The sequence below is a fragment of the Pseudorasbora parva genome, chromosome 4 (genome assembly GCF_024679245.1).
Source record: "Pseudorasbora parva isolate DD20220531a chromosome 4, ASM2467924v1, whole genome shotgun sequence".
NCBI classification, from domain to species: Eukaryota; Metazoa; Chordata; class Actinopteri; order Cypriniformes; family Gobionidae; genus Pseudorasbora; species Pseudorasbora parva.
The window spans coordinates 7,030,257-7,174,435 of record NC_090175.1 but is presented as its reverse complement, the minus strand read 5'-3'; the positions used below and the strand labels follow the sequence as shown (position 1 = coordinate 7,174,435).

At 39.4% G+C, this 144,179-nt stretch overlaps 7 protein-coding genes and 1 long non-coding RNA gene across 9 annotated transcripts; 3 read left to right on the top strand and 5 right to left on the bottom strand.

Annotated features, from left to right (window-relative positions):
* The first annotated feature begins 22,658 nt into the window (after window positions 1-22,658).
* LOC137073747 (adhesion G protein-coupled receptor E1-like) lies at window positions 22,659-27,305 on the top strand. The gene is made up of 7 exons (XM_067442455.1): window positions 22,659-22,805; window positions 23,546-23,752; window positions 23,830-24,062; window positions 24,325-24,391; window positions 24,474-24,565; window positions 24,733-24,895; window positions 27,068-27,305. Exons 1-7 carry the CDS (start codon window positions 22,659-22,661, stop codon window positions 27,152-27,154), a joined length of 996 nt encoding a protein of 331 aa, XP_067298556.1. The 3' UTR covers window positions 27,155-27,305.
* Window positions 27,306-42,308: 15,003 nt separating this feature from the next.
* On the top strand, window positions 42,309-48,240 carry LOC137073746 (adhesion G protein-coupled receptor E3-like). Its single transcript, XM_067442454.1, has 9 exons — window positions 42,309-42,411; window positions 42,544-42,725; window positions 42,835-42,996; window positions 45,248-45,454; window positions 45,532-45,764; window positions 45,853-45,919; window positions 45,998-46,089; window positions 47,696-47,858; window positions 48,024-48,240. Exons 1-9 carry the CDS (start codon window positions 42,309-42,311, stop codon window positions 48,108-48,110), a joined length of 1,296 nt encoding a protein of 431 aa, XP_067298555.1. The 3' UTR covers window positions 48,111-48,240.
* A 166-nt stretch (window positions 48,241-48,406) lies between these two features.
* On the bottom strand, window positions 48,407-52,527 carry dnajb1b (DnaJ heat shock protein family (Hsp40) member B1b). Its single transcript, XM_067440706.1, has 3 exons — window positions 51,995-52,527; window positions 49,441-50,012; window positions 48,407-49,350 (listed from the first exon to the last, which is right to left on the bottom strand). The coding sequence occupies exons 1-3, from the start codon at window positions 52,212-52,214 to the stop codon at window positions 49,123-49,125; spliced, it is 1,020 nt and encodes a 339-aa protein (XP_067296807.1). The 5' UTR covers window positions 52,215-52,527; the 3' UTR covers window positions 48,407-49,122.
* Window positions 52,528-54,164: 1,637 nt separating this feature from the next.
* tecrb (trans-2,3-enoyl-CoA reductase b) lies at window positions 54,165-71,608 on the top strand. 2 transcript variants are annotated; one of them, XM_067440705.1, is made up of 12 exons: window positions 54,165-54,266; window positions 57,244-57,294; window positions 60,053-60,104; window positions 60,567-60,611; window positions 62,369-62,472; window positions 64,359-64,474; window positions 64,586-64,691; window positions 65,455-65,527; window positions 66,084-66,127; window positions 66,209-66,266; window positions 66,432-66,520; window positions 70,517-71,608. In XM_067440705.1, exons 1-12 carry the CDS (start codon window positions 54,252-54,254, stop codon window positions 70,688-70,690), a joined length of 927 nt encoding a protein of 308 aa, XP_067296806.1. In that variant the 5' UTR covers window positions 54,165-54,251; the 3' UTR covers window positions 70,691-71,608. The 2 variants fall into 2 exon arrangements, with proteins under 2 accessions (XP_067296806.1, XP_067296805.1); XM_067440704.1 differs by lacking the exon at window positions 54,165-54,266 and having other exon boundaries at window positions 56,975-57,294.
* Window positions 71,609-71,719: 111 nt separating this feature from the next.
* ndufb7 (NADH:ubiquinone oxidoreductase subunit B7) lies at window positions 71,720-81,438 on the bottom strand. The gene is made up of 3 exons (XM_067440707.1): window positions 81,162-81,438; window positions 78,289-78,457; window positions 71,720-71,880 (listed from the first exon to the last, which is right to left on the bottom strand). Exons 1-3 carry the CDS (start codon window positions 81,271-81,273, stop codon window positions 71,799-71,801), a joined length of 363 nt encoding a protein of 120 aa, XP_067296808.1. The 5' UTR covers window positions 81,274-81,438; the 3' UTR covers window positions 71,720-71,798.
* A 1,260-nt stretch (window positions 81,439-82,698) lies between these two features.
* On the bottom strand, window positions 82,699-85,208 carry LOC137073859 (uncharacterized). Its single transcript, XR_010904807.1, has 3 exons — window positions 85,077-85,208; window positions 84,145-84,196; window positions 82,699-83,690 (listed from the first exon to the last, which is right to left on the bottom strand). It is a non-coding gene; the product is annotated as an uncharacterized lncRNA (long non-coding RNA).
* A 1,609-nt stretch (window positions 85,209-86,817) lies between these two features.
* zgc:136908 (Transitional endoplasmic reticulum ATPase) lies at window positions 86,818-121,361 on the bottom strand. Its single transcript, XM_067440701.1, has 19 exons — window positions 121,142-121,361; window positions 119,939-120,050; window positions 118,343-118,515; window positions 118,014-118,156; window positions 117,637-117,767; window positions 100,754-100,885; window positions 100,546-100,648; window positions 99,219-99,352; window positions 98,996-99,131; window positions 98,760-98,872; window positions 95,164-95,328; window positions 92,655-92,777; window positions 91,926-92,073; window positions 91,765-91,829; window positions 91,264-91,442; window positions 90,310-90,439; window positions 90,058-90,216; window positions 88,157-88,308; window positions 86,818-88,077 (listed from the first exon to the last, which is right to left on the bottom strand). Exons 1-19 carry the CDS (start codon window positions 121,159-121,161, stop codon window positions 87,981-87,983), a joined length of 2,415 nt encoding a protein of 804 aa, XP_067296802.1. The 5' UTR covers window positions 121,162-121,361; the 3' UTR covers window positions 86,818-87,980.
* Window positions 121,362-124,519: 3,158 nt separating this feature from the next.
* samd1b (sterile alpha motif domain containing 1b) lies at window positions 124,520-138,610 on the bottom strand. Its single transcript, XM_067440703.1, has 7 exons — window positions 137,538-138,610; window positions 131,604-132,111; window positions 130,122-130,204; window positions 128,850-128,910; window positions 128,432-128,522; window positions 128,001-128,121; window positions 124,520-125,849 (listed from the first exon to the last, which is right to left on the bottom strand). Exons 1-7 carry the CDS (start codon window positions 138,525-138,527, stop codon window positions 125,700-125,702), a joined length of 2,004 nt encoding a protein of 667 aa, XP_067296804.1. The 5' UTR covers window positions 138,528-138,610; the 3' UTR covers window positions 124,520-125,699.
* Between the last annotated feature and the right edge of the window lie 5,569 nt (window positions 138,611-144,179).

The following is a 144,179-nucleotide window of genomic DNA, read 5'->3' as shown; positions in this document are numbered from 1 at the left end:
TTGCGGCCCTAGGAGTTACTGTGTAATGCTGCGTTTAAGCCGAACTAGCGGCTCTCCTGTGTGTGTGTGTGTGTGTGTGTGTGTGTGTGTGTGTGTGTGGTTGGGGTTGTCAGTAGTGTTACACAGCCGGCGCCCTGCTGATTATCATGTCAGTGTTAACGTCACAGGCTATGTTACTGTTAGCCACTGTTGTGATGTACTCGACAGACACCTAACGTTAATTATTTTTTGCCAAACCGGACTTTTAGCCTTATTCTGTGCATATGGTGACCGGTGTTTATATTTGACCCTGCATTAACCACAGTTAAGTTAGCCAACACGGCGTTAGTAATTTACATGTTTCAGTTGACGTCGGGGGGAAAAAAAACAGCATAACGGCCGTTAAAAGTTAAGCAAACCGGCCAGGTTGCACGTGAATAAACATGTAAATGGCAGATAGAAAAAAACAGACTTGCGGCTTGGAAGTTCCCGGTAAACTGGACATCTGTCATGCGGCTTCAGAGCTGGTGACGGCTTCAGTATACCTATATGCAATGATATGCAAACTACGCTCTACTTACCCCTCCCCTCAGACCCCGCCCCTCTCCACGCCAAAACCGTGACAGAAAGTTGAAACTGAAAATCAGTGACATTGAAAAAAAACTGACATTGTAAAAAAAAACTGTCACTGAAAAAGAGTGACATGAAGAAAAAATCTGAAGATTGTCATTGAAAAATACAAATAAATCCCAATTCAATAAAAGAATACGATTGTAATATTTTAATAATTTTATTTTTTCAGTGCCAATACTTGTTTCAATGCCAATACAACTGTTTTCAATGCAAATGTTTTAATGCCAATGTTTCCTTTTTCAGTTCTGCTTTTGTTTTCAATGACAATTTTAATTTGTGATGCCAAATTTTAAAGTCACCATTCTGGCTCCATAGCATTCCTCCTATGATGCAAATATCGTCAATTTGCATCATAGGAGGAATTTTTCCAGAAATAAAATGCATAAATCTCTGGTCCATGGGGGATATGAGGGAGGAAAGCACAATTATTTGAATATACTTCAGGGTTTCTACTTGTAACTCCCTCTCCAGTCAACAGATACGGACACAAGGCGTTCTTCTCTACGGGCATTTATTAGTCAAATTATGTCATCCTCGATGCCATCAAACATGCCGTGAGAACTAAATGAAACATAAAGTCACATAAGTTACAGAAATAATAATATTCTCACAGAGAATAGCACATTATTAAACAAACAATACAACGCCAGATAGACTGTTAATAAACTGTCACACAGTTATACCTTACATTGATAATTACACATCAAATAACTATGCATACCTCGTTGGCCGCGTTAACTCCAGGGAGTGAAAAACAGGTAATAAAGGCACTTCTCTTCCGTGTGTCTCTTGGTGAACTTACAAATGTAATAATGACATTACCAAAGCTTTGCGAGCCGCCGTTAGCTCCGTATGCGCTAGCTGGTGCAACATCAATAATCGTCTGAACCAAAACACAGAAAAATAGTTCCGCTATACAAGCCTACAAAACAAGTCAGCTTGAACACATAATTTAAAGTAAAATAAATACAGATAAATATAAATATATTATGATATATTTAAATGTGGTAATTTATTAAATTAAACCTTTTCTTTTATGGAACTTAAATTAGGCAACTGTTTCTGCTGGCAGCTACACTACTGATTCAAAGCCATATGCTAATCGCTGAAGTAATCATTTAAGCTTGAACAGTTAAGCATGAATAAATGATCTTAAACATTATTTAACTTTATATACAGCTTAATGATATTATGTATTTTTAAAATATGCTTTTAGTGCATTGTTAACAATGAAAATTTTGAGCATAAGTTTAAAATAAGTGATGTTCAAATAAGTACACTTTACAGAAGTACACTGAACTTTCATTTAAAGTATATTTTTCTGAAAGATATATTTAGAAAATATACTAAAATAAAATTATTTTAATGTTGAAAGTTGTATTGTGAAAATATGATGCTAATATATTTTTTATATATTTAGAAATGGTACAATTTTTGTAAGTATATTTCTAATATACTATCGGAAAAGAGAATATATTTGAAATAAAGTATACTTTTTTTTCAAATATATAAAGTATACTTACAATAAAGTATACTTTTTTCACCAGGGAATGCTCTCTATGGCAGTCATGTGTGTGTGTGTGTGTGTGTGTGTGTGTGTGTGTGTGTGTGTGTGTGTGTGTGTGTGTGTGTGTGTGTGTGTGTGTGTGTGTGTGTGTGTGTGTGTGTGTGTGTGTGTGTGTGTGTGTGTGTGTGAGTGAGAGAGAGAGAGAGCGAGCATGTGTTTTCTACTTTGCATTTGTGCTCAAGTACCAGCGCTTCATTCCTGTGTGAGAATTTTCAGATTTATGCTGGATTTGACCCCAACCAATTTTGTTTGGGGTCAAATGGATTTTATTATTTTTTGTTTTAAATTGCATTTCCCATTAATTTTCAATTGGGGTCATATTGACCCCAAAGACAACATTAAGTGATTTTTTTTATGTACCTTCAGAACAACCGAATCAAGCCAAGTGTTTTTGTGCATGTATACCCTAGTGAAAAAAAGTATACTAAGTATACTTGCGGCCAGACTCATTTTCAGTAAACTTGAAGTGTGTTAATGACTAGTTAACTTAAAGTGTGCTATTTTGACACAACTAATTTTGTACTAAATATATTTAAGTTGTAATTAAATTGTGTTAAAGCACAACTTTAAGTATATTTAGTATACTTTTGTGTGCTAAATTGGAACAACTTTAAGTATACTTAGTACACTTTAAGTATAGTGACTAATTACATGCTTTAGTGATATTAAATGTGCTTTATTTGTATTATAAGTATATTTTATTTGTGTTAAGTATATTTTATTTGTATTATAAGTATACTTTATTCGTGTTATAGTACACTTGATTTGTATTATAAGTACACTTTGTTATAGCATACTTTATTTGTGTTTTAATAAATTACAAATTAATTACCAGTATATTCAGAACACACAAGCAATATACTATGAATCTAATATATATTTTATTTACCTTGACTCATTGAAATGGCTAAAAATATACACTTTGTAGTCAATAACAATACATTGTGTTATTACTTAGCTATACATTGTACAATATACTTTGAATTACATAATGTCACACAATACAGTATTTTAAATGTGCTACATTACATTTTAATGAATTACTTACTGACTTACTTTCCCAATGTTGAATGCATTTGTTTTCAAGGACATTACAATAAATTAGTCAAATCAAAGACACATAACTAATGAAGAGACATTTCATTAAACAAGCCCAACGATTTTTATAAATGGTTTCAGCAAAGCTAAACAAAATTAACTTACTATGTTTTTCATTAAATTAAATGTTGGAAAACATATAATTGAACTAATTCCACTGACCATCTCTATACATATAAATTACACATTATATTCCTTTTTCTGGTGAGCTGCTCATTACACTTGCGTCTGATGGCCGCTTACACATCACCAGGGACAGTTGACAGCAAACACTCGTGAAGAACGCAATCTGTTAACAGAACATACGAGATAAGGTCAGGTGCATGTTCATTCAACTTTTTATTCACGTTTTGTGACATTACATATTAACTTACTTACCTCCAAACAGAAGGACTTTTTCCGGTTCTTCTCGAGATCACGTAACGTTTGGCCATTTTATTCCAAAACAGTTTATCGTCACCATCAAGGTCAGGCAGCGATGTGACGTAATTGAACTGGTCCGAAGAATGAGCAATGTGCTTTCCGCTCTCAGTGTTTTATTACATAAATAATGTAACGCAACATTGTACACAGTAAAATCCCCAGTGTTAAATCAACACTGCTCAGAGTGTATTTGGTCCCACTCCACAGAGAGTTAAAATAACACTGAAGCGTGTTAAAGTTAATGAGATAATTAAGAGATTAAGAGTTTCATTAAGTGATGATTGACCATTAGTGATGAACACCTGATGATAATGAGCAGAATCACTGAAGAAAAGAGAAACACAAGAATTACTAAAACTGACTTCAGCCGCAGCCTTAGATGAAATCAACTGAAGATAAAAGAAGACATTAAATCTCTGAAGATGTCAGCAGAGTAGGATTAAACTACTTCACAATTACTTTTGTCATACTGTACTTCTACATACGTTTTTATTGAGAATGAACAGATGTTTAGATACTGATGTTTTATGGAAATCCTTTGGTCACCATTATGGTGATTAGTGTTTCATCTAGTTGGGCAGTTTGACTTTAAACTAACATTTCAATCTTTGTAACAGTGTTTGCCAAAACACTTTTTTTTTTGCATAGAAGTGTGATCTGTTTTATGCATCATACCGTTTGTTGTCAAGAAAAGTTTTAAAGGTCAAGATCACCAATCTTATACTGAACAAAAGCAGTTATTTGATTTTAAGTAAATCATTCGACAACATGAAATTCTTGCCACAAATTAAACCAAATTTAGATTTCTTAATTATAGGGGAAAAAATTATTTGGATACAGACATCAAGAATCAGCATATGAATCTCAACAATGGTGACATGTTTTATGTTACAATGCATTCTGGGAGCCACCCAATTATAAAACGCCTGGCTCCCAGCATGCATTGCAGCATGAACCATGTCACCATTGTTGAGAATCATATGCTGATTCTTGATGTCTGGCTAAAATCTTTGGCTCTGTAATTTTGAAAAAAAAAAATCTAAATTCAAAATTTGATCTGTGGCAAAACCAATCTACTAAATAGCACATTTGGTCAGTGATGAGATTAGTAAATCATTCTATTTCATCAAGAAAACTATATTAACTGATATGCTTCTGGCTTCCATTGTAACTAAGTAAGTGTTTTAGAAAACACTTTTAACAACACCACTTTTCAAAAAGCCAAGTCAAACTGCCCAACTAAGGGAAACACTGATCAGCATAATGGTGACCAAACATTTTCCAAAAAACATCAACATCTAAATCTGTTAATTCTCAATAAGAGCGTATGTAGATGAACAGTATGACAGGAATAACTCTGGAGTTGTTTAATCCTCTGCTGAGATCTTCAGAGATTTAATGTCTTCTTTTATCTTCAGTTGATTTCATCTAAGGCTGCGGCTGAAGTCAGTTGTAGTTCTTGTGTTTCTCTGTCCTCCAGTGATTCTGCTCATTATCATCAGGTGTTCATCACTAATGGTTCAATCACCCCTTAATTAATCTCGTAATTATCTCATTAACTTTAACACCGCTTCAGTGTTATTTTAACTCTCTGTAGAAAGGGACGAAATACACTCTGAGCAGTGTTGATTTAACACTGGGGATTTTGCTGTGTAGGCTACTTCACCTGCAAGGCTGCAAACCTCCCGCGCCGCGAGTGAGCGTCATACAGACGAGGACCGTCAGCAGCTCTGCCTCTAATTGGCTGCAGGCATTGAGCAACACAATCTGATTGGTCACAGATCAATGAAGAGACATTTGAATTCCGATAAGAAACTATTTAACTCATATTTTCCTGCGTTGTATTTTAAGTGTGCTGTTGGATTCTTCTTTGCCAGTGTAAACTTATTAAACATTTTTACACTTAAATCACAACTAAAGTAGGGCTTATAGCATACACTGCATATATTTAAAAATGGGCTTTTAGTCCATATAATAATTTATTTATATAATACTAATTTATTATCACTTATTTATTCATGCTTAAGCTTGAACAGTTAAGCATGAATAAATAACCTTAAACAGTATTTATAACTTTTTTATACAGCTTAATGATATTAATTATGTATTTTTAAAATATGCTTTTAGTGCATTAACAATGACAATTTTGAGCATAAGTTTAAAATATATAAAAAATATATTTTAAAGTAATGTTCAAATAAGTACACTTTACAAAAGTACACTGAACTTTCATTTAAAGTATATATTTTTTAAATATATTTTTAGAAAATATACTAAAATACAATTATCTTAAAGTGTGTTAAAAGTTGTATTGTGAAATATGATGCTAATATATTTTTTATATATTTAGAAATGGTACATTTTTTGTAAGTATATTTCTAATATACTATCGGAAAAGAGAATATATTTGAAATACAATAAAGTATACTTTTTTTCACTAGGGTAGATAGATAATTTAGCAAAAGTCACCAAATTCCTCTGAGATGAAGGGAACTCTTTTTTGAAATGTAGAATTGAGGGTTAAAATCATTTTAAACTGTTTAAAAAAGTTTAAACTGACAAGTTGTGCATATAATACATTTCAGTAACGATGACGACTGCCGATTGGCAAAGTGACAATTCTGTTCTGAAACGCGAGCGAAAGACTTGTATCGCACACTCTCAGAAAAAAAAGGGACAGTGGAGGTACAATTTTGTTCCTTGGAGAACAAAATGTATAACTGTACCTTTAAAGGTACACAATTGGTCTTTAGGGTACAAATATACCATTTTTTCCTCTATTTAGTGAAGGGGTAGGCAAGTAAAGTCTTAGTGAGTCGCTGTCCTGCAGAGTTTGGCTGCAAAGTTTGACCCTGAAAGACGTCTACAGGAGCTCTTATTGAGGATTAACAGGTTTAGATGTTGACATCTTATTGAAAATGGATATCAGTCTTTCCTTTAGTTGGGCAGTTTGACTCTTGGCTTTTTATGAGAGTTTGTGGCTTTTGTTACAGTGTTAATAAAACGCATATTCTGTTCAAATCAAAAGAAGCCATAAACCATAAAGAAAAAATTTGGACTCATCCCTGACTAAAGATATTTATTAAATAATATTCACCAACAATACTTTCTTGTCACAGATCAGACATTCTAAATTTTGATTTTTAAAAACATTATAAGGGGGATCAAAGTTTAGACGCATATGAATCTCAACAATGGTGACATAATGCTGCAATGCATTCTGGGAGCCTTTTTACTGTGGTGGTTTAGTAGGGTTGGAGCTAAACTCTGGAGGACATCAGCTCTCTAGGACTGAACTTGCCTAGCCCTGACTAACGCTACGTTCACACCAAACGTGAATTGAGCGTCAAAATCGTGTCTACCGCGTCTAGTTTGACGCGTGTACATTTTCACCATGGAGATCCACTTTTGCGACACGACTGAGGCGCGATGTTGTGACGCTTCCCCTCATTTGTGCGTTGATGGGCTTCCTCAAGTTTACTGCTATGGGGTTTCTCAACACGTGGCAGCAGCAAGCAGGCTCCTCATTGGTTAACGCGGCGCGATTTGACACCAAGGTTCAAATTTTTCAACTCGAGCGTAGATGCGAATTCGCTTCAAACGCGTGAATGCACAAAAAGCACCACTCGTGCAAGACGCTCAATTCGCTTCAAATTCGCGTTATTCGCACGAATGTGGCGGAATCGCGTCCATCGCGCTGCACAAAACGCGTCTATCGCGCGTCAACGCGCCTTTCCATTGACTTAACATGGAAATCATTTGCTCCAGATGCTCTATTCGCGTTTGGTGTGAACGTACCTTTAGAGGTACAAAAATGTACCCTTAAGGGTGGCAACTTGTACCTTAATAGGTAAAATGTGGTACTCTTATTTTATTTTTTTATAGTACAGCTTAGGCTTGCTTTCGGAGACGATGTGGTGAATCACTCTCACTGTTTGTGAAACTATATCTCACAGATTTACTGATTTAGCCTGATAGTCTTCTGTGGATTAATTTGCTCATTCAACCAACAAGCTAACTGAATAAAAGTTAGCGGGTATTTCCTGCCTTATTATCGCAAAACTTGCAGGTATTAGTAAAATGATGTGCAATGCAGCAATCCTGCGCCAAATTCAAGCCCTACAATACTATTGTGATATAACTATCACAAAACATTTTAGTCCAGAGAGCCTGCAGTCTTGCTAACTGTTGAAAGAAAAGGAGATTTCTCAGTATTGTTAAACCGTGTAAAAATAAATGTGTTAAACATGCTAAAGATACATTCAACTGGTTTGCAATTTGTGTATTCTGACTTTGACCACATCTTTCTCATCCTTAGGTTTAATATCCACCGCTGCCGCTGGATCAGTTATTCCAATGTTGGGCTGTGAGCTTGATAACAATACTTACATCTGCACCGGTGCTCAATACCGCATGTACTGCAACACAACAATGAATCGTTTCTACTACCAGAGAAACCAAGACCAAGACCAATACCAGTGCTTGAGTAATGACTGTATCTGTGTTGGTAATAATGACACCTGTACATGCTACTATAACACTTCATCCTGCTTCTGTGAGACGTATGGCAATAACTTCCCTATCCCTACAGCAGTTACTCCAGTTTTGGACTGTGAGCTGTATAATGACATGTACATCTGCACCGGTGCTCAGTACCGCATGTCCTGCAACACATCAGTGCATTATTTTAGCTATTCAAAATATCAGAACCAAAACCAAAACCAGTACGATTGTTGGACTAATAACTGTTACTGCCACTTTAATAGGGACAGCTGTACATGCTACAGTAGTGTTTTATCCTCCTGCTTCTGTACAAATTATGGCTATAGCATCACTCCATATTCAGAGAGTCGTCCAGTCACATACCCTGGCTGTTTGATTTATAATGACACGTACATCTGCACCGGTGCTCAGTACCGCATGTTCTGCAACACGAGAATGCATGATTTCACCTACCGTAGAAATCAAAACAGAAACGAATATATCTGTTCGAATGCCTGTGACTGTTTTGGTAATAAGGACACCTGTACATGCTCAACTAGCACTTTATCCTCCTGCTTCTGTGAGACTTTTAGCAATAAGATCATTATCCCTACAGCAGTAAGTCAAGTCACAGACCCTGACTGTGTGCTATATAACGACACATTCATCTGCACCGGTGCTCAGTACCGCATGTTCTGCAACACAAGAACACAGTATTTCTCCTACCAGAGATATCAGAACCAAGAGCAATACCAGTGTGTGAACAATAACTGTAACTGCCGTGGTAATAATGACACCTGTACATGCTATAGTAGCACCTATTCCTCCTGCTTCTGTGAGCCGTATGGCAATAGCATCGCTCTCACTACAGCAGTTAGTCCAGTCACATATCCTGACTGTGTGCTTTTTAACGACACATTCATCTGCACCGGTGCTCAGTACCGCATGTTCTGCAACACAAGAATGCACTATTTTTACATTTGGAGATATCAGAACCAAAACCAAGACCAATACCAGTGTGCGAATAATAACTGTGACTGCCGTATTAATAAGGACACCTGTACATGCTACTATAGCGCTTTGTCCTCCTGCTTCTGTGAGAATTACAACAATAACATCCCTAACCCTACAGCAGTTAGTCCATTGAGACCATCTCAATGTGTGCTGTATAACAACACTTATATCTGCACCGGTGCTCAATACCGCATGTACTGCAACACAAGAATGCACAATTTCTACTATTGGAGATATCAGAACCAAGACCAATACCAGTGTGTGAATAACTACTGTAACTGCATTGGTAATAATGACACCTGTACATGCTATAGTAGCACTATGTCCTCCTGCTTCTGTGAGCCGTATGGCAATAGCATCGCTCTCATTGCAGCAGTTACTTCAGCTTATGGCTGTGTGCTTTCCAACGGCACGTACATCTGCACCGGTGCTCAGTACCGCATGTTCTGCAACACAAGTGTACATGATTTCTACTTTCAGAGATATCAGAACCAAAACCAAGACCAATACCAATGCTGGAATAATATCTGTAACTGTGTTGGTAATAAGGACACGTGTACATGCTACAGAAGCACTTATTCCTCCTGCTTCTGTGAATATTACATCTCCACCCCTACGACACTCAGTCCAGCTACTACTATAGGTGAGCATGTTTCTGGACTGAAATGCAGTGTTTGGTGTTACTATTTCCATGATGTAATAATGAATTATCATATTTCAGGTGTGAATTTAACACATCTGGATGAATGCATGGTAAGCTGAATATTTGAATTTACACATTGTATTGAATTTCTGGAGTATTTCAGTTTTATTTATGAAGATCAATTGTGATTTCAGAGTCAGGCCTATGGAGAGTGTTTAGAAAATCTTCTTGACAACATAGAGAACATTACAGCTCATGAGCTTCCTTTGGATGTAAGTCTTCAAGAGAAAAGTAATAAAGCTGCAAGGCTGTTAACCGGGGCAAAGAAATGGCCATTTCACCCCAATTTTAGCATCGCTCCATTGGCTCCCAGTCCATTTTAGGATCCAAATAAAAAAATAATAATTTTAAAGCTCTGAATGATCAAACTCCTTATTTCAAATATATTCTTATTCCATATTAATTTAATATAATCTTTAAAATCTTATGCTCTATCTTTTGTATGCCCCTCGATCTTGTTAAAAAAACTAGTCTGATAGAGCTTTTTCAGTCTCTGCCCCTCGTTTTTGGAATCAGTTTCCACTGGATGTCTGCCTAGCAACTTCTATTATCATTTAGAGGCTGAAAATGTATCTCTTCTCCCTGACGTTTTAATCAAATTTTAGTATTATTTTATTGTCTTCCATTTTGTTTTATTCTGTTTTTCTATATGAACTTTTCCTTATTTGTTCAGCACTTTGGTCAGCTTTATTGTTTTTAAATGTGCTAAACTTTACTTAAAGGTGCCCTAGAATGATCTGAAACAATATGTTAAATTGTTCTCTGATGTCTAAATAGAGGGTATGTGGCTTATTTAAGGTCAAAATTTGTCCAAATACAGTTACAGGTCCATTTACAACCCTATAAATTGTCCCTAGGATGTAATGCTCTGTTTTTGCCTTATTTGGAAGGGTCGTGAATATTAATGCAGAGTTCTGCTCTGATTGGCTCTTTCACTGCACTGCTGCGCAATGACAGCTAACACATCTATACCGTCCGTCATAGCAATGATTTTATAATGATAGCTTCTCAACTTTATATAAACAAACTGGGTAGCGTGTAAACATGTTGTTTAGAGTAATGTTACAGTTTGACATTAGAGTACTGATTTAAAAGTTGAGTTATTTAGCCAAACAAAGTAATGTAGAATCCACTCAAAATAATCAGTCATGTTTACTATCCGCTACAAAATAATCATAGTTCAGTTCTCAAAAATGTATATTCATGTAACAAATTGACTAGAAGCCTTGTCAATTAATTACTTTTACTCTTTTCTAGAGCAGCTTTATTCAAATCTGAGTCATTTCTTAGTCACTTTTACACAAACGATAATAGATTATTGACATTGCAATTTTGTTTTATTGGCTCTCTTGACATTATTTACAGTAACTGTATTTATCTGATCAATAAATTAGACTGTGACCAATATTTTGACGGTGGCCTTCAACGCTTCAGAGAAGATTTTTGAGTCAGCATCATCATCATCATCAGTCAGCCCAGCTGAACTCGCCTCTTATGGAAGCCGTGTGTTGAAAACCAGTGAGAAACTCATTTCTACATTGGTGAAGCCGACAGACACGAGTGCCAATGTCAGTTTTGATCTTGCTGCTGTTGGTGAGTGGAGAAAAGTTGCTGATGGTGAAACTTATGACTTTTTCATAGTCTAGATAAGGAGTGCCCAATCATGTTTCTCTTCCTCCCACATATCAGAATTTTTGATCATAAATATTTAACCCAATAAGCAAAGTTATGTCAAAAAGACGTCTTTTCAAAGTCTTGAAAGATGAAACATATTTTGGACATGATCTGCACGTCTGATATAGACACTCGTGGACCTCAAGGTTAAACACTAGTTCAAATCTGCTCATTGTGGACATATGTTCTATTTGTAATTCCAAAGCAACTCACAGACAATGAGAGTTTATCCAAAAATCATGAAAATAAAATGAACAGATATTTAGATGTTGATGATTTATGGTTCATTTGAAGTCACCATTGTGGAGGGAAGCGTTTGCTTTAGTTGGGCTCTTGGTCCCTGTGTGTGTGTTAGTGTTTCTTAGGCTGCTGTAACTGTGTGTGTGTGAAACACAGCCAGTTGTGGCTGAGAAAGCAAAGCTAATGTGACATCAGGTGTTGTCAGCTCCTTGTTGATGATAAGTAAATCATCAGAAAGTGAGCATCTGATGTTGATTTTTGAGTTCTTGTTTCAGTGGACTGAGTTCTCAGTGGACGTCTTTTCAACGTCAGCCTCTAATGGCAAAGATGTTAAAAAGACGTCTTTTGGACATAACTTTGCTTAGTGGGAGTAATTATATAATGATGTATCTTTTGTTGTTGAAAGTCAGTTCAGCATGTTGGTGCTGTCAAATGCACCTGTCATTGGGTAAAAAAAAAAAAGTAAAAACATTGAAAAAAGAAAATGCAACATTAAACAGGGTTCACTTCCAAGGAACGCGTACAACGAAGGAGAAATGAGGAACAGACTTTAATAATAAATCCAGAAACACATAGCTTTAACATATACATAAACTAGATCAGACAAGAAACTGAACAAAACGGGGAGTATGTATACACAGGTGGAAATTGAACAGGAACAGCTGAACAGAATGATTAACTAATGAGTTACCAAGGAAACAAACTGCAAACTCAGGCAGGCTTAACAGGAACTAAACAGAACCCACCTTACAACTTAAATGTGTTTTGGGGATTGTTGATTTGATTTGGGGGTACTCTGATTTGGGGGTACTCTGGGTTCGGGCGAAATTCCGAAGTAAGTGTGAACTAGTGAATAGTAAATAGTCATTTACTTGTTTGTCTTTTGAGCAAAAATGCATTATTTAATACAAAATCTCCTGATAGCTAGCTGCATTGACCCTGCCCTTGATAAAACCCAGTGGACCAACACCAGCAGCTGACATGGCACCCCAGACCATCACTGACTGTGGGTACTTGACACTGGACTTCAGGCATTTTGGCATTTCCTTCTCCCCAGTCTTCCTCCAGACTCTGGCACCTTGATTTCCGAATGACATGTAAAATTTGCTTTCATCCAAAAAAAGTGCTTTGGACCACTGAGCAACAGTCCAGTGCTGCTTCTCTGTAGCCCAAAAGTGGCTTGACCTGGGGAATGCGGCACCTGTAGCCCATTTCCTGCACACGCCTGTGCACGGTGACTCTGGATGTTTCTACTCCAGACTCAGTCCACGGCTTCCGCAGGTCCCCCAAGGTCTGGAATCGGTCCTTCTCCACAATCTTCCTCAGGGTCCGGTCACCTCTTCTCGTTGTGCAGCGTTTTTTGCCACACTTTTTCCTTCCCACAGACGTCCCACTGAGGTGCCTTGATACAGCACTCTGGGAACAGCCTATTCGTTCAGAAATTTCTTTCTGTGTCTTACCCTCTCACTTGAGGGTGTCAATGATGGCCTTCTGGACAGCAGTCAGGTCGGCAGTCTTACCCATGATTGCGGTTTTGAGTAATGAACCAGGCTGGGAGTTTTTAAAAGCCTCAGGAATCTTTTGCAGGTGTTTAGAGTTAATTAGTTGATTCAGATGATTAGGTTAATAGCTCGTTTAGAGAACCTTTTCATGATATGCTAATTTTTTGAGATAGGAATTTTGGGTTTTCATGAGCTGTAAGCCAAAATCATCAGTATTAATACAATAAAAGACCTGAAATATTTCAGTTGGAGTGCAATCAATCTAAAATATATAAACGTTTAATTTGTATCATTACATTATGGAAAATAATAAACTTTTATCACAATATGCTAATTTTTTAGGACCTGTATATATAGCACATAACTGCCTTTTTGTTTTTAATCAGAGGTTGAAGTCTTCATGGTTGGACCACAGGTCACCTTAGATAAAATCCCTCGACTTGAAACGACAAATTCTTTTGTGGACATTGATCTCATCGGGATCGCCAAGAACAACAGTGGAGGTGTGTGATATATATATATATATATTTTTTTTTTTTTACTTTTTGTTATTACAGATGGGCAATGTAGTGGTAAACACGATTAACCAGTAGAAATTTCAGTCAGATTTTTTTTTTTGCAATGTTTTTTGTACCGTGTACTCATGAAAGCTTATAGTTTTTATGCATTTTTAAGCATTGCAGTTTAAAACAAGTGATTTTAAACTGTCGAAGCATAATTAGCAGCGAAACACAACTCATTTCAGTATGTACACGCTCTCAGAGAGACTTTCTCAGCACTGTCTGAGAGATGCACAACTTGAACCCATTGCTCACAATGATGATAATGAACAGAATTACTAAAGGACAGAGAAACACAAGAACTACAACTGACTTCAGACAAAGCTTTAAATGAAATCAACTGAAGAGACATTAAATCTCTCTTATTACACTAATATGCAGTTCTTTTTGAGAATTAACAGGTTTAAATGTTGACATTTTATTGAAAATGTTTGGTCACCATTATGGTGATAAGTGTTTCCTTTAGTTGGGCAGTTTGACTTGGCATTTTATGTCACTTTCTGGTCTTTGTAACAGTTTTTACTGAAACGCATCATTTGTTGCAAAATAAGTCATAAACAAATATGGTCAGGTAATATAGCTTTCTATTATTATATATTGTTAATCCTAATATAACAACAATAAAAAAGAGTGATAAATAAATAAAAAACAATAAAAAATCTCAAACTGCTGTTGACTGAATTACCTTTAGTAACTTACATTTATATTTAATTTAAACAGTAAATACTCTGCATTGTTTTTGTTTTTTTTATTCATTTGATAACTTTATGCATTTTATGTAATATATCTACAAGTATGTATCTTTCTTTTGTGTCTTTATTCTATTGAAGTTTGTTTTCTTTGCTCTCATATTGTATAATTGTGATTATATCACCCACCCCAAGCTGTTATTGTTTTAACATTGTATTGCATGCACACTTCTGTTTTTGTCACACAGGATCAGCTGCTGTGGCTTTCATGAGTTATAACACAATGGAGAATCTACTGAAGCCTGACTTCTTCAACACATCAAATGACACGATTAAAACCATGATGTCCACTGTGATCTCAGCTACTCTTCCCAAAACCACCAACACTAAACTCACCAAACCAGTCAACTTCACCCTCAAACACATCAGAGTGAGAGACGGAAATGAGTTTTTGTCCAGTCTGAGAACTGATGAAAATCTGAAAACATCTAATATTCAGTGTTGTAATATTTTCTGCATGTTCTTTCTTCTTTTTGCAGGAGTTCGACCCCAGCGGTTCTCTGTCCTGTGTGTACTGGAATATCAGCGAGTGGATTGTAGATGGTTGTTCTGTTTTAGAGACCAACAGCAGCTTCACTGTGTGTTCCTGTGTTCATCTGTCGACATTCGCTCTCATCATGCAAACCAGCCGCCCACCAGATGTGAATGAACATGTCATACAGGTAAGAATTATGATGATGTATAAGTTTGGTGGACTAGCTGACTAGTTGATGGTTGTATATATATATATATATATATATATATATATATATATATATATATATATATATATATATATATATATTACGTCCCAGATGTAAAAAACAACAACGAAACAAAACAAAAAAAAAGTCTAGGGCAAGGGAGTAACAGAGAAAAGTTTAAATATGATTGGTTGTGGTGAGTGTGTACCACTCCCCTGCCCCGCATGACAGACACCTAATTTTCCAAATTAAGAAGTGTTTCATTAACAAATTTAATTTAATTTAATTGAAAAAAAAGTAAAAATAGGAAGCAAAAATAGACTTCAGGAGGGGGAGAGGCCAAAACCAATAGAAAAAATAAGCAAAACCAGGAAAAAATTATATACAGAAACAAAATGGCACCTCCCTACAGCTTCCAATTCACAAGGATATAGCGCAACAACAGCACTGTTAAAAAATGCTGTAAAAAAACGGTCACATTTTGACAGTAAAATACTGTTTTCCATTAAAACAGTAATATACTGTAGAAAACAATGCATTCTGGGTAATATTTGTCATTTTCGAGAAAATAGCCAACAGTAATATACTGTGAATTAACACGCTTAAAGTCGACACTCAGAGGCTGTGTTCAAAATCACTCCCTATCCCCTTATTCACTATTCCCTACACTAGATCACTGATATAGACCACTCGACAGAGAGAGAGGAAAGAAGAGAGTGAATTCAGACACTGATGAACACCTGCTGTTATCACTGAAGGAAAGAGAAACATGATTTCATCAACTGAAGATAAAGAGAAGACATTAAATCTCTGAAGATCTCATCAGAGGATTAAACAACTCCACAAACAGCATTACCAGCTTCACACATTACTAACCAGACTGACTTTATTTCTGTCAGACGACTACAGAAGCTCTTATTGAGAATTATCAGATGATGTTTGATTGATTCTTCTGACGTTACCATCATGGTGATCAGTGTTTGCTTTAGTTGGGCTCTTGAACATTGACACAATAACCTTAGTTTTTCTCTCGCTGCTGTAATGGTGTGTTTTCAATACATGTGTTATAGCAAGCAAAGCTGAAAAAAAACCATGAGATGGTTATGTTGACTATTTAATAATAGTTTAATTCACTAATAATTTACTAGTCTTATCTATAATCATGTAGGTGATGCTTAATTTTTTGTAAAACTTGAACCCTACAATTTTATAACATCGTTGCAACAACCAGATAATTTGAAGAGCATGGGAACAGCTCATGGTCAAAACATCTGAATCAATCTGACTCACACAGACATCAAGAATCGGCGTATGAATCTCAGCCGTGGTGACACTCAAAACTCCCAGCATGCATTGCGGCACGAATAAATTATGCTGCTGAATAGCCTGGTTATTTTCTTTAATTCTTATTATTTGCCTTTATTTTTGCTGCTGTTGTTGTGTTGACTTTAAGTAGTGTTTTGTGATGTTCAGAGTTGATCTGTTCGTTTTTTTTATTGATTGTCACCATTGTTGAGATTCATACGCTGATTCTTCATCTCTATGTGAGTCTAAATGACAGCAGAGAGCAAACTAATTTTTGAACTCATGACTTTAAATTATAACTAATTGCTAATCAGTGGTTGATAATTTCAGAAGGGTCCCAGTTTAATAATATAAAATAAGAGTAAATGTATGTGTTTTTAAAAGAATGGGTTTGTTTGGGGAAGAAACACTGGACAAGACTAACAAGCTAAACATCCTATTACAATTATAGCAAAGCATAGTCAATAACTTCTGACCATATTTTTTTTCTTGGCTTTTTTGCTACAATAAATGTGTTTAAGAAACACACAGTTATAGCAGACAAAGAAAGACTATCATTACAAAGTCAAGGGCCAAGAGCCCAACTGAAGCAAACACTGATCACGATAATGGTGACCAAATATTTTCTATTAAACATCAACACCTAAAGATCTGATAATTCTCAATAAGAGCTTCTGTAGTCGTCTGACAGAAATAAAGTCAGTCTGGTTAGTAATGTGTGAAGCTGGTAATGCTGTTTGTGGAGTTGTTTAATCCTCTGATGAGATCTTCAGAGATTTAATGTCTTCTTTTATCTTCTGTTGATTTCATCTAAAGCTGTGGCTGAAGTCAGTTGTAGTTCTTGTGTTTCTCTGTCCTTCAGTGATTCTTGTTAACAGGTGTTCTCAGTTATCACTTAATTCATCTCTTAATTATCTCATGAACTTCAACAATGCTTCAATTACTCTAACACTCTGTAGTGTGTACACTTTTCAGTGTTCATTTAAAACTGAAGATTTTGCTGTGGGGTTAAAAGGGTTAAAGGGGTTAGATGAAAAAACCCACAGAGGGAACCGTAAATTAACAGTAAGAAACTGTAAATTAATTTACGGAAAAGTTCTGTAAAAAAAACGGCACTTTACTGGAACCAGAGCTGCCAGTAGATTACCGTTAAATCAAGGAAAAACAGTAATATACTGTAAAACGTAAGAGCCAGATTTACCAGATTAATCAAGATATTTGCACTGAAATATTAGTGAAAGTTATTAGAAAAAAGTTGTGCAAAGTCAGTAACTGATAAGGAGAGTAAATATTAAAATGACCTGTGTTTATGTGTTGTTGCACAAGATGATATAGAAGAGATGTTTTAGTTGAATTCATTAGTTTTGTGGGTTACCGTTGTGCTGAAGAGTAGAGCCTGTGCTTCAGTCCAGGATGAGCAGAGAAACATTGATGATATGCTGCCTGATGCTTTATTTAACGGCAGTGACTGTGTTTGCTGATGCAGTTATGAGCCGTTTGTTGAGTAATTTATCACATGCGTGTGTGCTATTGCTCACAATGAACCGCAAAAAGTGAAGTTAAAGTCATGTTTCTAAATTATTTCACTACTACACCTTACACATGTGAAAGGACTCAAATGAAGTTTTACGATACAAACACCTATAAATACTAGTTTTAAAATGAGAACTGTTTGAAGCAATCAGTTTTCCAAATGAAAAGTTACCTTTCATGGTATTATTACGGTAAAATACTGTAAAAAATGAGAGCTGTATATAAACAGTAGAGGGCTGTAAAATAACAGTACATTGCTGGAACCACAGCTGCCAGTAGATTACCGTTATTTTACGACACAATTTTTTACAGTGAGTGCTACACTCTTCATTAACCAGCTTGGCTACAATAAGCCATATCTGGTAAGTTTCACAACAGTGCAAACTTCTGTGATACAATAATCACAGCAACAAGGGCCAGGAGAGAGGGACAGCACTCTGGAAGGTGAGCTTCACTGTAGCAGGCATGTTGAGCTCTTTTGAGTTTGCTGCCCCGGCACAGTAATGAGCAGCAGGTACACATGCAGTTTGAACGGGAGAGTGAAAGAATGAGCAGAGAGTACAGGAGCACTACTTAAGAGATCCTTGGCGACATTATAGGCAGAGTCACACTCAGAGGACCATACAAAGTTCCGGGCAATACTGAGCAAGTCAGTCAAAGGGGTGACAACTGTAGAAACATTTCTACAGAGGCTCCTATAATACCCCACCATTCCAAGGTAACGTCTCAGCTCTCATTTATTACGGGGTATAGGAAACTCCAAGATAGCTTCTAGCTTTGCCTTCACAGGCTTTACTTGACCCTGACCTACCTTTTTACCTAAATAGGTAACCACTGCTTTGGCAAACTCACATTTTTTAGGTTAAGAATCAGTGAAGCATTAGGTAACCGCTTAAAAACTTGATCAAGGCTGCTTACATGCTTATCCCAAGTGTGGGAGTAAACTACTACATCATCAGAGTAGGCTTCACAGTTAGGGACTTCTGAGAGCACTCGTTGCATCAACCTTTGGAACGTTGCAGGGGCATTGCACATCCCGAAGGCCTTACCCGGATACTGCAGCAGATTATCAGGGGTAACAAAAGCAGATATTTCAGATGTATGGGCCGTAAATGGCACTTGCCAATACCCTTTTAAAAGGTCAAGTTTTGTGATAAAATGGGCACAACCAATTTAGTCCACACAGTCCTCCATTCTGGGCAGAGTAAAGGAGCCTGGCTTTGTCACACTATTTACCTTGTGATAGTCTGTACAAAAACGGAATGTCAAGTCTTGTTTGGGCACCAATAAGCAAGGGGTTCTCCAAGGGCTAAAGCTAAAGAGCCTACTCATTAGCTCTCTTTTTTGAAGATTAACTCAATATGGGTGTTGCTTTATGTTGCTATACATAATATAAAAATTTGGTTTTCAATTCACAATATGAACAGCTGTCTACCTTGACTTTACCCTATAAGCTTAGGTTTAGAACATATCTGTTCTGACATACAGTGTTTAAGCATTTGTAAATTTGGCAGTAAAAATACACTGTTTTGGTCTTGGTTGAGGTTGTGTGTAAAAGAGGTTCAAGCATTTTAAATTTCTGTTAACTATATGTGTTTTGTGTCAAAGCAACAATAAATGTGTTAACTGTATAGCCTACACGTACATATGTTGTGCTAACTGGGTTAAGAGTTTAGGAAATTTGTTTAATGTATTGACAAATTTGTCAGAGCAATTGTGAAAAACTGTAATTAAATATAATGTATAAGTGTGTGTCTGACTGGTCCAGACGCTACAGTGTGTAATTGATACTTTTCATTATTTGGTATATTTGCTGCAGCTGTAATCGTGAACACAAATTTAAGGATGTGTGGTGGAATTTCATTTGGCCTACTTATACAGGGATGTGATATAAAGTTTTGGTTGCACTGAAATTAAGATGCTAGTTTTCTCTTGGATATTTGGGAGTTCAGAATTTTCCTGTCCCTAATAATATTTGCATAGGCCACAAACTAGTGATCAACCAATATATCAGTTTCCTGATATTTTTCCTAATATTTAAGCATTTTCCCATAATCCGGTATTGGTTTTGTAATATCGGATTCACTGATAAATGGTCCCATCTTGTATATGTGGAAGAGGCTCTGAAGCAGGTTTACATCCTTTCCTCCACTTCTTCTGCTGCTTCCAGTTTTTTTTATTTCTGGCCAAGAACAGGGCCGTACCCAGGATTTTCTAAATACCGAGGTCCAAATATGAATTTTGGAGGGTTTAAAAAAAACCATTTCCCTCCTTTACATATGCATATTTACATATGCTCCTATGCATTTTAAGACATAAGAAAATCAAAGAATCAGCTAACTGTAGCTTTAAAACCACGTCAGTGTGCAGTATAAATTATTTTAAGAAGACAACAGATTGTTATAAATGAGAATCTGGTTAAATGTTGCAAAAAAATTAGACTCCAAATTAGAAAATCAGAAAATCAGAAAATCTGTTTTGTTGTTAAATTGATGAACATCAACATATGTGTGACATATGTGTGACTCCGTCTTTGAAAACCTAGCTAAAGTTAATTTTTGTGATTTACATTATGTAAAGAACATTATTTGAACATATAACCTTGATATATTTAATGTTGAATGAGTAAGATCATGTCAAAGATAGAAATCAATGTGAAAATATAACCAATGAGTGAAATCAAAATATGATGCTCCTAATCTCAATATTAGATTATGAGACTTTAGCCTGGATTTCACAGACAAGAATCACATTATGTGTAGCAATTAGGAATATATTGTAGGCTAATGCTTTTTCTATTCTGAGCACAGTGCTCATCGGCTACCTGCTCTTTCTGTCTCATCGCCATCATCTTCTCTTTCTTTTTTCCCCAGTCTCCTTCTCTTGCCCTGAATCTTTTCTCTTTTCAAAGCTGAGCTTTGTTTGAAGCAGTCTTTTCATTTTCGACGGTATCGGTAAAAACAAAGTTGTAAATGTACATTTACTGAAGGCTTCCAAGAAAACCAGGTAAAGAAAACGTTATTAGTTTGCATCCCTGATTATTAAGCGCTCTCGCGGTGTTGTGATGTCAAACATCAGTCGTTGTTCGAAGCAGCGGTTGGTGATTGTGGCATTTGTCCCGCCTCTCCTCCACTGTGATTGGACATTGATGTTCACCCAAAGTAGAACTGTGGATGCTCAACGCGTAAAAATGGACAAAACCTGCCAGCTGTTGGCGCTATTGAAAAGTGCGGCGCATCCATTGGAAACAATTGAAAACATACGCCGGGCGAGCCGAGAACACCTATTTGTACACACCACCTTAATAAGCTATTATTTTGCAACTTCTATAATGTACACCTCGGAGAATTACCGAGGTCCGGACCTCGGGGACCTCAATGGTGGGTACGGCCCTGGCCAAGAAGGATGGAGGCTTGCAGCCTTGCACTGATTGCATTGAAGTCTCTGTCTCTGTCCTGGAACCCGAAGCCGACCCCGCCATGCAAATGCTCAAAACTGCTTTAACCACCGCACCACTCCTTGCCCATCTAGACCCATGGTAGAGGTCAACGTTTTCACCTCAAGAGTTGGCACGGTCTTGTTGCAGCAGCAAACTTCATCCATACTTCTTCATATGCTTTCTTCTCCAGGAAACTATACCTGGTAGAGTAGGATTACAGCATCAGAAACCAGGAGTTACTGGCCATAAAGCTCATCCTGGAGAAGTGTAGGCACTGTTAGAGGGAGCCATTCATTGTCCTCACAGACCAAAAAAACTTGCAATACCTACAAGCCAAACAACTAAACCAAGGCAAGCCAAATGGCCCTATTCTTCAGTCATTTCCAATTCAGTATCTCCTATAAACCAACATAAAAAATAAAAAAAACACCAGAGCCAGTGCAGTGCAGTCATCACACTTCCGGAATCCGTGTGCTTTCGATGGATATAATTGCATTCTGTGATAGTCAATCAATTTTCAAAAGCCTGCAAGTGTCTCATTAAATGGACTACTAACTTCCATGGAGACCACAGAAGTGATGTTTAACCAAGTTTTTTTTGTAATTTTGTTATTCCTGAAGATATTGTTTCTGACCAAGGACCACGGTTTATCTCAAGTGTGGAAACCCTTCTTCTCCCTCCTAGGTGTTACCATAAGCCTCATGTCTGGATAACATCCACAGTCTAACGGGAAGATGGAGAGGAAGGTTCAGGAGGTCAGTCGTTTCCCGAGGACCTTCTGCCAGAGCCACCAGAACTCCTGGAACAAGTTCCTCACCTTGGCCAAATATGCCCCAAATGCCCTCCTTCCAACAACCAACAAGAAGTCTTATCCCATTTCAGTACATACTCAATTTTCAACCTCCGTTACTCCCCTGGTCAGGTGAACCTTCTGACGTCCCATTCATCAACCTCTGATTCCGGCAGAATGGGAGGGTGTGGGACAAATCATACCATCTTAACATCAATATCAATATCAACATCTTAAGCTGGCATTGTGCAGACATAAGACACTTATAAACCAGGACAACTAAAATGGCTGTCAACATGGGACATCCCTCCACAGAGCCTGGTCCTAGTGACGACCTCCTCTTACCACTGATCCTTGACGAGGAACCCATCTATGTAGTAAAGGAGATCTTGGACTCTTGGGAGGGTTACATCTCTGAGGAGAGGCCCTGGGTACCTTGCAATCACATCCTTGATTCTGCTTTCCTAAGTGAATTCCACCAACAGAATCCTCATTGTCCTGCACCTTAGAGTCATTGTCAGCCACCGGTGGACTGGATCCCCTTCACTGGAGTATAAACTACGCACACCTGTCACCAATCACTCTTCTCATCAGCACCACATAAAATCACCCCTTACAAAACAAAAATATATTGCAGTATATTGGTAATATATATTTTCCTTCCATATGGGACACACCTCAGTTCACTTGATGTCTGGCCTTGTACTAGGAACGACTCTCTTTGATCTCTCAAAGATTTCAGTTCTGCAACATGATTGATATCCTTGTGTTTTCTCCTCGTGTTTCCCCGTGTTTCTCTTGCGGATTATTACCTGTGATACTTACCTGCTCCAGCGCCACTTTATCGAGATGGGTGCCCATCAGCAAGCACCATTATTTGCAATAAGTAAAAAGGCCCTTCTTGCATCCAAAACAGAGCATTTGCATATAAGTGTGAATCAGGGACTGGTGGGACAATTGAATGGATTAGAAAAGATTTAAACCAATTCTTACAATCCAAATTAAATTCAAATTTCTACAATTCCATTTGGCGGGCACCATTTGCACATTCTGATTGGCATTGTTACATGTGCCTTTTTTATTCCAACTATGCTACTAATGGGACTATTTTGGACAGTTGGAAATGTGACTTAAATTGTCTTACACATTCTTTTTTTTTATGTTTTCTCAGAGCGACTCACTGATGTACCTGTTGAATTTGGTGTGTGTGATCGTGGGGCTGGTGTTCTTCAGTTTGGCCCTGTTGACCTTTGCCCTTTGTCAGTGGAGTCCTGGAGTGAATAATGTGGCTCGAATCAACCTCTGTGTGAGTCTGCTGTTGGCTCACCTTCTGTTCCTGCTCACACAACAGTTCCTGAGCCTCATACGCCGTCAGCAGGTGAGAATGATGAAGGAGCCCTACAGCTCAGCACAGCCTCACTGAGAATCATCTTAACCGTCTCTCATGCTCTCCAGGTGTTGTGTGCCGTGATATCAGGTGTGCTGCACTTCCTCTTTCTCTCCGGCTTTGTGTGGATGTTCATTGAAGCTGTGCTGCTCTATATATGTGTGAAGAACCTATCACACATCAGCTCCAAAAAGACGGAGGTGCTTAGCAGTGGATTCCTGTGTGTGATTGGATATACGCTTCCTCTGGTTGTGGTGAGCGTATCTGTCGGGCTGGTTCCTGAGGGATACGGCAGCGAAGAGTAGGTTTTTTTTTTTTTTTTTTTTTTGCTGATTGGATTAGATGACATAAAGATTTTTGTTTATGACCGAAAGCTCACAGGTCTTTTAGAAGAATGCTGATAATTGTATTAATTTGGTATCAAAATCACCCAGAAGATTAAAAAGCTTGTGCCATTTTTTACAGTTTTTTATTTTTTATTTCAACATTCTGCACCTGAAATAGTTTTTTGGACTGATTAATTGAGTTGGAAATGTTCTTATATTGTGTTTTCCTCTAAACAGCTGCTGGATTAAACAGGATAAAGGTTTCAACTGGAGTTTTTCGGGTCCTGTTTGTGTCATACTAGCAGTAAGTTGTAGTTACAGACATTTTTCACATGAACTGTAGAAGCCAAGAAAATGAATGTGATCATATCTTATTTTTTCTGTAGTTAAACACGATTCTCTTCATCAACATCAGCATCAATCTGTATTCTGCTCTCACGAAACTAAACACTGAAGTTTCACGGATGAAACAAACCAAGTAATATGCATTGTTTGTTGCTCTACCACTATAGTATAGAACAAAATATAGACCATAAATACATATATTCTCTCTCTCTCTCTCTCTCTCTCTCTCTCTCTCTCTCTCTCTCTCTCTCTCTCTCTCTCTCTCTCTCTCTCGTGCTCTCTCTCTATCTATCTATCTAGGATTATGACATTTAAAACACTGGCTCAGTTTGTGGTTCTTGGTTGCTCCTGGATTCTGGGTTTCTTCAGTAATGACAGTCAGATTCTGGAGATCCTCTTCCTGATCTTGAACTCCCAGCAGGGAACCTTCATCTTCCTGATCTATTGTGTCCTCAATGATGAGGTCAGACATCACTCAATTTACCACCATATTCTATTCAAAACTGAATATGAAAGAATATTGCAGTTGTTTTCTTGCAGGTCCTGTTCTTATTTTATCAACCTGTGTCTTATAGAAATATAAGAACGTTTTTTAAAAGTTTAAAAGTTTTTTAAGTTTCTTCTTAAGCTAACATAAGGGTTTAAAATCCTTTTTTGCGCTCAGTAATTAGGTCACCCATTTTATGATCCCGCTCCATAGAAAAAAATGTCTTTCCAAAGACCAGTGCAGTCAACATTAATGCATGCAGTTTTTTTTTTCTATTTTTTTCAGTTTAACACATTAACAATATTTAATGCGATTAAAGCAGCATCCATTTTTTTCTTTCATCCTTTGGCTTTGATGCTTTGGTGAATGATCACACAAATTATTCATGCAAATGCTTTTAAACCATCCAAGCATGACAAGTAAAAAAGTATGTATTGTCTGAGAATGACCTGTCCAGTCGCTCTCCGGCAGAGTTTGGCTCCAACCCTGAAAGACGTCTATAGAAGCTCTTATTGAGAAATGTTTGGTCACCATTATGGAGATCAGTGTTTCCTTTAGTTGGGTGGTTTGACTCTTGGCTTTTTATGTGAGTTTGTGTTACAGTGTTAACAAAACATACAAACTGTTCAAACCAAAAGAAGCCATTAGTTAAAACAAATATAAATAAATGTTTGTCTAAACTCTTTACTGACTAAAAATATCAATAACTATTATTCACCAACAATACTTTCTTGCCACAGATCAGATGTTCAGAGTTCTGATTATTAAACACATTATGGGGGGAAGTTCACACACACACATAGATATCAAGAATCAACAGATGAATCTCAATAATAGTGACGTACTTACTGCTGCGAAGCATGCTGGGAGCCATGAGTTTTAACCTAGACAGGGCTCCGTTTCCAGATAACGATGGATCTTTGCACTTAAGAACGTTTTCTATGAGTGATATTACGAATGCTCTTGTTTTCTTTCACGTGTGTTTCACAAACACGCACTTAACATGATCGCATGCAGCTGTTCTTTAAGTGCTACTTAAGAGTCACTGTCTGTTTGTCAAGTACCGAAATGTCACCTTATAGAATGGCTCGCAGTTGCAGCACATGCTTATATTTTAAAATGTTTATCCTAAGTATCATTTGCTACGAGGTCAAAAATAAGCACAGACTAGGTGGAGACAAAAAAAAAATTCAAAAAGAGGGGGAGCTAAACATTTTTTTTAGCAGGTTTGATTGCAGTCATACCAATAAACAAAAACAAGAAATCTGTGAGGATATTGCTAGGGCAGGACTTTGCAAGAGTTCCACAGAGGTCAACAAATAATAAAACAGGTGCATTGTGGGCCCAGTGACTCCCCCTTCTTACACTGGAAGAATAAAAGGCACTGTCAATACTTGGCCTCAGATGGGATTTGTGGTGGTATTGACATCCATGGAGGAGTAGAGCCTGAACCTTAACCAGGTCCATCATGCTCAAAGGAGCAATCGGGTCCACTTCCTATTGGCAGACACCTACCATCTCCCAGTCCTCTCAACAGCCTAACCATGCCTCCATCTTAAATTGTCAGACCACAACACCTCAGCGCTTTGAGAATGTCTGTTGTGGTAGTTAGTACTGGTGCAGCTGGAGAAGGAGAAACTAGATGTCCCAAAGGACACGAGAAAATGTCTTAAAGATGCCAATAAGACGGACATCAACTTTGAAGGCCATGCTGTCTTTACAAGGGAGGAGACTGGCACGGGAGGAGATGAGATTTGCAAGGTCCTCCATTTTGGTGGCAGTTATCTTGCCAGATGATTCAGTTAATATTGTTTAATGTTGGTAAATCATGACAACTATTATATATTTTAATAATTTATTGTGCAACATGAAATATTATTTTCCATTACGTAGTTAGGACCTTATCCCATTGTGCAATGTATTTAGCAAATCCTAGGAAACAAACAACAAACTCGAATACATTTAGATTCAGTGGTTGGATGTCCTTGTGTTTGGGACAGTTGATGTCATCAGTTGACAGCACTACTATTTGTTTTTTTGTCTCTTAAAACACCTTTTATTGCCTGTTTATTATAAAGAAATCCCATTGTGGTTCATGAGTTTGAGAGGTTAAATTGACTCGTCTCCTCTCGTCTCATTCTTGTCCAGGTCAGACAGCAGTACAGGAAGTGCTTCAGACGTCTTTGCTGTGGACTCAAACCCAACAACATCAAAAGTGTCCAGAAAAAATGCTGAAGACCTTGCATTCTATTAACACTATTCTCAGCGTGTGCCTGTAGCAATTAGCCTAATGTTATATAGGTCTAATTTTATAGCTGATATTAATTTTGATGTAAATCTTTTAACTTTCTTTACAAGTTTTTTGGTGGAGGGTTTGTTGCCTCATTCTTTTAGACCCATGTGTGATTTATTTTACTTAAGACCCCTTAAGTAATTTGATTTTCCTTTAAGAAATGTAAGAATATTTACTGTGACGAAGACAGTAAATAATTGTAATTTCTTGCTGATTGATATTAATCAGTAAATAATGTACTTATGTTTCATTTTAATCTTTTTCAGCATTATTGAGAGCATCTATAAGAATTACACTTTTACAACAGTTTTTTTGTCTCCAAAATATACATTTCAGAAGACACAAATGTTTCACATATATATATATATATATAATTTTCATAACATCATGAAACATAAAAAAATAAAAATAAAAAAATAACACAAAAAAGTGTATACATGTCAAATTAAAGAAGTGGGGTTTAATTTTTTTGTAAATGTCCTTTTTTTAGTTATTTTTGCTTTGTGGTTTGAGAGTCCTTGTAAAGTTTCAAAATAAATCTTCATTTCAGCCTTGAAATGGGTACAAGAGTTGTTTCATACAACACATTCTCACACCCAACTCGTCACATATTGAAGCTTGGTCACGCCCCCTCAGTGTTTTTTAATGCACAGGACACCCCTTTAATGTCCTTTTCCAAAGTATAGGGTACTCCATTGATTTAAGATGTTTGCCCAATGTGTCAGATCAAGATGTATTTAATTTTAGGAATATTTATTTTTATATTTTGGAGCAACTTCACTCCCACCATAAAACTACCCACTTCTCAATAATATAAAACAAGTAACAGGCAGAAAAGTACATTCAAACACTTACAATCAAAAAGTACAATTGGTCCAAAAACTGACCAAAACCAGTATAAAAGTATTAACTTATGTTGCATTCCAAGTCTCCTGGAGTAATGGAATATCTTAATGTAGAAGAGAGTTAATGTTTTAATCTCTGAAATGATGATCCTGCCGCTCCGTGAACACACACTCACTCATATCTCATTTAAAAGATACACCGACATGACACAATCAGTCATGAGACGCAATTGGTCACAAGACATATGAAAGCCAATACAATTTCCCTATGAAATATGACAGACGGCAATTTTTGACATTTTAATGTGTGGATGATCTTCTGTGGATGGATACACTGATCACTTTGGGGACTTTTCTTCGCACAAATCAATCGTTTGACATCGGAACATTTAGAATATTTGTACTTTTTGAAAAAACACAAATTTTAATCCCCTTAAATTCGTTTTAATTCACACAAATGGGTAGGTTTAGGAATGGGATGACATGTTCAAACGTAAATAAAGAAAAATCTATGTGAATAAAAGTAAGGCTTGCTGGCTGATTCAATTGAGAATCACTTCAACATGTCATAATGGCAAAATCATAATCCAATATAATTTTATTATGATAATATCATTCCCATGCCCCACTCCTCTGTGTATGACGCCAAAGGTTTCTCATTGAAATAAGCACCCTGCATGCTGGAAAATGACACTAAAAGGCTGCCGTGTGCGTTAAAAAGTGACGCACGCTGAAGGGTCCTGACCAAGCGTCAATATGTGTCGAGTGCAGAGTGAGAACATTTTGGTTAAATATGTCTTGCTCTCCTTAACCTTGTCTGTGATAATATTGCTAGTTATTCTAAAATAATGAGAGATTTTTCAATTGCATATGATTTGCATCATAATTCAAATAAAAAATCAAATTCATTTCATTATGGAAAATAGAAAAATGTGGTTCAGGCAGTCTGCATCTTCCTCCTGCAGGCTTTACAGTGGCGTTTCAGACCAGATTGGGTCTCTTTCTGCCACAAACTATTTTTTACACTACAAATACTTTCCTTTCAATTACTTAAAAGCTATAGATCAATCAAAGGTTTTTTCTTAAAATATGTGGGTTGATTTCAGGGATTTTACATCAGCAAGCAATAAAAGGAAATTATTAAATATTAGGTCAAATGACGTCAGGCAGTCCTCTATTACTTGGTGGATTTGCATCTTTGATGTGAGATGTAAAGTAGTGGGCAGATCTGTGTTAATCTTGTCATTGCAGAATGGAAATATAGAGATAAGGTGAATATAAATGGGTTCAAAGGTTTCATGCTCCAAAATGGAAATAAATGTAGTGTGAAAATAATTCAGCAAAATAATTGTATAAATCATAAGCAGTTCAAATTATATTTAAGATCCCGACTAGGATAGGTGAAGAGTTAGACTTGTCAAACCCAACCAAGTGTTTGCTGCAAATAAGATTTAACAATATAGAAACAACTATTCACACTGGGAACAAAGATTTGACATTTGACTTCAGCTTTTGGAGAAATCTGTTAAAAGTCTAGGTCAAAGCAAATGTGTAAAGTGGTTAGATGTGACCTTTGTATTTATGTTGGTTTAATAGGTATATAAGCGTCTTGGCGTCTGTTCTGTCTTTGAGTGTGAATTTGAATATAAATTTGAATGAGATAACAGAATGAGTTTTCTCAGGTAGATGAGCAGATAATGGTCATTTATTCTCCTGACTCACAAAACATTTACGTGTGTTCACCTGCAGATCATTTAAAGATAATCTCAAATCAGGTAAGACTCTCTTGAAATACTCCATATTTCAGATGAAAATAAAAAGGATAGGATAGCTTATCTGTTGATCCCCAGGGCATCCAAGATGTAGGTGTGTTTGTTTCTTCAGTAGAACACAAATGAAGATTTTTAACTCCAACCGTTACTCGTATAATGCATGTCAATGGGGTCTATTATTTTAAGTACTATATTCAAAGAAAACAAATGATTTCTGATTCATTCTTGTAACATACATACATTCAAAATCTGTTATTCTATAAATAAATACTGTTTATGTGAAAATTCATGTCATCATTTATGTAATGCTCCCTGTTGCTAGTGTTTTTTAGATCAGTGTGTTATGAGTGACATGCATGTTTTCTGAATGAGAATTCGTTGCCAGTAACTGATGTAACAAGCTTATATTTGAGACATGTATGAAATGTTTTATTGGTCTAGTGAGCTTTGAAGGTTAGATTAACTGCTTGGCCCAAATTAGTCTTGGTAATGCAGACTATATGAAGAGTTTTGAAAATGTGGTTTCAGTATTGAACAATGCTTGTTAGCAATTTAAAAACAAAAAAAAGTATGTTTCTGAAAAAACGTTTAATGTATCTAGGGCTACAGACAGTGAAAATTAAATTGATAGTAGATAGAGAAAACATCAGTGTTCAAGTGAAAACGTGCTTAGGCTAGTCTCTGAAACAGCTAATTTATTTGTAATATGTATTTTTATGTAGCCTATATGAATTTAGAAGTTTGTTTTATGATCAATTCCAACAACATTACTGTACAACACCTTTCCAAGCCTATTTAAATGCCACATACTGTAAGGAAACTGAGAGATCCAATAGCAGTTAAACTCAATTATTTGATCACAAAACTGCACAACGTTTGTGTAATGTCCGAAGACCATAGAGAATGAACAGAGAACGAGGCAGACAAAAACAGATTGTGCAGAGTGTGGAAGATCCGAGCAGGGTCATGACGCAGGGAAGCAGAGGGCAAACCAATCATCAGGAATCCAGGAACCGGAACAGAGGCAACCTCCCAGGAGACAAGAGAAGTGTACACCAGAAACCACAGGACAGACTGTAACGATCTGACAACGAAGGCTATAAGTGACATGTGTATAAATATATATATAGGCAGAAATAATGAGTGCAGCAGGTGGTGGTGATCAGAACAGCAATCAGTAACCATGCCCCCAGCATAACCACACAAACAAAGAGAGAACAAGACGATGGATTGGTGAACCATGACAGTACCCCTCTCCCTAGGAGGGCCTCCTGGAGCTCCCAGGAGGACTTAACAGTTGATTGTAATAATCAATGAGGGAGTGATCCAGTATGTCCCTCAAAGAAACCCAACTTCTCTCCTCCGGACCATAACCTTCCCAGTCCTCCAAGTACTGGAATCCACGTCCCCTCCGCCTTGAGTCCAGAATACAATTAACCGTATAAGTTGCTTCCCTATCTACGAGACGTGGGGGTGTAGGAACTGGGACTGCCAGGGTAATGTGAGAATGAAACACAGGCTTTAATTTAGAAACATGAAACACGGGGTGAATCCTCCCGTACGTAGTTTGAGGCGGACTGCCACCGGACTATGAATTTTGGTACAGGAAACAGGCCAACAAATTTGGGAGCCAATTTATTACTTACCGAGCGGAGAGGAATGCTTTTCGATGAAAGCCACACCTTTTGACTTTTTGACGATGTAGACGGGAGGTTTAGACCGGTGGTGATCGGCTTGGGCCTTGGTGTGTCTACCCACCTGGAGTAGAGCCTCACAGGCTCTGGTCCATGTGTGACGACACCTCTGGACGAAAAATGGAGCGTAAGCAGAGGGGACCGCGTCCTCGGATTCCTGACTGGGAAACAGTGGTGGCTGGTAACCTACGCTATACTTAAACGGAGAGAGGCCTGTAGCTACACTGGTAACAAATTATGTGCGTACTCAATCCAAGAGATTTGCTGACTCTAGGACGAAGGATTCTCGGAGACAAAACATCGCAACCCCCTCTCAAGATCTTGGTTGGCTCGCTCGGTCTTACTATTACTCTGGGGATGAAAACCCAAAGACAGACTAACCTTTGCCCCCAGCAATTTATAAAATTTACAATTTTCAAAATTTGGAAATAAATCGGGGACCCATGTCGGAAACCACGTCCATCGGAAGGACATTTAAATAAAAGACGTGATCCGTGTCTCCTTAGAAGGTAATTTGGGTAAGGGAAAAAAAATTAACAATTTTTGAGAACCGGTCCACAACAGTCAAAAAGACCATCTTGCGCAATGTGTGACCAGGGTCTCGAAGCAACAGAGAAAGACAGCGGTTGGAGTAACCCATCAGGGAAATGATTAGATGTCTTACCCATGGCGCAAACCGAACAGGCCAAAACAAAATCACTCTGTAGGGCCTTACAGAATCTGGGCTTGGCCAATCTATCACAGCCTTGACCTTGCCAGAATCCATGCACATTCCCTCGAATGAGATAATATATCCCGGAATGGAACAGACTGTGCATGAAACACGAATTTCCCCGCCTTGACAAAAAGCCCATTCTCCAGCAACCTTTGAAGCATTATTCTGACGTATTGGACATGTTCCAGGAGAGAAAAAGAAAAAAAATCAATATGTCGTCCAGGTAGACATAAATAAACTGATCAAACATCAGTGCCTGGAAGACAGCAGGGGAGTTAGAAAGCCCAAATGGCATAACTAAATATTCAAAATGGCCCTCCAGCCACAAATCCACTCGCAAAGCCAGTTCCATGAGTCCACTGAGATTAGTTGGTAACTTAAGTGCGAAGATCTCCCGTTGGACACGGTCAGCCAGCCCATGCACGAATCAATCCCACTGTGCCTCTTCGTTCCACTTGCACTCTGCGGTCAAAGTCCAGAACTCGATGAAGTAATCGGAGATGGGTCGATAGCCTTGTTTGATCTCGGCGAGCCTCTGAGCCCCTTGGCCCACAACAGCTAGGTCAAAGACCCGTCTCATCTCTTCCGAGAGTGCAAGGAAAAAGGTGCAGCAAAGATGTTGGTTCTCCCAAACCGCGTTCCCCAAAGTGCCGCACGTCTGGCCAATAGATTTAGCACCAACGCCACTCTAGAAGCCTCTGTGGAAAATTTCATAGGTTGTAATGAAAAGAACAGTGAGCATCTGGTTAAGAAAGATCTACACAAATCGGGCTCGCCCGAATAACACTCAGGCGTGGGAGTTTAACCATGTTTTTTGTGGTAAAACTGTGGTTATTGTAATAAATTAGCCCAAAAACATAAAAACAAACAAACAAGCAAACAAAAAACATGGTTACGGCAATTTTACTATAATAAAACCATGGTTAATTTTCGTAAGGGAACCACTTATCAAATAGTGTCTCCATAATTAGATCATCTTTCTTTGTTAATTTACTGTTGCTTGGTGAATTTTGGATTGTGAATTTGTGACTTTTTTGCCTGCAAAATTGTATTTAAATATGGCTAAAGTGATCACATATTTTGGGAAAGCCTACATTTACACAACAAAGTAGCTACTAAAATGGCGACAAGCATAGTGGAAGTAACATCTTTACAATAGACTGAACACCTGTTTCACATGTTTGCGTTTTTGAAGATTACACAGAGCAATGGTATAATTTTCAAAAACTTGCATTTACAGGCCATCAAAACGCTATTGACGTGTAAATGAATACATAAAAAGTTTTCAGTTTTTAGATGAAAACAGTCATGTAAGTGAACAATTAAATGAATAGCGATTTGTTTGCAAATTGTTAGTTCCAATTCTGAACAGCTGACAGAAAACCCAAATTACATGATGAAATGATGAGCAGGTCCACATTCAGACGAGGGTTTATCAGTAATGTTTTACTGTAGGGACAGCCGTATTTCACAGGGACTCGTGCCATAAGCACAAACACAAAACTCTGCCTTTCTTTTCACAACAAAAGCTTTATGGCGCCACCTTGTGTCTCTAAATGATTACAGACTCTCCTCATTTATAACTGTTGTAACATATTCTAATAGTGGAAAGTCCATGTGTGTTTGACAGAAAGGAAATAAACTAAAGTCAATGTCATGGACTGAAACTTGTTTGTTGTTTATTCCCTAAACTGTAAAGGAAACTCATCGTCTCAACTTTATTTTAAATGAGGAGAGAATGACCGTACTGACAATGGCTCCCTCTCTTCATAAAGGTGAGTATATTATAAAAGTGCTTCTCGTTACCTCAGAAACATTTATGACATGAATTGAGTTCAGATGATGAATGTAGTTTTCTCAAACAAATGTATTTTCATTAGTTTTTATTGTTTTTTCCCCTTCATATTCCATGACAGGTTTTATAAGAGCAGAGATTATCATCTATGTTATGATGTGTAAGTCAGTATGCACTGTTTCTTTGCTCATTTATTAATTTTTTGTTGTTGTGATGTGAAAATAACACTTCATCAGGCCCATGTTTGGCTAATTTTATTATGCGTTTCGAATCTGATTAAAGCATCCTTCCCAAACTCAACTCAGAAGAGGAGGATGAAGACTTTAGGTTTTGTTTGAGCCTTCATTGATCTAATGATCCGATAGCAACATAGGCCCTGTCCCAAATGGCCCACTTCATGTGCACTTTCGGCCTTGACAAGACCATAGGGTGTCCCATACTTCATTTAAGCTAAAGGGGTGCTCATGGACACCCCCTTTGCAGCTGCTATGTGCCCTTGATGCGCACTTCAGCTGAGCCCACAAGTTCATGAGCTACGTGGAGGACTTCTAACCAGCAGTCAAAGCGGCATTACATTATGTCACGAAATTGCGGACTTGGAGGAAAACTGTGAGGGTTTAGGGTGCCATTTGGGACAGGGCTATAGTGTCGGCCCACATCTAGTACATGTGGATTCAATGCATATCAGATGCCAGATCTGGACTGACACTATCCCAGCCAGAACAGTCATGATGGGTTTGACCTGGGCTGTCTAACTGGGGCTCAGTCAGTTTTGTCCTCAGTTTCCACAGAGGCCCAACACGGGTTAGCCCAGATCAAAACAAAACTGTTATGTAACAAAACAAAACTGGCTGGGCCCCTAGTTAGACAGCAGAGGTCAACCCCATCTGGTCCCCACATGACTGTGCTGGCTGGGATGTTGCTGTCTGGGTACAATGTGATTAATGAACTTTGGAGAGCAGCCACTCAAAATGAATCCCTCTAAATACAAGGCACACTTCTTTCATTCAGACACTTGAGCCATGACATTAATGTGCTGATTAGCCAAGTTTTTACCTAGTTCACCAAGAGTTTTCTTTTTTTCTGTAATCTTTTGTAATTTGTTGATTAATGTATCATCTTTTATTTCAGATGTCTTGGCCTCTATAACTGTCACACAAAATTTGGCCGCCGTTGGTAATGTATTGTGCTGAAGTTTCTTCATGTCTGCAGACAATGTAGAAATTAATGTCAACCTGTATTCACATATAAATCTCAGTAAATCAGTGTGTTTCTGATGATAATATTTCTTGACATGTTTGAAGGATACTGTAAGTGAACGGCTGCTGTTCATGTATAGCTCAGGAATGGCAGTTCTGCTTCCCCATTATGGTGTAATATTTTGTTAATGGGAAATTAAAATGTATAGAAATAGATAGGAATGATTAAAACTTCATGCCTGGATAGACTTTATAACAATTTATAGCATTTTATTAACAATAACATGTTATAATTTCTTTAAATATTTTCATAACAGCTAATCTCTCTGACCCCTGCTACAACTACACTGTGCTGGACGACCCATGGAGATCCATCAGTAATACAAATGCTTCAGTAAGAAATTGTGACCGGTCTGTCTCCTGGAGCGGCTGGTATCGTCTCTTCATTAACAACATCAGTGCTCATATCCCAGACAAGTGTGTCCCATGGGGTCGCTGTGGCACTAATATTCCACTGTGGATAGCTGATGGACACCCAACAGTAACGGATGGAGTCGTCACTCGAGATGTCTGCGGTCACTGGAACAATTACTGCTGCTATTACGGGTCTTATTCCATTAAAGTCAAAGCCTGTCCAGACAATTATTATGTCTATGAGCTGGTTAGACCAACTGACTGTTCAGGATACTGTGCAGGTAATAATATTTACATACACATTCATGATATTTGTACCAATGTCCATTAATCAAGATTCATCCAATCTTTCAGACACTGGCACTGATAACACCATCTCTACAACTGTCACACCAGTGACCGTCACATCTGGTAATGTAACTGTGTCTCTATTGGCTTATTTTCTGGCCTGATGAATGTGATGATCTGTCACAGTGAATATGTGTGAGTGAGTGTGCTTGTGTCAGTAGATGATGAGGAGATGTTAGAAATGTTGTTAAAGTTAGAGTCTGCAGTTTTGTAGAGGTGTAAGATCCCACCCTCCCTTCAGAGAGCCTCTGGTTCTGGTCTTTTGTGCTTCATTAAATACTGAGCTGTTTTATTCAAGATGCATTAAAAGGATCAAGCAAACACAAGCATAAAGGATGTCCATTGCATTTAGGCAGATTGATATCTAAAAGTTTTGTGTTTTTTTTAAATATGTATACTAAAAACATCAAGTTTGAAATGAGCTCAATTAGAGGAAAAAGTGTAAAATGTATCTGTTTAAACGTGTTATATTGTGACTAAAATATTGGCTCATGTGATTTGAAAGTCTTTTAGTTTTCATTTTATTCTAATTTTTAAAAATTACAACTTTTCCAGAATTGGGGTTGTACATGGCGTGAGCGCAGCTAGCTTGCTGTTTTGGTTTAGGAGGAACCGTGAAATGTGTCTGCCACTCGTTTACTGTCTGTCTCTGCATAGCCACATGATCTCTGTGCAAACATTGTCTAGCCTAGGAACTGATTCCTTTGCAAACCACCATCCCTGGCTTTGCCCTTGCGAAAAGAAAATATATTTCTCTATATATGAATGATCAATATATTAATATAATGGTATAACCTTTTGGCAGATCGTTTATTCCGTGCAGACACGGTTGCCAAGTTTTTACAACAAAGCCCGCCAACTACTTTCCCTAAACAATAGCTTCTCAGGGAGGTTCTCTGGAAAAAAATGCATTTGGGGGGTAAAATGTGTGTTATTTTGGCAAGTTGCCTGCCAAAATTCGCATTCCTAGGTCTATATATTACATAATTGAGGTTGCGTCACTTCAACTCGCCCACATGGATAACAACCCTCGGGAAAACTGCAGATTTGGCAACACAGTGCAGTTAAAGGGTTACTTCAGCGATTAGCATATGGCTTTGTATCGGTAGAAACCCTGGAGTATATTCAAATGATTGTGCTTTCCTCCCTCATATCCCCCTGAGACAAGAGATTTATGCATTTTATTTCTGGAAAAATTCCTCCTATGATGCAAATTGATGATTTTTGCATCATAGGAGGAATGTTTGGCCAAAGGCTAAAGACTACAGCCAGCAGAGGGAGCCATTTCCTCATGTTTTGAACTCGCGCATGAGGGATGGAGATCACACTCAGAGCTCAGCTCGCAGCTACAGGCACTCATTTAAACGGAGCTGTGGTGAGCAATGTAAGTCTTTTAACTTCTCAAATTAAATTCTATGAAAGTTAAGCATGCAAAGGCATGAACTGAAACGCGCCAGACTGAACTCGCGTTGTGAATGTATGCCGCGAGTGTAGTCGCGATTACCTCAGCTCTCATCACTCATGCAGTTAGTGCTCAGTGCTGTGAGACTCGCGCGGTGAGTCACTCATTATATTGAACACACACGTTCAGTTTTTAATTGTAGTGTCTTCAACTCAGTCACTGTAATCAAGTGGGTGGCTGGGAATGGCCTCACAGGGCGAAGCATTCTGGGAATTGTAGTCTTTCATTCCCATGGGACAAAAATACATTTTCTGTCTTTTCTCAGTCTAGAATTCCAAATTCAAAAATAATTTCACATTTCTACTGCATTGATGACCCAGTTTAAATACAGATTCATCTTCCCAGCGCTGAAGTACCCCTTTAAGTTCTGTTGACATTTGACAACTAACGTAATGCGTCACTTCGTAACGTATTTTTTGGTTGAAACACACCCCATAATCACAGCCAAATGGAGCAGTATCAGACTCATATTCTGATTAGAATGGACTATGACCACGTCAGGCTAGATTTTTTTCTCTATTGATAAGGCAACTAGTAAATGCACTTTAAGTCTAGTAAAAGTCTTGTCATGCTGGCATGTGTTGAACGTTTTTTAAACCATGTGTGTTACAACTAGCCCTATTAGGTAAGGTTGTACCCCACTCACCCCATATAATTTTTTAAGCACATTTTTAAAAAATGTTTTTCACAACAGCTTATCCCGCTGTTGACCCCTGCTACAACTACACTGTGCTGGATGAACCATGGAGAGCCAACAGCAATCACACATCAAACTCCTCCATGTGTGACACGTCTGTCTCCTGGAGCGGCTGGTATCGTCTCTTCATAAACGGCCTGAACGCTCAGATCCCAGACACGTGTGTGGCAAGTTATAGTTGTAGCACTGATGTTGCCCTGTGGATACCTGATGGACACCCAACAGTAACGGATGGAGTCGTCACTCGAGATGTCTGCGGTCACTGGAACAATAACTGCTGCTATTACGGGTCTTATCCCCAGAGGTGTCAAGTAACGAAGTACAAATACTTCGTTACCTTACTTAAGTAGAAATTTTGGGTATCTATACTTTACTGGAGTAATTATTTTTCTGCCTACTTTTTACTTCTACTCCTTACATTTTCACACAATTATCTGTACTTTCTACTCCTTACTTTTTAAAAATAGCCTCGTTACTCCTCTTTCATTTCATCTTGTTTAAAAAAAACTATGCAGATAAATCGCGTCATCCTGATAGTGTGAATTTGATTGTGGTTGAATGAGAAGTGTAAACATATACCATTCCAACACCCTATTGGTTACTACGCGATCCATCGAGCCTGCACATGACTCAAAGCACAAATCACACACGGTGTTGACAGATTGGGCGGGTTCCAGCGGACGAGCACGCACTTTCAGTCAATCAGCGATCAGCAGACAGACGCGCTCATTCATGACAGCCAGGTTTTTAGCGCGATAACTCGTTGTAGATGTATATTCAAGTGATCGCTATGCTAAAGTGGCATACATACAGCATATATATACACAAGCCGTTTCTACAGTAAGGAGCGGTAGAGTGAACAAACTCTCAAACGTGGATTACACCTGTGACTCGAAGACTCTTTATAAGTATAATCATGATTCCTGTCCATCATAATATACACACTCAGGACATCTGCAACTAGCAACCCCAACAGCTGCTGAAAGAGGTTTGAATCAATGATGAATCAGTTTTGACTGGACTAAGTGCATGTCCTATGAACTTCACAAGGGTAGGCCTACTGTAGTTTTGTCAGAGCAAAGCTAAGCGCATTGTTGTTATTTTTTTGTCGGCGGATTATTGTACAGTATCAGTGAATTACACATTTTGGGTGTGGTGTGTTTTAACGTGTGAAATGCCTGTTAATTATGTGCTTTTTCCGATCTCTTATATTGGGCACTGTTTGCACTTAAAGTGGCTTCTTCAATAAAATATCATCACATTATTTTGGCAGTTTTGGTGACTTTTGAGCCCTGCACAGGCCCTGCACAATCCTTCTTATGACACACTCCTGCAGTCATTAAAATAGTTCAGCTTTATTTGTAATGTCCAAGTAGTTATATTTCGTTTAGTTTCTTTATTAAAGTTAATTTAGATTTTTTTTTGGATAATTTGTTTGTTTGTTAATTTTTTTTAAAGTGACAACCAAGCAGTCAGCGGCTGACAGTGGGTATGAGGTTAGGGGTGTAAAAAAAGTCAGGGCCCGTAGGACTCTAAAGCGTCGACTCAATCTGGCAACACTGATCACACATGTAGCCTACATTTACATTCCGATAAAGGTTATTCATTACTTATAGGCAACTAGTCATCATATCTTCCGCTTCAGGAAACATGTTAATGCTCAGCGGTACACATATGGTATATGTCCATTGTACTAAAATGCATTAATTTTCAATGGGTATATATGCGGCTGAAACAGGTAGCCAGTGCATCCCAAATTTTTTCAACATTAACATTTTAATATAACATTATAGTCATTATGGCCTTTAGAAAAAAGTTTTTTGAGGAGGTGGGGTAGTGCACTATAGGCCCCTGTGGTGTGGCCTAAGCTTTTGTCTTTAATAGCATTTTTTTCCTTACATTACTTTTACTTTTATACTTTAAGTAGTTTTGAAAACCAGTACTTTTACACTTTTACTTAAGTAAAAAGCTTGAGTTGATACTTCAACTTCTACAGAAGTATTTTTAAACCCTAGTATCTATACTTCCACTTGAGTAATGTATGCGAGTACTTTTGACACCTCTGCTTATCCCATTAAAGTCAAAGCCTGTCCAGGCAATTATTATGTCTATGAGCTGGTGAGCCCAACTCTTTGTGATTCAGCATACTGTGCAGGTAATAATATTTACATGGTCTTATAGTATTATGTGCTTCTTTGTTCATTGGTATTCATCAGTCATTATTTTTGGCCGTTGAGTTGAACAGGTGTGTGACTGTGTTTGTGTCTCTAGGTAGAAAAAAGTCAATAGACATTCTCATGAACATCAGTGCAAAAGTCATAGTTGACAGTTTTAGTTCCACATTCCTCAAACATTTTTTGTCTTCTCCACACTCATGGTCACTTTTTCATTATTGTACTTTTTTTGTGTTGGATCAGTATTTCACAAATTGCATCCTTCTTTCATTTCGCCTCATACTGATCTGTTAATAATGTGTTTAACATGAATTCTTGCTGAAATAGCTGCTTTATAAGAATAGTTATTTTTCTGTGGTTATTTGTTTTAAATGTTGCATTTTACTGTATTATTGTCTTCATGCTTATTTCTGTCATTGCAGGTAAAACACCGCTGGGAGGATGCATCGTAAGTTGAATTTCTGAAACTGTAATTTTAGAGTTGGACTCACAGCTCCTGTCATTAATAGAGCAAACAAAAGCAGTGCAACAAGATGTGTATTGATTGTAGATATGTGTGTAATGTGAAATATGAATGTGCTTCCCTATACGAGTTTGTGGACTTTAAAATGTTGGAATTTATTTATTATTTATTAGCAAAACCACTTTATTTTTTTGTGAAACGGCTTCACAAATCTTTTCAACCACACGTTGTCGTTATTTCTGTTACAAACATAAACATTTATACCATTTCTTCTGTGACCAAAATGTATTGGTTTAGATACAAATACCGTCTTCTCAATTTTGATTTCAGACTCAGATTTCTATAGAATGCCTTCAAAATCTTCTTGAGCTGATCGAGAACATGGCAGATCAAGAGCTTTCTTTGGATGTAAGTCCACCGGAGAAAAAAAAATCTTAAAATATTCCATGTTTAAAATTTACATGTACAGTAACTGTATTTTTTTGATTAATAAATTAGACTGTGACCAGATTTTTGAATATGGTCCTCAATGCTTCATCATCCGTCAGCCCAGCTGAACTTGCCTACTATGGAAACCGTCTGTTAAAAGCCATTGAGAAACTCATTTCCACATTGGTGAAGCCGACAAATACGAGTGCCAATGTCAGTTTTGATCTTGCCGCTATAGGTGAGTGGAGAAACTGTTATTATTGATGATGAAATTGAGATTATATATGATATCAGGGAGTTTATATAGTCTAGAGAGCAGCGGTGGATCACAGGTGACAGACGGCAACAATAATTAATGCAGCTACAGTAAATATATTGTGCATTGTATCAGCTTTTATCAACTTTTATTGTTGATGTCAAAGGTCAGTGTTTTTGTGTAAATTCATCTGCCATTTGGTTAAAGCCAAGCCTGCAGTCTCCCTCTCAGATATTGAAGCTTTCGCGCCTCGATCGACGTCTTCTCTGAGTGAAGTTGTCACTGAGGCACTAACAGACTTTTTTTCAGAATTTTTGGGAGCAGATTGGTGCTTTAGCTTTCATTTCTACATTTCCATAACTTTTATTTCACACCAACATAATTAATTGTTCTGAATCTGTGAGAGTGTGGGCGGGCTTTTGATATCGCTGCTGTACTTCCTGCTCTACTTCCTGCGCTCTACTGCGCAACTCCGGTCCCGAAATCGCTACTGCGCAGACAATTCAAGAGACATTTAGAAACCAAACATTCAAACTAGGAAAATAAAATTGAATTTTATGGTTATAATCAGATTAATTGTAAAATCTGGGTTATCCAGAATGATGGTTATGTCCTAACTAAGGCCTTGATTGAAGCCCTGTCTGTAAAACAATGTTTTGCAAATTCAAGCCGTGGTTTCAAAGTAAACTGAATAGTTGAAAACATATCAAATTGTCTGTTATTTATTTATTTGTCTTTTAGTTGTATTTTTTGCACATTTGTTCAGATTGAATAAACTTTGATTTAGAAAATGAGCAACTATGATTTTTTTTCATTTAGAGGTTGAAGTATTCATGGTTGGACCAAATGTCACCTTAGATAAAATCCCTCGACTTGACACGACAAATTCTTCTGTGGACATTGATCTCATTGAGATCGCCAAGAACAACAGTGGAGGTGTGTGAAATGAGTTAATGTTTGATTTAATAAGAAAAGAAGTCAAAGAAAGAGATATCATACCACTAAACTACACTTATTTTGCTTTCATTGTTGTTTTTACATAGTTTCACGTTTCTGTTTCTGTCACAGGATCAGCTGCTGTGGCTTTCATGAGTTATAACACAATGGAGAATCTACTGAAGGCTGACTTCTTCAACACATCAAATGACACGATTAAAACCATGATGTCCACTGTGATCTCAGCTACTCTTCCCAAAACCACCAACACTAAACTCACCAAACCAGTCAACTTCACCCTCAGACACATCAGAGTGAGAGACGGAAATTAGTTTTTGTCCAGCCTGAGAACTGATGAACATCTGAAAACATCTAATATTCAGTGTTGTAATATTTTCTGCATGTTCTTTCTTCTTTTTGCAGGAGTTCGACCCCAGCGGTTCTCTGTCCTGTGTGTACTGGAATATCAGCGAGTGGATTGTAGATGGTTGTTCTGTTTTAGAGACCAACAGCAGCTTCACTGTGTGTTCCTGTGTTCATCTGTCGACATTCGCTCTCATCATGCAAACCAGCCACCCACCAGAGGTATGAGAATCTGTCAGGCAGGGGAGGGAGATTTATAAAGCAAATAAACATAAAGAATTGACTTTTGAGTTTGCTTTAGTATGCTTTTATAGCCTGCAGTTAGCTCTGTAAACACATTTCAAATTAAGTTCAAGACAATTACAAATAACTCTGTTTGAGGATCTCCGTGCAGCTTAATTGGGCAATCCAGAATCATAACCCACGCAACAAGCAACTGGTCAAAACACAGTGCAGATATTCCAGACATTTAACACAAGGGCAGAAAACTCATGCAAATTGGAAAATCCAAGACAACAGTCAGAAGAATAAAACTAAGACCAGGATACAAGGGCTCAGAATTGCAGTGTAACATTGAACATACAAGACTTTCGCAAAGAATGACAGAAAACACAGGGCTTATATAGACCAGGTTAACAAGGATAATGAGACACAGCTGAATCCAATCATACATAATGAGCCCATTTAGTGGGTTATGGGAAATTAAGTTTGTGATTAGATAGTATAGTGAGGAGTCCCCTCTGGTGGTTATCATGGCCATTCCAGATGGTGGATGTAACATAGCCCCTTCTTAAGGAGCGTATATTCCAGAAGCTCCTCAAAGAGGCACAGAAATCTAGGAGGGATGGAGATCCAGGTCCATGGAGTGGAAACAGGACTGGACTGAGGTCTGAGGACTGAGTCGTATCGGGTGCCAAGATAGAATTGGCAGGGCAGGAATTGAAGTGGCTTTGGTGTGGTGTCCATGTCGTGAAGTGGCTCTGGTGTGGCCACCATGTCGTGAAATGGCTCTGGTGTGGCGTCCATGTTGTGAAGTGTCTCTGGTGTGGCGGCCATGTTGTGAAGAAGCTCTGGTGTGGCGGCCATGTTGTGAAGTGGCTCTGGTGTGGTGTCCATGTTGTGAAGAAGCTCTGGTGTGGCGGCCATGTTGTGAAGTGGCTCTGGAGTGGCGTCCATGTTGTGAAGAGGCTCTGGTGTGGTGGCCATATCGTAAAGTGGCTCTGGTGTGGCGTCCATGTCGTGAAGACACTCTGGTGTGGCATTCATGTCGTGAAGAGACTTTGGTGTGGCAGCCGTATCATGAAGAAGCTCTGGAGTGGCGGCCATTTATTGAAGAGACTCTGGTGTGACGGCCATGTCCTGAAGAGGCTCTGGTGTGGCAGCCATTTCGTGAAGAGGCTCTGGCATGGCGTCCATGTCGTGAAGAGGCTCTGGACTTGACACCAGACTGGGAAGAGCTGAAAGCACTGGACTAGTAACCACTACACTGGAATCCATGGTGTGTGAGTCTCCTTGGCCTCTGGAGCACAATACTACCCCCCACCCCAGAAAATGTTTAGGGGAAGGGTCCTCCTGGACCCTTACAGTGAATGGGGAACCACTTAAAAAACACTTTAAAATTGCATAATCCAGAAATTGTTCTAAAGTTGGGTCATTTTTCCCTCTTGGCATGAGTGATTTTACTGGTTTGTTTAATCCATAACCATAGAAGTCTTTCAAAACGACATTCTTCCAGTTAAAACAATTTGCTAAAGCACAGAATTGAGCAGTGTATTCCTCGAAAATATAAAATTTTCACATCAAAACCGAATATCAACAGTGATTGTACCTCAAGAGCAGGGACAGTTTTTGTGCGTTTTGTTTCTTGATTTCACCGGAACGAATAGAAAGTCTTTGCAAAGGCGTTAAGCGTTAGATTAAAGCACTCGTCATTGTGAGGACTGCACGAGCCACGAGAGAAATCTGCACCACTGATAACAGCGGCAACGAGCGCCTGATGCCTCTTATTTAACAAACGAATGAAATGATGCTCTTCCAATTAACCAGAGATGTTATGTTTGTATTAATAAGGTTCATTCATGAAGCAAGATGTTTCAAAAAGTGGTGGGGACATGTCCCATCCGTCCCACCCGCAAATTATGCCTATGGCAAGGTGTAATTTTTTATGACCTCTTGGACTCATCGACAAGTCGATTGTTTGTTCAGATTGCATATCTAAACGAAGTCACAGAGAGTTGAGCCACTCAAATAGTTAGGAAATAGTTTAGTTAGGAACTAAATAGAAAATGTCCCAAAAGCTTTAAGTTTACTATGTACAATCTTTTGAATGTTTGATGGTTACATCGAAATCAAGGTACACATTTTCTGTCTGAAATTCACTAATAACATTTGCAAAAGCTAAAAACACTGAGGTGATTAAAATGGCTGTTTTCTAGAATTTGTTTCACATGCTCTTGTTTTGATGTTTTCTCAGAGCGACTCACTGATGTACCTGTTGAATTTGGTGTGTGTGATCGTGGGGCTGGTGTTCTTCAGTTTGGCCCTGTTGACCTTTGCCCTTTGTCAGTGGAGTCCTGGAGTGAATAATGTGGCTCGAATCAACCTCTGTGTGAGTCTGCTGTTGGCTCACCTTCTGTTCCTGCTCACACAACAGTTCCTGAGCCTCATACGCCGTCAGCAGGTGAGAATGATGAAGGAGCCCTACAGCTCAGCACAGCCTCACTGAGAATCATCATAACCGTCTCTTATGCTCTCCAGGTGTTGTGTGCCGTGATATCAGGTGTGCTGCACTTCCTCTTTCTCTCCGGCTTTGTGTGGATGTTCATTGAAGCTTTGCTGCTCTATATCTGTGTGAAGAACCTATCACAGATCAGCTCCAAAAAGAGGGAGGTGCTTAGCAGTGGATTCCTGTGTGTGATTGGATATACGGTTGCTCTGGTTGTGGTGGGCGTGTCTGCTGTGGCGTTTCCTGAAGGATACGGCAGTGAAGCGTGAGTTTAGTTTGAGCGACCCAGTGATCAACACCTTCATCCATGTTTGTTCATTGATATTTTGTGTCTGTATCTTTCCTCTGAACAGCTGCTGGATAAAAACGGATAAAGATTTTATCTGGAGTTTTCTGGGTCCTGTTTGTGTCATACTAGCAGTAAGCACATTTCTTATCATGACTTTGTATTAAAAGTAAAACGTGATTAATGATTAATTACGTTTCTCTTTTGTGCAGTTAAACATAATTCTCTTCATCTGCATCATCATCAGTCTGATCTCGACTTTGAAAAATCTGAATGCTGAAGTTTCACAGCTGAAAAGAACCAAGTACACACACACACACACACACACATATATATACACACACACAGGTCCTTCTCAAAAAATAGCATATTGTGATAAAGTTAATTCTTTTCCATAATGTTATGATACAAATTAAACTTTCATATATTTTAGATTCATTGCACACCAACTGAAATATTTCTGGTCTTTTATTGTTTTAATACTGATGATTTTGGCATACAGCTCATGAAAACCCAAAATTCCTGTCTCAAAAAATTAGCATATTTCATCCGACTAATAAAAGAAAAGTGTTTTTAATACAAAAAAGTCAACCTTCAAATAATTATGTTCAGTTATGCACTCAATACTTGGTGGGGAATCCTTTTGCAGAAATGACTGCTTCAGTGCGGCGTGGCATGGAGGCGATCAGCCTGTGGCACTGCTGAGGTGTTATGGAGGCCCAGGATGCTTCGATAGCGGCCTTAAGCTCATCCAGAGTGTTGGGTCTTGCGTCTCTCAACTTTCTCTTCACAATATCCCACAGATTCTCTATGGGGTTCAGGTCAGGAGAGTTGGCAGGCCAATTGAGCACAGTAATACCATGGTCAGTAAACCATTTACCAGTGGTTTTGGCACTGTGAGCAGGTGCCAGGTCGTGCTGAAAAACGAAATCTTCATCTCCATAAAGCTTTTCAGCAGATGGAAGCATGAAGTGCTCCAAAGTCTCCTCATAGCTAGCTGCATTGACCCTGCCCTTGATAAAACCCAGTGGACCAACATCAGCAGCTGACATGGCACCCCAGACCATCACTGACTGTGGGTACTTGACACTGGACTTCAGGCATTTGGCATTTCTTTCTCCCCAGTCTTCCTCCAGACTCTGGCACCTTGATTTCCGAATGACAAATTTGCTTTCATCTAAAAAAAAAGTGCTTTGGACCACTGAGCAACAGTCCAGTGCTGCTTCTCTGTAGCCCAAAAGTGGCTTGACCTGGGGAATGCGGCACCTGTAGCCCATTTCCTGCACACGCCTGTGCACGGTGGCTCTGTATGTTTCTACTCCAGACTCAGTCCACGACTTCCGCAGGTCCCCCAAGGTCTGGAATCGGTCCTTCTCCACAATCTTCCTCAGGGTCCGGTCACCTCTTCTTGTTGTGCAGCGTTTTTTGCCACACTTTTTCCTTCCCACAGACTTCCCACTGAGATGCCTTGATACAGCACTCTGGGAACAGCCTATTCGTTCAGAAATGTCTTTCTGTGTCTTACCCTCTCGCTTGAGGGTGTCAATGATGGCCTTCTGGACAGCAGTCAGGTCGGCAGTCTTACCCATGATTGCGGTTTTGAGTAATGAACCAGGCTGGGAGTTTTTAAAAGCCTCAGGAATCTTTTGCAGGTGTTTAGAGTTAATTAGTTGATTCAAATGATTAGGTTAATAGCTCGTTTAGAGAACCTTTTCATGATATGTTAATTTTTTTTTTTCATTACATTATGGAAAATAATGAACTTTATCACAATATACAAATTTTTTGAGAAGGACCTGTATATATATATATATATATATATATATATATATATATATATATATATATATATATATATATATATATATATATATAATCAATAAATACATAAAATTCGTCTTTCTCTGTAGGATTATGACATTTAAAACACTGGCTCAGTTTGTGGTTCTTGGTTGCTCCTGGATTCTGGGTTTCTTCAGTAATGACAGTCAGATTCTGGAGATCCTATTCCTGATCGTGAACTCCCAGCAGGGAACCTTCATCTTCCTGATCTATTGTGTCCTCAATGATGAGGTCAGGCATCACTCATCTGCTTTATATTAAGTGCATTTTTTTTTCTTCCTGAAATTAACCTGAAATTTTCTTTATGCAAGACAACTTGATTTTGAAATATAACCTGTATTTGTCCTGATTTTTTAAACAGAGTTTAAAATAATCTCTCACCTCATTCTTGTCCAGGTCAGGCAGCAGTACAGGAAGTTATTCAGACGTCTTTGCTGTGGACTCAAATCAAACACCATCAACTCTGTCCTCAAGAAACGCTGAGGATTACAGCATCCATGTTTAGGAAAAGTTATATGACAGTCTCAGCTATAAATGTAACTACTCAACATGCTAAACATTTACAGTGGTCAGTACTCTTATGTGAATCAATTCATTTTTTTAAGTGCAACATTTCTCTGGTGGAGGAACTGCCTTTATTTTTTAGAGCCTTTCAACACGCTTAAAAAAATGAATACGATGAAGTAATTTTTTTTTAGTTTAAAGTGTTTTATTAAAGCAGTGTGATATAACATTTCATACTTGTTAACAGTCCATTTAAAACCTTGTAAGCCCATATCTCATAATCTCACAATCCAAAAAGAAACCCCAATGTCCCACAAAATTTGTGAATCAACAAATTAAATTTTACAATTCACAACATCACTTAGCTGAAGAAAAAAAAGAAAAATGGCCCATATTATATTGATATTATTAAGACATTAACCAGAATATCACCAGTTTTAATCATTTATTTTAAATAAATCTAGTATTTGTTACAATACTATTACTGGTTGTCATCTAGTGCATCAAGTGTTGTTTCGTATTTTGAAGTGGGACGATCCAAGCATGGATCACTTTGAGCCACCAATATTGGAAATGACTTATGGTGGCATCAACAAATGGTCACATTAGACCTTTTTAAAAGAAAACACACAGGCTGCTTTCACAGAAAGACTTTCCTGAGGTGTCCAAAGGATCAGACTGCTGATAAGAAACTATATTATTGTATCTCTATCTGCCCCACACGTCACAACATGCTCTGCTGTCCATCTTTGGAATAAGTAAACTAAGATTCGTGTAGTTCACAAGAAAACGATGGCCAAGAGGCTGCAGCTGGAGACCTTCTGCTGGACTTGACCCAAAGGAAGCATAGGTTCAATATATACCTGACATAGACACATAAACCAGTCGAGTCCAGCAATGTTTTGGTTCAGATAGTCTCTCATTGGCAGTACATTACCAAATCGACAATTTCTGCAGTTCAGGGACATCTTATTGGGGTGAGCTCATACATTCATAACAAAACATTTGCGATAGTGTCCTTGGCACTCTGGCTCAATCTTTCGGGAAACTTGACCTCGTATTCAACAATCAAGTCCCCACGGCGATCTGGGGATTTCGGAAGAGGAAGACCCTCCCCAGTGACACGCCGTTTCATCCCGGGACGAACAATGTCTTGAGTTGTTAAGGTGACCGTGCGACCATCCAATGTTGGAACGTTAACCGTACAACCACAAAGTGCCTAAAAGTAGAGAAGAGCGGGATTAGAAAAATACAGAGAGGGAAGAAAAAGGGTTTGTAAGCAAACTCTTAAAACAAGAAGCCATCTTACCTCTTTGAGTGTAATTTTTGCAGGATAAATGATTTCCGATCCATCTCGTCTGTACACCGGATGCGGCTTATCCTTCACCACAAACACCACATCTGCTGGGATATTTGTTGGCGTCTCATCACCTTCCTTGGGGAAAGTAATCTTGGTTCCTTCTTTCCAGCCTTTCTTCACTTCCACTGTAAGGATCTTTTCCTCAGAGCGTGTCGTTCTTCCATCGGGATTCAGGCGTTTGCGGGAGATCTTCATCTTCTTGGTGCAGCCAGTGAACACTTCTTCTAGACTGACCCTCAGGTCGTGGGTCACTGGAGGGTCCTGTTTTTTCTCCAGTCTCCCGCCTTGACCTCGCGTGTTAAAGGAGCGTGAGAAACCGCCCATGCCACCCATTCCAAAACTAGCAAATGGGTCATCAGTGTCCATATTCTCGTCCATGCCACCATTATGGCCAAACATGTGTTCGAAAGGGCTTCGCCCTCCGAAAAACTCTGCAAACATTGCATGAGGATCCCCTTGGAAACTGTAGGTGAAATTACCACCAGTTCCTCCTCCACCGCCAGGGATGCCTCCCTTCAGTCCTGCACATGGTAAACAAAGAGGTCACATATTACAAAATTGTATGGTGTTGTATAAAACGTAAGTAATAGACAGCTCATAAATGCTGCACCAATGAATAAAATTTACTTTTACTGCCCAGAAATATTTATTATTTTATATGGAACTGTTAATTTCCATACCCAACTACTACACATACAACCAAAAACACCCCCTCACTAAAAAACTGAAATAAAGTTTTTGTGTATAAACTTGTTTTCCACAAGACTAGTAATACGCGCTAACAAAATAGTCAAATTTGATTTCATGACGACTTAAATATTTTACATTTGTATTCCTTAAACAAGTCTAGAGTGTCTAGAAGGGTTCATCCATAGACTGTAAAAAAGATTAAAAAATATGGACGTAGTTTCAGTGACGTCACTCATAGGATTCTGAAGAGCAGTTTTGAAGTGTAAAGTAGTGTCGAGCTAGCCTGGATGCCACCTGAACTTAGCCCCGCCCACAACATTTGAGCTCAGGCGGTTCGGACTGGACTCGATCCATAGAGGAGTGATTATACCTGAACAGAAACTGTTCGGACCAATGAAATCATCAGGGCGGGTTTTAGACGATGACGGACAGATGATCAACAGTAACGTAATCATCACGTCATCAAAGGGGCTTGGGTTATATTTGTTCAAATCCTAAATGGAGAGCTTGTTTGTATCTGCATCACCTACACTATTTCTCTCCGAAATGATGATCATGTTGGGTAAGTAGCCTACTCTAGTGTATCATTCAATTCTTTTTTTTTTTTTTACAAGCGCGCGTGCAGACAGGGTTGCCAAGTTTTTACAACAAAACGCGGCAACTACTAGCCCTAAACAATAGCTTCTCGGGGTGGGGTTCTCCGGAAAGAATGGCGTTTGGGGGGTAAAATATGTGTTATTTTGGCATAGTTGCCTTCTAAAATTTGCATTCAAGCTGACATGGAAAACAATCCGTGGGAAAAAACGCGGACAGTGCAGTTGAGCTCTGTTGACATTTGACAACTAACGTAATGCGTCGCTTCGTTGGTCTGATTGGTTGTAGGTCGATCTAATTAATTCATTTCCTGGTTCGGTTGAAACACGGCTCATAATCACAGCCCAATGGAGCAGTTTCAGACTCATATTCTGACTAAGAATTGGGTATGACCACGTCAGGCTAGGGTCTAGCTGGGCGTCTTAGCAGCGCGTAATACAAAATGGGCAAAGGTCATGTGATGATTAACAGACAGCAGACAAACAGCTATACACCTGTCACTCAAAGTTGCCACACCCTTAATTATGCAAGCTTTATGGCTTTATAATGTAAACGAATAAGTTATATATATATAAAAATAAAAAATCAACTCCCTCAGAGTTGTCATGAAGGGCAAAGTTAATACCAGGCTTTAAACTTGTTTTTTTTTTCTGCTGTAAAGTTGGGCATTTTAACATGAGGCTCAATGAGATTCTGCACCCTTCTGGAGCCTGTCTCTAATGGCCAGTCGACGGAATGCAGTTTAAGTCACTTCCGTATTGGCTTCAAGAGAGGTTCAACCCTGGCCCTAGGACAGACTGGTCTGGCAAGAGAAGATCGCTGAAGCTGAAGCTGAGCATGCACAGACAGAACTGCTGACAGCACTCCGCCTCTTTTTACCACGTGACCATCAGAATCTTCCAGCAAGTGTTCCAGAACGCACACACCTCAGAGAGCCAATCGGAATGCAGCATCACAAATCGGATCTAATTAACGTTTAATTGTGCAAAGCTGAACTTTATTAACATTTTAGTAGCTCCACCAGATTGATTTCTCTCGGCCTGAAGCACTTTATGTAGCCTACATACAGCACAATCTCGTGAAAGCTGCATGTCACAACAACTAATCCATTAATCTCATTTAATCACTAGCCATAAAATCTAAACACATTTGAACGCTATGATAGTGTGTGTCTTCTTTCCTTCTCTAAGTAAAGCAACAGTTCCATCATTTCACTCACCTTCTTCGCCAAATCTGTCATAAATGTCTTTCTTTTTCGGGTCGCTCAGCACGTCGTATGCCTCCGCGATCTCCTTGAACTTCTCCTCGGCGCCGGGCGACTTGTTCTTGTCCGGATGGTATTTGAGCGCTTGTTTGCGATACGCTTTCTTGATCTCCTCATCAGATGCGCCTTTTTTAATCCCCAAAACACTATAATATTCTTTCCCCATCTTCACCATTGAGAGTTTGTTTTGGTTTAAAGTAGATATTCTCCGAGAAAAATCAAACAGCCGTGTCAGACCAGTCCTGCTTACGTTGCGTTTTTCGGCTGAGTTCGGTCGAGTTCAACTTTCACAGTATCTTTGCAAATAGGTCAGAATAAATTCCAGAATAAATTTCTTGGAGAGCTGCTATCCCATCCACCTGCGGGTTTTATGCCCTGCCTCGTTGCAGGACGGCCCTATTTGAAACCGCGAGGAAAGTTCGAGAAATGCCTCAAAGTCTCTGGCTGTTTCCACACAATACACACCCGAACCACGTGAATGTGCTGCTCCACCCACACACCCGCAGAACCGAAACTACAATATAAATAAACAAGAGTAAATCCCCCGATGTCTTTCACAACAAAGGGCAAAAAGCTATTTGTTGAGTAGACTACTTAGTTAATTATTTAGTGCATTAAAATTTCAAAATATATTAATATAGCCTAATATAACGTCTGACAGATTTTCATATATATTCAAATTAGGACGATGCAATAAATTTTTATATATATATATATATATATATATATATATATATATATATATATATATATATATATATATATATATATATATATATGTGTGTGTGTGTGTGTGTGTGTGTGTGTGTGTGTGTGTGTGTGTGTGTGTGTGTGTTATTTTTTAAGGATATATGGAAATATATTTTAATTTATTTTATTTACTGTTTCCGTGTTAGTCTTTATTTTCCTTGGGTTTACACAATATAAGATTTAAATTATTTAAGAAATTATAAGTTAAATACATACATTTATTAGAAATGTCTCTATTTTTCCTTTTTAATTTCCTATACAAACAAATACATTATAAATTAGGCCTTCTTGTAAAGTACACTCAAACATATTTTCAATTAGCTACTTTATGTGGCACAATTTTTTTTTTTTTTTTGTCAAACAAAAACAATAACAAGGCTATACATTCTTTATTTTATAAAGAAGGTAGTTAGCAAACAATTGGCCAATGGTTTATTGTAAATATGAACTGGATGTAAACTGCTAATTTTGTTCATTGCAACCCGAAACATTTATATACTTTATTTGATTCCACATTACAAAGTCATTTCATTAGGGATCAAATTTTTTGAATTATCTGACATTTTTCACATTTATATACTTTACACACACACACACACACACACACACACACACACGCACAAGAGTTTGTCAAGGGCCAGATTGTGACGGCCAGACGACTGGGTCAGAGCATCTCCTAAACTGCAGCTCTTGTGGGCTGTTCCCGGTCAGCAGTGGTCAGTATCTATCAAAAGTGCTCCAAGAGGAACAGAGGAGAACCGGCCACAGGGTCATGGGCGGCCAAGGCTCATTGATGCACGTGAGGAGCGAAGGCTGGCCCGTGTAGTCCGATCAAACAGACGAGCTACTGGAGCTCAAACTGCTCCAGAAGTTAATGCTGGTTCTGATAGAAAGCTGTCAGAATACACAGAGCATCTCAGTTTGTCGCGTATGGGGCGGCATAACCACTGACCAGTCAGGGTGCCCATGCTGTGGCCTCTTTCAGCAGGAGAATGCTCCCTACCAAATATATATACCCTACCAATTATACATATATAATTGCCATTGTCAATATACAAAGAGGTTATTGTGTGAGGTTTCCAAACGTATAAATGACTAGTTGTTGTGCAACTTTTCTTGAACATGCATTTATGAACATGCATTTGTTTTTTTAACAAAGAATCGTTGTTCACAAAATACTGCTGCCAGTAGCGCGCCTGTTTTGGCCTCACATCACCACCAGGCGGCGCGTGGTGTTTGTTTAACACTTGTGTATAGTCGGACTCCTATTGGCTACTGCTACTAGGTCAAAAAGACGGCTCTGATAGCTTTCACCAATGACAGGATCGAGCGCAGCTCTCCGTATTTGTTGGCCAGCGCTCCCCACTCTGTGCCCATTGGCTGTGCGGCATCTTCCGTTCTCCCTGATTGGACTTCGAGCTTGTCTCTCACCTTGCTGGGATAAGCAATTCAAACTGCAACAATGAAGCACTACGAGGTAAGATAATGTTACTGATTTTCAGAGTTCTCATTGTACCGGCGTTCAGGTCTCAGATGCTGTTGAGGTGATGAGAAAGTGACCGTGCCGTGAGGAAATGAAGGAACGGCAGGCGTTATTAAGACATCACTGGGGTTGCAGATTAGGGAGCATGCTAGTGTCAAGCACCTCGGCCTAAGAGGAATTGCTCGGTGTGGAGATTTATCAACACAAGCGTCCTGTCAGATCACATATGATGCTATTTATGCTAAACCTGAAGCAAGGATGGGAGCAGTATAGTTTGCTGTAAAATGTCGTCTCGACACAGGGAAGACTGAATTTCTGAAAGAACCTCTGTCCCATATTACGACACAATGTGTGTAATAGGAATATCGCTTGCAACATGTCTGGGTGGTTGATGTCCTCGAGATAACTCTGAAAAAAAGCCTTTCACAAACGTGTTTTTGAGTAGGAACCTCGTGTGCACTTGACTGAGAGATTATTGTATCCACTAGGATTTCATTCAAAACACAAGTTGTAATTTCTGACCACACACACACACGTGCTATAACAGGAAGGCGAGTTTTTACTATAGACTGTAAAACAATAGGTTTCCATTTAATCAGTGTTTATGCGGGACTGAAGTCACGTACGGCTTAGCTCTCCATAAACCCGGAAGTAGTTGGCTGTTTCTGTGTGAATTTACCATTTTTGCACATTAAACATGACCAATAAAGATACGTACAAATCTATAAGGTTATTTTAAATGCTGATGTAACACGTTTGGCCTACATTGAACATGTAGGACACGTTTTGGTCAAAGTCTTGTTGATAAAACTGACACATGTGATCTTCTGATGTCCACAAGAGGGCGCCAGATGGTGTTCATGATCTCGCAGGGGCACAAAACATATAATTAATCGTATTTAAGTAAATAATACGTTAAGAAAGAGTAAAACGGGGAACAAAACTAACATGAAATAATGGATACGACCTTAACGTACGTTAATACCGTTGGTGAAGAGAGCGATAGTCACTCACGTGATTTTCTTTCGACAGTTTAAAGGTCGCTTCTCCTGTTGTAGTGCTGCTGTATTTCGCCTCAAAGTAAACTTTTTAACATTTAATGTTGGTTCGCAGTTCTCCTTCTTCTCTCAGGGTTTTCCTCCAGTGTCATCTGCTCATGCCTTTCCAAGTTATTAATAATCTCTCTCTCTCTCTCTCTCTCTCTCTCTCTCTCTCTCTCTCTCTCTCTCTCTCTCTCTCTCTCTCTCTCTCTCTCTCTCTCTCTCTCTCTCTCTCTCTCTCTCGCTCCTAAAATAGTGTCTCTGAACAGCTTATTTTTCCAGCAAATGTTTTATATAGGTGACAAATAACATTGTTTTTTTTTTTGTTAAACACCACTTTTGAAAGAAAAAAATGCCTATTGTTATGTAGTGTGAAGTCTGATTTTAAGACAATATAAGGGGTCACTTGATCTACTTGACCACTGATCCAAACGCTTCTCTATACTGTAGGTCAGTGGTTGTGACAGAAAGCATTAAGATTTAAGAATATAAGGGTTTCGCACCAAAGGACAACAGAAATGAACACTTTTACATTTGTTCCACAAAAGTTAAATATTTGAACAATGTTGAGACAAAATCTTACCATGGGCACAAAGTAACATGACTTCAAGTGAGGTCTTTCAACTAACTAAACTTAAACTAGAATTGCTCGCTGTCAAAAAAAAAGAAAAAAAGTTCCTATGCTTTTAGAAATATATGGGTGAAAAAAATAGACACTTGTAAAGTTATGCTCAATGTTTTTATTAACATGTGTACGCTTTTCTTTGTTATTATTTACATGATGATAACGCTTTTATCATCTATAAAAGTTGTAATTTGTTGAGGCAGTCTGCATTTTAAATGATGACGATACATATTATATGTAGTTTTATCTTGTGTGATAGTGAAAATGCTGTCACGTCAACAACCCATAGGCAAAGGAAGCCTGTTTTTTTACATGGTGACATTTATTTATTTTAAAACAAATTTGTTTTAAATGTTTGCACATAATTATGATTAAAAGAAAAATAATGGGCTCATTTCTTACATCTAAATATGTTTCCTTAAGATTGCTGGTTGTTATATGACCATGTGATACACTGACACATACAACTAGTCGTACAAGTTAGTCATCTTTTTTGTTTTGTCATTAAGTCTGTTCATAACTTTTTAAAGTCAGTTACAAAAAACATACATTGGCCTAATTTGATACTGAAAAGTAAGACATAATAGCTATGTTCATGCAACATGATCATATTTTTGTATGAATATCCTTTATATTGTCGTACTGGCACAATGGTGCAAACCTAAAGTCTTAATTCTGCAGATAATCTGTTTGTGTAAATATTGTTTGTGTGCTCTAGATGAGGGTATGGGTGGCCTCTGTTACGTTCGTGTGTGTGTTCATGCATCCATAAGGCAAGTTATAATTAGCACATATTGGGATGACTGGGGAGGGGTCACGTTTCCTCTGGAGGTTTAGAAGAAAAAGATGGGGAAAAGGAGAATAAGGGGCATGTGAGTGAGAGAGAGAGAGAGATAGAAGTTTTGTTTACTTTTTGTGCATGTGTTTTTAGGGCAGTTGGGGGCCAAATGTATAGATGAACAAGAGAGTGACGACAACATAGAGAAAGGGGAGGGTTGAGTTAAAGAGAGAGAAAGAGAGAGAGAGAGAAAGAGGAGAGGGGTGGGGGCTCAGATAGACAGATTTATTTCCACAGCTGACAGGAAAGCTCTCGTCCCGCACTCGTTTTGGAGGTGAGAGAGGGACTAAGAGAGGAAAGAAGTTTAAAAAGTGGATAAATAAAGCAGACAGTATGGATACCTTGGCTTTAGAGGCCACGCTGCCCAAAAAGGCTCAGAACGGGGCCGTGGCGGCCGCTCCCGGGCTCCCCGCCCCGGCCAAACGCAAACCTGCTAAAAAGACTAAGAAAGCTGTGGTCTTTTTCGAGGTGGAGATTCTGGACGCCAAGACGAAGGACAAGCTCTGCTTCCTGGACAAGGTAAGAGACTCCTTTTTGATATTTGACGTCCTGTATGCTTTACCCTGTCCACAACATGGAAATGTCCTCATGCATAATTATGCAAATTATACAGCCTCATATTAATTAAAAGACAACATGGGATGGTTGTGCTTTGAAAGGGATTTTATTTGTCATGCCGCGACAGTGCTATCATTAATGCACTATTGTCATTTTTATATTTAAATTATAAAGTTTGTGATTTAGAGGTTTATTAGTTTTTAGTATATACTTTCTATGAACTTCTATTACAGTAGTACCTCAACTTAAACTACACGAAAGTTAGAAATGTTGCCATATATATCATTTCAGATAATTTTTACTTTAAGAAACAAACTTTTTTTTTAAATAAACATTTTTTTTTTTTTTTTTTTTTTTTTTTGATGGTTTTGGTTAACAATAATATCCCTGTGCGGCAAAGCAATTTATGAACTGCAAAAAAAAAAAAAAAAATGCAACTAAAATGTGTGAATAACTGGTACCCAGTCTATGATGTGCTTTGCCATATAATTTTAATCTGAAAATCTTGGAAATCAAAGTTATTTTTCAACTGTCCATTTATAGATTCTAGCTTTTAACCCTTAGCTTCTGTTAATTCACTTTCCATTCACTCTGGATTGCTTTGAAATGAATTAACCCATTTTTCCTGCGGTATAATGTGAAGTTCTCATCCCTAGAGTGGTGCTATCTTTAGTAAGTGTGGTGGCCGTGCGCTCTGTGCTCTCGGGGTGGTGTACTCTCGAGTCTTCGGGTGTGAGGTCTTGCTGTAGTCGTCCCTGTAAAGAGGCCTCTAGAATGACAGGAGCCGCGCTGCAGGATTAGCGAGGATTGCACTCGTATGTCCTCGGATTAACTGCCGCTTCCCCTGTGATGTCACGGCTACTGGGGTTGTGATGTCACTGGCTACCGGGGTTGTGATGTCACTGGCTACTGGGGTTGTGATGTCACTGGCTACTGGGGTTGTGATGTCACGGCTACTGGGGTTGTGATGTCACGGCTACTGGGGTTGTGATGTCACTGGCTACTGGGGTTGTGATGTCACGGCTACTGGGGTTCTGATGTCACTGGCTACTGGGGTTGTGATGTCACGGCTACTGGGGTTCTGATGTCACTGGCTACTGGGGTTCTGATGTCACTGGCTACTGGGGTTGTGATGTCACTGCTACCGGGGTTCTGATGTCACTGGCTACTGGGGTTCTGATGTCACTGGCTACTGGGGTTGTGATGTCACTGCTACCGGGGTTCTGATGTCACTGGCTACTGGGGTTGTGATGTCACGGCTACTGGGGTTGTGATGTCACGTCTACTGGGGTTGTGATGTCACGGCTACTGGGGTTGTGATGTCACGGCTACTGGGGTTGTGATGTCACGGCTACTGGGGTTGTGATGTCACGGCTACTGGGGTTGTGATGTCACGGCTACTGGGGTTGTGATGTCACGGCTACTGGGGTTGTGATGTCACTGCTACCGGGGTTCTGATGTCACTGGCTACCGGGGTTGTGATGTCACGGCTACTGGGGTTGTGATGTCACGTCTACTGGGGTTGTGATGTCACGGCTACTGGGGTTGTGATGTCACGGCTACTGGGGTTGTGATGTCACGGATACTGGGGTTGTGATGTCACGGCTACTGGGGTTGTGATGTCACGGCTACTGGGGTTGTGATGTCACGGCTACTGGGGTTGTGATGTCACGGCTACTGGGGTTGTGATGTCACGGCTACTGGGGTTGTGATGTCACGGCTACCGGGGTTGTGATGTCACGGCTACCGGGGTTGTGATGTCACGGCTACCGGGGTTGTGATGTCACGGCTACCGGGGTTGTGATGTCACTGCTACCGGGGTTGTGATGTCACTGGCTACCGGGGTTGTGATGTCACTGGCTACCGGGGTTGTGATGTCACTGGCTACCGGGGTTGTGATGTCACTGGCTACCGGGGTTGTGATGTCACTGGCTACCGGGGTTGTGATGTCACTGGCTACCGGGGTTGTGATGTCACTGGCTACCGGGGTTGTGATGTCACTGCTACCGGGTTTGTGATGTCACTGGCTACCGGGGTTGTGATGTCACTGGCTACCGGGGTTGTGATGTCACTGGCTACCGGGGTTGTGATGTCACTGGCTACCGGGGTTGTGATGTCACTGGTCCGATCCGTTTCAACAGTGTTTTTCAAAAATCACTTACTGCACCTTTAACAATGTGAAACAGAATTGCAGACATCTCAGGAGTCTCATATCGCAGCGGTGTTCATGATAAATGCATCTTTGAGCATATTCATCACAGCACTGATCTCTTGCACGTTTATTTATTAGGTTTTTATAGTAGTTAAGATGGAGAGAGGGTGAATGTTTGGCACCGTGGCTTTGGAATGGCAGTTAATGTAATGACTCCTGTATGTGTTATGAACTGAGTTTAATTCAATTATTTATGCTCCTAATTGGCTTCACATTCAGTAGTTATTTAGCTATACTGAAAGAACACACACAAACATGAGCTAAAGCAGATTGGTGGAGGAGTTGTAGAGGTGTTGTCGTGTGAAATCCCCCTTCAGGTGTTTCGGGAGGTCTGGCCGTGTTTGTGTTCGTGGCTCTGTTTGTCTGGTGGTCTGTCTCTCAGAACAGCTGCTGCACTAAAGTCACATCGCTGGGGGATTGTAGCTAAATTTACCCCTCGTTTCAGACACACACTCTAAACCTGTGTGTGTGTGTATGTGTGTGTGTGTGTGTGTGTTTGATTGTCAGGTTGAGCCCAATGCCACTATCGGTGAAATCAAGTCCATGTTTCACAAGAGTCGTGAGTATACATGAACTTATGATCTTCTGTCAGCTTAAAAACTTGGGACATTTAAGTTACGAAATATTTCTTTCAAATAAATCCTGTTCATCAAAGAAACTTTTACGCTTTCCATACTTTGAACATTGATAATAATCATATATGTTTCTTAAACATCAAATCCTCATATGAGAGTGATTAGTGAAGGATCATGTGACACTGAAGACTGGAGGAATGATGATAAATTCAGCTTTGATCACAGGAATATATTACACTTTATTATATATTCATAGAGAAAACAGCTATTTTAAATTGTAATAATATTTCACAATTTTACTGATTTTACTGTATTTTTGATCAAACAAATGCCGCCTTGGTGAGCAGAAGATAATCATTTTAAAACATTATCAACTCCAGACTTCTGAAAGTGTGTGTGTGTGTGTGTGCTGTAATTGTTTTCCTGTGTTTGATGTGTTGTTGCAGACCCTCAGTGGTATCCGGCCCGGCAGTCCATCCGTTTGGATCCCAGTACGTATTAAACTTTTGTTCGACATTATCTCGACTGACTGACTGGACTTTAGATCTGAGTTTGCTGACCTGTATTATCAGCATGAGAAGAGATTCACGCGGTCAAAGCTCTTGCAGTCTGATTATTAGTATTATATAAGTGGTGTAGGATTCAATAGGATTCACACCAAAACCAATATTAGGTTTTCAATAGACGGTACTAGATACTGTTTTTAGAGCATACTGCATAAAGGGTTAGTTCAGCCAATAATGAAATGTCTGTCATTAACTCTTCTCCCTAATGTCGTTCCTCACCCGTAAGACCTCCGTTCATCTTCACACACAGTTTAAGATATTTTATATTTTAGTCCTGCAGCATATGCAAGTACGTTCATAATACATATTACTTAATAATTACAAAGAAAAGATGAGTAAGAAACGAGCAATGTTCACTTGGGTTTTGTAATTGGATGCAATGGTAATCTGAGTGAATGTTGCAATCTATAGATGAGTATTGCCAGCGCAGTTTACTTGTGTATTTTACATAAAAAATAAGTGGTTCTAGTAAATAAATATTACTTAGAAATAGCCAGAGTAAAGATTACAAGCTCTTTCTGTGTGGAAAAAGTTGCATAGCTTTTTTTAAGTAAATGTCACTCCAAATTGTTTTCAGTGTATGCACACTATACTGTCCATGTCCAGAAAGGGAGTAAAAACATCATCAGAGTAGTCCATATGAGACATCAGTGGGTTAATTAGAGTCTCTTGAAGCATCGGAAATACATTTGGGTCCAAAAATAACAAAAACTACGACTTTATTCAGCATTGTCTTCTCTTCCGCGTTTGTTTTCAATCCTCAAATAAAGATTCAAACGGTTATGAATCAGCGAATCGATCAATGATTCGGATCGACAATGTCACGTGATTTCAGCAGTTTGACACGCGATCCGAATCATGAATCAATACGCCGCATTTTTTTTTCGCGGTTTGAAGCGACTATTATGTGATATATAGGCCCATGAGTGCGAATTTTAGCAGGCAACCAAAAATAACACACATTTTACCCCCCAAACACCATTTTTCCCCCGGAGAACCCCCCGAGAAGCTATTGTTTAGGGCTAGTAGTTGGCGGATTTTGTTGTAAAAACTTGGCAACCCTGTCTGCACGCGCGCTGAAATACACAATCTTTGCCGGTGCTGTAAAAAATATACACAGAGCACTTACCCAACATGATCATCATTTCAGAGAGAAATTGTGAAGGTGATGCAGATACAAACAAGCTCTCCGTTTAGGATTCGAGTAAATATAACCCAAGCCCCTTTGATGACGTGATGATTACGTTACTGTTGATCATCTGTCCGTCATCGTCTAAAGCCCGCCCTGATGATTTCATTGGTCTGAACAGTTTCTGTTCGGGGATAATTACTCCTCTATGGAGCGAGTCCAGACCGAACCGCCCGACCTAAACAATTGTGGGCGGGGCTAAGTTCGGCTGGCATCCAGGTTAAGTCTAGCCACCAGTTATAAGTAAACAGAACCCAAAAGAGTAAATGCTGTCATTAATTCCTCGCCCTCATGTCGTCTGAACTTCCCTCATCTTCAGAATCATCTTTTGATGAAATCTGAGAGCTTTCTGACCCTCCATATACAGCAGCGCTATGAGCACTTTCAAGGCCCCTGATATGATGAAGGACAGCGTCTGTTGTACGTGTGTGTGTGTGTAGATGAAGGCTTCTGTTAGTAGACACTCCTGATGCATTCTGGGTTTGTGGTGCAGAGGGGAAGTCTTTGAAGGATGAGGACGTGCTGCAGCATCTGCCTGTGGGAACAACAGCAACCTTCTACTTCAGAGACCTGGGAGCGCAGATCAGCTGGGTCACGGTGAGACACACTCACACACACACACACACACACACACGCTCACACACACACACACACACACGCACGCACGCACGCGCACGCACGCTCACACAGACAGATATACAAACACACATGCTCACACATACACACACACACACAACAACAACAACACACATGCTCTCACACACACACACACACACACTCACAGATATATACAAACACACACACATCTACACATACACACTCACAGATATATACAAACACACACACATCTACACACGCACACAGATATACACACTCTCACACACAGACTCACAAAAACACACAAATATATACATACATTCACACAGATCTACACTAACGCATACACACACAAACAGATATACAGACTCTCACACACACACACAAAATCACGCACACAGATATACACACTCTTTCTCACACACACACAAAACACACAGATATACACACTCTCACACACACACTTATTCTCGCATACACACACACACACACACACACACAGATATACACACTCACAGATATATACAAACACACACACGCACATCTACACACACACACACACACACACACAGATATACGCACTCTCACACACAGACTCACAAAAACACAAATATATACACTGACACAGATCTACACTCATGCATACACACACAAACAGATATACAGACTCTCTCCCACACACACACAAAATCGCACACACAGATATACACACTTTCTCACACACACACACAAAACACAGATATATACACTCTCTCTCTCACACGCATGCTTATACTCGCATACACACACACACACACACACACACAGATATACAAACTCTAACATAGACACACACAGATATACACACCCTCACGTACACACTCCCACACTCTCTCTCATATACACTTACACTCACACACTTACTCAAACACAGACACACACCCGTACCACACACACACACACACACACACACACTTCAGCGAGAGCCCAGTGTGTAATGTTAAAGTTTCACTCCATTATGTGCATTTATATGTGCTTATGTCAATGTGTGTGTGGCTGTGTGTTAATCTGTCTCTTAAGCGGTCCGTTTAGTGTCTGTCACATTATCTCTGTGAGAGCATGAGATATTTATAACCTGGAAACATGAACGTGCTTCCCGACAGCAGAGGAACTGAGCTCATGAACACCTCTCTCTCACACACACACACACACTCACTCACTCACTCACTCACTCACTCACTCACTCTCTCTCACTCACACATCCACTCTCACACACACACACTCACACACACACTCTCACTCACTCACTCACTCACTCACACAACCACTCTCACACACACACACACACTCACTCACTCACTCACTCACTCACTCACTCACACAACCACTCTCACACACACACACACACACACTCACTCACTCACTCACACACACAACCACTCTCTCACACACACACACACACACATACACACACCCTCTCACTCACGCACTCACTCACTCACACAACCACTCTCACACACACACACACACACACACACACACACACACATACACACACACACACACTCACGCACTCACTCACTCACACAACCACTCTCACACTCGCACACACGCACTCACTCACTCACACAACCACTCTCACACACACACACACACACTCTCACTCACGCACTCACTCACTCACACAATCATTCACACACACACACACACACTCACACACTCACTCACTCACTCACACAACCACTCACACACACACACAACCACTCACACACACACACAACCACTCTCTCTCTCACTCACACAATACTCACTCTCACAACACAACACACACACACACACGCATACTTACTCTTCTCACATCTCTCTCTCTCTCTCTCTCTCTCTCTCTCTCTCCCTCTCTCTCTCAGGTGTTTCTGACGGAGTACGCCGGTCCTCTGCTCATTTATCTGATGTTTTACTTCCGAGTCCCGTTTATTTATGCGCCTAAATATGACTTCACCACCAGCAAACACTGGGTCGTACAGTAAGTTTACATTTTTAGCCCTTTTTATCCCCATATTCTACACCCACAGTCATATAAATACAGCTTTGAGCCCTTCCATGCGAGTCACATAAAGTGTGTGTTGTGTTGTAGTTTGGCATGCATGTGTCATTCCTTCCACTACGTTAAGAGACTTCTGGAAACATTGTTCGTCCACCGCTTCTCACACGGGACTATGCCTCTCCGCAACATCTTCAAGGTGAGATATATACGACTCCTCAGACACACACACACACACACACATACACACATATCTGGTTCACTATCTTTGTGGGGACTCTCCATAGACGTAATGGTTTTTATACCGTACAAACTGTATTTTCTGTCCCCCTACACTGCCCCTGCCCCTAAACCTACCCATCACAGGAAATCTTTTTTACTTTCTCAAAAAAACTCATCCTGTATGATTTATAAGCCTTTTGAGAAGTAGGGACCACTGGCTGGTTCCCACAATGTAGGTAATCTCAGGTTTTACTATCCTTATGGGGACATTTGGTCCCCACAATGTAATATAAACAAGGGCACACAAACACACACACACACACGCATACATGTAAATGTATTTATAGATTTATATATATTTATACATTTAAGTAATAGAGTGTGGACTTTTATTAAGTGTAGTATGAACAGATGGAAACTGCTGGAGCTGGAAATGACTCTCTTGCTGAAACTGTATTTGTTCACGAGCACAAACCTGTGAGGTCAAAGCGTGATCAAACAGTAACGATGGCGGCGTTATTTCTTTTGGGAGACATTATTAATCTGCTCTTTATCTTTGCAGTCCTTTGACATCTACTATCAGCTTTATTACACACTGAAAGGACAGATCCCCAAAAGCGTAATAGGGCACTTTAATAAACTGTCAATCTTCCAGTTCAGCCTGACATTATAATATTTATTCAGATATTATTGGAGTAAATAACTTCGCAGTAATATATATTTTTTTAATGTTTTTGCAGAACTGCACATATTACTGGGGATTTGCAGCTTGGATGGCTTATTACATCAACCACCCGCTGTACACGCCACCCAGTGAGTTTACACACCGGCCTTCACACACTGGCTCCGGCTTCAGACACTCAGACCATCTGTGTTGCATTTATTTGTGAATGCCATGTATAAGTGTCATTGTTTTTTTTTTTTTTTTTTTTTTTTTTTTTTTTTTTTTTTTTTTCTCCATCATGCCCCGATGGAGTTTTGGTTCCTTGCCACTGTCGCCTTTGGCTTGGCTTGCTCAGTTGGGGACACTAAAAATATGATTAAAGTTATTCAACTTATTATACAAATAAAATATATGAATTAGGTCTTATTTAATTCTATAAACTATAATACTGATCTGCCAACATTGTCGCTATATGATAAATTAAAATAAGCTGATAACATCACTGTTTTCTCCAGTACGGCTGTACAGCCAAATCTAATTTTGTCGCAATATTACCCTGTTTGACACTGTGAAGCTGCTTTGACACAATCGTGATTGTAAAAGCGCTATATAAATAAAGTTGATTGATTGATTGATCATATGTGAGGTCAGCCGATGATTGAAGGCTGTTCAGCTTGACGGCTCACGCTGGTGTTTGCTTTGCAGCCTATGGAGAGCAGCAGATCAGACTGGCCCTCATCGTGTTCCTGGTAAGATCAGCTCTCACACAGGAGATCAGTGTGTGTCAAACATAGCATACGTGACTAATGATGATCTCTTTACGACCACAGTTCTGTCAGATCGGGAACTTCTCCATCCACATTGCCCTGAGAAATCTCAGACCACCAGGTAAAGTCACAAACACACACACACACACACAAAGACAGAGAGATTGGTAGGATCTTTATACTTTTCTGTAGCCCTTGTGTATGTTATATTTGCATTTCTGGCTCATTATTAGATCAAGACTGACAAAAGTATTTTTTTTTTCTTCTTCTTCTTTGTTTTCCGCAGGATCTAAGACCAGGAAGATCCCGTATCCGACTAAAAACCCCTTCACCTGGATCTTCCTGCTGGTCTCCTGCCCCAACTACACTTATGAGGTCAGGAAGATCTCCGCTCAAACACTCACGTTAACCCAGACGCAGTGAAAAACCAAAGCTAACCTAAATCAGACGCTTTACACTGAGAATAATAATAGTTACACTCTGGCTTGGATGCATCCTTTGGATCAGGTTGAAGGTATTACAACCTAACCTGAATCAAACGGATTGAGGACACGCTCAAACTAACTCTTTCGCGGGTCATTGTGTAATTTCAGTTATGTCCTTAATAGGATAGTTCACCCGAAACATTAAATCGTCCCATGATTTACTCACCCTCAAGCCATCCTATGCGTGCAGGACACTCTTATTTCAGACGAACAATCAGAGTTATATTACCAATATCATTGCTCTTCTAAGCTTTATAATAGCAGTGAATGCTGGCGACCCTGATTTTAAAGCCCATAAAAGTGCATCCATCAATCCCTCACATAACTGCTCCCTTCAGAAGTGAAGTAATGCGTTTGTATGAGAAAAATATCCATTTAAAACTTAATAAGCTAAAATAACTAGCTTCCAGCAGACGGCCTACGCAAGTCAACTTACCTCTGATGCAGGAGATTTCACAAGCTTTGACGGCTCTTGTGGTTCAAACAAATAGTGCTGGGCAAAAACTCAAGCTCCTCTTCTCTTATATCTCCAGCATTTATCTTAAAAAAAAAGAAGAAGCCTGTTTTAGACTCTAATTCGTGACCAGTGTTTTGCTCTATCCTCTGCACTATATCACGTATGGGTCAATACGTCATGCCTCAGGTCAGAGGTCACTCTTGCGTCGCAAATCAAAGTCTTACGAAAGCTAGTTATTTTAGTTTATAAAGTTTATATGGGTATTTTTCTCACACAAAAGCTTCGCTTCAGCCTTTATTTAAGGGTTAGTTCACCCAAAATAAAAATTCTGTCATTAATTTCTCACCCTTTTGATAGACACCAGTAAGACCTCTGAAAGAGAAAGGCCTTCATTGATATCAATGTCACTTCCTCTCTCTCAAAAAAACAAAATAAGGACTTGTATTGTATAGTTTTTTCACAAAGCGGAGTTTTGAATTCGGCCATCACTACATAAGTCGTTATTTCGTTTTTTTGCCGCACAAAAACTTGTGTCTTCATAAAGTGATTGTAGAGCCGCTGTAGTGAGATGGGCTTTGTAACGACGTCTTTAGTGCCTTTATGGGTCTTGAGAGAGGAAATGACATTGGTGTCAATGAAGGCCTTTCTGACATAGACAGTAAAAGAAATGGACAGAGCGTTCCCATTGACATCTACGGCGGAAAATGAGGCCAATCAGAGGCTCTCACTTCCTGATGGCTGAGTGAACTGCGCAGGGTCAGACTGAGCTTGAGGACGTAGATGTGACGTGAGCCTCCTGTCTGACAGCTGGAGGTCTTCTAGTAGTTGTGGAAAGAGAAATCTGAATCGCGTTGTTTAAATATTTTCTCCCGTTGCTTTTGGCTCACTATGGGCTTCTCGCCATTCTTCCCCCTTGACTTTATCAGACTTTATGTCTCCACGTCCCCCCGACTGCCTCATAGACAGTAAAAGATTGCCTGCGAGCGTCTCCTCCTGTCTATACGGTAATTTCTCTACTGTGCGACAGAGTCGCGTTGGTTATGACGCAATCGTTAGCCTATTTTTACAAAAACAGCTTCTACGGGCCAATAGTGTAAAATACGACAATGCATAAAAGGCTCCATTACCTTGTGTTTCTTTAGAAATAAACAATGGACAAATGGCGTCTTTAAACGCCTCAGATGTAAAGTTATTCACTGTCAAAGTGACTCAAAAATGAATGGGAGTCAATGGGATGCTAACAGCAGGTGATGGCTTGGTTAGCAATGGCCGCCCCTATGGGTGGAACGCTGTCTGAGTGCTATTACCCCCTTGCTTTCTGAGCCATCGGATTTCAACACTAATATCTTCATCTGTGTCTGAAGATGAACGGAGGTCTGACGGGTGTCCAACGGCATGAGGGATTACTGACAGAATTTACATTTTTGAGTGAACTAAACCCTTTAACCCCCCGGAGACGTGTCAATATCTTTTATGATGGATATCTATTAGGGTGACCACCCGTCCCGCGTAGCGCGTGCGTGCACAGCGTTTGAAGCCAAATTCATGCGTCCCGCAAATTGAGACCGTGTCACGCATAATTAATGCTTGCTCAAAAAAAAAAGTTGGTCGCTCTATATCCTCTTGCCTCAGGCAGCCAAACCAACATTACTTGACAGTTCAGCACGCTACTGTTGCCCCACCCATCCCTCAGTTGAACTGCTGTTGTCAACTTTTTCGTTGTTGTCATGACAGCACACGGACGTGCATACCAGAGACAATTGGAACTTTTTAGATGCGCACTTTCCTATTCGAAAAATGAGGCACGGCAATCATCAATTAAAAAGAGAAGGAGTGGGTAGAAGAAAGACTCGAAAAATTAATATTTGTGACTGAAAGCTGTTGAGGTGGATACCGAGAACTTTTTGTCACCTTTGCAAAACGTCTTTCTCAATCGGACATGGAGAGTAAAATATGATGTCAAACGACACTGCAAAAAATGCTTTTCTTTCTTAGTAGTTTTGTCTTGTTTCTTGTCAAAATATCTAAAAATTCTTAAAACAAGTATTTACTAGACAAGCAAAAGTAATTGTTAGGATGGTGAACTTCCATGTTAGTAAAGTCTGCACTGCAAAAAAAAGAAAAAAAAAGCATTCTTACTCAGTATTTTTGTCTTGTTTCAAGTCTAAATATCTAAACATTCTTGCATTAAGAAACATTTACTAGACATGTAAAAAATTATTGTCTTGTTTTGGGAACAAATAACTCAAAACTAAGACAGTTTTTGCCTAAAATAAGACAAATAATCTGCCAATGTTGTAAGAAAAATAATCTTAATTCAAACAGAAAACAAGATTATTTTTCTTACCCCATTGGCAGAATATTTTGCTTAATTTTGAGTCATTTTTTCCCCAAAACAAGACAATAATTTTTTACATGTCTAGTAATTGTTTCTTAATGTAAGAATTTTTAGATATTTTAACATGGAATTCTCACTTTTAGTTTAACTTTAACTTAACTTTTTTTTTTTTTTTACTGTTGCTGTGGTGTTAAACAACTACAATTACTGTCAATCCTATAATTTTATATTATAATTTATTTAAAGTGAATAAATTGTAATGAAAAATAAATAAAGTAAAATAGGCTAGCTAAAGTAAATCGTAAGTGGAAGTGGAATCGTAATCTGTCAGTTCATTGAATATTTAAAATATTATGTTAAAAATACACATTGGTTGGCCAATTCATGAGCATACATCAGCATTTACACATGTTTAGGGGAATAGGGCATTATTAATATACCATGTAAGGTGTTATGTGCTGGAAATGGGTAAACCACTCTCTGCCCGTGGTGTGGGCCGCACCGCCGCGCCGGGCAGTTTCCCACATTGTCCCCCCGAAACATACTCTTTGTCCCCCCTTGGGCTTATTAGCAGGTGGTCACCCTAATATCTATGCACTTTTATGGACATCAAAACAGAAACAGACATTCACTGCTATGGAAGCCCGTTTCCGCCACTAAACAAAAAGAGTAAATGCGACTTTTTATCTCAGAATTCCGCCTTTTTTTCTCACAATTAAAAATTCTGAGATATAAACTCACAATTGCCTGATATAAAGTCACAATTCTGACTGAGAAAAAGCAGAAAGTGACTTTATGTCTTGCAATTGTGAGAGGAAAAAGTCCCAATTACTTGTTTTATTTATTTATTTTTAGTGGTGGAAAAGGTATAATGGCTTCCACACACATTATAACTTAAATGAAAATAACATCACAATGCAATCTTGACTGTCCCAACATTTTTGTATTTTATTTTTCCCACAATGACATGGACAAGTCAAGCTGGATCAAGTGTCTATAATTTATGGATTATAGCGCGAGTATGGTTTGATTACATGAACTGAATCTCCTCTGGTCTCTCTCTCTCTCTCTGTGTGTGTGTGTGTGTGTAGCTGGGGTCGTGGCTGGGCTTCACCCTGATGACCCAGTGTCTGCCCGTGGCGTTCTTCACCCTGGTGGGCTTCATCCAGATGACCGTGTGGGCGAAGGGAAAACACCGCAGTTACCTGAAGGAGTTCCGCGACTATCCGACGCTCCGCTCGCCCATCCTGCCCTTCGTCCTGTAGGACAGTCGCGCAGTATTCCTCTCGTCTTTTTAACCTCTTCTCTCGTCCTCCCCCCATCCTCTCTCTTTTATACTGCACATAGCCAGCCTCCATTAATTTGACACACGCCTCTCCTGCATTCGTTCACGAACTGATTCTCCTGAATAATGAAGTCTGCTCAGATCCTGAACCTCGAAAGCTTTATCCCTCTTTGGCTCAATATCGCCCCCTAAGGGTTGGATCTCTATCACAGGAGCAATCTTATGAAAAGCATGTCCAGATTAGAACTAATATTTTGCACAAACAACAAAATCAGCATTATTTTCATAACTACACACCCTGAATTTTCAACAGCTTTGATTTCGAAGCCCACTTATAAGTATAAATCATGGTAGTTGTACTGTATTGATGCCGACTGTGATACAATCATGGACAATGTGATTTTATTTCGTATTGTAGTACTGAAAATATGTATGTTTTGCATTACAATAACAGAGGGAAAAGTGCTCGTCATGAAAGCAATTTTACAAAACCTTCACTTTCTTTGGTGCAAAATATTTTTCGCTTCATCTAGCTTCAGGTATAAATATAAACTGGACGTTTCTTCAGCCGATTGGCCTCATCTAGCCTCGATGGGGACAGTGTTTGTACACCTCATCCATCTGTACTTGTTCGAGTGTGTGTGATTTTTGAGCGCTCTGATATGCACTGATAATGTGATGGCTGTGGCTTCAGTAAAGATGTTTAGTTCTGCTTTTATTCAATGCGATGATCTCAAAACACTAACAAGAGGACCGGAAACGAACCGGTCAGAGCCTAGAGAAGTCCCCTGACACGCCGTACTGATTATTACAGCATGTGACGCTGAAGATAGAGAACTGCAGGTGTCACCACTGTTCTGTTGAGCTAACAATTTATATAAAAGAGAAAAAAAAATCATCATTGTCTTGTGATTTGTCCAAATATTTACTAATGTTTGATGTTCAGACTTTCTGGATAAAACACAAAAGGATTGAAAGACTTTTAATAAAGTGATCCATTCTGTAGAGCTCACAAGATAATCTTTATTATTGAGAGAGCCATTTATATACACAGAAAAGGGCTGAGAAATGAATGACGGCGGGGATGTTTATGCTGCGTTTGCCTCGATCCTCTTCTTCCTCAAGTTCAGTCGTCTCTCTCGCTCGTACTCTTTCATCCTCATCACGTAACTGCAAAGAAGAAGAAGAAGAAAAGCTCAATAAGACAACCATAGCTTCAGAAATACACATTAAGCAAGCAAAAAAAAAAAAAGCTTTTGCATGACTTGTGTAAGTGTATGAAATGTGATTCATACACATAAAAAGTTACTCCTACTCATACACATACACGTTTTTTTTTATCCAGTTCCATGAAGATCCTTAACAGCACAAACGGTTATTTAGATCATCAAACCGTTCTTCAGACTTTAGCTGTATTCGGACAGTAATTGTTTCTCATGTGGACGTCTGTATAAATACAGTATAAATATGTGCGGCCACCTCAGTGATAAACTCATGTATTGGAGGAGCGAGTTTGGGAAACGTGGTCAGCCACATGATTGTCTATGGTAAATAAAATGGCATAAGCTTGCCTAGGAATAAAGCTGGATCTAATAATAGGAAAATAATGGCCTATTTATCATTTAATGATTTAAATCTCCTGTTATAGAAGATAGACTCATTATAGTTAAAATGGTTTTCTGTCTTGTATTTATCTCAGATGGATGTAATTTTAGAAATGTGGGAATGAGCGGGAGTAAGTGCATACAGCCTGTTATTCACAATGCTGCGGTTATTTTAAAAGGAGGATGAAATGTTTCATGCATACTGAGTTTTTTTTACACTGTTAATTCTCATGCTAAACGTTGGCAAAGTTTCAAAAATTAAGTTTGTTTGATGGCGTATTTCTGTGCCAAAAATACTCCTTCCAGTTTCTCAGAAGTTTCGCAACGTTTTTTTCAGAGTATGGGTCCGCTTGACGTCAACAAGAGCCGAATGTCCTTGACTTTAAGAGCTCGTCTAACAGAAGGCCGTGCGACTAGAGAGAGAGCAAATACATGTCCAACACGCTTTGCTCGGCTTTAGGGAAGTCCTCTGCTGCGCTGCACAGGTCTTCACCAAATCAAAAATGTCACCAAAGGAGTGTGTTTTTGGACGTCTCTACAGCTTCCCAGAGCAGCCGGCGTTAAGGGGACAGTGGATGGAGTTTGTTTTTCCAGAACAGCAACAGAGTATTCCTATTGTAAAGAAGTTGCCAAAGATTAAGTAAACATCTGATTTAAATTAAATGAAGATTGGCCAACACTTAAATTAAATTATCATTAGCCAATACTGAACAATGATTTGACCTGCTGTACAGTGTAGGGTTGGGTACCAAAGTCTACTTTTAAGGGCATACACCAAATTACTTCAGAACTGATTCACATTAAATCAATCAGGGCCATATATCAGTCCCTAAGAACACATCTGGTGATATAGACTAGTGTCTGGGAATATTAACTGCAAAAAGATAATCTAAATACAGCTCTGGAAAAATTAAGAGACCACTTAGCATTGAGTTATTGAACATGTTAAGTGGTCTCAATGTTTTCCAGAGCTGTATGATTTCTGTGCGTCTCTGTGTGAATGAATAGTGCAGAGACACGGTTTAATTCACACACACGTGATGTTTGAGGTTCAGGTTAAATTGTGAATTGTACCCATAGACCGGAAAAATAATATGGACGACTCGACATAATCCGTTTCCGCTTGCCATATTTGAAGCTTTCAGGCGGCCTTGCACGGCGCGGACATCTTGGGACCGAGTCTGCGCAGTAGCGATTTCGGGACCGGAGTTGCGCAGTAGAGCGCAGAAAGTAGAGCAGGAAGTACAGCTGCGATATCAAAAGCCCGCCCACACTCTCGCAGATTCAGAACAATTAATTATGTTGGTGTGAAATAAACAGTTATGGAAATGTAGAAATTAAAGCTAAAGCACCAATCTGCTCACAAAAATTCAGAAAAAAAGTCCGTTAGTGCCTCAGTGACAACTTCACTCAGAGAAGCCGTCAGTCTCAGCTGTCAATCATGACGTCACACCTCCTGTTTTTAAAGCGTCAGATAACTAACTCAAACTAAACTTATTTTTAAAACGAACACCTGAAATGAAATCATCGTGATGATAACTGCCTTCAGTGACATCAAATATTTTCCCCCCAAAGTTAGTTTAAGTGTGATTTTATTATTTAGTTTGCCTCGCGTCCATTAGAAAACACAGAGGGGCGGCTATACTGGGACCGGTGACCAGGGGAAGATCGAGGCGCGAAAGCTTCAGTAAATGAGAGGGAGACTGCAGGCTTGGTTGTACCCAACCTTAGTACGGTGGGACAACAGCAATCACCAGGCCACTGGCGCCCTCTTCAGGCATTAAAAAAATACATAATGTACATAAGATGATTGATAATATGTTTAAAAAATGTCTTAAATGTTCTTCTATAAACCATAAGAATACTTGCTTTCGATACTGTATTTGAACCAACTATTATTGCCTCATTGCTATTATAATAATTTTTATTAGCACAAAAAATATCCGATTAATGGTCAGAAGTGTTAGTACCAGAGTATGTGAGCGTGATTTTCAATGGAGTGAGGAGCTGATTTTTTTAACGTTTTCGTGGTGTTCTCTCGCTCCATCACAAGTACAATTCATACCAACAGCCCATGATATAACTGTATTTTGTATATATAATATATATTGTATATATAATAAATATAATTGCATTTTTAGCCAGAACTCACACGTTAAACACATTTAACCAGCTCGATGCAGATGGGTCACTCAAATCAGAGTGTGAAGGTTATGATGACAGCGATGGACATGAGCGGGATGTTATAGTTTAACGTAATATTTTGTACATATTGAATATGATCGGATGAAAGCACATTTTAAACAGGTAGCACTCATTCACACACACAATCGCTCTCTCTAATGCACTCACACTAATCTTACAGTAGTTATCTGATATTGAATGAGCAGAAAACTACTGTAGTGCTGTAGATATAAACTGATGAAAACATACATTTTTTTACCTTTCCAAACAATATATTTGTTAAATAACAGTTGTTTAAATTATTTTAATGTAATTACAAAATTATTATAACATCTCAAATACTGTTTTTTACAGTCTATGGTTTTTGCATAATGCTTTATTATTCACTTTCTGGGGGTGTGACTTACACGCGTTCTATTACTCTTTATTGTATTGGTTTATTTATCTATTTATTCCCATTTTTAAGTATTTTATAATCTGCGCTCCATGATTATAAAACCTTATAGTGTGACGTTTAACTATACTTACCTGTATTGTGAAGTCTTTTAACATATTTTACCACATCTATCTAATTACAAAAAGAGGAGTTAAGGATCAGTTTATAACTAATTTAATACCAGAGGTGGGAAATAATTCATAATAACTGGTCGAGAGAGACATTTACTGAACCCGCTGCTCGTCCCTAACAGAACTTAGGAGTGGTGACATCCTGAGAGGGCAGGGGGCGCGACACATTTTGCACGTAGCTTATTTGCAGTTGTGTGAGAGAGAACCAGCAGATATGCAAATTTCGATAAAAAGGACAAAAAAATAAAACAATCGCACTAGCGCGGAAGAGAACCCATCCATCAAGTAACGTTGAGACTTTTCAATTCCAAGCGCAGGTTCATTCTGTAAAGCCGGCAGTGTTTTCCAAGGAAAGTAGCTAAAGCCTGCCCAAAAAGTAGCTAAATGTCGCTAGATGACGTCATGCGTTAATTAGCATATCCGTGACGCAATCACGCTGTCCTTACGTTCAGCCTGCCTAACGTGTTTTCTCGGTTTTCTCTGCTCATTTACTGTATTTTAAAATAATATAATACAGCGACCTATACCTTTTTGTCATACGTATGATGTAGTGAATTACAACATTTTTATATGTGTAAAATCTGAATTCAGAAACTGGATGAAATAAAGCTCTGTGATAGTGAGTAATAAAAAAAGTGATAAGCACAAGAGAAGAATGGAACTCATCATAACTAATTTCTTTAAATATAAAACAAAAGAAACAAATAACATTAAAGGGTTACTTTAGCGATTAGCATATGGCTTTGTATCGGTAGAAACCCTGGAGTTTAATCAATTGATTGTGCTTTCCCCCCTCATACCCCCCTGAGACAAGAGATTTATGCATTTTATTTCTGGAAAAATTCCTCCTGTGATGCAAATTGACGATATTTGCATCATAGGAGGAATGTTTGGCCAAAGGCTAAAGACTACAGCCAGCAGAGGGAGCAATTTCCTCATGTTTTGAATCCGCGCATGAGGGATGGAGATCACACTTAGAGCTCAGCTCAGCTACAGGCACTCATTTAAACGGAGCTATGGTGAGCAATGTAAGTCTTTTAACTTCTCAAATTAATTTCTGTGAAAGTTAAGCTTGCAAACTCATGAACTGAAACGCGTCAAGACTGAACTCGCGTTGTGAATGTATGCCGCGAGTGTAGTCGCGATTACCTCAGCTCTCATCACGAGAGCTCAGCTCATTTATCTGACTCCTGGAGTCAGTGCTCAGTGCTGTGACACTCGCGCGGTGACTTGATCATTATACTGAACAGACACGTTCAGTTTTTAATTGTAGTGTCTTCTCCAACTCAGTCACAGTAATCCAGTAGGTGGCTTTGGGAATGGAGCAAAGCATTCTGGGAATTGTAGTCTTTCATCCCCATGAGACAAAAATACATTTTTTGTCTTTTCTCAGTCTAGAAGACACCAAATTAAAAAATAATTTCACATTTCCACTACATTGAGGACCCAGTTTAAATACAGATTCATCTTCCCAGCGCTGAAGTACCCCTTTAAGTGAGAAATCCGTGGCAACCCTGTGTGCTCATGTGTAGCCATAGCTCGCTTATTCCCGTCTCAGCTGCTGTCTGTGTAGGTTCACCGGCATGCGCTGCAGCTCCTCTCAGCCATTCACAGAACAGAGCAGACCAAAGAGAGGTGTGTGTGTGTGTGTGTGACGGCAGAGGGGAAAAAAGATTCGCGCTCGCAGGACAGTTCTAGCGACATTTGTAAACTAAAGTAGCTGACGTTTGACCGCTAAATATAGCGATAAAGTCGCTAAGTTGGCAACACTGAAAGCCGGGAACACGGTGTCAGTTTCTATCAGTCGTGATCGTGTAGGGGTAAGGTGCGCGGCACTGAGTTTTGAAGCAATTCATGCTGCAGTTTGATCGGAAAGAGGTTTATTTTCAATAAAAATGAAGAACATATTTTGAAAAGTGGACATAAAGTGTATTTTTCTTTCGGCCGTTCCCCTTCAGGGGTCGCCACAGCGAATCATCTGCCTCCAGCGATTAATCGAAATCGAACCGCAATCGCGATTTGGGTAATGTGCTATAAAAGCTTAAAGGCTGCCATTTTTAACTAATGAAATAAATGCCCAGTGTGTTAGCGAAGAGCGGCTCTGAGATCAGGAGTAAGCGCTGCTCCGTCTGAGAGACTGCGAGTTTGAGTCGCTTATAACGTGCGTTTGAAAAAGCAACAGGAGTCAAACATCTTCACAAACTAGTGAAGCGTTCATAAACCTGTTCAACAAAAGACAACATTTAATAACATGTTTACCTCACTTCATACCGAGTCGAGTGTTTGTGAGCTGATGTGGCTTCTCATCAGAGTGAGGCAGACGAGGCGTTATTTTGAAGTCTATGTCAATCAGCACTGCATTATAATACACTTTATTATTATGAAAATACCCCAGACAGCTCGAAGAACTACAACATATTTTGCTGCAGTCGTGTTTATTGTCGTCATGTTTAATCAAAGCGTTTTTGTCTTTTGTCACTTTTCATTTGTAAAAAAAATTGAAAATTATATATAATAATAATTGCATCTTAAATCGCAATTATATATTTTCCCCAAATTGTGCAGCCCTAATCCTCTGTATCCTCTTCTCTCAGTCCGACCACCTTTATGTCCTCCTTCACTCCATCCCTAAACCTCCTCTTTGGTCTTCCTCTTGACCTCCTGTCTGGCAGCTCTAACCTCAGCAGCCTTTACCGTTGTATTCACTCGCCCTCCTCTGAACATGTCCAAACCATCTCAACCTGCCCTCTCTAACTCTGTCTCCTAAACATCTCTCATGTGCTGTCCCTCTGATGGACTCATTCCTGATCCTATCCATCCTCGTACCATACACCACCGCTGGTCTCACTACGGTCCTGTACACCTTTCCTTTCATTCGTGCTGGTACTCTTTCATCACACAACACACCTGACACTTTTCTCCACCCATTCCCACCTGCCTGCACACGGCAAAATGAAGTGTCTAACGCTTGTTATAACCGCTGCTCATGTTTTGTATGTGGACAGATTGTAGCTACAGTTTTGGTTTATGTAGACAAGTTCACAAGACTGAAAGTGCTCATGAAGTGTGGCGTTTTGGGACAGGGCCATCAGTGAGCGAGGAGTGGAGCGGGACATGGTGATCCCGGAGCGGAGCGATTACTATACGGGAGATTGCTGCCGCTCCACTCCTCCGCTCACACACACTCTGGTTAGTAGAGACTGAGTGAGAAGAGCGTTCTTACTCCTGATGTTCACAGTAGTCCCAGTCGTGGCGCTCATGTTTGCAGGCCAGGAAGTTTGGGAAATTGTCTCTCTTGCACTTCATGAGTTTGAGCAGGTGGTGTGCGCAGTAGTCCCTCTGCTCCACCGGCAGCATGGCCAGGTTCATCTGCTCCTGCGTCGCCACCATCACTAACACACACACACACACAACGCAAAGAACATGAGTTTCACAAAACACAAGCTACAACTTCACTATGACGAAGAGATGATATGACAGATCAGCGTTACCCTGGAGTCAAAGGGGGAAAGTTTCAAACCTTTCACACAAAATATTTGCTCCTAAAGTTCAGATGCATTTGATTAGCATGTAAAGTTTCCATTTGTATTACACGGTTTTAACCAACAAATAAACTATGTTATGCATATGAAATGGGTAATAAAATATTTCTTTAACGGCACTAATGCCTTTGAAACTGAATGCCTTTGAAATACACAATAACCAGGATTATTTATCTGAATCACAACGATTCGGTTTTTGGTGCTCAAAGACGCTTTGGACAAAAAAGCTTCCGTAGCGTTTCCGAAGTTAAATTTAAGAGCAATTAAAGAAAAGGTTAGGAATAAAGTGAAGGAACATAACACGTCAATATGCTCTCTAAATGCAATGTCTAAGCACACAGTCAGATGTATTAGTGCCACTTCAACGTTTGAGAATACAATTTCCAACAGATCTCCATTACTTTTTCATTAACTTTACAAAATAAAGCGTACACTCTAAAATATTCTGGGTAAAAAAAAAAACAATGTTGGGTCAAATATGGACTAAGCCAGCAATTGGGTTGTTTTAACCCAGCGACCGGATTGTCTTAAGCAAATATTTAACCCAACCGCAGGATTTAAAACAACCCAATCGCTGGGTTAGTCCATATTTGACCCAACAATGGGTTAAAACAACCCAACATTTTTTTTTTGAGTGTAACATTTGAGCTAAGCAATCTTGTGACCGTAATTTTATGATTAAAATGACAAAATATCTTCCAATGTGCTCATAAAATTATAATTAATTCTAAAGCAAGTCATTTGCATACCTAATGACATATTTGGTCTCATTTTAAGAATAAACTCACTGAATTTTGTGCAATTTCTCAGAAAATCTTCATTTCTTCATTTTGCTTGGTAATTTGCACTGGAAAACAAAAATCCTGAGGAAGAACTTTATTTTTTTGCAGTGCATTACATGTAGGGCCCTATGAAATCTCTATACATTTATTTTTGCTTTATTCTGTTTTAATTTTCTTGGACTTTAATGGTTAAATTAAATATGACATCTTCAGAGCACAAATTAAGTTTTTTTTTTTTTTTTTTTTTTTTTATTAATTGGGAGAGATTTCTGTCCCTCCACTGACAGTCTAAGCAGCTACCACTTTGACGCGAGAGATCCTAAAACTAATCCATACGAATCGAGCGGTCCATTCCATATTTTCTGAAGAGACTCGATGGCTTTATATGATGAAGGAAAGTCTTACGGGTTTGGACATTAGCGCGAGTAAATGATGACAGAATTGTAATTCTTGGGTGAACTGTCCCTTTAAGTGTCTGACCTACTTTTGATTTATTCATCCAAAATTTGACAAATCCCATTACATTCTGCATTATACAGTAAATCCTGTTTTTATATATGGATTCTGCAATTCTGTTCTGCTTCGCAGAAATCATAGGGCCCTACTTTAAAACAATAATACTTTTTTTGTCTTTTATTAAAATGTAATCGAAATCTCTATTTTCTAAAAAATATAAAATGTTTGCTAACAAATGATACCTACCGTTTGACTCTCCTTGCTATAGTTTTGGAGTTATGAGTCTTTAAATTTGTGAATGCCACTCAGAAAACAACAGTTTTAGAAATGTCAACGATTGAACAAAAAAGCTACATTTGTTCCCAATGCTGTAACTTTTAATTACTTTATGTTATCAACACACAATTTGATAACCAGATACAGATAATCCAGATACAGAACACACATGGGGGAACATCACCAAAAAAAAAAAAATTAGGCTTCGACCATATTTCCTCCCGGAGTTATTGAATATCACATAAAAAATATTTGTAAAATATTAAATATATATTTAAAAAGTATTTTATAAGCAGTTTCTCAGCACTGGATTGTCCAAATATACTAAAATTTATATATTTTAAATATAAAAAGTTCACTAACAAATGATACCTACCATTTGACTCTCCTTGCTATAGTTTAGGAGTTATGAGTCTTTAAAGTTGTGCATATCATTCAGACAAAAATACTCTAAAAATACCCTTAGGGCTTAAGGGGTTAATCCCATAATATTACATTTAAGACTTTCTGATCCAATTTTCCAAAGACATTTTTATGGCCTTTCATTGTGGAAGGTCAAATTTAAGATTGAAGATCTGCGGAAACCCTGTTCTGTTAAGTGATTAAATAATCACCAGCAGCACCAGCTCCTGGCTTTTTTGTGATTACCATGGTTTAATAATCATTTTTGTTTTATTTGTAGTAAAACCAGTTATTTTTTAAAGGGATGCAATCATACGAATGCAAAGTGGTTAACAAACTATGTTTTTGAGTGCAGCAATCGTGCATGTTTGTCAGTCATGCATAACGTTAAATTAAAAGCATTAAGTGTTGTGTTTAGGGGAATGTTCTTCAGCCAAGTTTAACCTTACATGAATTTGAGTTATAATGACAACAACCCTACACAAACTCAGGTCATAACTCATTACTAACGTTAGACACATTTTGTGGCATTGGAGCTCAAGTTCAAAGTCAACCTGAGGACCTAAAGACTCAATCTTGATTAAATGAAGTCTGACTGCGCCGATGGGGTGTAAGTTATTTGAGTGGCGGTGTGTCACCTCTCTCCTTCCGCTCGCCGAAGCCCAGACTCGGGTCATACGTGGCCGGCTTCAGCGGGTCTGGCGTCGCGTCCCTCTCCGTGATGTAACTCCGCACCAGATGAGAGCCCATTCTCAACGCAGTATATCACCACTGACAACCAAAACAGCTTAACGTCCAGCCACAGACAGCAATAATTCCACTTATAATGCAGAAAGCAAATCAATTCTGCACACTGCCATTCGGTCACCTCCAGAACCCCTCTGAAGTTTCCGGTCTGCGCAGGAAGTAAACACGCGCAACGAGTAACACACTCCTGACCGTCCTCGGCACTAATGATTGAGTTCCGCCTCGGGATCTCCATAAAAGGCTGTCAAAAATTACCAAGGGGGTAATCTAGCGCTCGGAAAGCGTTCCACCCCTAGGGGCCAAGTACCCCAGAGTGCAGTCTGGACGATGGGGCGGGGCGACACATTGGGGCGGGGTGACACGTGTCGCTCCGCCCACATGCAATTTCGTTGGTTTACAATACAACAAATCTTATTGGCGTAGACGCTTCAAGCCTGCGCATGCGCATTCCTTAATGTGCGATTTTATGAATGAACCACACGGAATAGATTCATATATTGTTTTAAATGAAACAAAACGCAAAAACGAGCGCTTGGTGACGGTCCCTCCGGCATAATTAAGGCTAATAGAGCTGTTTAACATTTGGCTTCTTCATCAGGTTCGGTGGATCAGCACAAACCCGGATTTTACGCAAATGATAATTAATTATTAACTGTAGTATTGGACACCTCCGAACACAAACGGCTAATTTTAGTTTAAAGCATGACCAATCGTTTAAACGAGATTGTTGTCCAATTGTATAAAGTGCTAAAGCGGTATAAAGTCTTTCCCTGTTAATAAAATATGTGGGGCTATGTATATCTAATTTATAGTTTTAAAGGTCCATATTTTATTGTAGGATTAAATAGCTAAGTGTCGACGGGTTAACATGTGACAAATTAGATATTAAAAATCCATTTATTTATCTACCCTCGCATTGTGCATGCTATAATCTGTGTACAAACGGGATGAAAATAATTTTCACTCCTGTAAATCTGTGCAACACTACCCGAGGACTTGCAGTAAATACCAAGAAGAGAAGTGATAGAAACATTTATTGCAATAGGCATTTAAGCTCATAAATACCCACAAAGAAGTTACACCGTGTGGAATATATTAATAATAGATTTTCATATATTAAAATTACTTAAATCAAAATAGATTGGCACCTTATTAATATTTTTTATTTCCTTTGTGTGAATAAGTTTAGCTATACACATGTTAATACAATAATTTGCAATATATGTGCATATTTTAATTTCTAATATATGTTAATATATTAGTTTTCTATATATGTAAATCTTTTGAATTATATATTAATGCAGCAGTTTAATATATTTTACATAAGTGTGCCTCCATATATGTAAATATTTTCATTTTATAAACATCATTACATTTGTAATGAAAAAGTCAAAATTTCATATTTTCCAGACAATGCAAAAATGTTGACCCAATGGATAAAATCAAAATTTGTCTGCAGAGAACACATGCTAAACAACAATAGTTTGTGATTTTTATTGATGTTAACAAAAAGTAAAAGTACAGAAAGCATATATAAACTTAACTGCACAAAAAATAAAATTTTGCAAATCCAGACACAAATAGACTTTAACTCAAAATACAAAGCTTTGATGTAAACTTGGATTTGCAATAGGCCAGTCTCTTTTCTTTAATAGAGGGTGTGCGCTGATGTCACTTTCCCGTTGGGACACGACCCTCAGCTGGACTGAGTGGCAAAACATTCTGGAGCAAGGCTGACTTTAATAAGAGAAATTGCAGAAATGGGAGCAAAACAAGCTTCTTTTTTTCCTGAAATAAATTAAATGTATTTGGATTCAACAGTGATTATTACAACTCGCCAAAGAACCAGTATTTGGCCAGGAATTGGACTTTCAGACATTTATATGTACCTGATTCCAATGCCGGGGAAATATATAAAGCAAAGCCTGTGAACACTTTATCTGCTAAACAAATACTATAAATACAGTTTAGGTAGCTCTAAATCCAGATGATTATATAATCGTCATATTACGAGTTGTCAATACAGTATATGACCTAGTATATGATTTTAGCCCAAAATTTTACATATCTAACATAAAATGTTCTGATGTCTGGATTCAGGTTGTTTCTGAGAATAGCAGCAATCTATTTGTTTGTCTTTCTGTAGCTTTCGGAAGGTTGTACAAAGATTGCTCTGATTTATTGTTGAATGTGCAGTCAACTGTATCTATTTGTACCTAACCCTTTCCCAGATGTGTTTTGGGTGTTGCGCTGTTTTTGCAGCATTCACGCTGAACACCAATCCTGCCACTCAGTGTTTTTGCCACTCAGTTGGTGTAATACAGTTACACTCCGTCTACTGGGACATCATGTGCACACTCTTATATTGGAACCTCAGTTCTAACAAACTGTTGCCTTCTCATGCCGTTCTAAGGCAGCATCTGAAACAATAAAGAAGATAAAAAATGTTGCATTAGTCAGTGGCCACTTGAAGTAGTTGTGATTAAGTTATTTGTTGCATTCTGCAAGTTTCATAGCTTAAAACATCCTCCTCATTATAAACAAAGCATTGATTTAATCCAAAAATGGATGTTGCAGGATCTGTAATTATATTAGCACGAGACTGCTTCCAGAGCAAGACATCAATAAATACTATTTTGACAAAGAGAACTGATTGTCTCCTCTCCAACAATAAGCTGGGGTGTTCTGGTTCAATGTGGCTGTTGTCGTGTCATCAAGGTGGATGATGCACATTAGTGGTGGAGGAGATTCCCCCCTTCCATATGTAAAGCGCTTTGAGTACCCAGTAAAGTGCTATATAAATAACTATTAAAAAAAACATAACCCCAAACTTTTGAATGGTACTAGTGCATGTTTGAGATTTTACATACGTACCGGTACATAGGACCTCTGAGATAGGACCTGCAGTCCATCAGCATGGAATAATCTAGAAAAATAAAAATGAACAATTTGTCAAAGTGCCAAAAAAATATTGTTTAAAATGTCAGTTTTAAAAGAAAAAAAATGCATGTTTTTTTTATATATTTTTTTTAGGTTTACTAATTTTGTATTGTTCATTCAGTGTCACTGTACATACTGTTTGACATTTGGATGTCAAAGCCGTCTTAAAATGAGTAATAAGATATATATATCATTTTCATAAGAAATTTACAGATGCAAAGTGATACAGGTAAATGTTGTGAAAAAAAATTATATTAACTTATTTAATTAGCTTTTTCAGTTCACCACCTGTATTTCTGTAAGGCTAAACCTTACAGTTTATGGATAGATGCTATATAAATGCTACATGTACAGCATTATCTACTGTGTTTGTGTACAAACTGTATTCGTAGTTTAGTGGCTTTCAATAATGCACATTCATATTATTAAATGTATTAAAGCTTTCCTTTGTTGTAGAGGTTTTTTATGTCGCTCCTGAAATCACAGAACATTTGATCCATATTTGTTTACCATGAGAGACCAGAACAGGTTTCAACTACTTGGATTTTCGCACTCTGCGAAGTCCGTTAGGTTAAATAAATGTGCTTATTGCTATCATCCATTGACAAATTTATCAGCAAAACCTTTACATAACTATCAAAACCTCTCATCTAAACATAAAATGTGATTAAACGTTCAAAAACAATAGTTAGCCTAAATTACCTGTTTTAAAAAATGTTAGTTCTGTTTTGCATATCTACTTCTTCAAAGACACTAACGTCACATTTCTATCAAGTAAATATAACAGAATCGTTTCAATTAAAGGTAAGAAAAGTGTCAGGAACAGTAATGTGTATTACTTGTGTGATTTTATGGACTAAACTCACCTTAAAAGCGGCGAAAACAACAGCGAGAGCCGAAGTTTTACTGCATGTTTGTCGTTTCCCCACACAGATGCAGGTAGCTCGTAGGTAGATCATTTCTAAAGACGTACATAAAGGAATGCGCATGCTCAAGCGTCTACGCCAATAAAATTCGCTATATTATAAACCAATGAAATTGGGTGTAGGCGGAGCGACACGTGTCGCCCCGCCTTAATGTGTCGCCCCGCCCCATCGTCCAGACTGCACTCTGGGGTTACTCCTAGGGGCTGCCATTGCTAACCAAGCCATCACCTGCTGTTAGCATCCCATTGACTCCCATTCATTTTTGAGTCACTTTGACAGTGAATAACTTTACATCTGAGACGTTTAAAGACTCCATTTGTCCATTGTTTATTTCTAAAGAAACACAACAATGTATAAAAGGCTCCATTACCTTGTATCTTACACTATCGCCCCGCAGAAGCTGTTTTTGTAAAAATAGGCTAACGATTGCGTCATAACCAACGCGACCCTGTCGCACAGTTGAGAAATTACCGTATAGACCTGAGGAGACGCTCGCAGGCAATCTTTTGCTGTCTATGAGACAGTCGGGGGGACGTGGAGACATGTCCTGGAGACTAGTCTGATAAAGTCAAAGGGGAAGAATGGGGAGAAGCCCATAGTGAGCCAAAAGCAACGGGAGAAAATATTTAAACAACGTGATTCAGCTTTCGCTTTCCACATCTACTAGAAGACTCACAGCTGTCAGACAGGAGGCTCACGTCACATCTACGTCGTCAAGCTCAGTCTGAGCCTGCGCAGTTCGCTCAGCCATCAGGAAGTGAGTGCTCCTATACTGACATCACTTAACGCCGTAGAAGGCAATGGGATCCCTCCGTCCATTTCTTTTACTGTCTATGAAAATTACTCGAAAATCAACAAATTAATCGCTGTTCATATCACACATTACGTGAACTACGTGGACGCTAGATTATATATGTTGATAACGTAACATAACGTACAATAGTCCCCCCCCCCCCCCCCCCCACTGAGAGAAAGTTGACATTAATATGAACAGGTAAAGTCAGCAGAACATACATTTAGTATGGCATTTAATTAAATTATTGATGGGATTTTATAAATCAAACGCCCAAACTCGTATAATATTCCACTCAATGGTCTCTTAATAAAATGTACATTTTAATTGTTTACCTGACGCGTTTAAATGCGCGCCCGCTCCAGAAATAAAAAAAAACAACAAAACGAACTTCTCTCATTTAATGTATTCATTAAGATTTATAAAGATGCCAGGCCTAGTTAAACATAATAGAAAATTATTAAGTGGACACATTTTGGTTATTGGCAGACAACAAGTGGATCTGTTTTGTGGTAAGAATTTAGGCAGCTATCCGCCTTTAGTGTTTAAACAAATTAAGTTGACTGTCTTGTTTTTAATATCTATATTATATTGACATTATGGTGACATTTTAATATCCTGATCGAGAACTGAATTCAGCTATGGGATCTTCAGCAGCACTGGAAAAACAATCAGTGTTTATCTTGAGACAAAACAATATGACACTGGCATATGTTAAGATATGTCAGTGCGAGTTACTTTCAGTTTAACAGCTCAAACATGCATTTTAGTCTGAGACTAGACTTAATTATTTTACTCGTACTGAATGTGTGCTCAGAGATGGACTAGTCCTCAACACCTACGAGATATGCCAGTAAAAAAACAAAACAAACAAAACACACTGAAACATTATTTGGAGGAGAGCAATCATATGTTTATTTTCTTTAAATAAAAATGAACATTTCAGAATTGCAATAAATCAAGCACACACCACAACATCTACAGACACTCAAGATTCAGTAAAGCTCAAGTGTTCACAAAAATACACCAATATACTTCAAAAAGTTATCTTCAATATAACAGATAAATAGAATAATATTAAGTCAAATTAAAAAGTCAAAGCTTTCTTGAACTGGCCTGGTTTTGACCTTATTGCCAGCTGCAGTCATGTCCTCATCATATATAAAACACCTGCTAATGCACTCACATTCACATAAAGTATAGCCTACTTGACACGTTTCGGTCAACAAGGGCACAATGCACAAGATATTGTACCTTCAATGCGCTGTGGATGGCGATATCACTTATGCAGCAGAAATAAATCGCTGCAGAAAAAGTTAGGTGCCATGCGAAATGTAATGAGTAATTAATAATTCATGACATTTATATAGCGCTTTTCTAGACAACCAAAGCGCTAATTGCACTACTACTCTAACCTCTACAAATGAATTGGCATAAAGTGTACATTTACACGTAAAGAATAATAGCTGCTAATATCTTTGATACTCAGTCAAACTACAAAGTAGCCAAAATATACTTCCAGTAAAGTAAACAAATTACATTTACTCAAAAACTTTACACCGCTGATTAAATTGAATATTTCTGACATTAGTTTATGGCAGATCTTAAAGAGATTATACAAACTAATCTAAATAAGCTTAAGAAAGCATACTGATATTGGTTATTTCTAACTGTCAGGGACAGTTCACCCACTTATGTCATCATTTATCCACCAGCATGTGTCCCAATCTTGTATGAATTTCTTCTGGTGAACACAAATTAGGATATTTTGAAGAATATGGGTAACCAAACAGTTAACACGCCCCATTAACTTCCATTGTATAATTGTTTTCCATACAGGAAGTCAATGGGGTCAATCAACTGTTTGGTTACCCAATATTCTTCAAAATATCTAATTTTGTGCGAGTAAATGATGACAGCATTTAATTTTTTGGGTGAACTATCCCCTTTAATAACCATACTGTGCCGATTCCAGTAGCAAGTGAGTTTCATCTGTTCTCTTCCCTGTTGCACACACCAGATGTTGGGCTGGTAGAGGAAGTAGACCTTGATTACTGATAGAGATCATCATCTCCATCATTTCTGAATTGACCCCCAGAGCCTTGACCTGACCCCTGACCTCCACCTGACTGAGCTTCTGTGGGAAACCTGAAAGAATGAAAGAAAGAGATTTATTTGTGTTACAAAAGGAGGTATGATATGAGGTATGATTTGTGTGTTTGAATACCTGAAGTTCCCAAATCCACGGCTCTGCTGAAGAGTCTGAGCAAACATCTCATACTTCCGGATGTCATTATCACTGACAGACCGACGAGCAAATCTCATGGCTTCCTCAAAATGATCCTTCCTGATCTCAGGCACCGGGTCGTAATCATCATCCTGGAAACAGTTAGGAAGGTATGATACACAGGTATGAATCATGCGTTTATATTTCTTTGTATATCACAATCTAAACACACAATATAAAATGATAAGACACATGGGAATGGTCATCTAGTTTGACATTTGATTAAAACAACGGTTGCTAACATTACTTGAGTGAGGGGAAAACATCCTAAATTGTTTGTCAAGATTGTTTCAGCTCAATATTAAAATTAGTAATAAAGTCCGACATCAATTTCGCTTCAACTTAAATCACTCACAAAAACTGAACTTTTCCTATTGGTCTAGTCTGTGTGCACAAGCACATTCTAAAGTAAATAAACACAAAAATATAATTTTAAAGGGTTAGTTCACCCAAAAATGATAATTCTGTCAATAATTCCTCTCCCTCATGTCGTTGGACCGACATGAGTGTGAGTAATTATTGACCGAATTTTCATTTTTGGGTGAACTCACACTTTAACTAACGATATGCTGTACGTGTAAACCTCACTCCCCTGATCTCAGGTGGCTCATTAGTGACTGACACCAGAGGCATGTTAGATGCCTTGTTAGCGTCTGCCTCCCACGCCAGATATCACGGTTCAAATCCCGCTAAGGAGGGGTTGAGCAGAACTTGTTACTTTTGGTGCCGTGACCCGGATGGGAGTGCGGTTTGGGGGGAGTGTAACAGACGTAGGCTAACAAGAGATGTATGTGTAAACCTCACTCCTCTGATCTCAAGAAGCATTCTAGCGACTGACGCTAATAGCTGCTGTCTTAACCTCCTTGTTAGCGCCCGCCTCCAATGCCTGAGACCCAGTTTTGAGTCCTGCTTGGAGCAAGCTGAGTGGGACCGATTACATCTCAAGAGGCATGCTAGCGACTGATCCTAAAAGCTGCTGTCTTTAACGTCCTTGTTAGAGCTTCCAGTGCCGGCAACCCAGGTTTGAATCCTGATCCGAGCGGGTTGAGTAGGACAGATTACATCTCAAGAGGTGCGTTAGCAAATAACGCTAGAGACTGCGGTCTTTAGCCTCCATGTTAGTGCCCGCCTCACATGCCACAGATGCCAGTTTGAATCCTGCTCGGTGCGGGTCGAGTAGGACCAGTTATACTTGGTGCCGTGACCCGGATGGGAGAGAGGCTTAGTGGGGTGAGTGTAACGGACATAGGCTACTAAGAGCTCTGCGTGTAAACCTCACTCTGCTCAGAGCGGGTCGAGTAAGACTGATTACATCTAGGGTGACCAAACATCCTGTTTTCAAGTCCTGTCCTGGCAGTCCTGGTGTTTTTTTTAGAAAGTCATGAAAATTTCCTGGTTTTCATTATTTTCCATTGGCCCCTTTAAATTGACCGGCACTCGAGTATCACTTGCAGCGCCGGCGCTCCCACCACGCACATGATCTATTCAATTTGCGTTAGAGTAAATCGCCCGCACACCCGTAATTCACCTATGTAGAAAGTAACGAAGAAGAGGCCATGGAAGAAGAGACAGCATTCAAATCCTGCTTGGATTGTGTTGAGTAGGACAGTTTACAAAAACATATTTCCATTTATGCAGTTGCCATATTCATTGTGTGTGTTCTTAATACAAGTGCATTTTTCATGTAGTTTTGCTTTGTCATTGGCCAGTCCCAAGGCAAGCTTTAAAAGTCAGCTGGCAATAGGGAACCAGGACTTTACCACTCTCTCTAAATGTGTGTTCATCACACATATGGCTGGATACCACAGTGCAGTGGCTTTCTCCTTCACATCCACACTAACCATAGCGGTCTCTTTCCTGGCTTGCCGCTGTCTCTCAGCACGGATCTCAGCCTCAATGGCTTCTCTGATAGCGAGCTTACAGGCCCTCTGACAGATCTCAGTCAAGTCTGCTCCTGAGAAACCCTCTGTTATCCGGGACAGATACGCCAGGTCTACGTCCTGAGGAGCACACAAAGAAACACACAGTTAGAGGGTGGTTTCCTGTGGAGATGCATGTTTGCCTGGTTTTGTGTGTGTGTGTGTGTGAATGACCTTAGCGACGGGGGACTTGCGGAGGTTGGCGCGTAGGATGGCGGAGCGGGAGCCCATGTCAGGGAGAGGGATGTAAATCAACTGATCCAAGCGACCAGGTCTCAGGATTGCAGGATCTATGATATCAGGCCTAAGAGCGACAGACAGGATTCGACTCTTAAAGGGATAGCTCACCCAAAAATGAAAACCCAGTGCATCCAACATGTAGGTGTGTTTGTTTCTTCAGTAGAACACAAATGAAGATTTTTAACTCCAACCATTGCAATCTGGCAGTCATGATGCATGTGAATGGGTAACAACTCTATAAGAGTAAAAAACCCTGCTGCTCGTGACGACGCATTGATGTCTTAAGACACGAACTGATCGGTTTCTGTGAGAAACACAACAGTATTTGTGTTATTTCTTGACCTCATATCCAGACGAATCTCATCTAGTGTTCCCATCCGATATTACTTCCGTCTGGTAAGGTCAAAATGGCACAATCATAGATATATATCATGTAGATACCCCATTCAAACAATGACGCAGACACTAATAAGGATCTATATATATCTATGATCGCACCAGTTTGACCTTACCAGACGGAAGTAATATCGGATGGGAACACTAGATGAGATTCCTCTGGATATGAGGTAAAAAAAAAAAAATAACATGAATAATGTTGTGTTTCTCAAAGAAACCGATTGGTTCGTGTCTTAAGACATCAATGTGTCGTCACAAGCAGCAGGGTTTTGTACATGTTGTCTAAGCATGTTTTTTTGTTTTGCTCTCATTGAGTTGCATTATGACTGACAAGACTTCAATGGTTGAGTTAAAAATCTTCATGTGTGTTCTACTGAAGAAACAAACACACCTACATGTTGGATGCACTGGGAGTAAGCAGATACACATCATATTTTCATTTTTGGGTGAACTATCTTGAGCACATGTATTATTTACTTTATCCACTTTTACCTGTTGGTGGCACCAATGATAAAGACGTTCTTCTTGTCGCTCATCCCATCCATTTCTGTCAAGATCTGGTTGATGACCCTGTCAGCCGCACCTCCGGCGTCTCCAGCTCCGCCCCCTCGGGATTTAGCGATAGAGTCCAGCTCGTCAAAGAACAGAATACATGGGGCTGCCTGCCGTGCCTGTTACCACGACAACACAAGCCACATGTGATGCGATTTTTGTGAGAATGCGATCCAGTTTTGAACACACAAACTTTCTAAATGGGGTTGAGAAAGTGGATCGTTAAAAGCACATTTTAAAGGTAATCGGTTAAAATACTTTTGGGTCATTCCATGTCAACTTAACCAGAGGTCCCTGGTAATCATTTCAGGCTGCATTTTTGATTTAACAATAACGTATGTAGTCAATTCTTCTCTTGAAGAATCACAGGAAACAGATTTGAGACGGATGTTAAAACCACATGTAAAACAAAGCCATACTCTCTGACATCCGTTTGTTCACCTTATCAAACACATCTCTGACGTTTGCCTCGGATTCACCAAACCACATGGTGAGCAGCTCTGGGCCTGCGATCAATACAAAAAGTGGAACATATTACAGACACAAAGATACACATGCTCAGCCTATGCTTTTTTAACTTCACTCTTTTCTCACACACACACCTTTAATGGACACAAAGTTGGCCTGGCACTCGTTGGCAATGGCTTTAGCTAGTAAGGTTTTGCCACAACCAGGTGGACCGTAGAATAAAACCCCTCGAGATGGAGTCATTCCAAACTTCAGGAACTTATCAGGATACTCCACGGGATACTTAGCAGAGAGAGAGAGAGGGAGAAAGTGAGCAAGAGATTGTGAATGACATCTTCTTATGCCAAGCCAATTTAAATATCTAAGCTTAAGTAGACAGAAAGAAAGAAAGAAAAGTTTTCTGTGCGCAAACATCCAAAGTGCCCACCCAGAAATCCGTATTTCAGCTTGCAAATATTTAACTGAGCACTTTTTCACGTGAATAGCTTGAATAGACAAAGAATAGACATTGATTAGCCAAACAAAATGATGCCAAAATGCCCGTCTTGGCAAGTATTCTTAGTCAGTGATGTCTTAACTGAACATAAACAGTTGAGAAATAAAACGCATGTGTATCAGTATATTGGATCGGTGCATTAAGTCAAATATTCCTGCTGCTGTCTGTGTGTTTAATGTTAATCAGACAACATTACTCTTGTGAATAACTTTTGGTCAGTAAGAATTAATCTATGTTTAATGGCTGGTGAAAAAATATTGAAATATTTATGGCCGGGAACAATTTCTTAAGTCATCGACCATTGGTAGGTATGGCAAAAAAAGTTAGTTTTAGTCCGTCTGTATGTGTGTGTATGTTTGTGGTTTACCTGCACAAGCTCCTGTAGCTCCCTCTTCACCTCATCAAGTCCGCCAATGTCCTCCCAGTTTACCTGAGGAACCTCCACTAAAGTCTCCCTCAGGGCAGATGGGTTACTCTGACTTAGAGCCCACTGGAAGAGACAAAAACAATACATACAATTCACAAATGAGATCTCTTTAATGTGTCAATTGTTTACGGTAGACATTAACAGGGTTTTTCCTGGGTCAGAAATGGTCTTCGGTGGTGGCTGACCAGACATGGTCATCCACACACACGCATATACGCGCCAGAGTCCTGCAACGGGTCGGGTACCCGCGGGTATCCGCGGGTACCCGCATAAAAGTGGCTAAAACGGGTGGATTATGACATTTATAAAATTCACGGGCGGGGATGCGGGCGGATAATTAACTCTGTGCGGGCGGGTAGTAGCGCGGATGGGCGGATGAAAAATATGTGCAATATTTCTGTGGCAAAGTGAACGCGAGAGCAAGAGAGAGAGAGACCAGGGCGTGATTGTGAATGAGCGTCACCTGCGAGCCACACCGGTCTCGAGTCCTCTGAGGGAGCTCGGAAGCATATAAGGACGAGAGATCACCAGACCTGGATTTGACGTTGAGTTGTGTTTATGTTTTATTATGCGTGTGCGCATGGGAGATGTCCATGAAGGGCTACTCACGTTACTTTCGTTTTGTTTGGTTAAAGTCTTTTAAATGTTCGCTGGTTCCCGCCTCCTTCTTCCCCCATCCAACATATTGTAGGCTATTACAATTTCTATGTCCAAATTACCATTACACATACACGCAACAATGATATACCATTTGACCCATCACGTCACCACCACTGCGACATTGAAACTTTTGTTGATGCCTCTCGTAGCACAGAAGGAGCGAGCGTTGCAGGAGTAGCAATGGATAAAGTAAAAGTAAAGCTGGTGAGTGGAGTAGCTATATGAAATTGTTGACAATGAGTCTTTAAAGGCACTTTTGCCTGTTTCATTAGCCCATTCATGACGCTGTTGATGTTGAGAGAGGTGTAGGATAAAAAAATAAAGCATTTTAATTTGAATGTTTTAGCGTGTGTGATTTATCGCGGGCACGGGTCGGGTAACGGGCCAAATATTAACGGGTCTGGGCGGGTACGGATTTAATTTTGAAATTTTCACGGGTCACGGGTCGGATCTGGTGCTAAACCTTGCGGGCACGGGCGGGGGCGGGTCTCCAAAAATGGACCCGTGCAGGACTCTGATACGCGCACACATGCGCACACACACACCAACAGTAAAAGTACCAACCCGTGTGATCTGTGAGCCCAATACTGACAATAAATGTAAAATAAATGCAATTTTTTTCATTTAGCTAAATTAGATGCTGACCTCATCTAATTTTGATATCTCATTATTTTTGCATTCTCATTTCAGAGGTGTTGTGAGTAAATGATTACACACTGATTTGTGAGTTCAGTGTTGAACAGATCTGTTAGTTCAAATGCGAATCGGACAAAAGCAGATGCGTTATATGTGAGCCCAGACGGCTAAAACAACGGCAAAGATTTGTCAACACAGAAAACATTACATAAGGATATTTTTCTGTTTATTTGAAAGTACGGTTTATGTCAGCTGCGTGTGCAAAACGTCTGTCAAAAGAAGTGTGTTTTTTAAGCACAATTCACATCCAACAGTGCGAACGCGCCACACGGAACATGGAGTCAGTCTTCCGACCTTTTACCATTGTGTCAGTTCTGTTGATTTGGATTGATATGTGCGAGTGAGAGCTCAGATGGTGATCGTTCTGCAGACAGAGAGTGCGCGCAGGGCTCTCTGCTCGTTTTCTGTCACTCAGTTAACGTGCGCCCTGTCACTCACGTGCATTAGTAATCTACATCAATTCATAAATCACAGTAGGGTAATTCATCAAATAAGGCTTTGGCGGGACAAAAATTTGTTTTGGCGGCTGCCAAAAAATTTCAATGTAGGAAAAACCCTGCATTAATAAAAAATACATGGAAAGCAAATGAAACGTTTTCTTAAGACTCATGCTTCTCAGATTTTTATACTGAGTTTGAGAAGTTTGGAGAATGCAAATGAACCCAGAAAAAATATGTTTTTTAAAAACAAAAGATGTGACCTAGTGGCATGACAATTGAAAAAAAAAAAAATGAGATGGAAGAAAAAATACTTCCAGTGCTTTGGTGTTCGCTTGAAAACTACTGCTTTCTCCCAAGAAACAAAACGTGTGTTTTCTTTCAAAACATTCCCCAGAGAAACTTCACAAAAGCACTGAAATATAGTTTTAATATTATTTTCATCACAAAAACGATCACTGTGTCCCTTCAGTGGCTTCATACTTCATACAAGTATTTTTAGCAGAAACATTTAATACAAATTGATACTTAAATGCATCAAGCATATCCATTATATCTCTGGCTCAATGAAAGAGCAAAGTCTGGGTAATAGATGTGTCCTCTGGTATTAAAATATAAGCAGAATGTTGTGTTTGAGTGTGAATGCTGAAGCTGACCTTGAAGTCATCCATGGTGACGGCCAGTGAGTTGAGAATTTCTGCATCGATACTGTCGTCCTCCAGATCAATGAAGGTCATCTTTTTGCGGATGGCCTGCAGCGCCGCCTCTGAACACAGAGCGGCCATATCTGCTCCCACATGCCCGTGCGTTTCAGCGGCAATCTATCATAAACAGAAACAGTTATGAAATAACTTGACATGAATTAGACCCGGTTTTCCCAATCCTAGTTGACTAGTGAGGGCACTGATCAGGGAGTCGGCCATTTTAGGGGCTGCCTCAATCGCAGAAGCCTTCCAGTTCACCGAAACGATCGCTTCCTAAAAGTCCCACAATGCTTTTGGAAAACCAGGGAGCATCAATGCTCACTATGTTCCCTCAATGGATGTTCTGAAGCACGAAACTTAAATCATGTTATCTAAACCACTACACGTAACGACACACGAAAGATGTTTTTAAAAATACAAAGCATTATTTACTAGCCTGACAAGCCAGACCCACATCAAGATGTTTGGTCTGGAAACTCCCCATTGACAGCTCAATCCGAGGGGCGGGATAAACGGTTGTCTTTCAAACTCCCTCTGCACGCGATAGGATAGCGCTACACCAACCAGAGCAACGAAGGTGAAGCAGAGCTCGCTGATAGATTAAACATTCGCCGTATCCGGTCGGCTGAACTCAGAACACATCTTCCCTTTTTAAGAATGACTTCAGTGCCGTTCTTTGTTCTTTTCTCAGAGAAAAGCTGAACTCCAAGTCTTCCAGAATGGCAGTCAAAGCTGATTCGAAAGACCGCCGCCGTTCGCCAGTTTCTGTGTTTACTAGAAGCACGCAAACGCAACTCGGCCGTCGACATTATGGCCCCGCCCACCGACTCTATACACGACGTGATTGGCCCGGCAAGAGTTAGGTGAATACAGCTCAGAAGGGTATTGAGAGTTCCTAGACGACACTCGCGGGCAGATTACATTTTCTGCCGCTAGGGTGCGTCTAGATTTCTAGGCTAATTATTTACTATATTTAAACATAAACGTACATATAAATAACATTACAATTGATGGCGGAAAGTCATCAGCTCTGCTGTTGTTCATAAGTACCAGTAATGATCAGGGTTGCCAGGTGTTCACAACAGACCCGCCTAATTGGTACTCAAAGCTAGCTTGTGTTTTGGGGGGTTTTAAATCCAACTCCGGGGTGGTTCAAAGCTGCATTTTGGTGGGTTTTCCCTGCTAAACTTCACATTCCCATGGCTAAATATCACAGTATTGGGGTCGCTTGAAACGCGGGCATGAAAAACAAGCCCAATTCTGCGGGAAAACCACTAGTGATGTTGTACAGTGAGGACGTTGTGACGAGTCATCATTGTACCAATGTGTACTGAGTCCTTTACCGTCCTCACCAGTGCCCGAATTTGTGAACACAATACTCTCAGGAAGAAAAAAGGTACAGTGGAGGAATAATTTTGTTCCTTGGGGAACAAAACATATAACTCTACCTTTAAAGGTACACAATTGGTCCTTAGGGTACAATTACACCATTGTTTTCCTCCATTCAGTCCTAGTGAGCCGCTGTCCTGCAGAGTTTGGCTCCAGCCCTGAAAGACGTCTATAGAAGCTCTTATTGAGAATTAACAGAGGATTAGATGTTGATGTTTTATTGAAAAATAGTTTAGTCACCATTATGGAGATCAGTGCAGTTTGACATGGATTTTTAAGTGAGCTTGTGGTTTATGATACAGTGTAAACAAAACACATAATAGTTCAAACTTCAAAACATAAGCCATAGACATACACAGATATCAAGAATCAGCATTTGAATCTCAACAATGGTGACATACTTAATGCTGCAATGCATTCTGGGAGCCATGAGTTTTATACTGTGGTGGCTTAGTATGGTTTGAGCTAAACTCTGGAGGACATCAGCTCTCTAGGACTGAACTTACCTACCCCTGACTTAGAGGTACAAAAATGTCCCACCCCAGTGACGGCCACTTGTGCCTTAAAAGGTACAATTTTGTCCTCTTTGTTTTGAGAGTGTACTGTTTAACCCTCTGGGGTTCTTCATTTTGGGGGTCACACTCAGGACCTTCGGGTCAAAAATGACCCGAAGGGCCTAATTAAGATTTTAAAAAATGTGAGTAAAATCAATAAAAAAAATTTTTCTCAATAATATTTTTTCTTTTCTTTTTTTGGTGTTTTGAGATAATTTTATGATTTATTATTAATATTTATGCAATAATTATGACCCCTTTTTTCTCATTGAAAATAACATAAAATTTATATTTTATATATATATATATATATATATATATATATATATATTTATATTCTTTTTTTTTATTAAAGCTGTATTTCATTTTAGAGTCAATGCCTAGGCCTCATGAAAGCTATTTTTTTAATGAGATTGGTGCCATCCGGCAGACACATTGAGCATTTTTATCATGCAATAGCACATTTTTACCACTAGTGGATTTACAGCTCTCTGTAGAAAGGCTTGTGAATTCTAGGGATTTTTGCACCTATTTGCCCTTTTTTTTGTTGTTGTTGATTTTAATATATAACAGATTCTCAAAGACTATTTTTGTCAAGTTTTTTTGTTTGTTTGGTTGGCTTTGTTTTCATAAAGAGGTGCTACAATAGGAGGTTACTAAGGAATAATTCTATCATTTGATCTTACACTCTTTCTCTCTCTCTCTCTCTCTCTCTCTCTCTCTCTCTCTCTCTCTCTCTCTCTCTCTCTCTCTCTCTCTCTCTCTCTCTCTCTCTCTCTCTCTCTCTGTGTGTGTGTGTGTGTGTGTGTGTGTGTGTGTGTGTTCAAGAGAGAGAGACATAGTGTGTGACTTTTTTCATTTTGAATCCAATGTCTCTTCTTTATTTGATTCATTGATTTTATTTCACATTTTTACATTTCTCTGTTACAGTTTCACCAGTCTCATATTTCCCTGTGTGTGTGTGTGAAAACGTTATTTCTTACATTGATGAATAATAGCTTTTTTATCACAAAATTAGCTTTTGGAATGACACGCGTTCATTTGTGTGTGTGTGTGTGTTTTTGTGTGTATAAGTGTGTGTGTGTGTGTGTGTGTGTGTGTGTGTTTTTGTTTTTTTGTCTGTTTTGGACTCTTTGAATCTCTTTTAGAGATTAACCCCATCACTGTTGAGTACTTTTTTTTCAGCATCCTCGCTGATTTGTAGATTGTATGCACAAAAAAACTCTGTATTTTCATATTTTTGCCAATTTCCCATTCATTTCCTATGGGGGTCATTTTTGACCCGAAGACCCCGAGTGTGACAAAAATTTTTACGACCACTTAGATTTTTCAAATCCTGTCCCCAATTTTTCTGGGTGTTCATATACCAAGTACCAATAAAGTCTCTAAGTTTCGGACCATTCCGATGAAGCTACGATTTTTTTTTTTTTTTTAAGCGCTTCGGGTCGTTTTTGATGTCGGTTCCCTACTCCCTAAACACGGGATATCCATTTGAAGTCCACTTACGGTTGACCCCTCAACTGAGCATGTCAGATTAAAGAGCCAAAGTGGGGAGGTGGGAGGACTGAATTGGGAACTCCTGACTTATCTCCGTCTCATTCTCACCTGCTCCAGGTCCACATCTTCCGATAGTTTCATGTTCTTGGTGTGAATCTGTAAAATCTCCAGCCTGCCGGTGGAATCAGGGATGCCAATGTCAATCTCTCGATCAAAACGACCTGCACAAAGGAGCCAGGACACTTACAACTGACCTTTCTGTAGAGAGTACGCTTTGGGCCATTCATTTGTTGAACACTTTCGGCATGAATGTCCCTTATATGTGCATATGTGTATATTCGCACCAAAGCGCCGAAGAGCGGGATCCACACTGTTGGGTCTGTTCGTGGCGGCCATGACCACAACATGAACGCGTTGCTTCAGGCCGTCCATCAGGGTGAGCAGCTGAGAGACGATCCTCCGCTCAACCTCACCGTGAGTCTGCAAACATCACACAACCATCCAATGACAAACATCTGACTGCACACGGTTACATCCCATACCTCGCTCCCGTTCGCTTCTGCTTACCTTCTCTCGTTTCGGAGCGATGGCATCCAGCTCATCGATGAAAATGATAGCAGGGGCGTTTTTTTCGGCCTCCTCGAAAGCTTTCCTCAGGTTGCTCTCAGACTCTCCTGCAAGTTTGCTCATGATTTCAGGACCTGGGATACGAAAGCAACAACATAAAAGGATTGGGACCACAGGAAAGAGCATAAAGCCCTGGAAGAGCATCATCAAAATGTTACTGACACAATATTTGGATCAATGATGCAATAAGATCGACTTGTTTCGTCCAGGATCATCCGTTTGGCTTAAAAGGTAAATACATGTATATGTGTGATTGTACAATATGACGTGGAAATCAAATGAAGTGTTTTAAAAATAAATGTCAATAAGTTGCATTCCGTAGGAGTTTTAATCAAGCTACCTTTATTTATAAAAATATATATATTTTTTTGATTTATAAAGCATTTTGTAATTGTTTATGGCCGGGGAAAAATTCTTAAGGTAAGGAGAAGAGAACGCTATTTGAAATTAAATATGCAAATGCTTTGGAGTGTATAATTGGAGCATTATTGCAGTGATATTTATGTTTCTAGAATGTTATACACCGATCAGGCATTACATTATGACCACTGACAGGTGAAGTGAATGATCTCTTCATCACGGCTCCTGTTAGTGGGTGGGATATATTAGGCAGCAAGTGAACATTTTGTCCTCAGAGCTGATGTGTTAGAAGCAGGAAAAATGGGCAAGCGTAAGGATTTGAGTGAGTTTGTCAAGGGCCAGATTGTGACGGCTAGACGACTGGGTCAGAGCATCTCCAAAACTGCAGCTCTTGTGGGCTGTTCCCGGTCTGCAGTGGTCAGTGTCTATCAAAAGTGCTCCAAGAGGAACAGTGGAGAACTGGCCACAGGGTCATGGGCGGCCAAGGCTCACTGATGCACGTGAGGAGCGAAGGCTGGCCTGTGTAGTCCGATCAAACAGACGAGCTACTGGAGCTCAAACTGCTCCAGAAGTTAATGCTGGTTCTGATAGAAAGCTGTCAGAATACACAGAGCAGAGCAGTTTGTTGTGTACGTGATTTTCTGGATTTTTTTTTCTTATTCTGTCTCTCATCATAGTTATCCTCCTATGATGAAAATGACAGGCCCCTCTCATCTTTTTAAGAGGGAGAACTTGCACAATTGGTGGCTGACTAAATACTTATTTACCTCACTGTATAAGCAGCTCTACAGAAGACAGTTCAAGTTTTGCTCTCATCCAATGATGTCAATTTGATAACATGAGTAAATATTCAGTGTCTCTTAGCGTCCTCAGTTGCAGACTGTGTTTTTCAAGTGTGTGTTTGTACCGTTGATGAGAAAGAAGAAAGCTCCCGTCTCATTGGCTACAGCACGAGCCACCAGCGTCTTGCCCGTCCCCGGTGGACCGTACAGCAGAATCCCCCTCGGAGGCTGAGGAACCACAGCCAAGTGTGAGTGATTTTCATCATTTATTAATGGACATGACGGCTAGATGAGTGTATTGATATTTTGCTAGACGAGTGCAGTGACTCTTGCCTTCACTCCGATGGCTTTGAACAGGCCGGGGTGTCTGAGAGGAAGCTCCACCATCTCTTTAATCTGAGCCAGCTGCTTACGACATCCCCCGATGTCATCATACCCGATGTCATTCAGACTCTCCTCCTCATCCTGCGACACATGACATTAGGGCTGAGCGATACTGGAGAAACACTTGATACGCAATAGCTTGTTATATAATGCGATATGCGATACGATATTGCTTTAGGTGTGTAAAATCATTTTAATTATATAAAATAAAATAAAAACTGAGAATGATACCATTTATGTGTTTCACATTCTTTCTGGGAAAAGAAAGCATCGCTACAACTTCTGAAAGAGACCAGATGTGCTTTAGCAAAAATTATGTGAAAAAAAAATTGTGTGTATTTGGTAGTTTAAGTGTATAACAAGACACGAAACAGAACTGAAGGGATCACGTGGATTCAGAGACGGCTTATGTGCATGTTTCGGTGTGTTTGTGTGTGTCTGTGTGTGTGTGTGTGTGTGTGTGTGTGCTTGTTTTTGTGACATATCAGGACAAAAATGTGTATAATGCCATGGGTATGACACAGGTATTACAGGAGAGGGTGAAATATGAGGACATTACCCATGTCCCCACTTTTCAAAATGCTTATAAATCACATAGGAGGAGTTTTTTTGAAAAAGTAAAAATGCAGAATGTTTCCTGTGATGGGTAGGTTTAGAGGCAGTGTGTGTGTGTGTGTGTGTGTGATGGGAAGGTTTAGGGGCAGTGTGTGTGTGTGTGTGTGTGTGTGATGGGAAGGTTTAGGGGCAGTGTGTGTGTGTGTGTGATGGGTAGGTTTAGGGGCAGTGTGTGTGTGTGTGTGTGTGTGTGTGTGTGTGTGTGTGTGTGTGTGTGATGGGTAGGTTTAGAGGCAGTGTGTGTGTGTGTGTGTGTGTGATGGGAAGGTTTAGGGGCAGTGTGTGTGTGTGTGTGTGTGTGATGGGAAGGTTTAGGGGCAGTGTGTGTGTGTGTGTGTGATGGGTAGGTTTAGGGGCAGTGTGTGTGTGTGTGTGATGGGTAGGTTTAGGGGCAGTGTGTGTGTGTGTGTGTGTGTGTGTGTGTGTGTGTGTGTGTGTGTGTGTGTGTGTGTGTGATGGGTAGGTTTAGGAGCAGTGTGTGTGTGTGTGTGTGTGTGATGGGTAGGTTTAGGGGCAGTGTGTGTGTGTGTGTGTGTGTGATGGGTAGGTTTAGGGGCAGTGTGTGTGTGTGTGTGATGGGTAGGTTTAGGGGGCAGTGTGTGTGTGTGTGTGTGTGTGTGTGTGTGTGTGTGTGTGTGTGTGTGTGTGTGTGTGTGTGTGTGTGTGTGTGTGTGTGTGTGTACTTGTCTACCTATCTAACAGGGGACCTTGGCGTCGTTACACACTCACCAACAGGGGACCTCTGAGCCAAGAGGGGACATTTTTCAAGTCCCCTGTTGGTCATGCTTTAAATCATGTGAAAAGGAAGTAAAAGACTAAAGAAATGCTCTGGTGATTTTTTAAATGTTTGACCAAGTAAGGACCTACAGGTGTGTGTGTTTAAATCATGTTAAAATCAAGAAACAACACTCTGGTGAATTTTTAAAAATTTTGACCAAGAGGGGACCTAAGAGTGTGTGAGTGTTTAAGGCCATGCTCAGCAGCTCCCCTGTAGGCTGGAGCAGGAACTGTAATAGCCCTTAAACACACGTCGTTCACACACACACACACACACTCCTCTATTGTTTGAATGGCCTGCTGTCCTCTGACTCTAGAGCTGCTGTTTAACAGACTGCTTACTAAAGGAACAAACATTATATAGATTATATCTCTTTACTAAACACCCTGACTAGTTTCAAACTTTGCATTACTTTAAAATTAAATACTACAGGATCCAAGAAAAAACGATTAAAAAAACTATAAATTATAAAGGGATCTCATTCAATACTTTTGTAAATATTTTTTGTTTCTGTGTATATATATATATATATATATTAATGATAACATAATTTTAATAATAACATTTTAATGACAGTGGCCTATAATTATTGAAAAATAATGCATTATTTTATTTATCAAAAAAAAAAAGGTACGGTAAATAGGACAAACTTTGCATCTAAAGTTCTTTTAAACAAGTGTTAACATAGACATTATTAAAAACATTTTATTTTAGCCAAGTATTTGTAAAAATAATGTGTGACTTTTGGCCCATATAAAAGGCCCATCTTACCACCTTATACATTTATGAGCTTTTTAAACTAACCACTTTTGATTTATTTATGTTTAACAAAATGACTCAGGTCCCCTGTTAGATAGTAAATCACGACGCCTGTGTGTTTGCTGTGACATTTCTTATCATCACAAACACACTGCAAAGATTTAGAGTTTTTACAGCAATAACTGAGTTTAAAGGGTTAAATCAAGCAGAAATAGCTCTCTAATGTATTAATTGCAGGTAATTATTGAATAGTGATTACGTTACACACACACTGACTCAGGTCCCCTGTTAGATAGTACATCACGACGCCTGTGTGTTTGCTGTGTCATTTCTTATCATCACAAACACACTGCAAAGATTTAGAGTTTTTACAGCAATACCTGAGTTTAAAGGGTTAAATCAAGTTGAAATAGCTCTCTAATGTATTAATTGCAGGTAATTATTGAATAGTGATTACGTTACACACACACTGACTCAGGTCCCCTGTTAGATAGTAAATCACGACGCCTGTGTGTTTGCTGTGTCATTTCTTATCATCACAAACACACTGCAAAGATTTAGAGTTTTTACAGCAATACCTGAGTTTAAAGGGTTAAATCAAGTTGAAATAGCTCTCTAATGTATTAATTGCAGGTAATTATTGAATAGTGATTACGTTACACACACACTGACTCAGGTCCCCAGTTAGATAGTAAATCACGACGCCTGTGTATTTGCTGTGACATTTCTTATCATCACAAACACACTGCAAAGATTTAGAGTTTTTACAGCAATACCTGAGTTTAAAGGGTTAAATCAAGTTGAAATAGCTCTCTAATGTATTAATTGCAGGTAATTATTGAATAGTGATTACGTTACACACACACTGACTCAGGTCCCCAGTTAGATAGTAAATCACGACGCCTGTGTGTTTGCTGTGACATTTCTTATCATCACAAACACACTGCAAAGATTTAGAGTTTTTACAGCAATACCTGAGTTTAAAGGGTTAAATCAAGTAGAAATAGCTCTCTAATGTATTAATTGCAGGTAATTATTGAATAGTGATTACGTTACACACACACTGACTCAGGTCCCCAGTTAGATAGTAAATCACGACGCCTGTGTATTTGCTGTGACATTTCTTATCATCACAAACACTGCAAAAATTTAGAGTTTTTACAGCAATACCTGAGTTTAAAGGGTTAAATCAAGTAGAAATAGCTCTCTAATGTATTAATTGCAGGTCATTAATGAATAGTGAATATGTTACACACACACTGACTCAGGTCCCCTGTTAGATAGTAAATCACGACGCCTGTGTGTTTGCTGTGACATTTCTTATAATCACAAACACACTGCAAAGATTTAGAGTTTTTACAGCAATAAATGAGTTTAAAGGGTTAAATCAAGCAGAAATAGCTGTCTAATGTATTAATTGCAGGTTATTATTGAATAGTGATTACGTTACACACACACTGACTCAGGTCCCCTGTTAGATGGTAAATCACGACGCCTGTGTGTTTGCTGTGACATTTCTTATCATCACAAACACACTGCAAAGATTTAGAGTTTTTATAGCAATAACTGAGTTTAAAGGGTTAAATCAAGCAGAAAGCTCTCTAATGTATTAATTGCAGGTCATTATTGAATAGTGATTACATTACACACACACTGACTCAGGTCCCCTGTTAGATAGTAAATCACGACGCCTGTGTGTTTGCTGTGACATTTCTTATCATCACAAACACACTGCAAAGATTTAGAGTTTTTACAGGAATACCTGAGTTTAAAGGGTTAAATCAAGCAGAAAGCTCTCTAATGTATTAATTGCAGGTCATTATTGAATAGTGATTACATTACACACACACTGACTCAGGTCCCCTGTTAGATAGTACATCATGACGCCTGTGTGTTTGCTATAACATTTCTTATCATCACAAACACACTGTAAAGATTTAGAGTTTTTACAGCAATACCTGAGTTTAAAGGGTTAAATCAAGCAGAAATAGCTCTCTAATGTATTAATTGCAGGTCATTATTGAATAGTGATTACGTTACACACACACTGACTCAGGTCCCCTGTTAGATAGTAAATCACGACGCCTGTGTGTTTGCTGTGACATTTCTTATAATCACAAACACACTGCAAAGATTTAGAGTTTTTACAGCAATAAATGAGTTTAAAGGGTTAAATCAAGCAGAAATAGCTGTCTAATGTATTAATTGCAGGTTATTATTGAATAGTGATTACGTTACACACACACTGACTCAGGTCCCCTGTTAGATGGTAAATCACGACGCCTGTGTGTTTGCTGTGACATTTCTTATCATCACAAACACACTGCAAAGATTTAGAGTATTTACAGCAATACCTGAGTTTAAAGGGTTAAATCAAGCAGAAATAGCTCTCTAATGTATTAATTGCAGGTCATTATTGAATAGTGATTACGTTACACACACACTGACTCAGGTCCCCTGTTAGATAGTAAATCACGACGCCTGTGTGTTTGCTGTGACATTTCTTATAATCACAAACACACTGCAAAGATTTAGAGTTTTTACAGCAATAACTGAGTTTAAAGGGTTAAATCAAGCAGAAATAGCTCTCTAATGTATTAATTGCAGGTCATTATTGAATAGTGATTATGTTACACACACACTCACTCAGGTCCCTTGTTAGATAGTAAATCACGACGCTTGTGTGTTTGCTGTGACATTTCTTGCTGTCATAAACACACTGCAAAGATTTAGAGTTTTTACAGCAATAACTGAGTTTAAATGGTTAAATCAAGCAGAAATAGCTCTCTAATGTATTAATTGCAGGTCATTATTGAATAGTGATTACGTTACACACACACACTGACTCAGGTCCCCTGTTAGATAGTAAATCACGACGCCTGTGTGTTTGCTGTGACATTTCTTGCTGTCATAAACACGCTGTAAAGATTGAGTTTTTACAGCAATACCTGAGTTTAAAGGGTTAAATCAAGCAGAAATAGCTCTCTAATGTATTAATTGCAGGTCATTATTGAATAGTGAATATGTTACACACACACTGACTCAGGTCCCCTGTTAGATAGTAAATCACGACGCCTGTGTGTTTGCTGTGACATTTCTTATAATCACAAACACACTGCAAAGATTTAGAGTTTTTACAGCAATATCTGAGTTTAAAGAGTTAAATCAAGCAGAAATGGCTCTCTAATGTATTAATTGCAGGTCATTATTGAATAGTGATTATGTTACACACACACTGACTCAGGTCCCCTGTTAGATAGTAAATCACGACGCCTGTGTGTTTCTCTCCTCAACCCCCACAACCCCCCACTCACAATTTACATTTCAATAAGGGAAGACTTGAAAAACCAGTTTGTGAACCACAGGCCAATAGAGCTCAAACTACCAATGTGGCAGAACCCTTCTCAAATAAACTAGAGAAGATGCTGGGATTTGCCCTGCCAAATTAAACTAAATTACAGTTTTTACAATCGCTAGGCCACATTTCTCAATACTTTGGTCATTTTCAAAACTTGTTCTCCAAACCAACTTTCTGCTTCACAGCAGTTATTTCACATTCAAAATCCACAAAAACTAACAAAACACTTAATTCATGTCTCAAATCAAGTGCCAATGATCCACAGTTTAGCTTGCACAGACTGAAGTTGTGATCACTCTGTGAAGAGTTTTGAAAAAGTGACCAACATTTGTTTGACAAATTTGAGAGTGCCAGAGACTTTGACTAAGGAGAATATTCTGAGCACAGTGTGTGATGTTATTGAGATCTTTTATGAAACTTTTTAGAGGTGACAAAAGTGAGAGTTCCAGAGTATCGAGCTGAAGAAAAAATTCTGAGCACAGCGTGTGATGCTGTTGAGATCCCTTCTGAAACTTTAGAGGAGACGCATATGAGCAATCCAGTCTCTCTAGCCAAGGAGACAAATCAGAGCGTAGTATGTGATGTTGTTGAGATCTCTTATGAAACTTTAGTGGAGATAAACATGAGAGAATGTCATTTTTTGTCTCAGGATAAACATGTGAGAAGCAGGAGACTTAGCCTTATGTCTCAATTTGATTCACTTGATCTCATTTCTGTCTAGGAGAAAGATGTGAGTTGAGAAGGAGATCTCAGGTTTGATTTTCCTTTTCTCTAGGTTGGCCTTTGGTTCACAAACTGGGTTTTTAGGGCCCTATAAAATCCATTTTATTTTTTCCCAAATTCCGTTTTTTCCGTTTAAATTTTTGCAGATTCTTTTTTTCCGTTAAAATGTTTGGTAGTTCAGTTTTTTTTACCCTTTACTGTTATTTTGGTGAAAAAAGAGTGTGCTTTTAATGTTAATATAATACAACATAAAACAAAAAATAGGAATGACCTTAAATATATCGAGGTAACAAACATCACATTTACTTTTTAGGACAAATATGATATTTAACATAACACTGCACTTCAAATACTTCAAATATTAATGGTTATTAGCTTTAAAATTTCCGGTAAAATAAATTATAATAGTTTATATAAGTTAAAATGAAAGTGCTCCATTAGCTTTTTCTTTCAAGTACATTTTTTTTAAAAGAAATAAAAAAAATAAAAAAATCATAAGAATCATCTTTTACAGTACTCTTAAGTACTCTTAAGTAAAACATTTAAATTTGAAAATTAACATAAAAAAAACATTGCACCATGAAATCATGTAGTGAATTGTTCTGTGTGTTTAACAATCACCATTATGATATCCAGAGCTGTGAAAAATAAAAATACACGAAAACACAACACTGCCTGAAGTTTTTTTCCCCCAACTTCAAAGGCCCCTTTAAATGATTAAAACTAGATGCTTAATTTTAACTTTAAGGTTACTTATCATGTAAACTAGCCATATACAGCATGTTAAATGCATGTTTGGAACAGAGGGGAAAATGGTTGCATTTGCAACAGATATGCATTGCTGCCTAATGTGCATATAAATCAAAGCACGAGATGACAGGGGTCGAGCAGAACACCGGAAAATCTGACAGAATGGACAATATTTGTCTGTATGTGCAATACACGAGCGCGGCTCCCGCTCTCCATACGCAAAGCTTCTGCGCCGCCTGCGCGTGCAGTGTGAAACCGCCGTTAGCGTCGAGTTTCTTAACTTTTTCGCTGCCGAAAGCAGAGCCGTGGAGACCAACTTCGCTGTACTTTCATTGTTTTGAAGGGCGAGCTGAAATGACGGGAGGGGTTGTGTCGCTTCCCCCGGTCTGCACTTTCCTCAGACATATGTTCTTAACCCACACGACACAGAATTTCATTACAAATATGTAAAATTCCGGGGAAATCTGCGTTAACACCAGATTCCGCGTTAATATGCCAATTCCGCGATTCCGTCCGCGATTCCGTGATCGCGGAAATTATAGGGGCCCTAGGTTTTCAATTCTTCCCTTATTTATTATTATTAAAATGTAAATTGTGTGTGTGTGTGGGGGGGGGGGGGGTTGTGTGGATCTACTGTGTTTGTAGACCCGGTTTACAGCAGTTAGTTCACCTACAAATGAAAATTAGCCCATGATTTACTCACCCTCAAGTCATCCCAAGTGTATATGACATTCTTTTTTTAAATGAATAAAATCTGAGTTATTTAAATTTATATTAAAAAAGTCCTGGCTCTTCCCAGCTTTAAAATGCCAGTGCCTTGTCGGTCCATAAAAGTGCATCTAACCATCATATAACTGATCCACACAGTAACTGATCCATAGACTAAAATACTAGCTTTCGGTTTTCAGTGCCACACGAATCACATTGCGCTTAAAGGACAACTCCGGTGAGAAATGACCCTAGGGGTAATTAACAGATGGTTACCGAGTAGATCGTTCTCTGGGATGCGGTTTCATGAAAATCGAATTTAAAGAGTTTTATCTCTAAACACAGATTAGCTTATAATGTCTATGGGGCATGGAATAAGTGAAATTAAATCGCTAGTTAATACCACTAACAAGGCAGCATAATGAGGGTCCCTACATGCAAACGAAGCATTGAGAACTTGTTAGAGTACAAACGGTTTAATAAGAAGATACTTTCTAAAGACAGTACATTACACGTTTACAGACTGCAGCCATCTTGGAAAACAGTCTCGACGACTCGAGCCACGAACGCTGTGCTAAGTGAGCTGGTCGATAGGAATTAAGTTTGTGAAATCTAATTACATGGACTTTTTTTTTCTTTTTTTTTCTCTATTGCGTTCAGTGCTTTCTTCCGGAAACAATGGCCCATATGAGATTCCAAGTCACAGTTCATCACTTAGCACAGCGTTCGTCACTCAAATCTGTTTTTAGAGATAAAACTCTTTACACTTGATTTCCATGAAAACGCATCCCACAGAAAGATCTACTCTGTAACCATCTGTTAATTACCCCTATAGGGTCATTTCTCACCGGAGTTGTCCTTTAAAGAGTAACCCTTCTTCACCCATGAATATTTGACGTATGTGCACTGACAAACACTGAAGAGAGAAGATAGAGCTAAACAAAACTTAGCGTCAGGGGTTACTCTTTTCATAATAACACTAAAACACAATTTCTTTCAATAAACATAGTTAGTTTAGTCTATAAAGTTTAAAATATGGACATTGTTCTTACACAAACGTGCCACTTTGCTTCAGAAGGCTCATCATTACTCACGTGCTAGATGCGTGAACACCTGAAGCACACGCCCCGAAAGCTGTATCTCTGACAGTCCACGAATGCTAAACTGAGCTCTCTTTCAGGACTTTTTACTCTTAAGTGGACAAATGAATACAAAATTATTTAAAAAAAATAGGAAGTATCCCAGTAAACATAGTTGCTTATGTCATAGTTGGTTCAGTTAAGTGAACATACACTTTGAGAAAAAGTAACTTTAAAATTATTAACTTATAAAAAAAAAAAAAATATATATATATATATATATATATATATATATATATATATATATATATATTTTTTTTTTTTTTTTTTACAGTGAGGACAATACACTGTTATATTACAACTACTGAGAGACCGTTCTGAAAAGCACTGTTTATTTTATTTGTATCATATCTTTTGTATTTATTTGTGCTTTCACTTGTAATGTGTTTGGGCTAGTGGTTTTAGATGTGCTCTTGAAATTGGAATAGAGAATAGTGTGTGTGTTGAGTTTGCTGCTCAACCCCCCACCAGTAATTTACATTTCAATGCATGAAGACTCTCACAGGTGAGACACAGAACCTCACTACTGTTACCTATGTCCTAGACCAAATACACGGCCAAAAATAAATTGAAATTACATGATGAAATTAAATTACAATCGCTAGAACACATTTCCCAATCTTTAGGAGAACTGAGTGAGGAGTTTATAAATTTGTTAACCAACTTTCAGCTTCACAGCAGTTAATTTTACATTTACAAATCAACTCATTCTTACAGAGCACGGCACAGGTTTATCCAACACTAACATCAGGAACATTATACAATTAAAATGTCTTTACAAAACTAGAATGACACTCTCTACTGCTTATAATTCACTGCATACTTACATTACAGTACAACATTATTCCTAAGTTTCCTCTTTTGAATGGATGGTAATGGACTAACACTTGTGTTGGTGTTCAGTTTCATAAAAGTTGCTTTGATAGTGTTTGATTTTTTTAGCAGGATAAATTGCATTACAATATTACTGTATACATGTTGTAAATTGCTGTCTCATTCAGTTTTGTATTATGTTATTGTTTTGTCCATAAGTTTAACACTTTGGAAAACAGCATGTAAGGATGTGCAAATTGTCCTGTGTAGAACAAAGATTTGATTGTGTTTGTGTCAAAGTGAGAAAAGATTTCAGGTAAATTGAAAGATGTTGCCATTGAATGCATGTTGTGCTAAAGCAATGTTGATCCACAGTTAAGCTGTGATATAAAATTTTCTTTTACAAAACATTTTTAATAATAAACACACTTTTTCAAAACTCTTCACACAGTGATCACAACTTCAGTCTGTGCAAGCTAAACTGTGGATCATTGGCACTTGATTTGAGACATGAATTAAGTGTTTTGTTAGTTTTTGTGGATGTTGAATGTGAAATAACTGCTGTGAAGCAGAAAGTTGGTTTGGAGAACTGTGTGAAGGATTTTGAAAATGACCAAAGTATTGAGAAATGTGGCCTAGCGATTGTAAAAACTGTAATTTAGTTTAATTTGGCAGGGCAAATCCCAGCATCTTCTCTAGTTTATTTGAGAAGGGTTCTGCCACATTGGTAGTTTGAGCTCTATTGGCCTGTGGTTCACAAACTGGTTTTTCAAGTCTTCCCTTATTGAAATGTAAATTGTGAGTGGGGGGTTGTGGGGGTTGAGGAGAGAAACACACAGGCGTCGTGATTTACTATCTAACAGGGGACCTGAGTCAGTGTGTGTGTAACGTAATCACTATTCAATAATGACCTGCATTTAATACATTAGAGAGCCATTTCTGCTTGATTTAACCCTTTAAACTCAGTTATTGCTGTAAAAACTCTAAATCTTTGCAGTGTGTTTGTGATTATAAGAAATGTCACAGCAAACACACAGGCGTCGTGATTTACTATCTAACAGGGGACCTGAGTCAGTGTGTGTGTAACATATTCACTATTCAATAATGACCTGCAATTAATACATTAGAGAGCTATTTCTGCTTGATTTAACCCTTTAAACTCAGGTATTGCTGTCAAAACTCTAAATCTTTACAGTGTGTTTATGATGATAAGAAATAACACAGCAAACACACAGGCGTCGTGATTTACTATCTAACAGGGGACCTGAGTCAGTGTGTGTGTAACGTAATCACTATTCAACAATGACCTGCAATTAATACATTAGAGAGCTATTTCTGCTTGATTTAACCCTTTAAACTCAGATATTGCAGTAAAAACTCTAAATCTTTACAGTGTGTTTGTGATGATAAGAAATGTCACAGCAAACACACAGGCGTCGTGATTTACTATCTAACAGGGGACCCGAGTCAGTGTGTGTGTAACGTAATCACTATTCAATAATGACCTGCAATTAATACAGTAGAGAGCTATTTCTGCTTGATTTAACTCTTTAAACTCAGATATTGCTGTAAAAACTCTAAATCTTTGCAGTGTTTTTATGATGATAAGAAATGACACAGCAAACACACAGGCGTCGTGATTTACTATCTAACAGGGGACCTGAGTCAGTGTGTGTGTAACGTAATCACTATTCAACAATGACCTGCAATTAATACATTAGAGAGCTTTCTGCTTGATTTAACCTTTTAAACTCAGTTATTGCTGTAAAAACTCAATCTTTACAGTGTGTTTATGATGATAAGAAATGTCACAGCAAACACACAGGTGTCGTGATTTACTATCTAACAGGGGACCTGAGTCAGTGTGTGTGTAACGTAATCACTATTCAATAATGACCTCCAATTAATACATTAGAGAGCTATTTCTGCTTGATTTAACCCTTTAAACTCAGGTATTGCTGTAAAAACTCTAAATCTTTGCAGTGTGTTTGTGATGATAAGAAATGTCACAGCAAACACACAGGTGTCGTGATTTACTATCTAACAGGGGACCTGAGTCAGTGTGTGTGTAACGTAATCACTATTCAATAATGACCTCCAATTAATACATTAGAGAGCTTTCTGCTTGATTTAACCCTTTAAACTCAGGTATTGCTGTAAAAACTCTAAATCTTTGCAGTGTGTTTGTGATGATAAGAAATGACACAGCAAACACACAGGTGTCGTGATTTACTATCTAACAGGGGACCTGAGTCAGTGTGTGTGTGTAACATATTCACTATTCAATAATGACCTGCAATTAATACATTAGAGAGCTATTTCTGCTTGATTTAACCCTTTAATCTCAGTTATTGCTGTAAAAACTCTAAATCTTGACAGTGTGTTTGTGATGATAAGAAATGTCACAGCAAACACACAGGCGTCGTGATTTACTATCTAACAGGGGACCTGAGTCAGTGTGTGTGTAACATAATCACTATTCAATAATGACCTGCAATTAATACAGTAGAGAGCTATTTCTGCTTGATTTAACTCTTTAAACTCAGATATTGCTGTAAAAACTCTAAATCTTTGCAGTGTGTTTGTGATGATAAGAAATGACACAGCAAACACACAGGTGTCGTGATTTACTATCTAACAGGGGACCTGAGTCAGTGTGTGTGTAACATAATCACTATTCAATAATGACCTGCAATTAATACATTAGAGAGCTATTTCTGCTTGATTTAACCTTTTAAACTCAGGTATTGCTGTAAAAACTCAATCTTTACAGTGTGTTTGTGATGATAAGAAATGACACAGCAAACACACAGGCGTCGTGATTTACTATCTAACAGGGGACCTGAGTCAGTGTGTGTGTAACGTAATCACTATTCAATAATGACCTGCAATTAATACATTAGAGAGCTATTTCTGCTTGATTTAACCCTTTAAACTCAGATATTGCTGTAAAAACTCTAAATCTTTGCAGTGTGTTTGTGATGATAAGAAATGACACAGCAAACACACAGGCGTCGTGATTTACTATCTAACAGGGGACCTGAGTCAGTGTGTGTGTAACGTAATCACTATTCAACAATGACCTGCAATTCATACAGTAGAGAGCTATTTCTGCTTGATTTAACTCTTTAAACTCAGATATTGCTGTAAAAACTCTAAATCTTTGCAGTGTGTTTGTGATGATAAGAAATGACACAGCAAACACACAGGTGTCGTGATTTACTATCTAACAGGGGACCTGAGTCAGTGTGTGTGTGTAACATATTCACTATTCAATAATGACCTGCAATTAATACAGTAGAGAGCTATTTCTGCTTGATTTAACTCTTTAAACTCAGATATTGCTGTAAAAACTCTAAATCTTTGCAGTGTGCTTGTGGTGATAAGAAATGTCACAGCAAACACACAGGCGTCATGATTTACTATCTAACAGGGGACCTGAGTCAGTGTGTGTGTAACGTAATCACTATTCAATAATGACCTCCAATTAATACATTAGAGAGCTATTTCTGCTTGATTTAACTCTTTAAACTCAGATATTGCTGTAAATACTCTAAATCTTTGCAGTGTTTTTGTGATGATAAGAAATGACACAGCAAACACACAGGCGTCGTGATTTACTATCTAACAGGGGACCTGAGTCAGTGTGTGTGTAACGTAATCACTATTCAATAATGACCTCCAATTAATACATTAGAGAGCTATTTCTGCTTGATTTAACCCTTTAAACTCAGTTATTGCTGTAAAAACTCTAAATCTTTGCAGTGTGTTTGTGATGATAAGAAATGTCACAGCAAACACACATGCGTCGTGATTTATCTAACAGGGGACCTTATAACCCTAAAGAACAATTTCTGCTTGTCCAGTCCTTGATTTATTTTATTTTTGTAAATGGTGCAAGAAATCAAATCTCACTCTTAAAATCTCAAGAACAAAGTATTTCGGGGGGATTTTAGAGAGCAGAAACTATATTTGAATAGGCAGCTAATACAATCGGGCACAAATGTAAATGCATTGGTGTACCTGACAATAATCTTAAATGAGAGATGTGGACTGATCATATACTGTAATTATGAAGACACAACAGAGAATGAATTTCTTAAAGAAATGACTTTTCTGTAATGTATTAGGTGTTATGTCTAAGGTATATTGTGTGTGTGTGCCTATTGTGATACCAGATGCCTGTGTAAACAAGTTAACTTATTTTAATGTGTTGACTAACATACTAAAGCACAAGAAGACTTGTGGACTAACTAAGTGTAGTGTGTTACTTGATGTTACATCTTGTAACTTTATTGCGACTGTGTAATAAATATATTTAAAAATAAGCTTCAAAATAAATGGCATTAAAGTATATTTTAGGTTACAAATAAATACTTCTCAGTACATTCAAAAGAACATAGTTATTATAAAAAGACATATTATTACTTGAGACATTATACAGTCTGTACGAAGCTTAACTGCATTTATAATCATTTAAAAAACAATGTTATTTATTTGTAAAGACATGTAATGGTGGAGATGGCATATATATATATATATATATATATATATATATATATATATATATATATATATATATATATATATATATATATATATATATATATATAATGAAGACAGACTTGACTGCCAGCTCACTTCACATTCACACACACACTAGTCTATGGAGGTCCCCTGTTGGATAGGTAGACATCGTTCAGGTCCCCTCTTGGCATGTTTTTAAAAAAATAAAAAAATGCTTATTTGAAGTTATATTATGAATAAGGACCTTAAAAGAAAATTTTGTATGTAATTTTTGTTTCTTCAAAATGACTAGAAACACAGGTCCCCTCTTGGATAGTGTAGAGTGATAGTCCCCTCTTGGTAATATAGACGTGTATGTGTGTGTGTGTGTGTGTGTGTGTGTGTTGGGTAGGTTTAGGGGCAGTGTGTGTGTGTGTGTGTGTGTGTGATGGGTAGGTTTAGGGGCAGTGTGTGTGTGTGTGTGATGGGTAGGTTTAGGGGCAGTGTGTGTGTGTGTGTGTGTGTGTGTGTGTGTGTGTGTGTGTGTGTGTGTGTGTGTGTGTGTGTGTGTGTGTGTGTGTGTGATGGGTAGGTTTAGGGGCAGTGTGTGTGTGTGTGTGTGTGTGTGTGTGATGGGTAGGTTTAGGGGCAGTGTGTGTGTGTGTGTGTGTGTGATGGGTAGGTTTAGGGGCAGTGTGTGTGTGTGTGTGATGGGTAGGTTTAGGGGCAGTGTGTGTGTGTGTGTGTGTGTGTGTGTGTGTGTGTGTGTGTGTGTGTGTGTGTGTGTGTGTGTGTGTGTGTGTGTGTGTGTGTGTGTGTGTGATGGGTAGGTTTAGGGGCAGTGTGTGTGTGTGTGTGTGTGTGATGGGTAGGTTTAGGGGTAGGGGCAGTGTAGGGGGATAGAAAATACGGTTTGTACAGTATAAAATCAATTACGTCTATGGAATGTCCCCACAATTCACAAAAACAAATGTGTGTGTGTGTGTGTGTGTGTGTGTGTGTGTGTGTTTCAGACAGCATGAGACTGCAAATAGTTGTTTTAAACAAATAAAGTTATTACGTTTAATCCATAGTTTTCAGTCACATGACTGTTGCGGAGCCTTGGAGGGGACAAACCACCACAGAACGGCATTGAACTGCAGCACAAACCTGCCAAATTTTCATCTTAAAACAAAAATATGTGAACAAGATGCACGTTTTGGCCACTATACAGCACCTGCTGCAGTATTTCAATCACTAAAAACAACGGGATGTTTTTAAAATGCTTAACGTGAAAAACACTCCAGGGTGAGTTGCACCAATAAGGATTTAGTTAAGCAAAGTTTAACGCTAATCTAAGATTTGTTGATCTGGGTTTTACTTTAAATCGAGTTGTTACACCACTTGATTTTACACAGATTAATTATGCAGTAAAACCATTATAGAGCTGATCAAGCAGACGGAGGGTGAGCTGATGACTTCTTTAATCATTAAATTGCCGTAATGTACTAAAACAGTGATATTAAACTGATATTATATTCAGTTTACACCTTTTTGATCATGCATACTATATAAAGGCGAGTAGATGAAACCCAGAATATGAACGCAACGTTTTCTTTATAATGGGTTTCGATGGGGAAACGCCTAACGAGAAACCTCGTGTTGCACTAATATTCAGTGTTCATCTGCTTTCCTGTACAAAGTGTGCAACATCAATACGGTGAATATTGAATTTGGTATTTTAAAGGTCCCGTTCTTCACGATTCCATCTTTCAAACTTTAGTTAGTGTGTAATGTTGCTGTTGGAGCATAAATAATACCTGTAAAATTATAAAGCTCAAAGTTCAATGCCAAGCGAGATATTTTATTTAACAGAAGTTCCCTTTCAAAGCCTACAGTGAACGGCCGGTTTGGACTACACCTCTGCACTTCCTGCTGTGATGACGTCACTAGAACCGTTTGTTGACTCCGCCCACAAGAACACGCAAAATAGGGGGCGTGGTCTTGCTGCTCTCCCGCGTGGAGAAGAGCGAGCATTCAGCGCTTGCATCTGCCCGTTATGGTAAGAGGCGGGACCTTTCCGGACAGTGCGCTAAGCTGCTGTCCAATCACAACACGGGAAGCGCTGGCCCAATCAGAACTCGTTACGTGTTTCTGAAGGAGGGACTTCAGAGAACAAGGAAATCATCAGGCCGTTTTTAGGACAGAGGAAACAGCGCTGTACAGATAAGTCAATTGTGTGAAAATACTATGTTTTTACACGCGAAACATGAACTCATGTTATATTGCACACTGTAAACATAATCAAAGCTTCGAAAACACGCGAAGAACAGGACCTTTAACATCACTGTCTTGCATTAATACTGACTACAAACCTGGTGAAAATGACTGGCGGTCAGTGGAGAAGAGCCTTGTTTTGCCTCCAGGGAGGCTTTCCCATAAGTGTGTGACGACACGTGAAAACTATGGACAGCTCTTTTTGACATCAAGCAACTCACATCAGTAACAGTAATGTGCCCAGTCTATTCTCTGATATATGCCGACCTAAAACATACACTTTTCACAATGTTGAAGTGTCCTATTAAAAGGTGCCGTTGCGATATGTACATTTGCGATATTTCGATAATTTGGATATATTGCGCAGCCCTACGTGACATCATGACGCGCTGCTAACTCTCGACAGGTGTGCTGAAATCACACATACCTCTCGTTTGATTGGTTCTCCCTCGCAGTGGACAATGGTATCCGGGGCAACAATGCAGTGTGGGGCGGGGTCTGTCTCTACCACTTTAAACTCCACTGCTCTCATGCCTCCTCTGACCAGGAAAATATCACCTGCCGAAAGTGTCAAAACAAACTCCTTTATCAATTTGGATATTTGCATAATGAAATAGGTAGACCAAAAAAACTTTTTTGGTAAATAGCGTACTAAATAATGATGTTGCAAACATTAAAACCCTGGCTTATCATCTAATCATTCCCTGAACCTGACCCCAGCTGTCCAAACGTCAATCCAAAGCTCAAAGAAGATCCAAAACTAAACGAGATCTGAAACTTAACTCAGTGAACGAGCACGTGTACCTTTGTGAACCGGTCGGTAGGCCTCCAGGAAATACGGCTTCAGAAAAACGTCAAACAGGTTACCCGTCAGCCCCTCGATAGTGTCATCAATGGGAAGAACATGGATACGCTTCCCATATTTCACATCTGGACAGGCGTGGATACTACACACACACACACACACACACACACACACACACATAGGGAGTACCCCAGTAGATTTACAGATTTTAGATTTAGCTTTGACACTAACAACAGCTAAGGCTTTTAGTTTTAAATTAATGTATTCAGTGATCTTGCTGGGAAAAGCAGGGGCGTCCGTAAAGCCTGATGTCATCTCACACACACACCTGATGACATCACCGAGGCGCACGCGCAGGTTGTTTCGGGTGACCCTGTTCATGCGCACGCGCTCGTTGCTACACGTGTCGTCTGTGAGAACGATGCAGACCGTCTGTTTCCGTTTACGACCGCGCAACATCACGGTGTCCCCGCGGAACATCTGCAGCTCCTCCATTTTGACCTGTGACACACACACACACACAAACACACACACTATTACAAATAAACAAGGCTTGACAAAAACACTCGCCAAAGACGGGTTGATTTCAGCAGTGGCGTGTAACACAATCACTCCTTCTAGTAACTTTGTCAGGTTGAATTTATATATAATATATACATTTTTCAATTGTAGTCTTTTTAAAAAGCGTTAGAAATAATAAATATAATGTCAAAAATATAGATTTATTTTTTGATACCTGAATATCTGAAATGCTTCTAATAATAATTTCCAGCAGAATAGATACACAATTCCAGCGTCTCTCTCTCTCTCTCTCTCTCTCTCTCTCTCTCTCTCTCTCTCTCTCTCTCTCTCTCTCTCTCTCTCTCTCTCTCTCTCTCTCTCTCTCTCTCTCTCTCTCTCTCTCTCTCTCTCTCTCTCTCTCTCTCTCTCTCTCTCTCTCTCTCTCTCTCTCTCTCTCTCTCTCTCTCTCTCTCTCTCTCTCTCCATCATTGAATTGACACACAAACCCGTCTCCCCGCACTCAATCGCTCCGGATGAATATTTCTGCTGTTACAGGGCTTGAAATTTGCTCCTGTTGCTATTACACATAATTTGACTCATTCCTGCAGATTTTGTGCTCATACCCAAAGTGCGCGCACATAAAGCTGCCTCTCAGGACTAAATTGAGCTCTTTTTTGCTGCGTATTGCACTTAAACAGCCAAAAACATACAAAATAATGTCAAAATGCCAGTCTTGGCAAATATTCACACAAACACAGCCGGTGTAAAACTATAATGGATCCGTGCATCAGCTCTTAAAGTGACAGTAGCCTAATAAACCTGCTGCTCATTGTGAGATAATATTAAAAATATCTATATGGCAATTTTTCCCCATGATATCAATGTCAAAACTGTGGCTAGTAACCTTGGAAAACCACGACCAGGGGCTGGAGCAAAAAAAGTTAACGTCAACCCCTGAAAATAAAGGTTCTTTACAAGAACAAAAAAAGGGTAAACTCTTTATTTTAGGGTTTCAATTCTCCCTATTAACTATTTGCGTATTAGCATGTATAGGCTATCACTGATATTGGCTGTTTATTAGTCCTTATAAAGCACATATTAATGCCTTATTCTGCATGACCTTATTCTGCATCCCTTAATCACACCCAAAAACTACTGTACTAACTATTAGTGAGTAGTAAATTGGGTTTATTGAGGCAAAAATCAGAGTTAATAGTGAATATGTGTTCCCCAGTTACCAAAACAAGAACTGTTCACTGAAAGGTACTTTGGGTAATCTTTTTTTAAGCACTGCAGAAACGTTAATTTCTAAGAGTACATAGATATACATGGAGATGTTTTGGGAAACCTCTTTGAAGCAATTCAGCACTCAACACTCAACCACACACACACACACACACACACACTCCAATAGACACGTTACCTGTGACAAGCACACAATACTGTTGTCCTCATTGGTGGCTTCATCCACGACGAGTCGATTCGGTCGAATCTTCTGCTTCAGAATAGCAGTGGAGAAATCCTCCGACTTTGAACTGCTCAACACACACACACACACACACACACACACACACACACACACACACACACACACACACACACACACACACACACACACTTATATAGCAGTGAACAATTCAATTTTCCACAACATTAATAATATACAATGAAGTACATGCATGAAAGCCTAGTCAGCACATGTAAAAGCTTACCGCTGTTGTTTTTCTGAATCTTTCTTCAGAATCAGCGATATTGAAAATCACTGCATATAAATATTACAGCAGACTGCACAATAATATTACACTAAACAGCACACTTACAATAGGCAGCATAAAATGTCACACATAAAATGAATATTTATACTCATGAACTTTAAGAAACTGGCAGAATTATGAAAATAATATAATTCAAGCATTGTGAATGCAAAAGTGAATCTGTGGGAAAGGTTTCAGTCAAATAACATTATAATAGATCAATAGTCCATGTACATTTAAATATAAAACTACTGAGGAAATCGCATTATATTGGCCATTTTATAGTCTTAACAGAGAGTTTTAATCAGGATTAAACATGAAAACACACACACTGCTGTCTGGTCTCCTGTTTACTGAACTTGGGATTTTCCTTAGTTGTCAGAATCATCACAATTAAAAGAAATAAGCATTTGAAATATATCAGTCTATGTGTAAATAATTAATATAATATACAAGTTTCACTTTTTTAATAAACAACTGAGGAAAATGCAGTAGTAGTAGCCATTTCAGTCTTAACAGGGAGTTTAAATGAGGATGACACATGAAAACAGTTATACACAAACACACACACACACACACACACTGCTGTCTGGTCTCCTGTTTCTTCATGTGACACTGATCTGTTTTTAGAGCAAAGTTATGTCTACTGCCAAGATCAAACTACCTAACGTTAGACAAACACAAACACCCACATTACTTTTCACGATCAAACCTTTTAAATCAGCTGGAAAAGATACTCACACGCACTGTAACACTCAACAATACGAGCTGGAATATTTAAAAAGCTTGTTTTTTAGAGGACTCTTATGCAGTGTAAACATACACATACACACACACACACTCCCGGGCCGAAGCTCCGCGGTTAAACTCACTCTGAGGATCCGGCGGGCATGGCAGGCTGGCAGGGCGGGTTTATCGGAGGAAAAGAGCCTAAAATCAGCCTGTCCTAGAGGTCAGAAGTGCGGGTCTAGTCTGTAGTCCTCAGTTCAGAGCAATGCAGGACGAAGTGTGACGCTCTCCCTGATCGCATTCAGGCTCCATGCCTAGAAAATGTGTGTGTGTGGCACGACTGAAACCCGTCCCCTCACATAAGCTTCTGTGCACGTGTCATGCACATGTACACAAACAGTGAATAATTGTGAGGCTGTCTCAAGAGTTTTCCTTTGTTTTTCGATGTGTTTGCCCTCTTTTCCCACCCTGCTCATTCCAGACATTCCTCTCACCATCTAACAATCACACACAGATTCATAAACATTCATCAGCGCTTTACTCGTCCACTTTAATGCATGTAATCGAAAAAGCTTTTAGTTTTCTCATTACAAAGCAACCGAGAAGACGTACAGAAACAATTGCGTGTTCCTCAAAATGAGCTGACATTGAAGTGTCGGAAAGAGGGCAATAAGAAACACTTGGGTTATTCAATGATGTACACAAAGATTGGACAATGCAATTTTCTTCTGAAACTCACTCACAGCATCTACATTCATCAAGGCGGATGCTGGTCTAATGTTGACTTGACTTATGGCTTATGGTACACATATCAAATATCATAACCCATGGTGACATTTACAACTCCCAGCATATGGCAAGCCGTTTTAACATTCCCAGGATATGAATTCGTCACATGAACAATTCAGATTTCACTTATTGAAATGCATATTCGTGACATCAGAAATTTGATTTTTACTACAATCAATGGCTATTTTTGATATCAAGAATCATTTCAACTAGTAAAAATGTCAAAAACTATAATTCTTGATATCTGTGATTGTATTTCCATTAGTTAAATAACACCATAGAATCCCATTCAAACTCAATTGTTGACAACAAGAACTGATTTTTTATGTTTAAATTCCAATTTCACACACGATTGATGAATACGATTTTTTCTAGTAAAAATCATAATTGTTTTATTGTTAAATTTATGTTAAAATTATGATTTAATGAAAGAAAAAAATAGTGGTTATAGTGCAATTGACTGTTCTTGATATAAACCATTGAATTACTAGTAAAAAAAAAAATTTATATCAATAATTTGATTATCACTAGGTAGAAAGTCATTTTAGATATATGAAATGACTCTCCTAATTATTAATATCACAAATACGTTTTCAGAAATCAGAAATGCCAAATGTAACATGTTGAACTATGATCGCAGATATCAAGAATTATAATTTTTACTTGTGGAAATGTAATTCTTGATATCAACAATAGTAATTTTACTAGTAATACTGGCTATTCTTGATGTCTGTATGTCCACTAGTGAAATGTCACCATAGGATGCCATTCAAACTCAATTGTTGATATCAAGAACTGATTTATTACATTTAAATTCCAATTTCACGTATCATGAATACAAATTTTTCTAGTAAAAATCATAACTGTTTTATAAAATTACGATTTTATGAAAGAAAAAATTTTTTTTTTTATTAATGATGAATATGATTTTACTAGTAAAAATCATAATTGTTTTATTGTTAAATTAATGTTAAAACTGATTAAAGAAAAAATTCAAAGATTGATATCAACTATTGAATTGGTGCTAGTAAAAATTAAATTTTTTATATCAATAATTTGATTGTCACTGGTTAGAAAGTCATTTTAGATCACTGAAATTACTCTCCTAATTAATGAAATGACAAATTCTTAATATCACAAATACATTTTCAGAAATCCCAAATGTAACATATTGAAATACGATCAAAGATATCAATCATTATAATAATTATATAATTTTTGATATCAAGAATCATTTCCATTAGTAAAAATTTTCAAAACCTTTCCGTTAGTTAAATAACACCATAGGCTGCCATTCAAACTCAATTGTTGATTCAAAAACTGATTTAACTAGTTGAAATTGCACATATCAGAAATATCATTCTTACTAGTAAAAATCATAATTGTTTTATACAATTATGATTTTATGAAAGAAAACATTAAAACAATGATTAAGTGGTTATAGTGCAAATGACTGTTCTTGATATCAACCATTGAATTAGTACTAGTAAAAATGTACATTTTTATATCAATAATTTGATTGTAACTAGTTATCTGAAACGACTCTCCTAATTATTAATATCGCAAATATATTTTCAGAAATCAGAAATGCCAAATGTAACATGTTCAAATACATTTACAGATATACAAAATCACATTTAAACTAGTGAAAATTGATATGAGGAATGTATTTTTTACTAGTAACAATAAAAGCTTACAACAAAAATTATATTTCTACAAGTAAGAAGTGCAAAAGCTGAGAAATCAGTAAGAAATCAGTTCTTAATACCACAAATTGAGTTTGAATGGGATCCTATAATCACATTTCACTAGTGAAAATACAATTATTGATATCACAATTTTTTACGAAAGTGGAAATCTAATAATTGATATCAAAAAATAGCCATTGTTACTAGTAAAATTCAAATTTATGATATCAAGAATGATCATTTTACCTAGTGAAAACTGAATCATTGATATCAAGAATTCAGATCCTAATGAATAAATGTCAAAACAGCTTGCCATGCCCAGACATCTGTGTATCCATGCCTCCCTCTGCTGGCAAACCCCTGAATATTAGACCTCAACGGTTGTCGCTTCTCCTCTAAAACGAGCTCTCTTTTATGTTTTGAGACAGTTCTTTTCTTTGAGGACATTTGTAATGTGGTTAAGGGTTTGTTGACTTTCTACATCGATAACAAGTCACACTCTAGAACATTCTGGGTAAAAAAAACAAAAACAACCCAATGTTGGGTCAAATGTGGACTAACCCAGCAATTGGGTTGTTTTAACCCAGCGATTGGGTTGTCTTAAGCAAATATTTAACCAAACCACAGGATTAAAACAACCCAATCGCTGGGTTAGTCCACATTTGACCCAACATTGGGTTAAAACAACCCAACATTTTTTAGAGTACAAACTAGAAAAGAGCTCGGGAGGCATGATCAACATTTGCAACGAGTTCCAGAAAAATCAGCCAAAAATCATTTCCTCACTCAAACCGGTGTCTGTTGAACACAAAAGATGTTTTGTTCACCAGACAGTTGACTTCCATAGTTTTTTTTTCTCCCTATTAGTGGATATCCTCAACTGTCTTGGTACGAACAAAACATCTTCTTTTGTGTTCAACAGACACCAGTTTGAAACACGAGGGTGATGATTTTTTTGGGTGAACTATCCCTTTAAGACAACATTCGACCATCAACCTCTGCGCTTTTTAGACAGGGAGTCAAAAACGTCATAAAATAAAAATGAAGATACAATGTTTTTTATATAAACAAACATACAATTAAATAAATAAATTGACAGTTTGAGGAATTCGAGGTGCTACAATTGTCAGGCAAAACATCTGTAATCTGAAATCAGATTGACCCACTGCACAAAAAGTGTGACGATCCGTCCCGGATGTGCAATCAGATCAACGATGCAAAAGAGCAACAGTCAGCAAAGTCAGTTCCACTGTTGTTTGATTGTTTTACACATTTTTTTTTCTCGGTTCCCATAATATTAGACAACAGTGATATCTGATGGGCTGATATATACACAGAGTAAATTACAAACGGTGACGTTGAAGAGCTTCATGGCTGTGCATTTGAGGACATCCAGACACATTCTCCGACTGCTGGTGAAGGAATATCTTCATTGCGTCGCAACTTGGACTTCACCTCAGGAATGGATTGATATTTACAGAAGTTATTGATGTCCCACAAGCCTGGGGGGGCACAATGATATGGCTGGGCAATCCGAGATTAAAGACGTCAAGGTGTCGCGGGGTTTAAAGGGAAATCCTCTGTGAGGTGCGCCCACTTTATGAACGTCGAGGGGGAAGAATGCAGGAAGACGAGGGTATCAGTGTCACTGCAAAAGAGTTTTTTAGCCGAGAACAGATATCCAATCAGATTGTACTTCTCTCAAAATGTAACCAGACAGTTTTGTTTTAGTTTTTTTTACATTGGAGGAATTTAACAAAACGTTACTGTGCGTTGTGGAAACCATCCAGCCTTTATTTGGATTCAATGGCAATATTGAAACCAGTGAGGTAAAAAAAAAAAAGTCTGCCCTCTACTGGACTGAAGAAGTTCTGCAGAAGAAATCCACTTGATGAAATCAATTCAGGGTCAAAGGTCCCAAACAGTGGCGTCCATCACAGGGGAATGAACTGTCTTTCCAAAAAATGGGTGACGCTTCTTAGAAAAGAAACTCTTTTTATTCTTCTTTGTCCCAAAATCTCTCCAAGCCATTTGAAAAAAACGATATATACACTTGTATGTGCGACTATACGTGTGAGAGGAACAAGAAACGTTTCCTGGTCATGTTTTAAGAACATATTGTTTGGTAAATGTACATGCGAGTTGCTTTGTCATGTACAGTCTCGGCTATATGGTGTGTGTGTGTGTGTGTGTGTGTGTGTGTGTGTGTGTCTGTGTGTGTGTATCAGCAGAAGGCCTCGTCGTCTTGGAAATGGGTCCTCTGCAGAACCTTCACGTGCCGTTCGTAGATCTTTAGGGCGGGGCCGAGTCTGATTGACAGGCCGGTCAGCACATCATTCCTCTGCATCAGGAGGAGGGACTTCCCGTCAATCTCCTGTCAGGAACACAGATTCATCAGGGGTGTAACGATACACTCGTGTCACGATGCGGATCGCGATACTGAACTCGTGGTACAATACTAGCGTGATATTTTAAGCCAAAATAAAGAAGAAATGTAAAATATTATATACAGTACAGACCAAAAGTTTGGACACATTACTATTTGTAATGTTTTTGAAAGAAGTTTCTTCTGCTCATCAAGCCTGCATTTATTTGATCAAAAATACAGACATTTTTTATATTTTAATATATATTTTACAATTTGAAATATTTGGTTTTCAATGTATTATACTGTAAATGATGATTTATTTCTGTGATCAAAGCTGATTTTTTCCGGATGGTTCCTCCAGTCTTCAGTGATCATGATCCTTCAGAAATCATTCTCAGATGAGGATTCATTATGAGTGATGGAAACAGTTCTGCTGCCTAATATTTGATGAAGAAAAGGTTCAAAAGAACTGCATTTATTTAAATATGTTTAAAAATAGGAAGGTAGACACTATATTTGAAACGTTTTTCTGTCTTGCGTTTTATCTCAGAATGATGGGTAATTAAAAAAAATATAGAATTTAGTGGAAATGAGTTTTTTCAGCTTCTTGTAAACATAAAGTTGCTTCGTTTATATTTTTAATGTATATACACTATAATGGCAAAAGTATTGGGACACCGAATTCAGGTGTTCCAATCCACGCTCAACTTTTAGTGGGATTATAACAAAGTGGAAGCGATTGGGAACAGCAGCAACTCCGCCATGAAGTGACAGGCCACGTAATATCACAGAGCGGGGTCAGCGCATGCTAAGGGTCACAGTGCGCAGAAGTCACCAACTTTCTGCAGAGTCAATCGCTCCAGACCTCCAAACTTCATGTGTCCTTCAGATGAGCTCAAGAGCAGTGTGTAGAGAGCTTCATGGAATGGGTTTCCATGGCCGAGCAGCTCATCCGAGCCTTACATCACCAAGAGCAATGCAAAGCATGGGATGCAGTGGAGTAAAGCAGCCGTCACTGGACTCTAGAGCAGTGAGATGTGTTCTCTGAGCGACCAATCACGCTTCAGTCTGACAATCCCATGGATGAGTCTGGGTTTGGCAGTTTCAAGAAGAACGCGACTTGCCAGGCTGCATTGTGCTAAGTGTAAAGTTTGGTGGAGGGGGGATTATGGTGTGTGTGTTTTTTTTTTGTGGAAGTTAGGCTTGGCCCCTTAGTTTCAGTGAAAGGAACTTTTAATGTTTCACCAAGACATTTTGGACAATTTCATGCTCCCAAATTTGTGGGAAAAGTTTGGGGATGACCCCTTCCTGTTCAAACATGACCAGTGCACAAAGCGTCTGATCATAAAGACATGTTTCTGATCAATGAAACTGATTTTGAATTAAACTCAGTGATGTGGATTTGGCCGGCGATTAAATGACCACACAACCTTGGTGTTCGTCTCAAAACAGGAGATAATTCGTCCGGAGATTTGTACGCAGGTAGTGGGAGAAAAACACTGACATTCTGGATTCAGACGGCAATAAAATCACTGACTAGCCCATGTGAAAGATGGAAATAACTCACGACCCCACGAGAAACAATTACGAAATAGGGTTCAAATGACTAATCCCAAAGTATAATGTGTTTATTAAAATATATATATATATATATATATATATATATATATATATATATATATATATATATATATATATATTCTGCCATGCAAGCGTTTGAACATCTATGTTTACTACAGTATGCGTGTCGTGGTGAATCTGTTCATCATATAAAGCCATCATGTGTTTTCAGAAGACTGGGATTTGGATTAGACACTCCATTAGTTATTTTTAGGATGCCTGTATGACATTTTTTTAATCTTTTAAGTTTGAGAGGAATGGACTTTAAATGGAGAGACAGAAATCTCTCAGGTTTCATAAAAGAATATCTTAATTTGTGAATTCGGAAGTTAAACGAAAATTGTATAGGTTTGAAACGACAGGAGAAGATTTCCATTTCTAGGAGAATTATACCTTATAAATACAGTAAGCTGAGCCTTGGATAAAACTAACTCTATATGAGGAATAATATGGCCTACATAAGAGGCATTTGTTGTGATATCTCGATAGAGACGCACACTTAACGCCTCAGGGTTAATGTAGTTGAGTTGAGCGTACCTGCGTCCTGAAGGCGAGCGCCTGCTCTGGAAACCCAGCGGCGGTGAAGTAACTGGCCACGTCTGCCACGCTCCAGTCCATCGGGCTCATACCGCCGGACTCCGACTTCACAAAGCCAGCTCTGAGACGAAACATGAGGGGAGACGCATTCATATAAAGATGATGTATAATGAGGAAAATGTAATATCAAGACTCAATGACAACTCTCAATCTACAGTCGGTTTTCATCCAAATCTCACTTCTGGCGAATCTGTTAAAAGGTCAGTTGTATTTTACAGACGCTGTTCTTCTACCCCCCAACAAAAACAAAGCCTTTTTTTTTCTCTCTCTCTCTCTCTCTCTCTCTCTCTCTCTCTCTCTCTCTCTCTCTCTCTCTCTCTCTCTCTCTCTCTCTCTCTCTCTCTCTCTCTCTCTCTCTCTCTCATACTCACATTCCTTCATTCATCCCTCGTTCTTCAGCTGCTCCTGGTGAGGCGGAGGGAGTCAGCAGACACGACGACACTCCCACTTCCAGCTTAAAGCCTGCACACACACACACACACACACATCTGTATGAAACCAACTTGACATATGTTAAAGTAAGGAATGTATTCTTGCTGAATAGAAGTTTTGATTTATTTAATAAAATGTACATATATAACTCAAATGCACACAAAATAACTACATAAATCAGAATGACATCACACACCTATATTAAAAAACAAACACAACAGAATACACACAGAATACACTCAAACATGACGAATGACATTAACTAGCACAATTATATATTAAAGCATACACACACACACACACACACACACATACAGGAGACACACTCATTCACCAAAACTTGTTCTAACAACTTACAGTTTCTTATAGGCATTGACGGTGGAGCTTTTACAGTCTCTGACATCGCAATCAGCTGATCCTAAATAAGAAGGAGGGAGAACATTTGTGAGCGACTTACTCAGTAAGACTATACACAGATCATGCATAACATTATGACCACCTTCCTAATATTGTGTTGGTCCCTTTTGCTGCCCTGCTCAGCCCTGACCCATCGAGGCATGGACTCAACTAGACCCCCGAAGGGGCGCTGTGGTATCTGGCACTAAGATGTTAGCAGCAGATACTTTAAGTCCTATAAGTTGTGAGGTGGGGCATCCATGGATCAGACTTGTCTGTTAAGCACAAACTCATATTTGTGCTTCTCAAACCATTCCTGACCCATCTGTGCTTTGTGTCTGAGCATTATCTGCTGGAAGAGCCACAGCCACCAGAATACCGTTTCCAGGAAAGGCTGAACATGGTCTCAGCAATGCTTAGGTAGGTGGAGCGGGTCAAAGTAACATCCACATTAATGGAGGACCCAAGGTTTCCCAGCAGAACATTGCCCAAAGCATCACACTGCCTCCGCCGGCTCGCCTTCTTCCCATAGTGCATCCTGGGGCCATGTGTTCCTCAGGTAAGACACACACACACACACACACCCGGCCATCCACGGGATGTTAAATAAAACGTGATTCCTCAGACCAGGCCACCTTCTTCCATTGCTCCGTGGTCCAGTTCTGATGCTCACGTCTGGTTCTTTCGGCGGGGTCAGGGGTCAGCATGGGCACCCTGACTGGTCAGCGGCGCCCCATACACAACAAACTGAGATGCTCTGTGTATTCTGACAGCTTTCTATCAGAACCAGCACCGTAGCTCGTCTTTTGATCGGACCACACGGGCCAGCCTTCGCTCCTCACGGTCATCAATGAGCCTTGGCCGCCCATGACCCTGTGGCCGGTTCTCCACTGTTCCTCTTGGAGCACTTTTGATAGATACTGACCACTGCAGACCGGGAACAGCCCACAAGAGCTGCAGTTTAGGAGATGCTCTGACCCAGTCGCTAGCCGTCACAATCTGGCCCTTGTCAAACTCACTGAAATCCTCACGCTTGCCCATTTTTTCTGCTTCTAATGCTTCAACTTTTAGGAAAAAAAGATTGGGCCCACTAACAGGAACCGTGATGAAGAGATCATCAGTGTTATTCACTTCCCCTAGTCACAATGTTATGCCTGATCTGTGTATAAACAAACAGAAAAAGTGGAAATGAGCTTCAAGGTTCTAGATGATCTTTGCACTGCCCGTCATTACCTCCACGATGGGATGAAGCTGATCAGCCGTCTCTGTGTTCTTCTCAGCGCCAGCATCCTCAGGCTCAACAGACATCGTTTGCTCTGAAAGTGTGTGTGTGTGTGAGAGAGAGAGAGAGAGAGAGAGAGAGAGAGAGAGAGAGAGAGAGAGAGAGAGAGAGAGAGAGAGAGAGAGAGAGAGAGAGAGAGAGAGAGAGAGAGAGAGAGAGAGAGAGAGAGAGAGAGAGAGAGAGAGAGAGAGAGAGGTTTTAATGCTATCATTTCTGGTTATGACATGAGATTTCAATCTGAGATGAAGATATTTGTCACACATCTGCAGGAAGCCTATCTGTATTCATTCACAGATTCATTCAGAGCTGCGCTAAAGACAAATCTCACAACACACACACACACACACTCACACAGCCACACTCTCCCACAAACAAACACACACACTCACTCACAAACTCTCTCTCTCTCACACACACAATAATAGTTAGCACTGATTTCCAGCATTTGGCAGACCACGGTTTTGGGAAATTTGTGTTAGAAGCCATGGGACAATTATTTTTATTTGGCTACCACATAAAGCAGCAAATTAAAATATTCCATATAAAAGCCAAAGTACAACTTAAAACCTTCCACAAAAATACCTTCCACACACACTTCCTGAACATCTCACACCTTTACTTCAGCAAGAAACATCTTCAGCTGCAAAGCCATCTGGGTAAAGCACTTGGGCTCTGACCAGACTGACGGCAAAAGTTCGGCTTTTACAAAAACTGTGATTTCTGGCATCTCAGACCGTCTCTGGGTATCCTGCTGGCATTACTGTGGCAACAGATGTAGATGCAGCACATACTGACCGCACAAACAAACTCATCTGTGTTCATTACTTGCAAAATGACAGTGTGGACGGTCAAAACGTGCTCTAATGCTCCTGAATGACTCGCTCACGGGAACCTCTGGAGACTCCAGGGATCCAGAAGGGTTCCCGTGTGGATAAGATCATGTCTGAACTTAGTAAAAGCCAGTCCGTGAGCAAAATATATGCGTGTGGTTTACCTTTCGTAAGGTCTGTAATTAGGTCAGCACTTTATTCTGAGCAATGCCACTTCCTGTCAATGTAACTTCCTGTGGGGCGTGGCCAATTTAATTCGGTTTCATTTCATCAGAATCAGTTTGTTGAAGTAAAACAAAGCGAGATTGTGAGATTGAGCTCCAAACCCTTCTCGAATTTACTAACTGAATCTGATGTCCAGAACACACTGGGAAAAATCGATCTGAATCAATGTTGAGGTCTTGTTTACAAAAATATAAACACAAATATCTGAACCCTCAACACAAGATGAATGAGCTCGAGAAGCAGATCTGCTTATTTAGGATAGTTGAATATATCTTGCATGAGTTTATTTTTCTAATAAGCCATGTTAAAGAAATATCTTACACAATTGATCCTATTTAGCCATGTTTAGACAAAAAAATCCTCATTAAGAAAATTTACCTTGACTTCCGCCCGCATCATCGTCCTGCTGGAAGGAGCATTGGTTGGATTGGTTTGATTGGTTGGATTGGTTGGATTGGTTGGATTGGTTTGCTTGGTTTGATTGGTCAGATTGGTTTAATTGGTCAGATTGGTTTGCTTGGTTGGATTGGTTTAATTGGTCAGATTGGTTTAATTGGTCAGATTGGTTTAATTGGTCAGATTGGTTTGATTGGTTGGATTGGTTGGATTGGTTTAATTGGTCAGATTGGTTTGATTGGTTGGATTGGTTGGATTGGTCAGATTGGTTGGATTGGTTGGGCGACTCCAGCGGTTTGCCCTCATCTGTCTCTGGTAAGTCGGTGACCTCCGGGTCAGGTGAGGTGGGGTCAGGGCAGGTTTTGACGCCTGTGGGACCTCCGTCAGTGGCGGTCTTTTTGGGAACGTCCTCGGCAGAGCCCTCTTTGTTTCCCTCTGTGCCGTTATCCTCGCCCTCTACCTCCATCCTTTCTTCCTCCTTCACCTCTTCCTGACGAGCATACAGACACACACACTTTTTAATGTAGACTCGACAGTACAGCAGTCATTACTGAAAGCTTTATTTTAGAGTGATCTGAAAAGTATCAGACGACTGTACATCACATCAGCTGTCAATGAGGAAAAAAAAACTATTCACTGTCAAAACAACACATTCACTACGGGAAGAAGGCCAAATAAGTGGAGTGTGTATGTGTGTGTGTGTGTACAGTGCTTCCGGAAAGTATTCACATAGCTTCACATTTTCACATTTTCTTATGTTATAACGTTATTCCTAAATGGATTAAATTCATAATTTTTTACCTCAACTCTACAAACAGTACCCCCATAATGGCAATGTGAAAGAAACAAGTAAAATCACATGTACATAAGTATTCACAGCCTTTGCTCAATACTTTTCAAGTATCTGAGTATGAGTAGGAAAGCGTTCCACCCATAGGGGCGGCCATTGCTAACCAAGCCATCACCTGCTGTTAGCATCCCATTGACTCCCATTCATTTTTGAGTCACTTTGACAGTGAATAACTTTACATCTGAGGCGTTTAAAGACTCCATTTGTCCATTGTTTATTTCTAAAGAAACACGACAATGCATAAAAGGCTCCATTACCTTGTATTTTACACTATCGCCCCACAGAAGCTGTTTTTGTAACGATTGCGTCATTGCGTCAACGATTGCGTCATAACCAACGCGACTCTGTCGCACAGTTGAGAAATTACCGTATAGACCTGAGGAGACGCTCGCAGGCAATCTTTTACTGTCTATGAGACAGTCGGGGGGACGTGGAGACATAAAGTCTGATAAAGTCAAGGGGGAAGAATGGGGAGAAGCCCATAGTGAGCCAAAAGCAACGGGAGAAAATATTTAAACAACGTGATTCAGATTTCTCTTTCCACATCTACTAGAAGACCTACAGCTGTCAGACAGGAGGCTCACGTCACATCTACGTCCTCAAGCTCAGTCTGAGCCGGTGCAGTTCGCTCAGCCATCAGGAAGTGAGTGCTCCTTTACTAACATCACTTTCCGCCGTTGAAGTCAATGGGATAGCTCTGTCCATTTCTTTTACTGTCTATGGGTTGGATGGGGACCATCGGTGCACGGCCATTTTCAGATCTATCCAGAGATTTTCAGTCGGGTTCAAGTCTAGGCTCTGGCAGGTCACTCAAAAGCCCTATTCGGACAGGATTAAAATAACATGGGGACGTGGGGGTAAAGTAATTTTACCTCAGGACATCTCAGTGAAACTAGCAGAAGTGTGAGGAGTAACTCACTTTACGCACCACAGTGACCTCTGTGTCGTCATGTGCGAATGACGTAAGGGATAATGTCCACCCAGCCGGTTGTTATCCAGAATAAACCCCTTCAGAGGGATCAGGACCCCGACGCGAAGCGGAGCATCACTGAAGGGGTTTATTCTGGATAACAACCGGCTGGGTGGACATTATGCCGCTTATTACACGGCTACTAGTCTCAAATAAATTAGACACAAAATATTGTCTTGAGATTAAATATTTTATTAGCTCTTACGCAAAGCTTCCGCGAAGAAAAACAGTTCCAACCTGCTTTAAGCCTTTATCTATTGCTGCTAAATGTTGAAAATGAATGCTGAAAGGGTTAGTTCACCCAAAAATGAACCCAAGCCTCTGATTTACTCACCCTCAAGTCATTATAGGTGTTTATGACATTCTTCTGTCAGACGAATACAATCAGAGTTATATTTAAAAAGTCCAGGCTAACGTTAATCCCAGCAGTAGTTGTAGTTGTGTTTGAAGTCCATAAAAAATGCAGCTGTCCGTCAAATAACGTGCTCCACACGACTCCGATGGGTTAACAGAGCCTTCTGATTCCAATCGATGCGTTTGTGTAAGAAAAAGATCTATATTAAAAACGTTATAAACGAAACCCGCCTTGAAGTCTTCCATTGTAACCCACGGCTGTGCTAAAATGTGTTGTGCCTCTAATAAGTGCTTTTGATCTTCTTTTTGTTTTAAATAAAATGCGGAAAATACTGGAGGTTTGCCACAGAGTTGTCCCTCCACCTACAACGCAACTGAATGCTTCACGCGCCTCAAAGCTCGTAAAATAAGCTTTTTAAAAAAACTTTTAAACAGGAAATTAGGGATTTTTACCATACATTTTTACAGCAGGTCTATTCGAACGGGATTAGTGTTACCCCAGGTCATTTTTCCGGACCTTTATACAGAAGCTAAAAGTCTCTGTAATCTTTACTGACATTGTCCGTAATGACTACCGAGATGGCACATTCGGACGGGACTAAAATCACTGAGAACCTCTGGTAATAATTCCTTTACCCCCACGTCCCCATGTTAAACTAATCCAGTCCGAATAGGGCTTTAGACATTCCCAGAGTTGTCCCGTAGCATCTCCTTTGTTATCTTGGCTGTGTGCTTAGGGTTGTTGTCCTTTTGGAAGATGACCCTTAGCCCCAGAGCGCTCTGGAGCATGTTTTGATCAAGCATGTCTCTGTACTTTTCTGACTAGTCTCCCAGTGCCAGCCGCTGGAAAACATCCCCACAGCATGATGCTGCCACCACCTTGATTCACTGTAGGGATGGGATTGGCCAGGTGAGGAGCCGTTCCTGGTTTCCTCCAGACGTGACGTTTGCCATTCAGGCCAAAGAGTTCAATCTTTGTTGTTGTAGAAAGTTGAACATCTCAAGATGATCAGAGGAAACAGGAGCACCTGAGCTCATTTTGGAGTGTCATGCCAAAGGCTGTGAATATTTATGTACATGTGATGGTTCTCATTTTTTATTTTTAATAAATGTGCAAAGATTTCAAACAAACTGCTTTCACATTGTCATTATGAGGTATTGTTTGTAGAGTTGAGCGAAAAATAATGATTTGAATCTATTTAGAAATAAGGCTGTAACATAACAAAATATGGAAAAAGTGAATCGTTGTGAATACTTTCCGGATGCACTGTAAATGTGTGTGAGTGTGTGTGTGTGTGTGTGTATGAGAGAGTGAGAGAGAGAGAGAGAGAGAGAGAGAGAGAGAGAGAGAGAGAGAGAGAGAGAGAGAGAGAGAGAGTGTGTGTGTGGTGAAGTGTAGAGTGTGTGTGTATGAGACTGTGAGTGTGTGTGCGTGAATAAGTGTGTTTGTGTTTGGGTGTGTTTGTGTGAGAGAGAGTGTGTGTGTGTGTGCATGTCTGTGTATGTAAGTGTGTGTGTTTGTGTATGTGTATGTGTGAGATTGTGCATGTGTGAGTTTGTGTATGTGTGAGTGTTTGTTTGTGTATATATAAGTGTGTGTATGTATGTGTGAGTGTTTGTATGTGTGTGTGTATGGGACTGAGTGTGTGTGCGTGAATAAGTGTGTTTGTGTTTGTGTGTGTATGTGTGAGAATGTGTGAGAGAGAGAGAGAGAGAGTGTGTGTGTGTGTGTGTGTGTGTGTGCATCCCTGTGTATGTAAGTGTGTGTGTATGTGTGAGATTGTGTATGTGTGAGTGTTTGTTTGTGTATATGTAAGTGTGTGTGTGTGTGTATGTGTGAGATTGTGCATGTGTGAGTTTGTGTACATGTGAGTGTTTGTTTGTGTATATGTAAGTGTGTGTGTGTGTGTGTGTGTGTGTGTGTGTGTATGTGTGAGTTTGTGTACATGTGAGTGTTTGTTTGTGTATATGTAAGTGTGTGTGTGTGTGTGTGTGTGTGTGTGAGTGTTGGTATGTGTTTGTGTGAATGTGAGTGTGTGTATGTGTATTGTAAGTATGTGTGTGAGTGAGTGTGCGTGTTTGTGTGTGTCTGTGTGTGTGTGTGTGTGTGTGTGTGTGTGTGTGTGTGAGTGTTGGTATGTGTTTGTGTGAATGTGAGTGTGTGTATGTGTATATGTGTTATATATATGTGTTTGTAAGTATGTGTGTGAGTGTGCGTGTGCGTGTGTGTGTGTGTGTGTGTGTGTGTGTGTGTGTGTGTGAATGTGAGTGTGTGTATGTGTATATGTGTTATATATATATGTGTTTGTAAGTATGTGTGTGAGTGAGTGTGCGTGTTTGTGTGTGTCTGTGTATGTGTGAGTGTTTGTATGTGTATGTGTGTGTGTGTGTGTGTGTGTGTGTGGTTAAACTGTTATTGGGTCAAAATTAAAAGAAAAATTTGATTAAAAAAAAATGTCACCACAAAGACAGCGATACCCAAAGGTCATGTGGGGACATTTTTTCTTGGTCCTCATGAGGAAACAAATCTATAAATCATACAGAGTTCGTTCTTTGAAAATGTAAAATATGGCTTTGTTTTGTGTGATGGGCAGGGTTAGTGAGTGTGTGTGTGTGTGTGTGTGTGTGTGTGTGTGTGTGTGTGTGTGTGTGTGTGTGTGTGTGTGTGTGTGTGTGTGTGTGTGTGATGGGTAATAATAGACAGCTTACAGCATAGCATTATGTCTATAAAGAGTCCCCACAAAGATAGTGAACCAGACGAGTGTGTGTGTGTGTGTGTGTCCTCGTGCGCGACCTCCATCGTTTTCACGATTTTACGAATTGCGGTTTTCCCCTAAAACACAATCTGAAACTGCCTGAACATCCGCCACACACTGTCTCGTCACTGTCAGTGATAACACACACGACTTTACCGCGCACCGAGTAAACTCCGTGTGTTTCATAATCAATGTCTGAGTGAGCGGGACAGTGCTTGAGAAATCTGATCAGCGCAGAGAGAAGGACGACAGCGCGAAAGAAGAAGAAGAAGAAGCAAACGCACATCGCTCAAACTGACTGGATGAGCCGCGCGGAACGGAACTAAGAGGCTTAAAGCCGCGCTCGGGCTCGTCACGCAGCGAATTTCCGCCATCGCATCTGCTTTTACCTCGTATGACCGAAAGTATCGCACTGAGCGACGGCTCGCCCGAGAAAACAGACGCGAGCCTCCTCGGGTCCCCCCCTCCCTTTTTACATTTTCCGTGCGCGTCTAACTTAACAGACACCGCCTAGTGAAAAATATCCAGCACAACTTTAACACAAAAATAATCATCGGCCCTATAGCGCTCCGAGAAAGCCATCAAAGGCAGACACCAGTGTCTCTCGACGCGCGCGCTTTTGTGTGTCTATTAGAGCAACGGAACAAGAGAAGCGACGGTGTCTCGCTCGCTCGTTCGCGCACACACGCACGCGGGCGCTGTCCGCACCTTTTGTGCCGAGACGCTGAAGTGAAACAGTGTCGAGCGGAACACACACACACACACGCAACTGATGTGTCGCTCCCCTCATCGCGTGCACACAACACAAACACACACGCACACAGTTTGGATGTGCGCGCACACTTGTACGTGAGAAAAGAGCGGAAATCAGATTGCGCTTTTTCTTTCTTTCGCTTTTTCCCGTCATAGGCACGATCATTTATTTATACGAGGACGGGGTGTATAGCGCGCGCGCCGCGCAGGACGTGTCGGAAATATTAAGTTACCTTTTTCGCGAGATGTCTGTCCTGCAGCGCGCTCTTCAGGAGTCGCGCGGCCCTCGCGTGAAGAGTGATGTGGCCGAGGCGGGTCCTGCGGAGACGACCCCGCTCGATCTCGCGCTCCAGGACCACTTTGACGCGGTTGCGGGTCAGCTTCTCCCCGGGCACCCCGCTCTGCGTGCTGAGGTAGCCGAGTATCTCTTTCAGTCCCGGCGGAGCGTGGCCCCGTGTTGCGGCGGAGCCCCGATGCGTCTCGGACAGACTTCGGACCGCGGCAACCAGTCTATCGCCCAGATCAGCGCTGTTCTCCTCCGGGGGGTCCGAGCCGCGCGCCCCAGCGCCCTTCGCCCCCTCCTTGAGTTTGGGGGACGCTTTGGGGGACGCGGGGAGCTTGTTTCGCGTAGCCGGCCCGACGCTCGAGCAAGTTTTCTGCGCCTTCTCATCATCGCTGCCCTGCGCGCCGCTCGAAGCATCGCTTCCCCCCGCCTCGGTGACTAATCGCTCGTCTTTCGATGCACTTGCTTTCGCGCACAGCGTTGCGCCGCAACTACCAAAACTGGGTAGCGGTGCAATCTTCTCCTCCCTCTCGAGATTTGAGGGCGAGGTTTGAGGCAGGGGGTCAGGGCACCGGCTCACCCCACTTTCCTCGGGCTCCTTCTCCTCCTCGCACTCTTCTTGGTCCGTGAGACTGAGCGCGCTGTCGCCGTTGTTATTGAGCCCGGCGTGTTTGGGCACTGACTCGGTTTGCTCCGTCCTCTTTCTGCATTTCCTTTGCACTTTGGCGGCGTTCCTGTAGGAGATGGAGCCCTTGTAGCTAACTTTCAGCACAGTTTGCTCCTGGATCAGTTTTTCTAGTTCAGCTCTGGTTTTGTCCGGGTCTGACCCGTGTCTTCTTCGGACCATTCGGCAGATCCTTTCCAGGTCCGGTCGGGCTTTTCTCGAGCGCAGGGAGTCGATGGTCTCCAGGATCCATTCTCGGTATTTAGGCTCCGACATGTTGCCGCACTGGTTCTGCTGGCTTTGGCCGAGCGTCTCTCTCTTGTCTCCGATCCGCTGCGAGCCCGGCTGGGAATGAAGCGGAAGCCTCGCTCTACGCCTGCGTTCACCCACTATGTGCGCTTAAGGTGGACTACTCGCGATGAGACTCATCCGCTATACGCGCTGCGCTTATTTAAGGTGGTATTGCAGAGTTACACGTTCTGCGCACCTCGTCGACGTTCGCGATGCGCAGTCCATTACACCAAATCCAGCAGATTTGTCATATGTGAGCTCTATATGAATGTAAACAACGCATCAGTGTTTAATGGTTAGATGACAGATGGCTCGCTGCAGTCTGCCAGCTGTTGACAGATAATTAGGCCTACAACACAAATATGGAGCAAAAATCATACAATGGAGTAGCCAAAATTAATAATAAAAGAGCTGAAAGTTTAATGAAAGTCCTAAATTAGTTTCATTTCAGAATGGTAAAAACTGATTTGCATTAAAATAATTAGTGAAAGCAGCATGAAGGATTTGAGGATGACCTTCAGAATTAGCCAAACATGGCTTCTGTCGGCACAAAGTAACACGATCCAATGATCCTTATTCAAGAAATCATACATTTGGAGAACGCCTAGTGTCCCCTTTCCATCCTCAACATCTTATACTGACAGTAAACATGCTGGTGGCTCTGTGATGTTATGGGCAGACATCTCATGATCTTCTCAATCTGTTCATTAATGACTTCTCAGTTGTGTAACGCTTAAACAATACAAAGCCGAAACATGCTAAAGTGCTAAACAAACCCAGAAGTGTTTCATCTTGAATATGATGCCTTATCAGACTTATATTTATATCTGTTTTGGAGGTTCTGGGTGTGAAATAATCCCTCCAACTTATCTCTCAGTCTTAATGAAAGACTGTCATGACAGTTTCTGTTGGAGAGTTTGGTAATGGATATGACTTGATATATTTGGTCTTGGTGGAAGAGTGCTGCTAGGGCTGCTCAATTATGGCAAAAATCATAATCACGATTATTTTGGTCAATACTGAAAGCACAATTATTGGAGCGGGTGATCAAAGTCTGATTTCACGATAGGAGTCATTTTAAATGTCGGTGAAACGTCACAATTATCGATACTTCAGCAAAACTGAATACTAGGTTGATTAATGCAAGTAAAAAGTCCTCGAAACAGTTAAAGAAGACAAGTAAACATTTAAACGAATTGCAAACAATACAACAGAACCAAAACACAAATGAAATATAAAACGCTTTAGGTTTCTCAGAAAGATGCAGTGTATTACGGCAGAAATTGAATAAAGTAATTAAATGTATAGCGCCGCTATATACATTAAATACAGACTATACATTAAATATAGACTAAGTCTTATTAAAACTAAAGTTCATTCATTCAAAAGCAGTGAGTGATTTCTTGTTTGATTAATGACTGCAGTCCCGTCGGTGCTGTCACTTTAAGAGCCGCACTGATCCATTAGATTCTGTTACACAAACACACTTGCTCAAATTTTTAGATTAATTTAAGACATAACTGACTGCGTTTATGAGGATGCACACTTTATTTTGACATATATTGCCAAAAGTTTTGTGACGCCTGCCTTTACCTGCACATGAGCTTTAATGCCGTCCCATTGTTAATCCTGCCTCTCTAACAGCTTCAGCTCTTCTGGGAAGGCTTTCCTCAAGGTTTAGGAGTGTGTTTATGGGGATTTTTGCCCATTCTTCTAGAAGCGCATTTGTGAGGTCAGGCACTGATGTTAGACGAGAAGGCCTGGCTCTCAGTCTCCGCTCTAATTCATCCCAAAGCTGATCTATCGGCTTGAGCTCAGGACTCTGTGCAGGCCAGTCAAGTTCCTCCACACCAAACTCCTCATCCATGTCTTTATGGACCGACGCTTTGTGCTCTGGAGCGCAGTCATGTTGGGACAGGAAGGGGCCGTCCCCAAAACTGTTCCCACAAAGTTGGGAGCATGACATTGTCCAAAATGTCTTGGTGAAGCATTAAGAGTTCCTTTCACTGGAACTAAGAGGCCAAGCCTAAACCCTGAAAAAAACAACAACAAAAACACATAATCCCCCCTCCACCAAACTTTACACGGGGCACAATACAGTCAGGCAAGTCCCGTTCTCCTGGCAACCGCCAAACCCAGACTCGTCCATCAGATTTGCCAGACAGAGAAGTGTGATTGGTCGCTCCAGAGGACACGTCTCACTGCTCTAGAGTCCAGTGGCGGCTGCTTTACTCCTGCATGTGTTTTTGCTGTTGCTGCTGTAATTTTTGTAATACATGCATGACATGCTGCTGCTGTACAATGTACCATACATGAATTACCCGTAGCAGATCAACTGCTAGTGGAAATGCTGACCAGTATTTGAAGGTTGAGCTGATTGGCTACTGATATCAGCGGTGCCCTATGGAGAATGATTGCAGGTTGGGATAAAGGGATCATATGATGCTGTCTCAGAGGTCATTATTTTGTGTATTGGATGTAATAGAATATTTTAATATTTAAAAATACAATTTTCATATACAGTACATTGTTGTAGCTCCTCTATGCCCAGTCTTTCCAAAACGCCCCTCCTTCCAGAAACAGTAGTGTGCTTTGATTGGCTAGCTGACCCAGTGCGTTGCGATTGGATGAACACCTCAAGCTCGTGTTGGAAATGTAGCGTGGGATGTAATCGTAAGCTTTAGCTTCTAAAGCAATGATAAAGACGGTTAATAATGTCATGAGTTTTATTATATCAGTTTGAGCTTGAGTCTGAATCTGAAAATGCAGATCGTTCAGGACCAACTTTGCAAGTGTGACCTCAGCCAGTGTGAACACGTTTTGCATCTATTTTTGCCATCTATAGTTATAAGCGGAGAACAGTGGATATACTATGTTTTTTAATATAAATCCATCTGCAATTTTGACCATGTGTGTTACTCTACACTCCACTAAACTCTGCACACGAACAGTTAATAGTGAATACTTTGAGAAATAATAAAGGCAGCGGATATTTGCACTAAATAGAAATTTATTAAGGGAAACTAGTGATACATGCAATGTGTAAAAGGTTATTTGATTCTATTTATACTTTATTTTGACAGATACATACTATTCAAACCTCAATATCATTGTACATTAAGAGGATGCAATAATAACAGTGTGAATTATTATATTTATAAAAAATAATAAATGGCCTTAATGGGACAATAAAAGCCGTCACTACACCTACCTCTACCCAATAAATCATTTTATTAGGCACTTTATTCACTTTTAGAACATTTTCTTCGTTTTTATTGAAAGTAAATGCCTTTCTGATGTGATATGTGATGGGAAAAGGGAGAAGAGCGAGCTCGGGAAAATGGGGATTCGAACCCGGGTCAATCGCGCCAAAAACTAAATCCTCAAGCCGTACACTTTACTGATTGCGCCTCTTGAGACGTTTGCACGTCTTTTTTTTAATCTTGTGTGGCCCAGACATTTTAAGACAGAGCCAGTAGAAATAGCACTTGCCAACAATGCGCTCTATATGCACTTGGTGTGAATAGACACACCGAATAAGGCAACACACTCACAGGCTCTGATTCAGAAGCACCAGATTGCCCTAGCAAAGGCAGAATTGACCCCTTTTTTTAGAAATAGCCTTTGTGCACAGCCGGTCTTGTACTCTACCAGGTTCAGGAAACTGTAAAATATACATACACATATATGTTACACATACATGACTATTGTGTGTTGTACTGTTCTGTAAAAGTGTTCAGTCTTTAACCACTGATTCCTAATACCATCCCCTTTAGAGTATGGACAGAACAGAGTGTTTTTGCTTTCGCACAGAAACACAAAGCGTTTAACAACATGGCGGCGACTACTACTGAAGCCACGCCTTCTTTCTCTGCGAGAAGCTCAGTGAGAGAGAATTCAATCCTTTAGTTGGGCCTTTAGTTGGATCTGGCTTCTCTTTTAGATAGAATTATTGTGAATAAATGGGAGACCTTCTAGATCTTATACATGCAGAAACAGCCACATGAGTCATGACACTCTAAAGAAAAAGGGAAAACATGAAAACACATCACTTGACCCCTTTATCGTCCTATCAGCAAGACTGTAAAAAAAACAACTTTACTCTCTTTCATTGTAGAAAAGTGAAGCCACCAATGTCCCAATATATGTAAGATACTCAGAGAAGCTGTCAATCATGACGTACCCTCTCCATTTTTATAGCATTAAATAACTAACTAAACCCAAGCTTATTTAAAAAACGAGCATCAGTACTTTAATCAGCATGATCAAAACTGCCTAAAATGACTGAAACTATCTCTGAAGTGTAATCCGATTGTTTTAGTTTGTCTCATGTCCCATTGGATTAGATGGAGAGGGCGGGGTTTATGAGCTGTACTGGGACCACACTGGGGGCGATCGGGGAGTTTTGGCTTCACTTTCAGGACTCGTGCGGCACACTTGAGCCCCTTTCACACTGCACGTCGGAGCCGCAATATTCCCGGAGCATTGCCGGGTCGCCTTCTGTGTGAAAGCAACCACGTCCCAGAATTACCGAATTGAACCCGGGTCGGGGACTGTCGGAGACTAGTGATGTGTCGTTCATGAACGATTCGTTCATTTTGAACGAATCTTTATTATGACTCGGGACTACCGAGTTGTCTCAGATAGTGATTCGTTCATTTTGTGTTGACCGCGCATGCGCATTACGCAACATATGGCCTCTGAATCAGCTCTGAATCTCCGAATGATTAGTTCTTACGAGTCTCGGGTTTGAGTCTTTCGCTCTTCCTGTTAGTCCCATAGAGTCTATGCTGTCAGTAACGGAAACAGAAAAGATTAGTTCTTTTGAGTCTCGGGTTTGAGTCTTTCGTTCTTGCTGTCAGTCACATGCTGTGTGTGTGTGTGTGTGTGTGTGTGTGTGTGTGTGTGTGTGTGTGTGTGTGTGTGTGTATATATATATATATATATATATATATATATATATATTCAAAATTAGTCTAATTGAATTTGTGATGTTAGACTTGAATAGTCAATATATTTCCCATATTTGTATATGTCTGATATTAACTGAGAATATAAAAAATAAAATAAATAACTACGTGCTTTTTACTAAAAAGGTTGTGAACTTGTGTTCTACGGTGACAAGTCACGTGACAAAAGAACGAACGACTCAAACCCGAGACTCGATCAAAAGAACTAATCATTTTGTTTCCGTTATTGACAGCATAGACTCTATGGGACTAACAGGAAGAACGAAAGACTCAAACCCGAAAGACTCGTAAGAACAAATCATTTTGTTTGCGGACCTGTGTCACCCACGGTCCGGGCGGCTCAGCCCCCAGATCTGATCAGAGTCAGACACAGACGAGTCGACAGCTAACGTCTCGAGGAGCTCGAAGACACGAGAGGCGGAGAACAAACGTGATAAATATGAAGTTGCAAGAGAAAGAATGTTTTGGATCAGGAGGTGAGGTGAACTAACAGAGTTAGACTGCAATAGCCTGACCCAACAACTAATCAATTAATTAAACATTTCAGTTTCGTATAATTTGGCTTTGGTTGCAGTACCCTATAGTTTATTTGTATGTAGTTTTAAAATGTAATCAACATTTTCATAAGTCCTAGATGTGTTGGGCTATTTAACATGTCATTTTGGTG

Excerpts from the sequence above, each read along its gene's own strand:
- LOC137073747 (XM_067442455.1), top strand. The coding sequence starts at position 22,659 with ATGGCTGTCAACATGGGACATCCCTCCACAGAGCCTGGTCCTAGTGAC. Across the intron at positions 23,753-23,829 it reads GCCTCATACGCCGTCAGCAG|GTGTTGTGTGCCGTGATATC; the intron begins GTGAGAATGATG and ends CATGCTCTCCAG. Across the intron at positions 24,063-24,324 it reads GAGGGATACGGCAGCGAAGA|CTGCTGGATTAAACAGGATA; the intron begins GTAGGTTTTTTT and ends TCCTCTAAACAG.
- LOC137073746 (XM_067442454.1), top strand. The coding sequence starts at position 42,309 with ATGGTTGGACCAAATGTCACCTTAGATAAAATCCCTCGACTTGACACG. Across the intron at positions 45,455-45,531 it reads GCCTCATACGCCGTCAGCAG|GTGTTGTGTGCCGTGATATC; the intron begins GTGAGAATGATG and ends TATGCTCTCCAG. Across the intron at positions 47,859-48,023 it reads ATTGTGTCCTCAATGATGAG|GTCAGGCAGCAGTACAGGAA; the intron begins GTCAGGCATCAC and ends ATTCTTGTCCAG.
- dnajb1b (XM_067440706.1), bottom strand. The coding sequence starts at position 52,214 with ATGGTGAAGATGGGGAAAGAATATTATAGTGTTTTGGGGATTAAAAAA. Across the intron at positions 50,013-51,994 it reads TGACAGATTTGGCGAAGAAG|GACTGAAGGGAGGCATCCCT; the intron begins GTGAGTGAAATG and ends TACCATGTGCAG. Across the intron at positions 49,351-49,440 it reads CAAAAATTACACTCAAAGAG|GCACTTTGTGGTTGTACGGT; the intron begins GTAAGATGGCTT and ends CTCTACTTTTAG.
- tecrb (XM_067440704.1), top strand. The coding sequence starts at position 57,109 with ATGGATACCTTGGCTTTAGAGGCCACGCTGCCCAAAAAGGCTCAGAAC. Across the intron at positions 57,295-60,052 it reads AGCTCTGCTTCCTGGACAAG|GTTGAGCCCAATGCCACTAT; the intron begins GTAAGAGACTCC and ends TTTGATTGTCAG. Across the intron at positions 65,528-66,083 it reads CCCGCTGTACACGCCACCCA|CCTATGGAGAGCAGCAGATC; the intron begins GTGAGTTTACAC and ends TTTGCTTTGCAG.
- ndufb7 (XM_067440707.1), bottom strand. The coding sequence starts at position 81,273 with ATGGGCTCTCATCTGGTGCGGAGTTACATCACGGAGAGGGACGCGACG. Across the intron at positions 78,458-81,161 it reads CGGCGAGCGGAAGGAGAGAG|TGATGGTGGCGACGCAGGAG; the intron begins GTGACACACCGC and ends TGTGTGTGTTAG. Across the intron at positions 71,881-78,288 it reads GACTACTGTGAACATCAGGA|TTACGTGATGAGGATGAAAG; the intron begins GTAAGAACGCTC and ends TCTTCTTTGCAG.
- zgc:136908 (XM_067440701.1), bottom strand. The coding sequence starts at position 121,161 with ATGCCCGCCGGATCCTCAGA. Across the intron at positions 117,768-118,013 it reads CTACCGACCGGTTCACAAAG|GTGATATTTTCCTGGTCAGA; the intron begins GTACACGTGCTC and ends CACTTTCGGCAG. Across the intron at positions 98,873-98,995 it reads TCCCGCTCTTCGGCGCTTTG|GTCGTTTTGATCGAGAGATT; the intron begins GTGCGAATATAC and ends TCCTTTGTGCAG.
- samd1b (XM_067440703.1), bottom strand. The coding sequence starts at position 138,527 with ATGTCGGAGCCTAAATACCGAGAATGGATCCTGGAGACCATCGACTCC. Across the intron at positions 132,112-137,537 it reads ACAGACATCTCGCGAAAAAG|GAAGAGGTGAAGGAGGAAGA; the intron begins GTAACTTAATAT and ends TATGCTCGTCAG. Across the intron at positions 128,911-130,121 it reads AGCTTCATCCCATCGTGGAG|GATCAGCTGATTGCGATGTC; the intron begins GTAATGACGGGC and ends CTTCTTATTTAG.